This window comes from Brachypodium distachyon, chromosome 5 (genome assembly GCF_000005505.3).
Source record: "Brachypodium distachyon strain Bd21 chromosome 5, Brachypodium_distachyon_v3.0, whole genome shotgun sequence".
In the NCBI taxonomy this organism is placed as follows: domain Eukaryota; kingdom Viridiplantae; phylum Streptophyta; class Magnoliopsida; order Poales; family Poaceae; genus Brachypodium; species Brachypodium distachyon.
The window spans coordinates 2,064,626-2,168,265 of record NC_016135.3 but is presented as its reverse complement, the minus strand read 5'-3'; the positions used below and the strand labels follow the sequence as shown (position 1 = coordinate 2,168,265).

General features: G+C 44.2%; 4 protein-coding genes and 1 long non-coding RNA gene across 6 annotated transcripts; 3 read left to right on the top strand and 2 right to left on the bottom strand.

Moving 5' to 3' along the window:
* Positions 1 to 14,804: 14,804 nt before the first annotated feature.
* Positions 14,805 to 18,747, top strand: LOC100831701 (ABC transporter G family member 11). The gene is made up of 8 exons (XM_003580933.4): positions 14,805 to 15,389; positions 16,388 to 16,467; positions 16,559 to 17,023; positions 17,132 to 17,215; positions 17,305 to 17,430; positions 17,548 to 17,736; positions 17,832 to 17,918; positions 18,013 to 18,747. The coding sequence occupies exons 1-8, from the start codon at positions 14,978 to 14,980 to the stop codon at positions 18,634 to 18,636; spliced, it is 2,067 nt and encodes a 688-aa protein (XP_003580981.1). The 5' UTR covers positions 14,805 to 14,977; the 3' UTR covers positions 18,637 to 18,747.
* On the bottom strand, positions 16,866 to 21,298 carry LOC104585267. The gene is made up of 5 exons (XR_732861.3): positions 21,053 to 21,298; positions 20,042 to 20,178; positions 19,804 to 19,939; positions 19,629 to 19,726; positions 16,866 to 17,003 (listed from the first exon to the last, which is right to left on the bottom strand). It is a non-coding gene; the product is annotated as an uncharacterized LOC104585267 (long non-coding RNA).
* Positions 21,299 to 48,276: 26,978 nt separating this feature from the next.
* Positions 48,277 to 53,830, top strand: LOC100831401 (ABC transporter G family member 11). 2 transcript variants are annotated; one of them, XM_003580932.4, is made up of 8 exons: positions 48,277 to 48,782; positions 51,368 to 51,450; positions 51,557 to 52,021; positions 52,125 to 52,208; positions 52,325 to 52,450; positions 52,571 to 52,759; positions 52,853 to 52,939; positions 53,032 to 53,830. In XM_003580932.4, exons 1-8 carry the CDS (start codon positions 48,344 to 48,346, stop codon positions 53,653 to 53,655), a joined length of 2,097 nt encoding a protein of 698 aa, XP_003580980.1. In that variant the 5' UTR covers positions 48,277 to 48,343; the 3' UTR covers positions 53,656 to 53,830. The 2 variants fall into 2 exon arrangements, with proteins under 2 accessions (XP_003580980.1, XP_014751478.1); XM_014895992.2 differs by having other exon boundaries at positions 48,645 to 48,782; positions 51,338 to 51,450; positions 53,032 to 53,655.
* A 2,013-nt stretch (positions 53,831 to 55,843) lies between these two features.
* LOC104585266 lies at positions 55,844 to 57,145 on the top strand. Its single transcript, XM_010241359.2, has 3 exons — positions 55,844 to 56,058; positions 56,295 to 56,452; positions 56,804 to 57,145. Exons 1-3 carry the CDS (start codon positions 55,924 to 55,926, stop codon positions 56,919 to 56,921), a joined length of 411 nt encoding a protein of 136 aa, XP_010239661.1. The 5' UTR covers positions 55,844 to 55,923; the 3' UTR covers positions 56,922 to 57,145.
* Positions 57,146 to 69,138: 11,993 nt separating this feature from the next.
* Positions 69,139 to 77,307, bottom strand: LOC100843015 (WD repeat-containing protein GTS1). Its single transcript, XM_003580591.4, has 8 exons — positions 76,898 to 77,307; positions 76,384 to 76,591; positions 75,621 to 75,716; positions 72,772 to 72,846; positions 71,184 to 71,294; positions 70,875 to 70,966; positions 69,969 to 70,053; positions 69,139 to 69,658 (listed from the first exon to the last, which is right to left on the bottom strand). Exons 1-8 carry the CDS (start codon positions 77,116 to 77,118, stop codon positions 69,293 to 69,295), a joined length of 1,254 nt encoding a protein of 417 aa, XP_003580639.1. The 5' UTR covers positions 77,119 to 77,307; the 3' UTR covers positions 69,139 to 69,292.
* Positions 77,308 to 103,640: the final 26,333 nt, after the last annotated feature.

The following is a 103,640-nucleotide window of genomic DNA, read 5'->3' as shown; positions in this document are numbered from 1 at the left end:
CTAAAAACTTGGAAGGCATTATACCATCTCTGCCTCTATCTCCATCAATGATCACTTGGAAGGCCTCCTCCTCTGCCTCCCTAACCTCCTGGCTCATCTATGCTTGGAAAGAGCACGATAGAAGGATCTACGGATGTTCGGCCAGGTCTGCCCTGCAGGTTGCCTGTTCGGTTTATTGGGAGGAATTTCTGGGTCATCCCGGTGGCCCAGAAGACCCTCTGACCCGGAAGACTAGGGTCATCCCGCAACTTTTTTTTTCTTGCTTCTCCGTATATTCACACAGTAACCTTCTTTAGGGCCTCCCAAATGCCAAATTTGGCACATCATATTATTTGGTAGCAGTGCTAAAAGTATCATTTCAACACAGTGTAGCCAAAACCAAATTTCTCAATGTATGAGACCCACCATTATTAAAACTCATATATACAATGTACTCTATCTCATCCCTCGTCAACTTTCAGCCAACAAAGAAGAAGATGCATTCATGAATATTGTTTTATATTGTTTGGAGGAATTTGGCATCGGGAGCAAGTAGGTGATCCAGTTCCATCTTTTCTTAATTTGGCAACCCTCTATAGTGGCATGAAGTGGTGTCAAAATCTAAATTTTCAATTTGGCACCTCAATTTGACACACACTGTGAAGGCCCTTAGGTCACCTTTGTACATTTCTTCTAATCGAGTAGTGGTGGCTGACTCAAGTGTTGTACCGGTTGTGCCCTTGTGCGGCATCCCAATTTAAACTATGTGTAGCGATAGTTCTTGCTATAAATGTGACTTTCAGTCGATCATTGTATTCGTTTTGTGATGTTTGTTGAATAATGTACTCACTCCAATTATATAATAAGTGTCGGGATTTAGTACAAAGTTGCGGAGAATAGGGATTCATCCTCCTTTTCGAAAAAAAGAACACCGGTGACTTTTCATAGCTTAAACAAGATTACAAGGCTCAATACCATCTCAAATGCATGGTTCGGTCACATAAGTCTATGAGGTCCGGACCCTAAGTTCATATTTTCAAACAATGAAAAAATGAGATAACATTCCCGGTAAAGATAGTTTTAGCCGTTTATGCCCTACTACCAACCTCCGAACCGTTCCATTGGTGATCTGCTGGAGACCATCAACATTCTCGACTGCATATACATGTACTTGGACGATTTAATTTGTGCCTCCATGCTCCAGCTGCTCCCTGGGGAGGGCAGAGGTGAAGAAACACTACTACAAAACACAACATAAGTGACAAGTCATCAGTGACGGGCACGGGACGCCCGTTACTAATGATCCAATGCGAAAACTTGCAAAAATCATCAAAACACACATCAGTGGCGGGCACAGACGTAAGGCCCGTCACTGATGTCCCCAGTAATGCTGGGCCGAAAAGCCAATTTAAGGCCCAGTCCAGTTCTAGTGGTTTGGAGGGACCCTATAAAATTCCCTACGCCAGCGAACTCCCTCCCCAGCCGCCGCACATCTCTCCTCCTCCCTGCTCACCCCCGATTGTTTTCCCCTCCCTCCTCCCGATCCTTCCTGCCGCCTGCCCCCCGATCCTTCCTCCACCCCGATCTCCCTCCCTCCTCCCCGATCTCCACAGCAGCGCGTCGCCCCTCTCCCTTCCTGTCAGGACGCTTATCTGAACTTCAGTGTTTTAACTGACGAGGAGGTACCAGGGGAGAAGACGAGTTTTCAAAATAGGCTTTCACTTATCAGGAAGAGCAGCTTGCCCACCTCAAGATCAAGATCCAAAGGCTGACGTTTGTTCAGTAACTATCCCACAGTGTTTAACACTGTTGCTGTTTACTTTTGCCGTTCTTACCAGTCACTGAACTGAATTACTGTCTTAAAAACTTACTAGGCCTCGGGAGTTATATAATCCCTCGCTGAGATGAATGAAGCAAGAGTAATATCGCTATTACATTCGCCTTTACCTTTCCGCACTTTACCTTCTGCAAACCCTAGTTCATAGTTTTCCCTAATTCCTACTACCAAATCCTGTTAAGTTCCACAATTTCCTCAGTAGATTCGTCGGTTCTTTACAAAGGTATCAGAGCCTCCTCGGTTCTTACCTTCGATTCGATTCCAAAAGGGTTGCTTGAGCACATTGGTTCTTGTCGTAAAACCCCCTTTTGGGTGATTTGAATCGCGAGCCGGAGGCGATTTCTCAGAAATTTTTTGGGGGAGGCTGGTGTTTTTCACTTGCTTTCTTCCTTTCTAAGTGGCGGCAGTAGATTGGAGCGGCGGCCATGCCGATTCGAACCAGATCTCAGGAACTTTTGGCGGAGACGGCGGAACGTGCTTAGCAAGAAGCAGAGGCGGCTCGTGCGGCTGAGGATGCAATTAAAGATCGTCTTCCACGTGAGGTGCTCAACATCTATGACACGCTCCTTCACCAACAGGCTTCACTGGATGTTTTGCAAGGTGAGATGTCTAAGTTGACTGGCTTAGTGACACAGATTAGCATCTCTTTAGGCAATCTTGCAGGACCAGGACCAAATCCTCAGCTTGAATTGAGTACTGGTTCTCAACTGACAAACCTGAACACTCCACCCCATACCACCATATTATCTCCTATTTTGGAAGGCCATACACCTATCGGTTCTGCAATTTCTGTCAGTTCAGTCCAAGGAGGCACTGTGTTTTCCCAACCTATCTTATCAGCACCTATTCCATCTCCCACACCTACCACAACCATTCGTCCACCAAGTTCCACCTTTCATATACAACCAATTGCTACCCAACCTCAATTTGGCATATTGAATCCTTCATTCCTTTCCCAACCACACTACAACTCCAATGGTTTCTTTGTTACTCCACAAACTCCTAACCAGATCCCACAAACCCCACACCTTCCCCATCATAGGCCCCTGTTTCCTGTTACACCATACAACACACCACCCAATTCATCACCTTTTCCCAGTCAACCATATTACCAACCACCGCCTACCTATACTGCCCCTATTACCACATACCAATCTTTTCCCAATGAACAGTACCATCATCATCACGATCCTTTTCTCAGACCACCTAGTTTGGAAATACCTTTGTATTCAGGAGAGAATACTTTGGATTGGATCCAGCATTGTGAGAAGATCTTTGACTTAGCAGGCATCCAACATGATCAAAAAGTTAAATGGGCTACTGCTCACATTCGAGGTAGAGCTCAGACTTGGCTGGCTAGCACCAACATCAGTCTCAACTTCCTCAATTGGCAGCAACTTTGTGGATTACTCTATGATAGGTTTCCAGAAGCAACACCTTATGATGCTATGGATCAGTTCCAGCATTTGCACCAGCTTACTTCAGTGGATTTTTATATTGATACATTTGAAACTTGGATGCAAGTAATGAGGAGGGAAAGCCCATATCTACCTGAGTATTTCTTTGTGCTGAGATTCATTAGTGGCTTGAAGGATCACATTAAACACCTGATCAAGTATCACAAACCTATGACCTTGCTGGTGAACTAAACCCTAGCAAGCAAGACCCAATCAAGCTCCTATAGAGAAAATAGGCAGAGAGACCCTAATGAGCATCCTAGGGAACCTAGGAAGTGCTGGTATTGTCCTGAATTATGGGTGCCTGGACATCGCTGTCGAGGTATGCAAAGAGCTGTCAACGCTATTCAGATGCAGTATAACTCTGACAGTGAAGAAGAGGAGGCTGAACAACAACAGGAGGGTGAACATGCTCATTTAGCTATTGAAGGAGGCCAAGCTCCACAGCAGGAGGAAGAGGCAGTTATGCATATTTCTGCTGAAGCAATCAATGGAATTCCTAGTGATAGTGCATTCTCCCTCATCCTATCAATTAATGGCCAACTGGCTGTGGCCTTGGTTGACAGTGGTAGTACCAATACATTTTTGGACTACAATTATGCTATCAGGAAAAACCTTCCATTCAGACCCGTTCCCTCTAAACGAGTGAAGGTAGCTGGAGGTGGAGAACTCACTTCCAATGATATTCTCTCAGCTTGTGCTTATACTATTCAAGACAAAGCTTTCACCACTGATTTCAGGATGCTACCACTTAATGGATATGACATCATTTTGGGGGTGAATTGGATGAAGCTATACAGTCCCATCACTATGGATTTCAATGATAGGTACATGGTCATTACTGACAAGGGAGTGAAACATACCTTCTCTGATCACACAGTTCCACATGTCAACTATTTAGTTACTTCCAAAGGCTGTCAGAATCTGTTGGCAAAAGGAGCCATGGGCTATTCCATACATCTTTTATCACTTACCAGTGAGCCTTCTGAACAGACTCCTCAAACAGTTATTCTGAAGTTGCCCACACAGATTGCAACAGTACTGCAACAGTACTTAGATGTCTTTCAGACCCCTGCTGGTTTACCTCCTAGGAGAAATTGTGATCATCAAATTCCCTTGATAGCTGGTGCTAATCCTCCAAACTTGAAACCCTACAGAATGCCTCATAAGTAGAAAAATGCAGTAGAGGAACTTATTCAGAAAATGCTGCATACAACTGAAATCAGACCTAGTGTCAGTCCTTTTTCATCACCAGCAATTCTTGTCAGAAAGAAGGACAAGTCTTGGCGTCTCTGTGTGGATTACAGAGAATTAAACAAACTCACTGTTAAGAACAAATACCCCATTCGTGTTATTGAAGATCTCTTGGATGAGTTACAAGAAGCAAGTCTTTACAAAATTAGACCTGCGTTCTGGTTATCATCAAATTCGGATGAATGATCAAGATATTCCCAAAACTGCTTTCAGAACCCATGTTGGCCATTATGAATATTTAGTGATGCCTTTTGATCTCACTAATGCACCAGCCACCTTCCAATCATTGATGAACAATATTTTCAGCCAGTTTCTCAGAAAATCAGTGCTTGTTTTCTTTGATGACATCCTTATTTACAGCAAGGATATGGCCTCACATCTCCTGCATATTCAACAAGTACTGTCCATTCTCAGAGAACACAAACTGTCTGCTAAAATCTCCAAATGCACTTTTGCTCAGCCCCAAGTGGAATATCTGGGACATGTCATTTGTGGTGCTGGTGTGGGTACAGATCCAACTAAAATTGCTGAAATTTTGAAGTGGAACACACCCAAAACCCCTACTCAACTCAGAAGTTTTCTTGGCATGACAGGGTATTATAGGAGATTCATCAAGGGATACAGCTCAATCTGTCAACCTCTACATGAGATGTTGAAAAAGAATTCCTTCCAGTGGGGATCTTCTCAGGATGCTGTATTTGCAAAACTTAAACAAGTCATGACTAGTACTCCACTTCTAGCCCTTCCAGATTTCCCTAAACCATTTACCCTGGCGACTGATGCTTGCGCATCTGGATTGGGAGCTGTGCTCATGCAAGACCACCACCCAATTGCTTATTATAGCACTACCTTTGGTCCCAGAGCAGCTGCCAAATCTGTCTATGAAAAAGAGGCAATTGCTATTCTGCAAGCTTTAAAGAAATGGAGACACTATCTGTTGAGAAACAAACTTTTGATCAAAACTGATCAAAGAAGCCTCAAGTATATGACCAGTCAACAGCTCCCGGAAGGAATTCAACATAAGCTCATGCTCAAACTCTTGGAATTTGATTATGACATCCAGTACAAAAAGGGACAAGACAACAAGGTAGCAGATGCGTTATCTAGAAAAGATTATGCAGAGGAAACTGAATCCACCTGTCATGCTATCTCTGCAGCCATTCCTGACTGGTTGAAAGATGTGGAGCAGTCTTATGTGGGGGACAACAAGTGTTCTAAGTTGCTCCAGCAATTCTCAGTACAACCTGACAGCAAGCCTAACTACACCTTAGTTGCTGGTGTGTTAAGGTATAAGGGCAGAATTTATGTGGGACATTCTTCTGATCTCAAGACAAAAATTCTGCAATCATTCCATTCTTCCATATTTGGAGGACATTCTGGCAGAAGAGTTACTTACCATAGAATCAAGAAGCTGTTCTATTGGCCCAAACTCAAGCACCAAGTGGAATTGTTCTTATCTCAGTGTCCTACCTGTCAACTTCACAAGGGAGAGCATGTCTCATACCCTGGATTGTTGGATCCCTTACAAATTCCTAAAACCCCATGGTCACAAATTTCTCTTGATTTTGTGGAAGGTTTACCAAAGTCCAAGGGCAAGGATTTCTTGTAGTTGTGGACAGAAGGACTAAATATGCACACTTCCTGCCTCTTGATCACCCATATACTGTTCAACAAGTCACATATCTGTTCATGAACAATGTATACAAGCTCCATGGGTTACCTCAGTCCATTGTATCTGACAGAGACAGGATTTTTACAAGCAAGTTCTGGCAGGACCTGTTTAAATCTCTGAAGGTAACTCTTAATCTCAGTTCTGCTTATCACCCTCGTGATGGACAGACAAAAAGGGTAAATCAATGCCTTGAGAACTACTTGAGAACAATGGCATTTCAGGAGCCTAAGAAGTGGTGTAACTGGCTTCCCGCAACAGAGTGGTGGTACAATTCCTCTTATCACACAACCATCAAAATGTCTCTCTTTCAGGACCTTTATGGATATCATCCTCCCCAAGTGTCAGAATTATCCATTCCCTGCAATCTGTCAGAAGAGGCCAAAGTAACTCTTGCTGACAAAGAAAGAATCTTACAAGAATTGAACATCAATCTGCAGCAAGCTCAGAACAGAATGAAAAAGTTTGCTGATATGGACAAAACTGAAAGACAGTTCTCGGTGGGAGACATGGTCTATCTTAAAATGCAGCCGTATCGTCAGAATGCTTTCGGTCTGCGTACTGCTCTCAAACTCACATCAAAGTATTATGGTCCTTTCAGAGTATTGGAGAAGATTGGGACTGTCACGTACAAATTGCAACTTCCTGAACAAGCCGCCATCCATCATGTGTTTCATGTCAGTCAACTGAAGCAACATCTGGGCCCAAATGCTATTCCCAATCCTATCTTGCCGATGGTTTCGGATTCCGATAAAGTTACGACAGAGCCTGTTGCCATTCTGCAACGCCGTCTGATTCCTCGCAACAATGCTCCAGTGGTGCAGTGGTTAATTCATTGGCAGAATCTGTCACCCGAATAGGCTACCTGGGAAGATGCGCCCTTTATCCAACAAAAATTCCCTACATTTCAGTCTTGAAGTCTGATCTGAAGAAGGGAGCATTGTCAGGACGCTTATCTAAACTTCAGTGTTTTAACTGACGAAAAGGTACCAGGGGAGAAGACGGGTTTTCAAAATAGGCTTTCACTTATCAGGAAGAGAAGCTTGCCCACCTCGAGATCAAGATCCAAAGGCTGACGTTTGTTCAGTAACTATCCCACAGTGTTTAACACTGTTGCTGTTTACTTTTGCCGTTCTTACCAGTCACTGAACTGAATTACTGTCTTAAAAATTTACTGGGCGTCGGGAGTTATATAATCCCTCGCTGAGATGAATGAAGCAAGAAGAATATTGCTATTACATTCGCCTTTACCTTTCTGCACTTTACCTTCTGCAAACCCTAGTTCATAGTTTTCCCCAATTCCTACTACCAAATCCTGTTAAGTTCCACGATTTCCTTAGTAGATTCGTCGGTTCTTGACACTTCCTCCGTCTCGCACGGCGCCAGGAGAAGCAGCAGCCATGGAGCCCCCGGATCTTGAGTATCTCCATCTCTCTCTTCCTCCCTGTCTCTGATTTCTCTCACTCTTGAGTTTTCTCTCTTTTTGCAGCCATGGAGCGCCACCGTCCCCGTCGCTGCCGCCGGGAGGTGAGGAGGCCGCCGCCGCTTGGGGACGAGGAAGCCGCCGCCCGCCTGCCTCTGGATCCGCCTCCATCGACCTCGGTTTGTATTCTTCCCCTCTCTTGCTTCTCTCCCTCTCTCTTCCCCTCTCGGTTCATTCTAAATCCCCCTCTCTCTCTCAGATTTCTTTGTGGCTAGCTCGGGAAGCAATTTTGGCAAGGAAGTTGAAATGTGAATTTGTGTGTATGTACAGAATTTTGGCAAGCAATTTCTTTGTGTGTATGTACAAAATTTGTGTGAATAATTGTGTCATTTGATTTGTGATCCAGTGAATTCGCAGGCCTGGGGCCTGCTTTTTTTTTAATTCTCGAAATCACTATCAGTGTCGGTCGGGGAATGGAGACCGTCACTGATGTTGCTGATATCAGTAACGGTTGTTGAACCCGCTACTGATGTGGGTGCTCATCACTGACATCAAGTCAGTGGCAGGCGCCCCGCCTGCCACTGATGTCGTTTTTAGCCCGTTACTGATGTCCCATTTTGTAGTAGTGAAACAGTCTCAACGCCGTCGAGAACTCGAGATCCACATCCACCCCGACGTCACCAAGGTCGTCATACAGGACATGTCCGCCGGCGTTGGCGTCGGCGGCCATGAAGACGATGACGCCGGTGGGGGTAGCGCAATAATAAGAGGCATGGAGCGAGGACGGGGAAACTGGGAAGACCAGGAGAGCAGGAAAAATCCATAGAGATTATAGATTAAGGATCAAATCTCCAATCAGATTAGCACATCCCAAAGTGACTTACCAATCTGGAGAGACCTTGCAATTGAGGGCACAAAGAATCTAAATAAAATTGCTTTCTTGATTGCTTGTGTGCTGATCTGCTGAATGGAAGTAAGAGTACGAAATAGGGATTTGATGAGAAAAAGGGAATATATGTTTGAGTTAAACATTAATGGTTTTGGCACTTCTGATCTTGCACCTACTCTTGTCAGATTTAGAGTTTGTCCTCTTGTGTATAGAAATATACATGGACACACACACTTTTGTGTCCCCCTCAGATTTTTATGCTTAGAGGAGATTAGTATTCTCAGAAAAAAAATGGCATAGCATCATGTATATATATAGCAGCGAGGAGAGGCAGAAATTTAATACTAGTAAGATACAGAGAGCTTGATGTCAGGAGTAGATAAGTAGTATTTGAGGTCTCTGAACCTACATATAGGCATCAACAAATTATAGAGTTGTTAGATGATTCCAAGGAAACATGTGTAAGATAAATCAGGACTACTCACCTGGTAGCAATTTATAAAAATTTCGGAGAAAGAAAAGAGAAGCTTAGTAAGATGGAAATCCTGATCAGATGCGAGTCATTAAATGATTAGTCAGCAAAGTTATGCAGCAACATATATAGTTTAGGAAGGATATGTATTTACTTAGTACTCCCTTCATTTCTACAACTTGTCGTGGTTTTAGTGCAGGAACTGAGGGAGTAGAAATCATATTTAAATCCTTAGATCCTAGCAGATAGTAAGACATGAAAACCTGTCATATATATATGGTTAAGAAACCTGTATCAGCTACAGAATCTCATATTCCTACAGGGAATTATTTCACCCTAGGACGTGAATTGTTAGTAGGTGTTTTTTGTTTATTGATTTGAACAAACACACAAATGGAGAGAATACATTTAGGAGCCAGTTCTTGAGAGCCCAAGACTCATGTTTGATTGCTCTATTATTAAATTGCTTGCTTGTTTACATGTGTGAGTAGTGTACAGGTTTGAGGTACCTACCGTGTCAATTATTGGAACCGATGTAGGGAGAACAGTAGCCACTCTGCAGTAGAATAGAGTTGTAGTGTTTGCTCTGTGCTTGCTTGGTATATGTGTTTTTCCTCTGCAGTGGAGGGTTTAGGATCATATGATGTATGCATACTGGCAGTTGGAGTATTTTTCTAGCACAGTTCCACATCTCCCTTCTATTGGCACTGGCAGTGCATTCATTGTGAAAGGATAAAGTGAATGCATCGTTTTCTCATAAAATTTCTTTGGAATGTGAAGTGCCTTTGAGCATCGGAATCTTTATGTGGCCGATCTTTCAAAAGAAAATTTGAGCAAAGAGAACTTAACTCATAGATGCTCGGAAGGGCTAATGGGATGTAATTTCGTACAGTACTAAAAATGAAACAATAGATGATCTATTTTTGGTTGTGTAATATGGCTACATATATCTGAGGCATGGCCCGATGTGCATTTAACATGGCATTTTCACCTCACTCTATAGATGATTTAGTCTTTGCATGGAGAGGGGCCGACAGAAGATTGATTACTGTGGGGGTTGCAGTTGTTTTGTGGAATCTTTGGAAGCTGTACACTGACTGGAAAATATAGGCACTGATATTTCAGCGGCAAGAAGGGGATGGGCGACATGGATCCCAAGCTTCCAACTGTAGGGGGTGTGGAGAAGGATACAATGGCACAAGCGGGCTAAGAGGTTTCAGTTCATTGAGCTTTCGTTTTTTCAAACCTACAAGGTGTTGCTGTATAAAGTCTAGAAAGTCTTTTTCTTGTCGCTCCGTTGTGGTCTCTTAATTAGGTTTGTTTGTGGCTAGTAGTAGATTTCGAGGTTGTAGTCGCCTAGTCATTTCAAGTCAAGGCGGAGGTTTGACGTTTTGCAATGTCATTGTACTATTTTCTTTTATACACATGAATTTTTACATGCCAGTATTTATATGCTTAATTTGTTGTCCCAATGCGGGATTGTACTACTCCCTCCGACTGTTATTACTTGTCTCAAATTTGCCCAAATACGGATATATTTATGTGTAAAAAGCGTCTAGATACATGTAATATTTTGACAAGTAATTCCGGTCAGAGGAAGTAGTTTATATGCACACAGCAGAAAAAAGAAAGAAAGACGTGGTTGTAAATTGCCCAGGTGATGTTGGGAGACTAATCAAACTGTTGTACTTTGCCCACCACAACGATTTTTTTGCTCAATTGGCCCCTTGGCGGACGTTTTTGACAGAAATGGCCTCCTCCCAAATAAAATGGAAAAAATGACTTGGCGGAAAGAACATAAAGTGACATGTGACCTTTCCTCCAATGGCATTGCGGAAAGGTCTTTCTGCCTTTGGGATTGGCGGAAGGGGGGCAGAAGCACTTCCCAACACACACAGTCAAATGCACAAAACACTGCTACAGTACATTCCGCCGGTGCCATTGACGAAAAGGCCACGTGTCGTTTTGTGTGCTTTATGACAGGCTAGTTTGGTCAATAGTTTTTGAAGGGGGCCATTTTTGACAAAAACGTGAGCCAGGGAGCTACTGCCGCAAAAAATTCCACCGCAACAACCGTGGTAGCCCTTGAATAGCCACGCCTGGCCCCATAAGCGTACTGGAAGACCCATTCTTTTTGTATTTTTAGCTCACTGGCCATCCGCTGGCAGTTTCGGGCTTAATACCGATATTTTAGCAACAAATCTAATAAAGACGGTGGTGGTCTGGGAAGCCTGCAACGAAAAGGAGAACTATTCCTCCCTTGGGCCGCATTCTTCTCACGCCGTCGCGAGTTGTGGGGCCAACTGGAGGCTGCGCGTGATGCACGGGCCGGGCTCTCAGGCCACTCCCAATGCATCATCTCTTAGCACACAATAAATGTTAAGAAACCATATCCCAGTGCATTGTCTCTTAAATTGGTTTTTAAAGTAGCAGTTATTTGATAGATTTGTGAGAGATAATTAATGACTTTGTGTTCGTTTGCGTGAAGAGACGGTCGCTAGCGTAAGAGACAGTTTCATTTAATAAGATGTCATGTCAGCGTAATGCCTAAAATAACGCGCCAAAAGACTAGCATTAGGAGTAGCTGATGCGTCGGAGCTCGCGATTTCGCTGGCATTCTGTTCCATTAATACTCTAGGGCCCGGTTATGTCCGGTCGTTGGGCCGCCCCACGAGGGGAACTAAGGCGTATGTACTGTATATGCTTAAACAGGATAGCTAGCTCGGACCCAACATGAAAGGAGAGGAGAAGAGCTATAGGTTTTGCATTCACCTCCGTGTGCTTAACCGAGGCACATGTGTCCGTGTTGCACATTCTTGCGGCGCGCTGTACCCAACACGAAAGGGAGAGGAGAAATTATGATCAATGGTCGTTACTCACCGTGACAAACTTTTACATTATTGGAGATTTAATTCATAGATCAGGTGAATAATTAACCATCGACAATTGCGTCTACCTAACAACTCCCAACCAGTTGCATGCAATCAAGGCCCATGCATGTGAGGCGAGAACGTGCAGTACTGCTCTGCACCGCTTCGATCAGCTGCCCTGCCTGCCTGACTCATGTCGCCAGCTGACAAGGGGCAGCTTAGAAAAGGTTCGTGAATCCGTATGTACAATAGACGGTGAGAGTTAAATATATCTTCGGGATGGATAAGGTTACGGCATGGGAGACACCGAGAACAATCTCTAGCAGATGAGGTATATCGGTCCGATCTTAAAATTAAATGTTATTTTAAGGTTTGGTGGAAAAAAAAACTGAACGGATACCTCGTATATTTGCACAATCCGAAAATAAAATTCAGATCCCCTAAAATCGATCCTCTCCAGCAGGCTATATCTCTGGCTTCCCCACAAGATTTTTGGGTACCCTGCATTTCTGATTTTCTGAAAAAACGTGGGGGCTGAAATTTCAGCCGGCGCTTCTTCCCATCCCCACACCCATGGACCCGCGTCCAATTCTCAAATTGCAGCTGCCTCAGCCCTTTCACTGGTTGCCGCCGTGCCACTTCCTCTGGTCCAAGCCCCCTCACTTGGACGCCGGAGCTTCACTTCGCTGCCACCATGGGTCTCGACGCGCGCTCTCCTGGTCGAGCCGCCTCACGCCCTCGCCCCTCGCCGCTCTCACTACCCCGCGTCGACACCTCTACGACCCTTCCACGTCCCCTTCTCCCCCGGAGCACCCGCTAATTAACCCCCCACTCCTCAATTTGTTTATGGAGAAACAGACTCACCATTGCCAACAACAACAACACTAGCAACAGTGGCTTCGTTCGTTCATTTGGCTCTTCTCTTCTCGCAAGAGAGTTCGGACAGTCGTGAGACAGGGATGATTGATTAATTTGGCTAGATTTGGTTTATGAGTATGCGAAGGTTTATGTATATGCGAATTTGGTTTATGTGTGTGTGAATTTGGGTCAGATCTGTTTAATTACGCTAGATTTGGTTTATGCATGCGTATGCAAATTCGGTTTATGTGTATAGGAGATTGATTTGCGCGACAAGACTAAAACGCTGACGTTTTCTTTTTATAATTTTCACAAATATTTTATATTAATTCAAAAAGAGTTACAAGGTCAATTTTACTCACTGCAATCTTCTAAGAGTATGCACAATGGGATGACGTCAGATTTCTCTCAGTAATGCCACATTGATATGGAAGAGAGTAAAATGAAGAAAAGTTGTGATCCTTCGCTTAACTAGGAGATAATCTCTTCACAAGAAGAATAAGACAATTTTTCCAGTTGTACTGGATTTCAGCTTTTCTAAATTATGAACTACTCCCTCCGTCTCATATGAAGTGACGAAAAATATTACAATCTATCTAGACGCTTTTTGGATATAAATATATCCATATTAGTTTGGACAAATTTGTGTCACTTAATATGAGATGGAGGGAGTAATTAGTTTAATTCCCTAATTAACTTCTCTAAATGGTGTGGAACGTTTAAGGGGAAGTAACCTTATCTACCTCGTACATGCCCTAATTGACCTCCTGGATATGTGTGTACTAGTTTTTATGATATTATGCACAACCAAACAGCTATCGTGTGAGTACATGTGACCGATCGAGTGGTGTGCTTGACATAGTTCTATGTTATGTAGGGTTCAAAACTTTGTCCAGAATTTCCCAATTTTTGGTCATTTCAACGTCGACCCAAACATTTGTGTTGAATTTGGTCGTTCGGGTACCGTATGGTCAAATAAGCTTGAAATCCATAAATAGACTAGATTATCCAGCCAGTGGAGTGGTTGAAAGTTCTTTTCTTTGTTGCTTACGTAGGTTTAATTACTGGTCAAGTCATAGTGCACCAAACTGGGATTTGAACTAGGCAGTGCGGAGTGAATTGGGTAGGAGATACCACTAGGATAGGCAAACTAATGTGAACACATGAAACCATCTAAATTAATAAATGTCACTGTGAATAAATCCAATACAAATTTAAACGAAAACTTCATGAGTTTTCCAAAATGATCTCCAAACTTCTCGAAATTGTGTTAATTGATTTGGAAGGTTAACGTCTTCTTTTTATGAAATTAAAGTTCTTAAACTCTGATGTTGAGGGGTATAGTAAAATTTAGCACTTGGTTAATTAATGGTCCAAGCTTTCCCTTGATCTAACTCATTTATTGACAAAACCTTTATTGACTATTGACCAACCGTCCATACCCATAAATGGCATATCTGATTGCAACACCTTGACGTAACACTGCCGGTGTTTTTGTAAATAGTATAAGAAAATACATATATAGATCGATCAATAAAGTAAATATATACTCACTCCGTTCCGAAATAACTGACGTGGATTTGTATAATTTCGGGGCGGAGGGAGTAGTTTAAAAAAAGAGTACGATAGTTTGAAAATTAAGTAAACCCGTTTTAAGTTACTTTAAAATCCGTAAGAATTAGAATTTGAAGTTGCATGCGCATATATACCGAAGCATCCCCGCTAAAGAAATTAAAAGTATGCGTGCATATATTCTGTAACCATACTAGTGGACTACGCGACATAACGAATTTTTATGCCTCAACAACAGCAGTCACCACACACACAACTAATTACTTGGACCTCGTGTGTAAGGCTAGGACCGGTAGATGCCATCGACGAGCTGCATATATATATATATATAGATGCTCGCGTGGATGCCAGCTTACCACACACGCAGGCAGTTAACTACAGAGAGTAAACTTTAACTGAGAGATTAACCAGCCTAGGTCCAACACCATTCACAGAGAGATTAATTATGTTTCAACAACCTCACCAGTCACCACGCAACTAACTTGGACTCGATCCGGCCCTATATAAGGCTAGGACCGGTAGCTAGATGCAAAGAGCTGCATCGTCATAGATGCTCGACCGTGGATATATACATGTCACCTTACCAACACAGGCAGATAGTCGTCATTTACGGAGAGACACAAATTACTCCACCAGCTAATATAGCTCCAACGTAGACACGACAAGTTATACGGACTTACAGGCTCCGGCCGTGTATATGGCATCGTCGTCGCCGCTGCCGAGATGGGCTCCGACGCCGAGCCCCAGCAGGCCTCTCTGGCTGACGACTGCTCCCAGCACCGACGCCGCCACGGTTGATCCATGCTGCGGCGGATGCCTTTCCGCCTCCGTCTTCTTCGCGCCACTGCCCGTCGGCGGATCACCGGAGAATAATGCTGTAGCAGCTACCGTCGTCGATGGCGTCGACACCAACAAGCCCTCCTGCCCTGCGGTGTTCCTGACGTGGGAGGACTTATCCGTGACTGCCGTTAACGGAGGATCATCATCAGATAAGGGGCGCGATGCCTTGATCCTGGATGGGCTTAGCGGGCAGGCGCGCCCCGGCGAGCTGCTGGCTCTCATGGGACCTTCCGGCTCTGGCAAAACTACCCTGCTTGACGCCTTGGCTGGTAATTACTAAGTTAATTATTTGCATGGTATGTGGTGAGTTTGCGTTCATTCAGTCAGTCTAGTTGGTAAACATATCACGACAAATTTAACGGAACTAATTTAGAGTTGTAGATGTTAACATATTTTTATATATGTAAACTTTAAGAAATTTGACTTGAGAGAAAGTTGGAACATCTTATAAAAAGGATCGAGAGAGTATAGTGTATTCTTTTTTATTAATTGCCGAACCTTAACATGCTCCCCATAGCACTAGCGCTAACACTCTTAGTCTTGTGTTGTTATTACATTTTTTCCTCGTGTTTCACGAATTTTTGCAAGTGACTAGCCGATAAATAAGACTCGTATCAAAACTGAAGTACACTCACTAATTAGCCAGCAAGACCAAAAATATACTCCCACAGATTCAATTCAAAAGCAAGTACTCAATCAGCCTTGTATTAAAAGACGTTAGTTAAGGATCTGGTTGCCGGGCGCCTTGCATACGAACTGTCGAGACGTGGGGTGGGGAGCCGAGTGGAGGACTGGACGCAAGTTTCTTAGTTTGTAAATACCTATTCTACCCCTGCTTTAATCAATGATGGCTACCGGCACTCTGTGGCAGTACCCCCTCCCATCGAAATATTACACGTATCCAGACGTATTTGAAAAATAGATACATTCATATTTGAACAAATTTGAGTCAAGAATTTTGGATTTCAGAGAGTACCTCCTAAGCACGCTAGAAATACTTCAAGTATAAAGAAATATAGAACTGAAAAAAAATATCCAATCCTATAGTTTTGACGAAGAGACCATATATACGTGCGTAGGTAAAGTTGCAAAAGTTGTGTTATCCATATCTTAGTTAATAATGGCCAACCATAACTTCATGTCAAATCATATTGATGGTCGTCAAGACAAGTCGCTGCCTTGATTTATCTGCCCTCGAGTAAACTGAGGCACAAATATATCTGCTACAGCTGCACATCACGTTCACATCCAGATTATGCTTAAACAGGGCGACTCGGACCCAACATGGAAAGGAGAGGAGACATTCTAATCAACGGTGTCCGAGACAAGCTTGCATTCGGGACCTCCGTACGTTTCCATTTTGAGATCGATTTTAATTGACTGCGGTCAAAAACCAATAAACCTCCAACCACATGGATGCATTCAATGAATTTTACAGGCCTATGTGACGCAAGAGAACGTGCTGATGGCGACAATGACAGTGGCCGAGGCCGTGCACTACTCTGCTCAGCTCCAGCTGCCGGACTCCATGTCGCCGGCGGAGAAGCAGGCGCGAGCCGAAGATGCTATCCAGAACATGGGGCTCGCCGGCGTGGCCGGAACACGGATCGGTGGCCGGGTGTGCAAGGGCATCAGCGGCGGCCAGCGGAAGCGGGTCAGCATATGCATGGAGCTGCTGTCGTCGCCAGTTCTTGTCTTCCTCGACGAGCCCACCAGCGGGCTCGACAGCGCCGCCTCGTACCACGTCATGAGCCGCATTGCCAGGATCGCCGAACGGAACAGGATGACGGTCGTCGCCGCCGTGCATCAGCCGAGCACGGAGGTGTTCGAGCTCTTCCATGGCCTCTGCCTCCTGGCCAAGGGCAGGACGGTCTATTTCGGACCTGCTTCGAAAGCAATCGAGGTGAGGCATCAGTTATAAAATTGGAACAGACTTAGATTCAAAAATGCGCAAAAAGTGCAGAGAAAATTAACACGGATGCTCATTTGGGTGTGTAAACATGACTTGTAGTTCTTCGATGATAATGGCTTCCCATGCCCGTTGAGGATGAATCCCTCTGACCACTTCTTAAGGATGATAAACACAGACTTTGAGGTACAAATTAAACTCAATTGAGGTTTTACATATATATTGCTCGTTAAGTAATAACTCAAGGCACATATATACACACCATGTTTGCACAGGAATCCGAGGAAGGATCTACAATAAATTTGCCACATGCTGCCCAAGTAATCCAGATTTTAATCAGTTCTTCCAGCTCTCTTGGTACTTTAAAAACCAAAATGGAAACAACAAAAACACTTACACAGGTTTAATTTCTTCTCCCTTGACAAAGATTAGATGTATCTGGTTGAGTCTCATAAATTATACATGTCCCGTACATTCATTTCTGTTTCCCTCATTAACTTTTCTGTGTTCTTTTGCAGAGTGCTTCTGTAAAGAAGAAAAAGCAAGCTTCGTTCTTGACCAAATCAGTTATCCTAACAAAAAGGTCATTCATTAACATGCACAGAGACTTGGGATATTATTGGTTGCGATTTGCTATCTACATCGCCCTCTGTCTATCCATTGGGACCATTTACTTCAATGTTGGTCACAGTTATGCATCAATCCAAGTAAGTGGTTGGTTTCAAAATTAAAATGATAAACAAGCTGAGACAACGACTATTGAGTAGTAATGGCACTCTAATCTTATCTCTCGACCGTTTAGGCACGGGCATCCATGCTTATGTTCACATCAACCTTCTTGACAATGATGGCAATAGGAGGATTCCCATCGTTTGTCGAGGATATGAAGGCATGGGATCAAACATTATCTTTTTGTCTTACTATCAAATCTATAAAAAACATATTGAACAATTTTGTGATAGATGACTCATTTGTTACTGTAGATATTTGAGAAAGAGCGGCTCAGTGGACACTACGGAGCTACTGAATTTGTAATAGCCAACACAGTCTCATCAATTCCATACTTGGCCCTCATCTCAATATTACCTGCTGCAGTGGCCTATTACCTAACAGGGCTTCAGAGAGGAATAGACCACTTTCTCTACTTTGCCGCAACCCTTTGGGCAAGCACGATGTTGGTCGAGGGTCTAATGATGATTGTTGCAGCGATTGTGCCTGATTTTCTCCTGGGTATCATCACAGGATCTGGAATACAAGGATTATTGATGCTAAATGCTGGTTTCTTTAGGCTTCCAGCTGACCTCCCAAAGCCAGTATGGAAGTACCCAACTTATTTTATATCCTATCACAAGTATGCGTCTCAAGGGCTGTACAAGAATGAATTCATAGGTATGGTGTTTCAAGATTATGATGGTGCTGGAGGGCTCAACATTACTGGCCAGTATATCTTGAAGAACAACTTACAAGTTGAGTTGGGTTACTCTAAGTGGGTGGATCTTGCGATATTAGTTGCAATGATCGTCATCTATAGGGTCCTTTTTCTGGTTATTATAAAGGTATCTGAGATTGCAAAACCCATGATAAAATGTCTAATAGTTAAAGTGTAATGGTATATCTTATTTTCTGTAAAGTATAAGGACGTGATTGTGTTTATGTAGCAGGATTGAATATTGACAAGTAATCTTCTTATATGGAAGAGTTTAGTGATGTGTCCCTAATCCGCATGTAGATTGATAATATATATGTGAAATTTATTAACCCCATTTCAAATGCCCTGGAGAGTGGAGTCAATTGTCCACTTTATGTTATTCCCTCCTTAGGTTATGTAAAAAGCTATCGATTTGGACAGGGATGGAGTCAAATTTCTAAAATTTGGATACTTAAAAATCATATATGTCAACATGTTTCAAAAAGATCTTCCATAATACTCCCTCCGTTCCATAATATAAGGCACGGACGCATTTCAAGATTTTGCTTTGACCACCAATTAGAACAACAAAATGTGAATTATGTATTATAAAATTATACCGTCGGAAACTTCTTACAGATATGAATCTAGTGGTATGATTTTTATAACACATAATTCACATTTTGTTACAAATATCTGTGGTCGCTCAAGTACCAAAGGAGCACTACATGAACAATCAGAAAGAATACTCCAAATATAGATCACAATTCTCGTAGAGGCCGAACCACATAATTGCAGGGTAGGGTACCTCCCTACATGTTGGACCTGGCTGTGCATGATTTAAAACTAATGCTGGTAATCTTAAAAAATAAACTAAGAAAGCTGCAAATTTACTTCATTGATGTGCTGCTGCAGTTTTATTTCTCAAGTGGATACACAACTGCTCAAAGCTACCAAGATCCAAAAAGTGTACCAGCCTGAGAACTACAAACATAAGTCAATAATAACTAATACTCCGTATGTAATAACAATAGGAAGGAACCAGTGAATAAACAATTCATGAAAAGATAACGAAACAACATATTGTATGCAACAGCTCTTGAACTGGAATAGCAATCGGTATAAAACTCCGAAATGGACTAATCAATCAAACAATTACGAGTAAAATCTTAGCGAGTGCGTTTTTATTACCTTGGCAGATAAATGATCCAGAGTTTTTATAATTTATGAGTCACAATAACACGTTTACACAAAGAATCTTCAAGTGTTTTCTCATGATCCCATCGCACCTACAAGACAAATATTTTAGATTTTGTCAGATTAATAATCATTCAAGAGTTTCTGAAAGAAGCCAAAGATCACATACATGAGGAGCTCAGCAGCTGCCCTTAAATGAAACATTGATTTTTCATTTTTAGGTTTCAAAGAACCTCCATCGCCCCATTCTGCAAACTCAACATTTCCCGAGTGGAGAATGGCAGCAACAACCAGAAAAATGCCTCCTAAAGGAACATACAAGCACAAAGTAAAGCTCAACGACGGTGGGGATAAGCTTCAAGTGATAAAAAAAATAGTGCCAGGAGGTCATTTAGCCAAATATGTACCTACTCTTCAGAACTGGTTGTCATAATAGCCATGGGCCTTTATACTTTAAGATACTCCTTCAATTCAATCTTGTAGCCATTGTACTGATTAAGATAGCAGAATGTACCAGGATCTCCTAGTTGTATCTCTTAAGTTCCTGGTATGGAAAAATAGCATAATTTAATCATATATAGCTACATTCGTTCTTTTAGGAAATGGAAGTTCTACTGTACTGAACTGTACCCGTTTGCTAGTATTAGTATGATACAGTATTCTAAACAGTAGAAGCTTAAGATGTTTAGCATACAGTGGGGGTAAAAAAATGGAAGCCAGAGGGACATAATTGGAAAGGAAGTTGTTTTTTAATCCATTGCAATCTAGGCTGGTTGGAAATCATAGCTAGCAGGCACAAAACCACCATACAACAAGAACACAAGTACAACTGTAACAATTCTTTCAAGAAAATCTTTACTGTCAATAACAAGAACACCGGTACGCAATACTCTTTATTATCTACTCCCTCTGATCCGAATTTGTTGACGCAGCCACTTCACAAAAACTTCCTCCCTTCCTCCGGCCATCGCGTCAAGCTTTTCGGATCGGAGGGAGTACAACAATAACACAAGTACGAATTAATCTATGTTGCGATTCAAAGCTGATCACTACATTACTTGAAAGAAAGAAAAAAGGGCAAATTATGGGAGAGGAAATTATGTTTAGTTCAGTGAGTGTTAAAAAATAAAATTATTTAGCTGTGAATACTTTTTACTTATTTTCTTATCACCCCGGGCTAGCTCTCCCCTATTCCAGCGCCCCAGGCATACACCTTCCCCTCTAGCCTCCCCTCCTAACCCTAACCCTAGATCCTCTCTAACGCTGTATCGTAGACCCATTACTCCAATCTAAATGTTCTTGTGCTAACCGTCCCAACGCCGAAGTCTATAAACCAGTCCGTTTCTTTGTCTCATGTCTGTGACTGAGCAGTATGGGACTAAAGATCTTCCAGTACAAGTATACTTGCGCTTACATACCATAGAATAATGGCCCCCGCTGGAGGCGTGCACCGTCGCCGCCGATGCGCGCGTCTTCCTCCTCCTCTCCGGTCGCTGGCCTTCATCCCTACCCCGCTCTCTCTCTATCTCTCTCTCTCGATGCGGTGGGGCAGGAGGGGCTTGGGAAATCGATGTGAGAAGAAGCAATGGCGGACGGAGGAGGAGCAGCGAAGCGAAGGGGATCCGATGCGAATGGCGGACGGAGGATGACGATGACTGCGGCGGAGGCAGCGTAGATCCATGTACAATCGGCGGAGCTGGGCCGGGCCCACACCTCACAGCAAACGGGACCATAGGCCTGTAAATTCAACGGCCCATAATGGCCCGGTACAGCAGTGACAACCAGGTTACCCAATTTCAGGCCCGAACAAGCTAATTCAATCCAGTTGAGCTAATTCAATTCCCTCTGCCCCGGGCCATCACGAACTCCTGCTGCTACCTCCATTAATCTTCTTTTGTCTGGCCGGAAATAAAGAAGAAGATTAATGGGCCAGATATCGAATTTTGAGCAAAATTTGTGAACAAGTCTCTAGCAGTGGCTTAGAAGCGGGGCATATAGCAGCCAGGCAGGAATCGGTGGTCTGAGGAGATGAACTGGCAATGCCGACGAAAGAAGATTTGGGCGGTTAATTATAACTTACTCCCTCTATTCTCTATTCTATAAAGATTATAAAGATTGCCACGGTTTTAAGTTAGATCTAGTTTAAAGTCGTGCCAACCATTATGGAACGAAGGAAGTAGTCGAAAACTCTAGGTGTGGTTTTAGGAGGAGTGGCTGTCTGATTTTATTGGTTCACTCTCGAGTCTGAACTGTGTAGAGGGATATAAAATCAGAGAAGAATGTAGCTACTAGCTAGCGCAAGGAAGGAACTAATGATGATGCAGGATCAATTGCAGGAAGGAAAACACTGATCCTGATTGCATCATACTTTTTGTTGGAGATCAATAATTTAGTGCACGCTTTTTTCTGGATAAAAAGATAAAAATAACCGGTTTTATTAAACAAATAGTACCACATATCACTTCATTATTACTCTCTTATTACAACCTGCTTCTGTTCATATGTAATCATGCCACCAAAGCCCCAGAAGAACAACAGACCACTGAACAACAGGAGAGTCCGGATTGCAACCAAAATACAAGGCCTACATAATTACCACTAGCTGGAAATGCGCGCTTCGCCGCAGTTGAGTGTTGGCACATGACTGTATGTCAACACTCATGAACTACGTTAAGAATCACGACGCCGCAAGAAACGGGACGCGACATCGTTTGTGCTATGATAGCCTACGTGATGTGCAAAGGAAATTTCACCAAGAAAGTCGATGGGTAGTTTCTACAATAGCATATTGTCATGACATATATATAACAGTACACACTTAACACATATTAAACAAAAATAAAAATAATAATGGGCTAAGCCCAGATGTAGAAGCCGTCCAATTCACCGCCCTACTCCTCCATGCCGTCGCCGTCATCCGCGCCGCCGTCGTCATCGTCGTCGGTGGTGTCCCAGTTGAAAGACCCGCTGTCGTCGTGGGCGGCGGTTCGGCTTGGGCCAGCACCGTCGTCGCCACCCGTCATCGCCAGGTAGTCCCGTCGTGACCATTCGCGGGCGGCAGCGTCGGGCATTGGCTGCGGGACGTCCAAAGACAGGGCCATAGCGACGTTCCAGCCTGGGACGTCCTCGGGGTCGTCGGACGCAGCGAGCGAGAGTTGCACATGCTCCTCTGTCTTCCACCCCGGCTCATCACCTGCGGGCTCCTCCCCGACGCCTTGGCCACCATGCTGGCCGTTGGGCGCATCCGGGTGGGGCTCGCGGATGACAACGCCACCCACGTGACGGCCTGCCGGCCGCTTCCGTACCGCCATGCGGACGGGGGGGGGGGGGGGGCGCTGCAATGGGTTCGACGCGGACGGGTGCAGGGTCGCCTGGTAGAGGGGTGCCACGCTCGAGGTGGTCAATGACGGCCTTCAAGCTCCGACCCGGCACACCCCAGAACGCCGCACGGCCAGCGGCGTTCTTGTTGTGAGACGGAGGGCCCAACAGCTCCACGCGGCGCTGGCGAAGGACAGAAAGCCACCACGCGGCGTTGTTAGGATTCCATCGCTCCTGGCCGCGCTGCGTAGCCGTCAGCACATGTTCCCGATGGCGATAGACCTTCGCGAAGAACTCCGACGTCCCTAGACACGGCACCGGCGGGATCCCGATGCCGTTGGAGCTGAGTGTCCAGCTAGTCGGTAGCCTGGTGTCCGGCTGGGTGGGGTACCCCGCTTCGTACAGCGCCCAAGCCTCTTCGGCTGTCAGGCTGCGCAGGCCGAAACCATTGTCGAAGGCACCTCCGAACCGACGGCTGCTCCTCCATCTAGCCATGACGATTGTGCGCGCGTCTGTGAATGCGTAGCGAATGTGGGTGGAAGTGGATGCGTTGGTGCGTTGTGCTAACAAGTCTTATAAAAGCGGATGAGCAGCCGGTAGCATTTACGGCGGTGTAAAAGCCATACGGTCGTAGTATTCATGCTCGCATAGAAACTGCGCAGTAGGAGACGATACGGATTCCCACAAAGACTATCGGGGTTCGTCGCCTGATACGACGCATGCTGCGCTGCCGTGGAAACCAGCGTCTGGTGTAACGCGGCACTGACTGACGTCTGTCTCGTGAACCGGCATCGCTGATCCGTCGTGTTGCTAACATGGCGGTGTGTTGGCGTGGTCAGTCGCGCCAGTTGGACCGCACCACTTACCCTGCTGGCTTCACAAGCAAGCGGCCCATGCAGTGGCTGTGTTGCTGTCCTTGCTTGGCCATAAGTGCGAAAAAAAAATAGACAACACGCCTAATGCTCAGACTCTAGCACGCACAAGTACACGCGTCCACAGATACTGTCGTGCCGTATGTGTGCATCCCTGGCGTCCACGCTGGTACTCCAAAAGACGCACACGTACCACTGGCGCCGCAACACAAGCTTTCGAGTTGTGAAGCTTTTTTCAGTTGGATGTCACATTGGCTCATCGTTTTGCACTTTGCATGAATCGTACACGTGTACTGCAGCCTGAGCATGCGAGCCGTCTTCTCGACAAGCACTTTGCTCCTTTTCTAGTACGGCTGGCATTGTTCTGTATGCTCATTCTAAATTCAGGTCGCCTATATGATCCATGATGTGATTCCTCTTTGATAATGCACAATGAAATAGGCCAAACAAAAGGAACTTGACACATCTGTTCTCATTGGGAAGTAAAATAGTGTCTGTTAATTGGACGGTAAGCAAACGGACCTCGACGGGTGCGACGGCATGATACCATCTTTCGCGGGCTCCATGGGAACAAAGTCAGCATTCGTGGGCTCGATGGGAACGTAGTCGGCCTTTGTGGGATTATTCTATAACAGAACGGCCTGCGTGTGATGGGTATAAAGCAAAAGGACCTGTGCCGAGTTGCTCGGAGGCAAAATGATGTTGGATCTTTTTTTTTCAATTTTTAAATGTTTTCAGATTCCTGTCATATTTGATGTGAAGTATATTAAACAGCTATAACATATCTGTATGAATATTGTTCTGTATACATTCTGTTAATAACACCCAATTGTCACTACCTTTTTACTATGTTTTGTTATGTATGATGCTTGTATGATACAACGGGCGGGTGTAATGGCGTGGTACATGCTGTTTTCACTTTTCAGGCGAGGCATGATATTTCACCGTGTGGAGTACATCGCAGAGATTCCGCTTGGAAACGCTACGCAAACCCGGTCAGAAGCGAGGTTTCCTACAATGTAAATCGCGTTATACTCTTCTGTGTTTATTTGTCTTAATTTACGTTGAATGTTTGTTTTATTTGCTTGCACCGTGCTCAGTTTATATAGTTGTATATCCAATTGTGTACATTTCTCGTGTGCACGGATTTTATTCCGCGGTTGTGATCCGAGAGATACTTCGCACTGCCTTTATGTTGGCTTCCAACTATGCACAAATGCTTTTTCTTCTCTCTCCTTCCACTCACTCATACGCAATGGTAATTTCCATCCTGTCACTATTACGCGGTAGAACTTCTCATGGTAAGATACGTGTCGAATGATTGCATGCATGAGTTGTCATGCGACCCAACGTACGTGTCATCTCCTTCGTGCACCTGGCTCTTGTATAAATACGGATGCATGCTTTGCTATTCTCTTTAAGGTTGCTCCTAAGTCACCGAGAAGAAGAGCCTGTAGCGCTTGTTTCGTGGTTGTTCATCCCGTGTGCTATTCTTAGCTACACATGGATCCTGCTGCATCTGGTGAGCCAAAATGTAATTATACTGAGTTTGTTATTGGGTGTTTCAGTCGTCTTGTAAGGCAAACTTGATAATTGATTTGTCTTTCTAATTCTTCCACAGCTGCGCCAGTGGTACTGGTTTCTCGTAGGCCTGTCTTGGCCGAAGCTGCGAGGACACTTGGCGCTCCTGCACCGATGTACCTGACGGATCATGCCAACGGAGAGTACACTTGTAGCATTCAACTGATCCTGCCGATGAGATGCCACCCTGATTGCACACGGGTGGCACACGCCGTGGGTGGCGTTGCGACTTCTGCGATTGAGGCCGAAGAAAAGGCGGTTGAGTGTATGATAAATGCCTTATGTAGGAGATTCGGAGTTCAGTTCAATGATATGAACTGGACACGTTTCAATCGGTCCCATCGTAGAATTACTATGGTGCGTGCTTCCCTTAGAACCATGGTGGAAAGGTTTAGTGAGCTATCAGAGAGGGCTCGTCTAATGGAAAAGGGCTGGGAGCAATCCCTAGCCGACATCAAGGCTGCTCGTGACATATGTACTGACATCTCGTCGCGCAGCGGTGACACACTTGACGTGTGTGAAGAGCCCACGCCGCAAGGTGAAACACTTTTCGCTGTCCACTCTCTTGGTGCATGGACACAGGAGCGTTTCGATGAAGGTATGGTCGCTCTCACTGCAGCAAGAGGGAGCACATCTTCTTGAATCAGTATGGTGGCTGGTCACAACGAGGGATTATATCGAGCTGTGTGTTTAACAAAGCTTCCTATATAGACATCGTTACTCAGGTAGGCGTGTGTCTGTGTTGTTTTTATTTTTAGTAGCACACATGGTTGTGGTACTGTGGCCGTCAAATTTTGATCCTGTGATGTGCTCCTCGGTGAAACATTATGCTTGTTTTACCATAGCATCGACGGTCTAGCCGACGTTACTATGCACTCCGTATGCACTTCTAGTTGGGTCAATCTCGAGCAAGTTTGTACGGTGACATAAATAAAAAGAACATGCGTTCTCCTTTATGTCTTGAATGTAATTTTGTTCTATTAACCATGTTATCAGGTCCTTCATGTATTGTTATCTTGCTAGATGCTATTTCACTTGGAACGTAAGAATGATGCAATGTAAAAGGGAAAATTCACTGGTAACTAACTTGTGTAAAAATTGAAATGTCTTCCACGGGTAAAAAAAAAAAAAGGGGTCCTGGAGGTTTTCCACGTCTTAGCGGAGCACGTGTTCCTTTCGCTTGACGTGACATGTAGCCTGGTGACTAATCACATCGAATACCTACACGTGTCTTGCTATTCAGTATAAATTCAGATGTATCCCGTGTGGTCTCCAAACATAGCGCAATCTCTCCTCTTTTTCATTTCGAGCTCCAGCTCAATATACTGCAACACTTGTTAGTAACTTCGTCGTTGCTCTATCATGAGCCAATGTTTATTGAGCCAACGTTGTTCACCGGCGACGACTTCTAAGAAAGCTCGTCGGTTTGAAGTTTCCGGTGTTTCATCATCATCTAGCAGTTCATCATATGACAGCACTTATATGCCCTCGGAATCTTTCGCCCGATTCTCTCTTCCGATCAGTTCGCCATCTCTTTCCTATGAGTCAACTTCATCTGAGCTTGAATTGTTGTTCGTCAAAAGTAAACAAGCGTGAAAAACAACGCTTGTTCGTCCAACTGTTGTAAATCATAGCTCATGCATGCATGTTGATCTTGTTGGGAGCGCGATGGCTTGTTCTCAGCGACAGACTGATACAACAGAAGAAGATAGTCGTCGTGCCCAACAAATTTCCATAGCCACAAGAGACGTGGAAGCCGAAGCTGCTCGTCGGACGGCAGTTGCAAACGCAGTGGCCAATGAGGCTGAACAAGCGGCGGCAGAAACCGTGGAAGACTCCGTTGTGAGAATATCGACGGCAACTGTGCACACGGAAAAGATTATCAACGAAACAGCGAAAGAGGAACAACGTCTATTTTTTCATGATGGCAATAGGAAGCATTGCAAATTTTGCGGCAGATACTTCATTTCGGATGCCAATGGGGATATCATCATTGTGTCATCAGACGATGAGGTCTGAATTGTCTATTGCGTTTGTAGCACACCAATATCCCAAACGTGTCTACCAGGCCATTATCCTAGTAGGTGTTAGCTATATTTTTGTTTACTCACCACGTAGCCGACTACCAACAGTATTAGATCCTATGTAACCAACATGTGTATGGGCATTTTTATCCTGTATGTGTATCTATTTATACCCGTGATCTTACCTCTACGTGTAAACGAATTGTAAAGAATAAATTACATCGCCTTCTCAACACAAGCTTTCTGTGCAATTCAGGAATCTAGGTTATGCTTTGATCCGCATCTCTATGTTGTTTATGATTCTTATTGAACTTCAAATTGTCATCGATTTCCCTACAATGTAATTGGGAGACACTTACATATGTGCCTTTTTTTTTACTGGGCCTTAGCCAGAACATGTTGTATGATCGGTTTGGCCCATGTAATATATTTTATATTTAAATAGTTCGCTGAAATCAATTTGTTTTATCTGTTTGTATCTTTTTTTCCTCTGATTATCACATTCGCTTGCTACGCTGGATTGCCATTGTGGCCGCATAACATGTTATAGTCAATTGAAGCGACAAACAAAACAAAGAAGTCGGATAAATCGGTCCATGCTTGTGTTGTGATCAATCATCCCGACATAGTGTGATATAAGACGCCTCGCGCCAGTTGCAGGAGTACAATCAAAAAAAGAAAAAGAAAACTACAGGGAACGGCTACGCAGGGGGTGCCTCCGGGCGGTGGACGCGGCGGCAGGTGCCTCCTCGGTGGCGGTGGCCTTCTCATCGTCACTAGCACCAGCCTGCCCCGTCATCCGCGCGACCATCTCGTCGACATAACATGTTATAGTCAATTGAAGCGACAAACAAAACAAAGAAGTCGGATAAATCGGTCCATGCTTCTGTTGTGATCAATCGTCCCATCATAGTGTGATATAAGGCGCCTCGTGCCAATTGCAGGAGTACAATCAAAAAACAAAAAGAAAAAGAAAACTACAGGGAACGGCTACGCAGGGGGTGCCTCCGGGGCGGTGAACTCGGCGGCGGGTGCCTCCTCATCGTCACCAGCACCAGCCTGCCCCGTCATCCACGCGACCATCTCGTCGACAAAGTGGTTGACGGCGTTGGCGTGCTCCTCCTTGTTCTCATCCGGCGACCAGTCATGAAGATGGTCTCGAAGGGGAACTTTGGGTAGGCCTGGTGGACCCTCGGCAGGATGGCGCAGGCAACCTGAGATGCGGCGACACTCACTTGCCGGTCCCCGAATCTGCGGATGCATTCCTCGACGGTCGTGCTTTCGTCGTGGACCCACGAACTCCATGAAGAAGGGGATGAGGGTGCTGCCGTCGATGGCTGCTAGGGGTACCCCCCGCTTCGCCAGCGACTCGTTCCCCACCTCCGCCAACTTGGGGAGCAGGGCGTGCTTTCTTGGCGCTGGCTCCCAAGCTTCGCGTGGTTGCAGCGGACAAGCTCGGTCTCCGCCTTCTGGCTCCGGAGTTCGTCCTTCAGCCGGGAGATCCTCGACACCTTCTCTGAGTTTTCCTCGTCAAGCTGTCGAAGATCGTTTCTCGCGACGTCCAGCTCGCGGCCTTGAATTGCTCCTGGAACTCGCGTTCCCGGGTTTGAAGCCGCTCCTGCAGCTCCTTCTCCCGAGACGCGTTTCGCGTCGCCGCAGCCTGGGCTGCCGTAGCCTGCTCCTCGAGTTGCTGCCGCAGCTGCTGGATCTCGGAGGAGTAGCTGGAGATGAGCCGGCTCTTCTCGTCGAGGCGCTCCAGGAAGCCCCTTAGTGCTTCCTGGTGCTCCCCCTCGGCGTGAAGACGCGCTGCCTCCAGCGCCTCGAGCACCTGCTGGTGCTCCGTGCGCAGCTACTGTAGCTGGCATTGGAAGTGCGCTTCCGGAACCGATGGCTCGGATGCCTTGGCCCGGGCTTGCTGCGCCACCCGAATCTCCTCCTGTAGACGCGCCCGCTCCTGTCGCCGCTCCTCAACTTCCTCCCGCGCGCCGTCCAACCGAACCTGAGCCATCGAGAGCTGCTAGCGCACCCTATTGTAGCAGCTGACGAATCCCAGCCGCTGCCGCTTGATGCCCTCTATGATCTCGTGCCCATGGTCGAAGATGCTGGGGTCCCAGTTTAGCGGACCCCAACCTGCGCCCGCAATCGCCCCAGAACTTGAGGAGGCACCTGCGGCCACCGTTTGTGACATCACCACCTCCTCGGGCGTAGGCGAAGGCGAACGCGTCGTTCCACTTCCCCCGGCCGTGAGCTCGTCCATTGCCTCCGCCGGGGGGCTGGGAGGTTGCTCGCGGCGGGCCTTTGGTGCGGCGAGATCGAGGGGCTTAGCCCCCGTGTCCGCTGCCTCCTCGGTTAACGCCGGGTCGGTGGCTTGGACGCCGGGAGAACCCCCTCCGTCCCCGCTTTGTCTAGTGGGGGGTTGTTCCACCATCACCTCAGGGGTGGCTTTCGCGTCAGCCGCGATGTCTCCCGAAGTGAGTTCTGCGGCCCCCGTTCCCGCGGTTGCAGCAGCAGGAGGGGATGCAAGGAGAATTATTAGAAAGAGATGAAGCGCAAGCAGGAAAAACCGACGGGGAGAAGTACTGTGGCGAGCGGGGCATACCTTGCGCAGTGTCACCTCCCCCTGCGTCGGGCGCCTCTTGGCGGCCGCCGTCAATCGTTGCCGGGTCGACCCCGGCAACACTTCCCGGTCCTGGATAAGAGAGCAGAAAAGAGTGTTAGGCACTAAAAAGGGAAAAAGAGAGAAATGTACACGACCAGGTTGCCGGGCGCACCTGCTCCCGGGGCCGCCGGCTTGCTTGCAACCCTGGCGGTGTTGCCCACACCTGCTGCTGCCGCCGTCGCCGCGCCTCCCGTCACGACCTGCGTGGCTTCTTGCTCGAGGTTGCTGGTGGAGAGCTCACCGGACCCCTCTTTCCTGCCGGCCTGAAGCAAGAGGAATTATTCGTCGAAAAAATGCCAAGGGAAACACAGAGCACAGATTAATGGAAAAGAACTTACTTCGCTGGGTTCAATACCAGCCTGCGGTTAGCGAAGATTCCCCCTGCGGGAAGCGCTCCCGCTACCACCCGAGCCCCCCATTGCGCCGGGCACTGAGATCCGGGCCGCTGGGCTGCCCCTGCGTTGGCTCCGTTGCACGGCAGGTAGGCGGGACAGAGGCATGACATCGTCGTCGTCGCTGTCCCCTTCTGCGGGGCTGTCGGCACCCCGGGACCCCTCGTCCTCGGAGGTGTCGGCGACCTCGTGGGAGGCGTCGTGGCCAGCGGAGGCGCCTGCCGGCCCCTGAGAATCACCGTCTGAGTCGTCCTCCTCCTCGCTCTCGGCCACCGGTTGCTTCCCGGTCCGGGCCCTTGGTAGTGGGGGAGGGCTGCTCGACGGAGTCCCTGCCATGATGCCGCACTCGTTGCAGGGTGGATAGTTGCTGGCTCCAGGGTTGGCGACATGCGCGTGGAGCGCGGTTACACCCGGAGGAAGCCCGCGAAGGGGGAGTTGTCACCAGTAATCCCCCTGAGCCACGTGCGGATCTGCTCCATCGTGACTTCGTGAGCCCGCCTCGTTGCAGCCTCATTCGGTCGCTCTCCCCCGAGTAGGTCCAGACTGGGTGAGTCCGGTGCTGCAGCGGAGCGATGCGCCTCGCGATGAAGCTCCGGGCCATGTCCAGATCCGTGAGCCCCGCACGCCGCAGCGCCACGATCTTGTCACAGATCGGCGCGAGCTTGGCGTCCCTGGCATCGCGGTCCCGCCAGTCACGGGACTTCTTCGGCAGCGCGGTGGGCTTGGTGTAGGCATCGTCGTGCTCCTCGATGTAGAGCCAGCACCAGTCCGCGCGCCACTCCGCCTCGATCTTCCGGTGCTCCGTGACGATGAATTCTGATTTGAGCCCGTCCCGGAATCGGAACGAGACCCCGGAAAACATGGCCTCGCCCTTCTTGACACGAGGATAGTAGTAGTGGCGGAACAACGCCACAGACGGCATCACCCCAACGAACGCTTCGCAAAGGTATTGGAAGACGGCGAGCTTGAAGAAAGAGGTGGGGTGAATCTGCACCGGCTGCAAGCGGTACGCAGAGAGGATAGCATGGAGGAAAAGGGAGTGCGGCGGCACGAACCCGGAGAGGATAAACCTCACGAATACCCGGTAGTAATTCTCGCCGGGGTCTGACCCGACGGGCAGGATGCGCGTCCGGCCGTGCTCGTTGTGCTTGGTGGCCACCGCCAAGCGCAGCTTCTCCACAGCCTCGCCATTGTAGCCGGGCTTGAAGAACACGAAATGGGCGCTCTTCTCCTTGTCCCTGCGCTCGCGCTCTGACATTTTCTTCTTGCCGCTCTTCTCCCCTTTGCTGCTGGCGCCCTTGGGACGTGCTGAACCTTTGGGTGCCATTGGCGGAGGGAGGGAGGAGAAAGGTGGGAGACTTTTTGGAAGTTAGAGCGCTGGAGACTCGGTGGAGGCAATGGCAGGGGCAATGGCGGAGGGGAGTCCTTGTGACACCGCCCCTGGATATTTATACCCGGCAGGCAGAATTGCAACGGACGCCGCCCACGATCAATAATTAAGTGCCCTAAAGATGTGGAGGAATAAAGACAATATGCGCGACGTGGCCATAACTCCCTGCTCGTAGAGTAATAGTGGGGCCAGCGATCGTGCATCCGTCCCTCCCGTTCCGACGGGAGGATGCGTAATGGCGGCCTACGTGGCCGGGTTTCCAGCTTGGCCTGGGGACCCACGCGTCGGAAGGGCGTAGCCCGGCAACCGACCGAGGACAATACTTCCCGGTAGCTCAAGGTTGCTGGCCAACACCAGGGAGCTACTATCCTACCAGTGGCCCACGGACCCCATTGGCACGGCGCTTGGGTCGCAACTGATGAAATCCTGCAAGGCCAGCTTCTCGGAAAGGGCGAACCCGTGAGGCCACCAGATACATAACACTATAGCAAATAAAACACGAAATACAACAACACTATTTTTATACATCGCGACAATTACTAATCACTTCGAACATTACAATAGTTAACAAACAGCTAACTACAAACTTGCATTGGAGGTCGTGATAAGACATACGACTTCTTTATGTAGCTTTGTCAAAGGCAACATTTGCTTCTGTCATTGCTCTCTCAGCCTGCTCTTCGAGCTCAACCGTATTGCCATGTACCTCGCTCACAATATTCGTTGTCGTAGCAGTATAGGCATTAAACGCCAAGCAGCACGTCGAATATGCCATTTCGTGTAGAACCTTTAGCTCTTGAAGCATGCCTTTTGATCCGTGTGTCATTCGGTTGATCACTTGTTTAAGTCTAATGCCCTCTTCCCTCACATCCCGCAGTTCTCGAGCGCAATTGTACCTTGTGTGTTGAAGTCGAATTTTTTGATCCCAGTTTACATCGTCCACCTCGAATCCAATGCGCCTCTGGAGTGAACAGATCATTCTCTGAGCTGCTTCTTCCTCTGCATCGTATGCAGAACGCATAGGCCCATCACTGTAGATCCACGTGTCAATGACATGTGAACCTCTTCTTACTGTGGTCTTGACGAATGTGTAGAATCCTTTCTTAGTGCATGTTGTGTTGTACGATGCTTCAGCCGCTTGTAAAACACGTAGTACATCTCCTAATATCAATTTTCGGCTAACACGCACTTTCTTTATATCACCTGAGAAGGATTATCGCATTGGACGATACACTAAAACTTAACAATATACGAACCAACAAAGAATAAACATTGCGAAAGAACTACCGATATGTCTCGAAATCAAATTCAAACAGAAGTACCTTTCGATTTTGGAGGCGTGGTCATTTCTGACCCAGCATGGTCATTTTCTTCTTCGATGTCATGTTACACAAAGATCATATTCATCAACTCCAAGCTGTTGTACTTCATCGAATTGAGCCGCCATTATTGTATCTTATACTACACACTACGTGACCGACGGAGATGGCAAACCAGGTAGAATTCGAAAGTGCAAGGAGATAGCTTTTATAGGAACCCAAGCCTGTGTAATCCACGACCAGTACCATATGTTCACTAAAACCTGCCCCCATGCATGGATGCAACATGTCCCACTAAGTATGTTGCCGCATGTCCTGAAATGCATGCATGCCGTGTGTCCCGTTACGTGTATCACCACGTGTTGTCATAAAATTGAAGGTACGTGGCAGTGCGGATAATGCTAGAAACACGTGGTAGAACAGATAACAATCACAAATAGCCGCACTCAATGCACCCAATGTAAATTATTGCACTCAATCCATCCTCCTTTCTGTAAAGGCTCTTTTGTTCCATCGGCTCCTCCACTGAAGAAAATCTTCTACTGCGCACCCGATGGGTCGGATATAAACTTTTACGATTGCTCACCTTTTTGTTGTAGTGACCCCTTTCTTTGCTCAACGAGTGATCTCAGATGACATGACCAGACGCTGATCACGTGATGCTGATATGCGTACAACCACGTCATCTTGACCTCACCAAAGTGCTCGCTGTATCCGAGGATCCATGCATGGAAGGAAACCATGCATGCAATTATAGAATCCGCGACACACAAAACTACAGAACGAGAAATCTAACTTACTCACCCAACACTATCGTAATGTAAATAAACACACCGTGACTACACTTGTTACATTACACAACGATAGCTTAACCACATATATGCTCCTTGCATATACTAACCTTACAACATACCGCAGATAGAAACAATGTCATTAGCAGTGGACACCGTAGCTGGGCCACACAGACCAACTCACACAAACCCATGTATACTCAAGTAGTCTACATGAAATTACTACTCAAGCGAGCAATACATAAAGTAACAACTAACATACGTCCTATCACATCAACTAAATACTATGCGCATGGACGGGCGTTATAGAGAAATACAATCTCTACTTTCACAACAGCAGACCACACAGACCCTACGGTCAAACAGCGTGAACAGACAATCCATCGCCTTGCACATATCAGTCTTGACAGATCTTCGTGCTCGCAAAACACTCAAAATATACTTGCCATCACTGGGACTCACCACGTGTTGCATTAGACGGGACATCAACAGGCGCAACCAAAAGCTACAGTCCAACAGAGGCCATTGTTCCATGGCTGTATTGCAGGCAAGAACTCGCTACATACAGGCCGACTGCACGCCGCAGGTGAGTTCGCTTCCTACAGGTCGCCTGTCAACTGACCTGTGCCATACAATATAAAGAAAACAGAAACATATCGAGTTAGCAGATACGCTGCAGCAAGAAACAGACACGTAAACGAAACTGCACCGTGCTAAGTTAATATACTTGCCTGCTGTTCCTCCTCCGGGTCCTGGTACCCAAAAAAAAGGCGCAGCAGCTCCTCAGCTAGCAGTTCCTGACGAGTAGACGGAGGAGTATTACCTGTGCAAGTTATAACTCCAGGAGGCACTTCAAGTCCACCAAACGCTGGTGATTTTGATGAGAAAGGCAGCAAAGCACCAAAATTGCAACAAATCTTTGCCAAATGGGCAATAAATCTCGTATTATTTGCCGAAAGCAAAGCATTCTCTGCCAAAAGCGAAGCATTTTCTTCCTGCAAACGCCACATCTCAGCAAGCAAATGGCCTGAATGGAAGTTCAGAGAGGAATGAAAATATCTCAAGGCCTTGAAAAACCCATGGTTTATGTCATCAATGATAATCTGCGTTCTGCTTGTAAAGCACTCGATTATCTTCTCTCCAAGACTCTCGTCTGCAGCTTCTGGTGTTAAGGTGAGATCACTAACTATCTCCTCTATCTTAACAGGAATGCCAGGTCCAACCGGTGGGACTTGTACTTTCATCCAAGTCTTTACCAATTCGCCTTCATGACTGAATCCTTCCTCCGATATAGATAACTTCAGTTCAGTTATCAGTTGCCTCGCAATCCAGATCCTAGAAACACGAAGGACCTAGATGGACCAAAAATGCATGGTACAAAGATCATTTTATTAAGCTGAAACAAGACATATATCTACAGGAGAAACTACAATTACTAATGGACACACAAAAATAAAAAGAAAAAAAGAAAAAAAACAGGCATCACGTACGTAGGTTTTCCAGTATAACAAAACAAGTGGAAAGGGGACTTCCAAGTATGACCTTATACATAAAAAACATATTTCGTTTAAAAAAAACGTGTAATATGAGGCGATAAGAAATTCTGGAACACCAACTATGCAGTCACACATGTTTGTTTCATCAGTATATTTTTTATTTATTGAAATCATAATGCTCTCAAAGAGGAAAGTTACATGAATAGCCACATTTCCCAACAAAATCAGATTAAAAGAAGAAAGATAAACCCCAAAAACACAACGTGTAACCCCCTCCAAATCAAAGTACACGTCACTCTTGTAAATACGCAAGACATGCACGCCACATAAACAACTATTAACCGTTTGTTTTCAAAGAAGATCTATCTCGCTGTTCTCAAAAGTAAATCCTTAATTCGCAATATATATACACAGAAAAGTAACCAATGTCTGCAAGCATTCGGGGCATGCATATTGCATGAACAACCGATCTACAAGCAATGCATAGGTCAAGATCCATTCCACCAAGACTAAGATTCACACAAAACCCGCACGGCCGTGGCACAAATCCATCAGAAATCAAAAAAATGTACTATACAAATCAAGCATGCATATAGCTTATAATCCAAAGAACAATGACAAAGATAAAATCCAACATTGTAACCAGTGAAAAAAGCAATAAGAACAAGTTGTGTACGAAGAAAGTACCGTCGCATTCGCATGCACGCCTCCTATCTCAAGCATTGACTCCGCGTACCTAGCACCCTCCACAGATCGATAGTACCTTAGCATAGTAGTCATATGCTGAGAAGGCCCGGAAGTAGGCTGTGCCAGTGGAAACTTCGAAGGCACCGAAGCCGGCGCACTTCCGCCAATGTAAATCCCAGAGGCCACAGGTGTCGGAGGCGCCGGAGCCGGCGAAGCTGCGACAACATGCACTCCGGAAATCACAGGCATCACGTCTCTCTTCATTCCGACCGGTGACTGTGAATGGGGCACTTGAACAGAGGTAGGAGCCATAGGATGCAAAGCCACTGTATACTCGCGCACTTGCTCTTTTGTAGAGACATGGGCTAGGCCTGAACCAGTAGGCATAGGCAAAAAACTTGGTAAAACAAGGAAGCTATGAAGACTGAAATGAACAGGTAAAGAGTGAAGGAAGGCGTAGAACGATCGACAAACTACTTATAGCATCGATCCCACCGTGGTCCAATCTAACTGGCCCAATTACCAATAATGGGTCACAGCCCATAACATTCATAAGATATTCCAGGACCAACGCACTTAGGCCCATCGATAAGGGACAACACGATCTCATCTATGAATGCAACAATTGGCACACAATCCACACACAACATCACAGAATGTCAAAGATCCTGATATTCGTGAGCCTCTCGAAGAAAAATATTATGGATCCTGGCCATCGACTGCTTTTCAGAAAAATAAACCGCAAGTAAAACGTCCAATAATAACGAAAAAAAACATTAGCATAAAATCGACCTACAAATCAAACAACAAAAGGTCTCTTTAATAATGGACCGAAAGCCCACACGATCAGTATGATGTCCAGCTCACTCACGACAAGCCCAACAATCGTCCTCGCCTCTAGTGCTACAGGTCGGAAACCCACTACAACCACGCACACAAGCTACACATGTATAAATTACAGATCCACAAGATCTGAACTGCCATTTAGCGCCGTAATTAGTTTGGACGGCCTCCCTGCTCGCAGAAGAATAGCGGGGCCAGCGATCGTACATCCGTCCCTCCCGATCCAACGGGAGGATGCATAACGGCGGCCTACGTGGCCAGGTTTCCAGCTTGGACTGGGGACCCACGCATCGGAAGGGTGTCACCCGGCAACCGACCGAGGACAATACTGCCCGGTAGCTCAAGGTTGCCGGCCCACACCCGGAAAGTCCTATCGTACCAATGGCTCACGGCCCCCACTGGCACGGCACGCGTGGGTCGCAACTAATGAAACCCCGCAAGGCCAGCTTCCCGGAAAGGGCGAACCCGGGAAGCTATTAGATCGCTCCCCCGCAACTTGTCGGGCAACGGTACCAGGGCGTTCACGGGTACCGGGACAGGTGGGAGCGACGGAACAATGGAGACAAATTCGCGTGAGTCCACGTGATCTTCATTTGCTAGAGAAACTTTAGTGCTCGCAGTGATTCCATCCTGACCATAAAACCTGCAGGCACCACCAACGCAACCCTGATGCCAACCGATAGCATCGCCATCACCAACGGCGTACCCATTTCAAATATGTCAATCAAGAAGACCATTTAACCATTCACGCCACGAAATTGATTGGCAACAGGAACTATACACTGATTACAAAGGTACGAAAACTATCTCCCTTCTCACAATGAGAGTCTAGAACTTAGATAAAACGACTACAGTTGAATATCACATAACCATAGATTCGCATGATCATGATATGTACGCACAGAAATAGTCAACCACGATTCAAGCATACCATTGCAAAGATACAATACCACAATCACATTGATACGTCCATCTTACAACATGCACTCCAGGTACCATAAAAAAAAGAACCACAACACAATAACTACGCGATTATACATGACCAGAGTGCCTTCAACATCTACATCATTCACAGTTGAAGAACTCACAGAACAATCACTACAGACATCAGAACAACATGGCAAACCATCATTCGCTTGGAGACCTAAGAAAAGGCAAAATTAAATTTAAACCGAAGTCCATAATGACAAATACAACACCAACAGCAAAGTTGAGAACACAATGTAACAACACCTATGCGACGAAGAAGCAGAAGACTTGCCAAAAAGCCTCTTTTGGACTTCTGGTTTCCCCACGACAGGGCGAGTTCTTCCCCTAAATACAACAACTCGTAGCAACAAATCAGCAAAACAACAAACAAAAAAGATGGCTTTCACATCCCCACAAGAAATCGACGTGTTAATTCCTTGCTGTCCTCAGGGTAGAGTAGCAACGGCATCGATTACATGACTTTCAGAAGTAATTCACCAAACCGCCTGAGGGACCCGCGCTCCCACCTACACAGCTACATCATCACAATCCCTCGGATCTGCGTTCATACAACTTACTCGATCAAGCCAGAGCCCATTTAGCATGTGGTTGTACTGGAAGCTACTAAATAGGAAACTAGTCCAGTCTCTGGATACCCCGGGTGGCATTGCACATTTGCGACGCAGGCGCTCCCGAATCCATGGAGAGACGACTCATAGAAATGGTCCCAAAGAAATGAACCTGACGTCGCATAACATCTAAAACCTCAACGCCGTCCACCCAGGATGGTTCATTAAATTAATTGTTTTGCCATACTCTAATAAAACATCTCATTTCTCCATATACATAACATTATCATGATGTAATGATTCCCCCACTATACTACCATAGCTTAGCATTCAACTACATTCGATGGCAAATGGTAGCATGGTAATGGCAAGGGTAAAACTATACTACCTGTGATTCATAACTAGCATAGAAATACAAATAATATTCCTAATGCAACTGATAAAATAACTAGTGCATAGTAAAATTATTAGGAAGATGGTCAAAGGGAAACTTGCCTTGTCCAAAGTTGTGGTAGTTCTCGCACTCTTCGCAACAACAAGGTTCACACTCCAAACAATCTAAAATAAAAGAATACACACACATAAACATGCCATTCAATACAAAAACATGCCATGATGCAATAGTCATGATGATGCATACTTAGGTTGGTTTTAAACTTAACAAGTTTAGCTTCTGTTTTAAAGAGCCTTACAAAAGTTTTGGACATATTATAAACTAATAAGAAAATATTTACTTTGTACGAAACAAAGGTGAGCTTTAATTAAAAGCTTATTTGATTTTTATAAGGCATGTAGCAAGATTAATTTGGTGTGGCAAGATTATATACAAAATATTTTCCCCTCTGATCCTAATGGACAGAGGATAACCTTTAAACATTTTACAACATGCTAACACGTTCAAAATTATTTTAAAACAATTCATATGAATTTTAAACCATAACTAAGCATTCTGTAAATTGGTTCTGTTAAAGTTGTTCAAAATCAAAATTAAACTGTGCCAAAAGATTCTGCATGCTGTGATGATTCCAGAAAGGTGCGGATCATAATTTTTGGCCAAACGATTTAAAAGATACGAGCATTTGAAGTTTCGAGGGTTTCTGCAAAGTTACCAATTAATTTTCGGCCGAGAAAAGGTTTTATTAAAAAGGGTGACACGTGGTGTGTTTTTATTAGCCGGTACCAGTTCGGGTTGGGAATAAATCAAGGCCGTCGGATTTAAAGAAGATGGGCGGTCCATATTGGCCCACACCCCTTCGATTACTGATCTAATCCTGGACGTGGGATCTAGATCGGACAGGCGAGGGCGTTCATGCTCACCTCCGGCGGCGGCTCTGTCTCCAGCAAGCTCGGTGGCGGCGGCGGCTTCGGGGGGACGGCGGCGCGGGCGGTCCGGCGAGGCTCCGGATTCGGGAAGGAGACAGAGGGGTGCGGCTTGACGAGGCGGAGTCGATGGCGACCACGGTCTTCCTCGGCGTGGACGGTGGTGAAGCCTAGGACGTCGGGACGGTGGCGGCCGGCGGTGAGCTCTGACAAGCTTGGTGGCGGCGGCCTACGGTGAACCAAAAGAAAGAGGAAGCGTGTTAGATGTTGCGCAATGGGGAAGGGGAGAAGGGGAAGTAAGCGGCGGCGGCTCGGACCCCTCTGTTAGCCGGCGACGAGCTCGAAAACGACGGCGGAAGATGCGGATTTCGGTGTGGTGATTCGTCAGTTTGGGGGCGCAATAGAGAGGGAGATTAGGGGGGAAAGAGAGGGGAGGGTTGGGGCTTTAAACCGACGCGCTTGGAGAGGGTTTTGGGGTCATGTGTGCGAAGGACTCGGAGTGGAGGCGTGCGCGGAGTGGACTCGGCCATGCGCGTGGAATTCGGCTCAGGTAGTTGGGGAAGGAAGAAAGAGCTGATGTGTGGGGCCCGCCTGGCAGTGGCACGGGCGGCTCGGGCGCGCGGGAGCTGGGCTGCGGCTGCTCTCGGGTAAATGGGCCGGCCCGGTTGGGTCGGTCCGGTTACCCTTTTTTTTTCTCCTTTTCTATTTTTCTGTCTTTTGAATACAACTTTTGATTTAAAGCTCCAATTCGAGTCAAATAAAATGCAACATGATTTGTAAAATCATATCTTCATATGATTCAACTCTTGGGACAAGAATTCCCTCAAAAATAAAATATTTAAAAATAATTTTTTGCCTATAAACTAGCCTTTAGGGCTTTATAGCTAATGAAATATTTTGAGTTTCAAATCCGTTTCAAACACCAAGATATGGGGTAGCATTAACACTGCACTAAACTCCTTTTTATGCCAAAACCCTCATGGGTTAAAATGCAATTAACAAAAGAAGGGTGAAAAGCCAGATTCAAATAAAAGCACCTTTGTTAATGGGTTTTTCTGAGTTAACCTTTAGGGTTTTAAATGTGATTATAATGCAAAGGTGACATGATGCTTATGAAATGCAATGCATATGGAGGGTTTTGAAAATTGGGATGTTACAACCATGATACGACCTTCCATCGTAACCAACTGTACGTCAAGACAGACAACCCATCAGTACAAATCGGGAAAAGAATATCCAGGACTAATGAAGCGATCCCCCCTTCACCAAGGGTTCGATCTCTGTGCTTACTTGCGCTAGTCCCTGGATCGACTCACTAGCACACACAGTTCAAGATGTAATACCAAGGTACAAAGGTCAAAAGTACTTTATTACATCGTATCATCCAGAACTTAAATTGTACTTACAAACTTGCATGACCTCCTAGGCCAGCATAAACAAATAATGTTCAAAACCATGATAACAAAGTGTCACGAAGCTGCAGCGAAAAAGTAGAGAAAAAGGGCCTCATCTACTCCCAGAGGAGAGAGCATGTTGGAATGTAAACACATGACCCAGAGAAATATCGACGAACCTCACTCTTCGTCAGTTTCACCTGCATTATTAATTGCAGCCACTACGTGGTCAATACATTTGAATGTATTGGCAAGCTCACCAGAGTTATAAAGGACCTACCAAGTACATGCATAGTTTGGCTAAGTGGGGTTTGGCCATTTTGCATAAAAGTATCATTATTCAAATCCTACCATTTTTAGGCAAATAGTTTTGAATTCTATTGGACACGGGGTAGAAACACCCATGCTCCTATTAACCTATGCACATTGAGTAGAAACATCAATGCTCCTACCCAGTTCAATCCATTCGTTTTATTAGGAAATTGGAATGAGTGAGACTTTCCTTACAGCTCCAATATCTAGTTGCTCATAATTGTCCGTAACCGGGGACACGGCTAAGTACTTAGTTTGACACTCTCGAGAGGTGGTACACTTTACCCACAAGAAATCGACGTGTTAATCCCTTGCTGTCCTCAGGGTAGAGTAGCAACGGCATCGATTACAGGAATTTTCAGAACATATTCCCCCAGACCACCTGAGGGACGCGTTCCAACCTACACTGCTACATACCGATGTCACCTTGGATCCAGGTTCATATTTCTTACATCCATCCTGGCAGAGCCCATAATACCATGTGGTTGTACTGGAAGCTACTAAACAGGAAACTAGTCCAGTCTCTGGTTATCCCGGGTGGCATCCCACATTGTGACGCAGGCGCTCCCCGAATCGCACGGGGAGGCGACCATGGACGCTCCCGAATCACACGGAGAGACGACTCAGCGGGCCCCATAGAAATGGACCTAACGTCACGACATCCGAAAACTCAAAGCAGCCCACCCAGGACGATTCATTGAATTACTTGTTTTGCCATACACTAGGAAAATCATATTGTAATTCAATAGTATCATATTTGTAATAATACCACCCTCGTATATTATCATAGCATAGCATTTTACTACTACGATGGCAATTGGTGGTGAGGGTCATGACAAAGGTATCCAATACTAGTAGGACCGATCATAGCTACCATAGATACAATAATAATCCTAACAATGCAACTAATAAAATCTAGTGCATAATAAAGTAATAGGTGAATGATCAAAGTGAACTTGCCTCGATAGTAGTTGGTATTCAGACACTCTTCACAGTCACACAGTTCACTCTCCGAGAATACTATACAATCAACAAACATATACATAAACACACAATACAAACATGACAAAAAATATGTATGCCATGATGCGATGCAAATCATGTGACATGAGTGGGTTGGTTTTATTTGGGTGATCTATTGATCCAAAACATTGATAATTAAGCACATGCAATTAGGGCTTTTAAATAAATTGCAAAGGCTAGGGTTTAAACCCTAAAATGAGGTTTTATTAGCATCAGCCAAATAGATTAATTCAAAGCATTTATTTCTCTGTCCCATTGGACAGAGGACATTAAAACAAAATTTTGGGCACTGGTTTCATTCAAAAAGGACTTCTAAATAATTAGTTATGATTTAAATGGCATAAAACCCTAATCTGTAATTTGAATGTGATTCATCCTTCCCACTGTATCTACTACCATACATTCAAGAACAGTAGCATTCGCAAGTATATAATCCCCTGCTGCGAAGAATGAAGCAAGAAGAGAAACACTATTTTCCGTGTTCCTTTTACTTTCCGCACTTTACCTTCTGTTTTTACTTAGAAACCCTAGTTCATCGCTGCTAACTTTCCCCAAATCCTACCACCAAATCCGTCAGTTGCTGTTTGATTCTGCTTCAGATCTCTCGGTAGCTGACACTTGTCCCATCATCCTGTTCCCCCTGCTCCAAATCGCCGGCTGCCCTTCTCTGTCATTCCCTAGTCCATGGTTACTGTACATAATTCCTAATGCCCAATTCATTTTCATTTGTTTGCTTCGGAAGGTGAGGATTTTCCGGTACATTTTCCACTTGATCTGCAACCACACATTTACCTTTCATTTTTGTTTTGATTTGTCGGCAAATACCGCATCTTGGGGCTTTTTAATGAATAGCTCAGGGTTTATCCAATTAGAATGCTCTACTTTTACCATCAGAACAAGCTCACAGAAACAAAGAGAATCAATGTGTTCTCAATTCTGACACGCACACACTAGTGTCACTACTACAAAAATGTTTATCAGTAACGGTCAAAAATAGCTATCAGTAACGGGCAGACCGCCCGTCACTAACTTCCTGTCACTAATGTGGGGTACATCACTGACGGGCGGTCAGCCCGTTGCTGATGTTATGCACATCAGTGGCGGGTCCTTGTAGAGACCGACACTGATATCATTTTTCACATTTAAAAAAAAAGGCTGGGCGTTGGCCCAGCCCGCACGTTCCCGTCGCCATGCCCATGCCTCAGGAGCAGGCATCCTTGCTCGTTCCCCGTCGCCGGCATCCGCAGGCAGCCCAAAACTCGTAGATCTCCCCGGCCAACAACGAATCGATGAATAGAGATGATCGAACACACAACATGGACACAAATCAGATCAAGAACCCTAGCTTGGACACAAATCAGATCAAGAAATATGGCATTGGTTCACATCAAGATCCAAAGATTGGATGAAACACAAGGAAAAAAAGAACCCTAGCTAGTCCCGAACGCAACCCACTGCAGCCCAAACCTAACCCATGCCACCGCTCGCTGGAGATGCCGCCGCCGCCGCTCGCTCGTTGCTCGAGGGAGGGGGACGCGCGCGGGAGGAGAAGATAGGCCGGATCCGGTGGCCTCCGGCCCGGATCCGCGATGGGGAGGTGGAGATCGAGACGGGGAGGTGGAGAACCGGTCTGGGAGAGAGGGGAATCGGGCACTTTGGGGAGGGAGGATGAGAACCGGGCGCTCTAGGGAGGGAGGAGGAGAACCGGGCGTGCTGGGAGAGAGAGGAGCACGGCGCGGCAACTGCTCGGGCTGGGAGAGAGGAAGGAGAAGAAAGGAGAGGGAGAGATGGATGTGTGTGGACTGGGGAAAGGAAGGAGGAGAAATCGGGCAGAAGTGAGGGAGGGAGGTGGCGGCGGCAGGGAGAAAGAGGAGTGGGGGTTAGGGTTAGGTTGTATTATATACGCAATGGGGTTGGTTCTGGGTCTCAAATAAGTTGGGCTGGCCCATATAAGCATTCGTGGCGGGCATAGCTATAGGACCCGTCACAACATGATTTTTTTTGTATTTTCTTGCTTAGTATAAAATACAAGTATTTTATAACTTATAATTGGCCTATAAATTTATGAATACGGTCTACTTTATGTGAAAATTGGATAGGTGTTATTTGAACCATATTAATTGTAGTTGTTTCACAAAACACCTCACTTTTTGCATTTAGATATAACCAAAATACGTTTTTCAACCAAACATTTGTACATTTCTTTGGCAACACTGTTTGGAATGGTAATATACACCTATGTGCAAAAAATGGATACATTATCATGAATTAAGACATGGAAATGGACAAAACTTTGATCATTTGGCTTAAATCATAAACTCAACTGTGGGAAACTACAAAATTGTACCACACAAGTCATTTTTCAAATGTTAACATATGATATTATTATTCCATCATGTCAAGCAAGAAAAACTAAGACTTTAGCAAAAAGAATCACATTTTTATGATTTTTTATGAATTAGTTATGATTTTTTCAGTCTTCAAAGGTCTTCAAGGCTCATCAATGGCGGGCCCTGATATTGAGCCCGCCACTGATGTGTGCTTTTCTGAATTTTGTTATTTTTCGCATTAAACCATTGGTGACGGGCCTCCCGAGCCCGTGACTGATGATTGATCATCAGTGACGGGGGTACCGCGCCTGTTACTGATAAGGGGTCATCAGTGACGGGCAGGGACGCGACCGTCACTAATGACGGTCATCAGTGACGGGCACGAAAGGCCCGTAACTGATGACAGTCATCAGTGACGGGCGCGAAAGGCCCGTCACTGATGTTTCGTCACATATGCACCGTTTTGTAATAGTGTCATCAATTCAAATCCATCATGATGTAAACGGCCGCCCGTTTAAGCCTGTTTAGTGTCCGTTTAGGCACCAGTCAAGCATGCGGACACGTATAATGGCAGAACTCAGTACCAAAACACACTAAAATGCATGCCAGGCGGGCTTCGCGGTGCCGTTTAAGCCGCCGGTTACATCCCTAATAAGACTCCTCAGAACAAGGCAAGGACACACGCATCAACCAAATCCATTTCATAATTTCATGACAGCAGAAGGTTTACTTTTCAGTTCACAAAGAGAGATCAGACCACCCACGATAAGATAATAAAATACCATTGACTAACTAACATTACTTTCTCCGTCCAACAAAAGATGTTTCAAGTTTGTCAAAACTTGGATGTATTTAGACATGACTTAGCGTATAGATGCATTCAAATTTGATCAAAATTAAGACATCCTAACTTTGTTGGACGGAGGAAGTACTTGTTCCCAAAGTAGATGGAAGAAGCAGTTCCGGTCAGTACAACAAGGCACGATATAACACTGGTTCTTCAGATTAGACAACTCTGCGTTCTCCTTTGATGTCCACAAAACAAGATTTCTACCAATCTATAGAACAAAACACGAATTATGAAAGTTTTTCCTTTTTGCGAGACAAAATTCTATACTTTGCGGGAAGAGAGCAGATATTATTTGGACCAAAATCCGCAAAACTTCCTTCACATTCTCTCTTCCCACACCCCTATTTTCTTCTCAAATATGTCCATTCAGAAATTTCAAACTTTTGGCCAAAGAGTTGATATAACCGAATAGGAACAGTTACCAAGCGAATCTGCTACTATGAAAGGAGCAGGCTACTGCAGTATAGGTTCAGTTCAGGAGAGTGTATAATAAGCAACAAAATGAGATGAACCGACAAATAGTACTTTTTGTTGGATACAAGAGATAATTAAATGAAAGAGCAACAGGAAAGCATACCCGAATCATTCAGCTGGGAGACTAATGAGATTCATTACTACCTGATTGCTCACAAAGTGCTACCCGAATCATAGGGTTGGGGATTTCGACCAATGAGTCCGCGAGTTATCTTGATTAATGTTTCCTTTGGAGACTTCGTTGTTATTTAGCCCCTTGAGGCATGATATAAACTAATTTAACCATAATAGTCTCCTTTATGCAAGACTTCATTTTGGTAATATGTGAATGTTATGTTATTCAGTTCGCTGCACACATTGGCATACTAATCACGCGAGCACTGTTTGTAAATACGATAGGATGTCTTGGTCGTCGGACTAATGTCCCTACATGTTGTCTAGCGACGGAGAGCTAAACCGTCGATGCATGATTTTAACTGTGATTTATATTAGTGGTGCCAGAGAGCATGTAGGATTTCACTATCATTCTGTTTATTACTCCCTTAGCCGCCTCCATTCCAAATCATATTCATTGCCGATCGACTTGCCGTCAACATGAGTCGTTGTTTCGATTAATCCCTCAAGAAAACTGAGTAGTAGCACCGCATGCGTATCCATATATAGGAGTACTCTACTTGCTTTAAAAGGACGACTAACTCGGACCAACATGAGGGGACATTCATTTAATCAATGGTTACCATGACAAACTCCCGGTATGTTTACGTCCGGGATTTAATTGATTATAGCTAGTAAATTAACCCTCGACAATAGCGTGTAACTAACAACCCCCAACAACATACATCATGCATGCAATGAAGAAATGAAAGGCCCCTATCGCTGGTGGCGCGAGAGAACGTGCTGATGTCCACGTACTGGCAAGGCCGTTGCACTACTGAAAAAGTTGATAAATCCTCGTTTAATAAATACTCTCCTTATCTCCCTCTAAAAATACAAGGACACACATTTTAAACGTTCCAATGATGGTTACCATAAAATTTTCTGGAATCGAAATCTAAACCTTCGTGCTATGTCCTTATCACTTGGTTAATGCATGGTCCGAACTTAATTTTTTTTCACACACAACAAGGACGGAGCGACCCACCGACACATTTATTGACTATTGACCAATCACCTCTACATTTACCTACTTCCATATATATAAATGACATATCGGATTGCAACGCAGTACACCTTCATTGTAACATGGTGTTTTTCCAAATTGTATTGCACATACAGGGAAGTTATATTTTGAACGGTTGTAGAGTTGCACTGCCTGCAATTAATCGGTGCATATGCCAGTGTGAGACAGTGCACGACTGGTTGTAGCAGACATACCTTATATATAGATAGATAAATTAAAGAGTGTCACGTGCGAAAAACTGTGTTACTCCCTCCGACCGGTACGTATTACTTGTCTCAAATTTGCCCAAATACGAATGTATCTATGTGTAAAAAGCGTTTAAATACATGTAATATTTCGACAAGTAATTCCGGCCGGAGGGAGTAGTTAGATTATTCCACGACCTGCTAAGGAAGTAGTTATTTTCTAACTAGTTTCAACGGACCTTATAATATAGTTGCACAGGAACGTACGGTAGTATATATTTTAAACGTACGATAATTACAAAAAAGCAATACCCTTTTAATGACTTGCCTTAAAATCTGTATGAATTTTTTTTAAAAGAGTATGGCAAAACAGAGTATCCATCTAAAAAAAAGTATGCAGTGTGAGTACCGCTCCCACGTATTGGTAGATCATCAATTTAGTTAATTAAATATGTATTATAGTGTACAAAAAATACACCATTAGATTTGTCATTGAATTTTTTTTTAATAATATAAATGTTTAATCATTAAATTTACATTGTTTTTACTCCGTAGTTAAATTAATGATTAATAGGAATAATGCGTACCTCACATGGGACGGAGGTAGGACCATGCTACTAGTACAGCTAATTTGGACTCCCCTATATATCCAGCAGCGGTCCATGCGACGAGTGCATATAGATGCTAGCTATCTCGTGGATGCTACCTTGATTACCAGAGAGGCAGGCTATATGGCAGCGTCGTCGCCACTGCCGAGATGGGCTCCGACGCCGAGCCCCAGCGGGCCACTTTGGTCGACGTCGGCGTCCAGCAGCACAGCCGCCGCCACGGCTGATCCATGGTGCGGCTTGACGGCATGCCTTTCTAGCTCCGTCTTCTTCGCGCCACTGCCCGTCGGCCCGCCGAAGAATGATGCTGTGGCAGGAAACTTCGATGGCGTCGAGACCACCGCCGGCGCCCGGAGAGACGACGAGACCAAGTCTTCCTGTCCTGAGACGACGATGTTCCTGACGTGGGAGGACTTATCTGTGACTGCCGTTAGCGGGGGATCATCGTCAGAGGTCTCCTTGATCCTGGATGGGCTTAGCGGGCAGGCGCGCCCCGGGGAGCTGCTGGCTCTCATGGGCCCTTCCGGCTCTGGCAAAACTACCCTGCTTGACGCCTTGGCTGGTAATTAAGTTAATTTGCATGCATATATGTGTGTATATGTACAGAGATGTTGTATAAAATTGCACTCATTCTAGTTGGTAATGTTTGTGTAACTGATCTGTAAAAAACAAAACAGTTTGTGTAGACTCGTCATATCTGTAAAAAAAAAGTTGCTGCTAATTAAGTTAATTTGCATGCATATATGGATATATACACAGATGTGGTAAGTTTGCACTCATTCTAGTTGGTAAAATACACTATTCTAAACAGTTTGTTTTGTCTAGACCGGAAACTTGTGACTAGAACTCCCGACAACGTCCCAATTTACCTAAACTGTGTTTTTCTTTGCATGCGTGACCCTCACCAGCCCTTTGCATGCGCTAGATGCCAAAAATGTCTCTTTCCAACATGGAGCCTCAAGCGTGGTCCTTCATGCCTTTTTGGTAATCTGTACGGGAAAAGCAAAATGCAACAGCTACTTTAAACTAAACAATATTGATGTCATAGCTTGCAATTAATTTAACAGGACTTTCAAGTTTTCTAAACGAAGTGTCCAATTTCTAAAAGAACTCTAAATATTTTTAAAAACTTTGTAAACTTTCAATTTCTCCTAATAACTCTTAAAAAAAGATGAACTTTCAAAAAAAATGTTGACAAACTTCTAAATTTTCTATACGAACCTTCAAAATTTTCAAAACTTCGTGAGAGAATTAATCATTAATTTCCAAAGAATTTTTGAAAAGTTAGATGAACTTTTAAAATTTGTAGACAAACTTTAAACTTTCTATACAAACCTTTCAATTTTTCAAACAGACTTTTAACATTTTTTCTAGGCAAACCTTCAAACTTTTCTAAAGGAACTTTCAAAACTTTCTGAGAGAATAATTTAAAGTTTTCCAAAGAAACTTATACATGAACTTTTAAATTTTCTATACGAGCCTTTTAATTTTTCAAACGGGCATTTGAATTTTTCTAGGTGAACCTTGAAAATTTTCTAAACGAACTTTGAAAACTTTGTGAGAGAATCATTTAAATTTTCCCAAAGAAATTTTCGATCAAGATTTCTAAAAAGACTTCAAAACTTCCGATCTTTTAGAATTTTGGGCAAAAGATGCAACAACAACCGGCCAACTATTTCAGCAAACAGGTATGGCTTTTAACACAAAGGTCGCTATCAACATGCACGCAACTGGTTTATTTCCCAATCCGTAGAGCAGCACTCCCTTACAAAGCCTGGCGAGCGGTGCTCCACTTGAAATGAGGAAGCCAACGAAACCACGTGCCCAGTCGAAATTGTCCGTGCCAGGCGGACGAACGCGAAAGAGTTCTTTCGATTAATATGCTCCCCATAGCACTGACACCAGCATGATATTGGTCTTGTGTTTTCATCGTGTTTCACAAATTAAGTAACAGTTGATAAAAAAAAAGGACACATACCGAAACAAAAGTACATTTGTTAGCTAGGAAAACAAAAGAAAAGCTATGTTGACCTAATAATCATCTAGTGCTATATAGGAGTAGTACATAATTAAATATACTCCAACACTAGTAATCTGAATTGGAATGGTCAACCTCATTATTTTTTCTCTATTTTAATTTAGTGTTACCATATATATTTTCAACACCTCATCCGTGCAGATTATGGTTTAACTGACCTATTGTTTGCCAGTTTGGTTATTCTAGAATCAAACATAAGTTTCAAACTTTATGTGCTACAGTTTATTGTTTCTTGAGTATATGAATTGTATGAGTCATACTTTTAGCATCCGGTGAAACTTAAGTGATTGGGTATAAATGATTGAGCATTTGGATTTCTAATATCTGAAAATATCTTTGTACTAGGATGTGTTATGGTAATAGTGGCTTGAGAATTCCAAATGCTTGTCGTTGTTTCCCATCCTGAGTCAAGTAGGGCACACTATTTATTTTAAAAATGTGGTCTTACTGGAGTACAATCGTAGTTTGAGCGAAGCGTAACTTAGAGTTTGGGTTCATCGTATGCAACTTTTTCTTGGAAATTCGGTTGTAAACCTTGATCATGTATCCTTATTTGGTTCACATTTGATGATTTTGAAAAATTTCTATGTTTGAATGAGATTGATTCGACTTCAATTTGTTAGGGTGCATGCTTTTTTAAGGTCATCATGGTTCAGATTTGATGATTTTATGAAAAAAATGTGGGCATTTTTGGAGGCCTAACTTTAGCATTTTGGCTTAAAAATAAGGAATTCATCATATAAAAATGACAGAATTCAAAAAAGTTGTCTGGAGACGTGCAACGACGTCGCACAAGCTCACTAGTAATTAAATATACTCCAACCCACGTGTTGTTTTTGTAAGTTATAACGATCACAATATTCGTTTGTTGTGCGGCTAAAGTAAAATTTGTATACTGAATGAAGATATTTCTACATAATTAATGCCAAATCAGAATATACGTGTTCGCATTCCTCCCTCGAATCTAACATCTGGTGTAATAACTCAAAAAAATGAACAAATTAAGGTGGCGCCACTGATTGATATTCTTGATTAATTAATCCCTCGAGGAAACTGAGGCACATATATATGCGCTGCAGCTGCACATTCATATCCGTATGCTTAAACAGGACGACTCGGACCCAACATGAAGAGGAGAGGAGACATTCTAATCAATGGTGTCCGTGACAACAAGCTTGCATTCCGGACCTCAGTAAGTTCCCATTTGAGATCGCTTTTAATTGACAGAGGTCCAAAACTACAGTAATAAACTCCCAACTACATGCCTGCATGCAAATGCAATGCAATGAATTTTATAGGCCTATGTGACGCAAGAGAACACGCTGATGGCGACACTGACCGTGGCTGAGGCCGTGCACTACTCGGCTCAGCTCCAGCTGCCGGACTCCATGTCGCCCGCAGAGAAGCGGTCGCGCGCCGACAACGCTATCCAGAACATGGGGCTCGCCGGCGTGTCGGGGACCCGGATCAGTGGCCGCGCGTGCAAGGGCATCAGCGGCGGCCAGCGGAAGCGGGTCAGCATCTGCATGGAGCTGCTGTCGTCGCCAGCACTCATCTTCCTCGACGAGCCCACCAGCGGACTCGACAGCGCCGCTTCGTACCATGTCATGAGCCGCATCGCCGGGATCGCCGGAAGGGAAGGGATGACGGTCATCGCTGCCGTGCATCAGCCCAGCACGGAGGTTTTCGAGCTCTTCCATGGCCTCTGCCTCTTGGCCAAGGGGAGGACGGTCTACTTCGGTCCTGCTTCAAAAGCAATAGAGGTTAGCTATATTAATTATAAAATTGGAACAAATTTGATTCAATAATGCAAAAGGTGCAGAGGAAACATGGATGCTCATTTGGGTGTATAAATATGACTTGTAGTTCTTCGATGATAATGGCTTCCCATGCCCAATGAGGATGAATCCATCCGATCACTTCTTAAGGATGATAAACACAGACTTTGAGGTACAAATTAAACTCATCTCTGAAGGTTTCAACTCCACATGAAGTTTTCTTTTCTTTTTTGCTATCAACTCCACATGAAGTTAACTTGAACGCATATATACACCATGTTTGCATAGGAATCCGAGGAAGGATCTACTATAAATTTGCCACGTGCTGCCGAAGTAATCCAAACCTTAGTCAATTCTTCCAGCTCTCTTGGTACTTTAAGAACCAAAACGGAAGCAACAAAAACAATTATACAGGTTTAATTTCTTCTTCCTTGACCAAGATTGGGTATATCTGGTTGAGTTTCAGAAATTACATATGTCGCGTACATTCATTTCTGTTTTCCTCATTAATTACTATTGTGTATTCTTTTGCAGAGTGCTTCTGTAAAGAAGAAAAAGCAAGCTTCGTTCTTGACCAAATCAGTTATCCTAACTAAAAGGTCATTCATTAACATGCACAGAGACTTGGGATATTATTGGTTGCGATTTGCTATCTACATCGCCCTCTGTCTATCCATTGGGACCATCTACTTCAATATTGGTCACACTTATGCATCAATCCAAGTAAGTGGTAGTTTCAAATTTAAACGATACAGCACTGAAAGCAATGAGTATTGAGTAGTAATGACACTCGAACCTTATTTCTCGACCATTTAGGCACGGGCATCCATGCTTATGTTCACATCAACCTTCTTGACAATGATGGCAATAGGAGGATTCCCATCATTTGTCGAGGATATGAAGGCATGGGATCGAACATTATGTTTTTGTCTTATTATCAAATCTATAAAAAAAATTGAACAATTTTGTGATAAATGACTCATTTGTTACTGTAGATATTTGAGAAAGAGCGGCTCAGTGGACACTATAGAGCTACTGAATTTGTAATAGCCAACACGGTCTCATCAATTCCATACTTGGGCTTCATCTCAATACTACCTGCTGCAATAGCATATTACCTAACAGGGCTTCAGAGAGGAATAGACCACTTTGTGTACTTTGCTGCAACCATTTGGGCAAGCATGATGTTGGTCGAGGGTCTAATGATGATTGTTGCAGCCATTGTGCCCGATTTCCTCCTGGGTATCATCACAGGATCTGGAGTGCAAGGGTTGCTGATGCTAAATGCGGGTTTCTTCAGGCTTCCAGCTGACCTCCCAAAACCAGTATGGAAGTACCCAACCTACTTTATATCCTACCACAAGTATGCATCTCAAGGGCTGTACAAGAATGAGTTCATAGGTCTGGTATTTCAAGATCTTGCTGGTGCTAGAAGGATCAACATTACTGGCCAGTATATCTTGAAGAACAACTTACAAGTGGAGTTGGGTTACTCTAAGTGGGTGGATCTTGCGATATTATTTGCAATGATCGTCATCTATAGGGTCCTCTTTCTGGTTATTATAAAGGTTTCTGAGATTGCAAAACCCATGAAAAGATGTCTAATAGTTAAAGTGTAATGGTATATTTTCTTTTCTGTAAAGTATAAGGACACGTTTGCGTTTATGTACCAGGACTGAATGTTGACAAATAATCTTCTTAGGAGGAAGAATGTTCCGAATCCGCATGTAGATTGACAAAATATGTGAAATTCGTTAACCCCATTTTAAATGCCATGGAGTCAATTGTCCAGTTGATGTTATTCCCTCCCTTAGCCCTTAGATTATGTAAAGGCTATGTTAGTTTGGACAGGGATGGAGTCAAATTTCTAAAATTTGGATACTTAAATCATGTACGTGTTTCGAAAAGAACTTCCATAATATATACTTTTTTTATTTTATAACTATGGAGCTCACCTATCGAGGGATGAAGGACAGGCAAGCTGATCAATAGTCACGAGTTTGAATTTATCTTTAAAAGGGAAATCTGAAATTTACTAAAATGGGACTTAATCTTAGAAACGTATATCTGTGGTTGCTCAAGTACCAAAGGAGTGCTACATGAAAGAATACCCCAAATATAGATCACAATACTCGTAAAGGCCGAACCTAGTGAAAATCAATTACCAAGCTAGCAGAAATTGCACGGCAGGGTGCCTAGCTCCCTACCTGTTGGACCTGGTTGTGCATGATTTAAAACTAATGCTGGTAATCTAAAAAAACAACAACTAGGAAAGCTGCAAATTTACCTGATTGGAGTGCTGCTGCAGTTTTCATTTCTCAAGTGGATACAGAACTGCTCAAAGTTACCAAGATCCAAGAAAGTGTGACAGATCTGAGAACTACAAAAAATAAGTCAATAATAACTACTCCTTGCCCATCATAATATTAGGTGTCGAAACTTTGTGTAGATACGCATGTATGTAGACGCATTTTAGGACAAAGTTGCGACACTTAATATGGGACAGAGAGAGTTATGTAATAAGCAAAAATAGGAAGGAACCAGTGAATAAAAAATTCATGGAAAGATAACGAGATGACAACATTGCATGCAGTTGGTTCTGAACTGGAATAGCAATCGGTATAGAACTCCGAAACCGACCCATCAATCAAACAATCCTGAGTACAATCTTAGCAAGTGTGTTTCTATTACCTTTGGCAGCCACTGGATCCAGAGATTTTAGTATGTTCTCGTCACAACAACACGTTTACACAATGAATCTTCTAGTGCTTTCTCATGATCCCATTCCACCTACAAGAAAAATATTTTAGATTTTGTCAGATTAATAATCATTCAAGAGTTTTGAAAAGAAGCCAAAGAGCACATACATGAGGAGCTCAGCAGCTGTCCTTTGATTTTCCATTTTTAGGTTTCAAAGAACCTCCATCAACCCATTCTGCAAGCTCAACATTTCCCAATTGGAGAGCAACAACAAGAAAAATGCCTCTTGGTCCTAAAGCAACATACAAGCACAAAGTAAAGCTTAACAAGGGTGGATAAGCTTCAAGTGATAAAAAAGAGAGTAGCAGAACTGCAGGAGCCAGGAGGTCATTTCATAGCCAAATATGTACCTACTCTTCAGAACTGATTCTGATAATATGCATGGGCCTGTCTAGTTTGAAGATACTCCTTCGATTCAATCTTATAGCAATTGTACTGATTAAGATAGAAAAATGTACCGGGATCTCCTAGAAGCATCCCCCGTCAAGCCTCCCCTAACCCTAACTCTAGACCCTCTAACGTCCTATCCTAGCCATATTTACTTGCTATTTTTAATTGTTCTGGTGCTAACAAGGCCGAAGCCTACAAACCAGACTGTTTCGTTGTCCTAGAGCAGCATGGGGCTAAGATCTTCGAGTACCAGTACACTTGCGCTTACATACCAGAGAATAATGGCCACCGGGGTCTCCACCGCTCTGTCCGTCGCCACCGACGCGCGCTTCTTCTTCCTCCTCCTCCTCCCTCTCCGGCGACTCGCTGCTCCCCTCTGCTCATTCCCTCTCTCTGTGTTGATGCGGTGGCGCAGCAGGAAATCAATGTGGAGGGCTCGAGAGGACAGAAGCAATGGCGGCATGGGCCCTGTAAATTCAGCATATGCTGGCCCATTCATGGGCTAGCGCTACTGGTTTGTAGCCGACTCCGGCTGACTGGATATGATGGGCCGAAGAGATAGAATCGGAGACCGCTAGAGACTTGTACTTGTACACTAATTCGAACCTGGCTGGCCTGCTCCAGTTCTCCTATACTCCAAAGCAGTCTCCTCTCGATCGACCCGTCAAAACAAAACAACAAAAAACAAGCAGTCTCCTGTCGACATCGGCTACCCAACCCAACAAATTAAGGACCTCATGGCGATGCGTTCCGTGCTTTCAAAGGTGCCGCGCCTTGGTCTCCGTCCCAGCTGGGCGCCGACGGCCCACGCGCTCTCGCCGGCGGCGGCAGGTTCTCGGCTTATTTCGACCAATCTCCCCAGCACAGCGGCCGTAAGTGCTCCCAAACTTAGATTTGTTTTGACGTTGTATATATCTTCTAGTGGTGTTTGGACGATGGCTAAATTCATCAGGCAACACGATTTCGTACGGTAAATTTATTCGGATTTGAAATAAGTTAACCATACCGATGACAAATCCCCCATGAACTTTGGTGATGACGCATTCACTTTATTGTAATTTATGAGATTTTTGCATTTAGGATGTTTACACATGTCCTTAAATTGTAGGGGGGAGAACAAATCGTTTATTCCAAAGAAAACCTGGCTGAACAACTGGCGTCAATAAATCGCACATACGCGGAGAACAAAAGGAGATTTGATGCTGAGTACAAGGAGATCATCCAAATGATTCGCGAACAGGAGGCTGCTAACATTGAAGCTTTCAGGTAGACACAAATATATAACGTTTTTGACACGTACTAATACTAATTGTAATATTTCACTCACAATCTTTCTATGTGTAGGTTATGTTTTTACTTTCTTTTCTCTGTGCATATATTGACTTGTGGCGAGCTAGTTTTGTCCTACTGTACATATAAATTCTCTCTGTTTCATAATTCTTGTCGAAATTTGAGACACTTTTTAGGAATAAATACATCCATTTTTAGGCAAATTTGAGACAAGAATTATGGAACGGAGGAATATTTTACATGGCATTTCTATTCCTTTTATTCTTAATAACAAAATATGTACTTATTTAAAAGGCTTATTTAACATGGTTGCCCTTTCATCTGCAGGCAGAATAAAGAACTTGACAAAAAGATCTTGGAAAAAGTCAATGAAATAGAGAAGCAAACTAATTTTGTTTGCGTTGGCTCCGCAATACTGGTTATTCTAACGATGATCGCCCTATGAAGTAGGGTAGAGCCTCTCTTAGTATGTGTATGCTGCTGGTTTGATCCCTATGAACTAGTGTTAATGAGTACTCTTTTGATATGTCTTTGCCGCTGGTTGTATTAAGTCAGGGTTATGTATGCTGCTGGATTTGATGTGTCGCAAAGTGGATAATAGGGCTACTGTAGTTCTGATGACTGGATTTGGGGGAATTAGTATACAAGTAGCAATGGCACTTTCACTTTCGCAGCCTTCAACAACAACAGTCCAAGACGCTAAGTTGGCAATAACTAAGCTTGCAGTCATGATATCCTGGAAGCTCTGCGGTTAGACTTGACAAGTCACGCTAAGTTGGCATTTAGTTAGCTTGGCTTCGCAGCGTGCAAGTATAAATGCATATTTGGCCACGAAAAGGAAAACCTTTAAAGAAGAAGAAGAGATAAGAAAACATATACTATATTTATTAAAAGGCTTATCTACTCCCTCCGATCCATATTAATTGTCTCAAATTTGTCTAAATATGGATTTATCTATATGCCTAAAAAGTGTCTAGATACATGTTATATTTCGACAATTAATATGGATCGGAGGGAGTAATATAGTTGCCCTTTCATCTGCAGGGAATTTGCAGAACAACATAAAAAGGACATGGAAAAACTCAATAGAATAGAGAAGGCAGCTGATGTTGTAATCGTTGGCTCCGCAATGCTGGTTATTTTAACGTTGATCACTATGATCTAGGGTTAAGGAGCGGTCTCTTAGTACGTGTATGCTGCTGGTTTGATCCCTATGAACTAGGTTAAGGAGTGTGTTGCTGCTGGTTTATTAAGTCAGGGTTATGTATGCTGCTGGTTTATTAAGACAGGGTTACGTATGCTGCTGGATTTTATTATAAGTACAGAGTGCTTATGTTCTATGCTTATGTTGCTGGTTGTATTAAGTCAGGTTTATGTATGCTGTTGGATTTTATTAAGTGCTTATGTTCTATGCTTATGATTGTTTCACTCAACACCTTTCTTTTTGGGGATTTTTACGGTACCCTCCTTAGTTGAGGGTAGGAGTACCACTTAAATCTGGCCCTTGGATTAAAAAGGTAGTTTAGTAATCTATTCTTTGATCTTATATTACCGATCAAATCGCCGTGAAGCTCAGTGATAGAATCGCATCGCACGGGCATGCTTGAGGCCATATCTTGGCCGGCCGTTTCTTGCACACACGCACATCGTCCTCCCCAACACGATTGTTCCGTGAGAACCGCTCCCTAGCCCGGTGATCCGTGACTCTACCTCGTCCGGTTTTTTCTGGTTGGGGCCAACTACCTGAGTGTTTGGTTGTTTGGGTGGGGCGAACCAATTTTCGCGTTTGTTTGCCTTAGTTGGACTGGTTGGCCGGTCGTTTCGTGTTTGGTTGTCTATTTTTTTTCATGTGGCTCTTCTTCCTCATCTGGCTGTAGACTCCATCAGCCCAACCTCCTCGTCTCCGCTTGATCTCTCCTTCGATTCTCTCACTTCTGGCGTTTTTTCCCCCTAAATTGAAGCATTGGAATTCTTTTGTGTCACCCTACGAATCGATTTGCCTTTTATTTCCTCGGTTTATCTTGTTAATCTTCCCTAATTTTGCGAAATGTTCTTTGGGACCATGGTCCTGCTGCACCAGGGGTCTAATGCCCCACACGTGGCTCATGCGGATTCGGGACAAAGCACTATCCTGCTAACCCCCCACATTAGATTACTCATAGTGGAAGTAATATAGGTAGTAACATGGAATGCCAACTAAGTAATTTGGTGATGTGACATGTATTAAATGAGGAGAGAGAGCTTTGGAATAACTAGATATGTTATGTTACTATCATATAACATATTTCAAGGTAGGATGAGTCTATAAAATAATAAATATGCGTTTCTATGTTAGCACAAGTATATTACTACCCACTATTGAGGTGACTAGCCTTAGAGCAAGGCTAATAGTAATAGCCAGCTACTGGCTATAAAAATTTGAGAGAATTCCATATTTGTCACTCAAAATTTGCTCATATGCCCAAATGCCACTCAGAATTTCCTTGTTCCAAATTTGCCACTCAAATTTTGTGTGGGGTATAAATATGCCACTACTGTTAGTTGACCGCTAGTTGACCGTTAAATAATAAATTAAAAGACAATCTTGACCCTAAATAGTATGTTGATTTTTCCTTTACAATGAAATACTCCATCCATCTCATTTTATTTTTTGTTTTAGATTTTTATTTTTCCCCATAATAAGTGTCGTATTGGGTGTTGTAGTAAAATAAAATCATTATATGGCGAAGACTAAGTCAACATTTCCCAACCGTGAGTCAAGATGGCCACGTGGCGTAGTCAATCCTACGTGGCGAAGGAAGACAAGTCAATAAGTCAAACCTCTCATGCCATGGTCAAAGGGAGAAATGAGCTAGAGTAGGGGGCAAGAAAGGTGTAGGGATGAGGCTTTTGGTTCATGGTGGACCATGGACCAACCCTCACTTTCCCCACATGGTGCACATAAAAGCTATGGACCAAAGAGCTACTTTTATCATTTTGCCTCCACTTTTCTTTCTCCCTCAAGAGTAGACATGGTCTTTTTTCATGGACCCCTAAGTTATAAATACCCTCCCCCATGGAGGCATGTATCATTCACTCTCAACTTGAATAAACTCAAGGGGAGAGGCTAGAGTGTTCCCTCTAAGGTTCTCTTTCGAGCGCCGCTTTCGACTAAAAGTCGACCGGCCTCGAGGAAGCCTTCTAAGGGACTCTAGTTTCGAGGCTCCAAACTAACCTTGGTTAGCACGGGCTCGAAGGAGAAGGGGTTGGTTAGAGTTCCGAGGGTATCCTAACCTCGATACTTCGAAAGACGCGTTCGGTACAAGTACGAGGCGGCCTCGACGAATCTCTCGTTAAAGGTGTCTTGGGAAGATCCGCTCGACCCAAGCACTTGGCTAACAACCCCCTCGAAGCCTTTCCTAACATAGGATTAAGTCGTACCCGCAGAGTCAACCGAACCTATTCAAAAAATATCGAAGTGTCTACTTGTCCAAGTGTACGGCGACCTTCGTTATAAGGCCGGCGTACACGTCCTACTTTTATACTCACACTTGTGCCATCGAGCATTGGTGCCACTTACTCTAATTGTTGTCGAGAAAAACAACAGTGGCGCCGACTGTGGGGAACCCTCGCCGCAATTGAAGATTTAATGGGCCCGAGGAAGCCTACTTCATCGGGTGCCCAACTTGCCGCGAAGTATACACGGTTGCAAACAAAGAAAGCAAACGCCTCGGGGGCTCCCGAGGAAGAAGGAATCCTCACCAATTCGGACATCGCTGCAAGCATGGTCGCCACGATGGAAGTCGTGGTCGTACCTCCGCTCCCGGCCGTCCCTGAAGGAACCGAGGTGATCGAAACCGTCGTAGGCGGTCCCTCGACACTTACCGACGTAATGGCAAGGATCGGCGAGCTGCCTACAGTTGCCGCCCCCGCAGGGGATACGGAACTCGGCATACCTCGTTCGATGGGCTTCGCGCCGCCTTCCCTACAACCGGTAGTGACCTTACCCTCGAAACCTACAAGAGGGAACAATGTGGCGTCAGGAGGATCCGCGCCAGAAAACCAAGGAGTCCCGGCCTACGACCCCTCCAACCCGGGACTGCTTGTGCTGGCGCCCGCCGCGATCGCCCATGGAGCTCCTTGGTATCATCATTATTGGGGGCTTCCGCTAAATGGCGCTCTCCAAGTCGCGCATGCTCGACACCAACCTCACTTGGTGAACGCCTCGCAAGCGCCCCTTGCTCCCCCCACCGGGGTCGAGCAAGGTGGCAACCAAGTACCACCTCAAGCTATGCCTCACGGAGAACGAGACCCCGGCGTGCATGGAAATGAGCAAGTGACGGAGTCCGGAGCCCGTCCAGGCGGCGAAAGAAATTTCCGTCGACGCTCTGACCCGCCAAGAAAACACCGAGCTCATTCTCCAAGTGACCCTTCTAGAGACGAAAGCGACTCTGACGATGGAGGACCTCGCCACCGAAGGAACCGGAAGAACCGGCCAACTTGTAACCCGCTCACACGGGAGATCCAAGACGCGCCTTTTCCGCCAAGGTTCAAGCCGCCTACAATACGGCCGTATGACGGGGAGTCAAATCCTCTTCAGTTCTTGGATGCCTACTCCACCGCCATACGGGCCGCCGGGGGAGGTCCCGTTGAGATGTGCAACCTCTTTACGCTCGCGCTCACCGTGATGGCGCAAACTTGGTTTTATAACCTGCGGAATAACTCCGTGCACTCTTGGGAGCGTCTCCAAGAGGTCTTCGTCGCCAACTTTCAGAGAAACTTCAAAGAACCCGTGCAGGCTCACGAGCTATACGCTGTGAAACAAAAGCCGGGGGAATCCCTAAGAAGCTTCTTCTATCGCTTTGCGAATGTACGAAACCAAATCGCCAACCCACCGTCGACCACCATGATCGACGCATGCATGCAAGGCCTTCTCTAAGGAGAAGTGAATCGGGCCCTAAGTCGCAATCCTCTGAAGACGACCGAGGAGCTCTATCGAATCTTGCAAGAATACGCCCAGAGCGAAGACGGGGACATTGCCAAAAAAGACGCGCCGCGCGCCGCTCCCGAAGGAACTCCCTCGTTCGACAAACCCCCTGTGCCTACTTCATCTTCCAAGAAGGAGAGGAGGTGGGGGAAAAAGGCCCCCGGCGACCAAGCCCGGAAGATCTTCACCGTCAAAGGACAAGCATCGTCCCAAAATACTTGGCAACCCAAGAAGCCACCTCGCCCCGCCGAGGGCGGAACCGGAAGATGCCTCATCCACAACACGGCAAGCCACAGCACCGAAGAGTGCAACACTCTCATCGCGACTCGCGAAGAGTTTCTGGCACGAACGCAAGCCCGGCGCAAGGATGAGAAGACAGCCGAGGCTCCACGCCCCGCCAACGTCATTGTCGCTGACCCAGCACCTAAGAAGGATAACCTCCCGTTTTAGGAACCCGCGCATCACGTCGGAGTGACTCTGGGGCTCCACCACAGGCCGGGGATCGAAGCGGCAACGCAAGGAGTATGCTCGCGAAGTTAACATTGTGGGAACCTTCACCCCGACACCACCACCAAAGTGGGCGAGCGTGCCAATTGCCTTCACCGAGGAAGACGCCAAGGAGATACGCTTCCCACATGACGACGCCCTCTTCGTGACAGTGATCATCGCCAATTGTGAGCTCAAGAAGATTCTTGTGGATGGCGGAAGCTCCACCGACATCGTATATCTGAGCACATTGAAGAAGCTGATGGAACCACAAGGGGGATACAAGAACGGCTCGTTGCAGCCATCCCTTTATCCTCTCACCGGCTTCGTGCCAGGAAAGTCCATTCAGCCGCTCGAACAAATTGAGCTCCTCACGACCTTCGAAGACGCCACGAATCATCGAACCGAGCTCGTGCGCTTCGACGTGGTGGGTATGGAGGCATCCTTTAACGCCATCCTCGGGAGGACGACGCTAAGCCATCTCTACACCGCCATCCACCACAACTTGTTGTGCATGAAGATCCCGGGCCCGAAGGGCGTGATAACGGTTCGCGGCGAGCAATCTTCCGATAGGAAGACACTCTACCGCCATGAGACCAAGTGTGCCGAAAAGGGAGAATCATCCAAGAGTATCAACATGCTTTCGAGCACGGGGGTATCCGAAACCGATCACCAGGAGCGCTACATCCCTCAGCCCCTCCCCGAAGGAGAACTCAAGGAAGTACGCGTCTCCCAGGATGACGCCACGCGCATGAAGATTGGAGCCGACCTCCTGAGTAAACTCGAGGAAGAACTCGTCGACCTACTTCGAAAGAATTCCAATCTCTTCGCCTGGTCACCTTCCGACATGGGAGGAGTCCCGCACGACGTCACGGAGCATCGCCTCACCATGAGACCCGAAAAAGCTCCCGTAAAGCAAAAGCTTCGGAAGCTCTCCACCGAGCGAAGCGAAGTCATCAAGCAAGAAATTGCCAAACTCTCCCACGCCGGGCTCATCCGAGAAGTTTGGCACCCCGAATGGTTAGCCAATCCGGTCTTGGTAAGGAAATCCAACGGCAAGTGGCGAATGTGTGTCTACTTTACCGACTTGAACAAAGGCGTGCCCCAAGGACGACTATCCGCTCCCTTGAATCGACCAACTGGTCGACTCCACAGCAGGATGCGAAAGGTTGAGCTTCTTGGACGCTTATTCAGGGTATCACCAAGTCCACATGGCCAAGGAAGACGAGGACAAGACCAGCTTCATCACTCCCATCAGCACCTTCTACTATCGCAGAATGCCTTTTGGTTTGAAGAACGCCGGCGCAACTTTCAACGCCTCGTCAGCCTCATCCTCAAAGAGCAATTGGGGAGAAACGCCAAAGTCTACGTTGACGACGCTGTCATCAAAAGTCAAATTGCAAAGACCCATCCCAAGGACCTGCAAGAAACCTTCGACAATCTCCGCAAGTATGGCGTAAAGCTCAATCCGGAGAAGTGCGCATTCGGAGTTCGAGGAGGAAAACTCTTGGGCTTCCTTGTCTCTCAACGAGGGATCGAGGCCAACCCAGAAAAAATCCGGGCCATCCTAGAGATGGAGCCTCCTCGCTCCGTCAAAGATGTGCAGCGCCTAGCGAGAAGAATGGCAGCCTTGGGACGATTCGTCGCCCGATCAGCCGAGACGGGTCTTCTTTTTTCAAAAGCCTTGAAGAGCCTCGACAACTCTGAGTGGACCGACGAAGCTCAAAAGGCCTTCAAAGAGCTCAAGACCTATTTGTCGACCCCTCCACTTCTCACGAGCCCAAAGCAGGAGGAGCCTTTGCTCCTGTACCTTGCCGCGACCCCGGTCGCCGTAAGTGCAGCACTCGTGGAGAAAGAAGACGGGTCACAATGCCCGGTTTATTACGTGAGTGAAGCTTTGGGAAGAGCAAAGGGTCGATACACACAAATCGAGAAGATCGCATACGCTTTCCTCATGGCCTCTCGAAAGCTCCGTCATTACTTCATGGGCCGCACCATCATGGTGCCAACTACCTTCCCACTCAAGGAAATCTTAGGCAACAAGGAGGCCACCAGAAGAATCGCCAAAAGGTCAATGGAATTGGCTCCTTTCTCGTTGAAACTCACGGCGAGAACGGCCATAAAATCCCAAGTCTTGGTTGACTTCGTGGCCGAGTGGCACGCTCTACTAGTCCCGCCCGAAGGAATCATATCCAAGACCGAGCCCTCCGAACCACATTGGATAATGAGGTTTGATGGCTCCAAGCGCCTCAACGGTGCGGGGGCTGGAGTCATGCTCATCAGCCCCGAAGGCAAGATTTTGGTGTACGCCGCCCACCTCGACTTTAATGCCACCAGCAACATGGCAGAATATGAGGCACTCCTTCTTGGACTTCGATTGGCCAAGGCCATGGGAGTTCGACGCCTTCTCATCCAAGGAGATTCCCAACTGGTGATAAACCAAATGGACGAGTCATATCAATGCCTTGATGAAAGGATGAAGAAGTATATCAAAGAAGTTCGCAAGAAGAAACGGTATTTCCTTGGCATGGAGGCGTGACGCGTCCCACAGGGAGAAAATCACCTTGCCGATGGACTAGCCCGAACGGCCGGTTCCAAGGAACTGCTGCCACCGGTGCTTTTCTTTGAAGTGACTCGTGCCCTGTCCATAAAGGAAGAAGCGAAAACTCATGACGAATCTTCAATGACCGGCATGGTCATCAATAGTCCACCTTCTTGGATGACTCCAGTTATCCACGCCTAGAAAGGCGAGGTGGACAAAGAAGCAAAAGGTCCAAACGCTAAAACTCTGCTTGCAAAAGTCGGGTTGTACGTCCTACTCGACGGCGTCCCACACAAGAACGGTGTCGCCGCTTTGCTTAAAGGCATGCCCTCGACCAAGGAACCAAACTCCTACCCAAGGTCTACTCGGGAATATGCGGCAACCATCTTGCGCCAAGCGCGACCATGACAAAAGCCTTGCACTAGAGGTCCTATCGGCCACAGATGATGCAAAGCTCAAACCCAAGGGGAGAGGGCTAGAGCATCCCAAGGGGCCTGCTCTCAAGTGCTTGGGTCGAGCCTAGTCTCGACTCGACCTCGGGGACGCACCTTGGGAGGCCTAGTTTCGAGGTTCCGGGCTGTCTAGCACGGTCTGGACTCGAAGTAGAGGGATCGGGTTAGAGTCTTGAGGGTATACTAACCTTGCTACTTGGGAAGACGAGTTCGGCCCAAGTCCGAGACGGCCCCGAAAGATTTCTCGCTATAAGTGACTTGGGAAGACGAGCTCGGCCCAAACACTTGGCTAGCGACCCCCTCGAAGCCTCTCCTAAAATAGGACTAAGTTGTGCCCGCAGGGTCGACCGAACCTATTCAAAAAGTATAGCCCGACGAAATGGCTATTTGCCCGCAAGGGAACGGACCTTCTCGAGCCCTCCCCTCGCATGCAACGGGGGTTGGAGACATGTCATGGTGACAAGATAATCAATTGCCACTTCTCCAAGAAGATCAAGGCATAAACGCTTTCCTGAATCCTTCGGGTCGTAAGACCAGTTTCTCTTCTCCTCCAGGGGGCCGACTTCGAATCCCGGCAGATTGATCTTGTCAGCCTCAGAGTAGTTTTTAACATAGAAAAAGGTCTTGAGCCATTTTTTACATGACTCAAGACCCTGGATCCTAGGGAAGGCAAAACTACGGCGAGGAATGACGGTGGCAGCACCGCATTGAGTCATCAGCTTCGCGGCGTCGGGATTGTCCTTATCAGGAAGAACCTGTGGCCGGAACATGAAGTACTGGGACCACAGGTCGATGGAGGGCCAAAGGCCGAGATAGCCTTCGCAACAAGTGACGAATGCCGAGAGAGTAAGAATGGCATCCGTCGGAAGGTGGTGCGGCTGGAGGCCAAAGAAATCTAGGAAATTTCTAAGAAAATCACTAGCAGGAAGAGCGAAACCGCGCTCAAAGTGAACAAGAAAGACAACACGCTCACCAGCCTCGAGTTGGCATGATCTCACCGCCGGGAATTTGGCACTCAACGTCCTCTGGGATCCGCCGGGAGCGGCGGAGCCACCCGATCTCTGCCAGAGTGACGTCCGAGCCCTCCAAGCCGGCTCGCTCGGAGCCGACCCTCTCCTCAGCCTGCTGAGCAGCAAGGTCGACGGCGGGGTTGCGGGAAGAAGACGCCATGGATGGAAAATGGATCTAGGGTTTGGGGCTTTCGGTGAAGATGGTGCGAGCGCGAGGCTCGGGCTAGCAAGCTAATGCGGCGGAGACCCAGATGGGTGCGAGCGAACCGACGGCAGCGAGCTCGAAGGCGAGAAACCGCGGCGGTGGGGAAGCTCGGAGCTAGCAGGTGGCGGCGGAGTGTGCGAGGAGCAGGAGAGCAGAGGAAGACGAGGAACGCGAGGAGTGCGAAGGGTTTTTTACCCCTCGCCCTCCCCTGTTATTTATACCCGTAGCGCAGTAATGGGGCGCGATTCCCCCGCGCCCACTACCTCCGTGGCAAACGGGAAGATTGCACACGATTTGGGCGCAGCTATCCCCATCAAAGCGCGCACTTGGTTACTGCGCGTCGTGCCGCCAAGAATCCCACGAGATCCGGGAGGATAAGTATTTGCGTGGGAACCGAAATTCCCCCCTTAATGGCTCTGTCGGCTTTACCGTCTGATGGGACGACGCGCACGCCTCAAAAAGCGCAATGGCAGTAACTCCTGCCTTATCCTCCTGTTAGTTAAAAGGAGTGTCTTTTCCAAGTCACAGGTGGCATTTATATCGGCAGAAGTAGGTTTTCAACTGTCGGCCATGGAGAAGAAAAAATCTCGGCTAAGGGCTGGATAAGCACGCCAACCCGGATTGTCAGAATGAATTGATCTCGGCTAGGAGAACCTGGGGTTGTCTCGGCATCCTTCTCAGCTAAGATCAAGTAGGCGTTGATGGTCTGTCTATGGGAAACTGTCGCGGCCCGACATTCTTCTCTGCCGGACCGCAACAGCTTCGGGGACTAGTGTCAGGGGGATGACCTCGGGTAGGGTCATGGCGACACAACTCTAGCCGAGATGACGCGGGTAAAGCCAGCATGGCTTTGTATGCCGGCATCGCAGAATTAAACTAACACAAGCCGGCATCATGGATGTATGCCGGCATGACTGCACTGTCTTGTGAGTTTGCAGGATAAGTACGAGCACCTTGATCTCGGCGATGGCCGAGATCTCTCAACGGTCTTATCCTGACCACGCGGTGCAGAGTAAAGCATCGCCATCACTATCTCAGAAAAAACGGTCAGCGCCTACGTACCGGCGTCAGGCGACTGCAGAGAGGAAGCACCGAAAGAGAATCTCTGACGGAAGACCGACAGAGGATAGCGGTACTTTCTGCAGGGTGCCAGGGAAAAGTAAAGTTGTCTTGTTTCCTACGGTGCTACCGGGAGGGAACCAAGCCGCGTGCCCGGCAGGGCCCAAGGAAGATGACGTTAGACTCGGCCCACATGTCAGTGTGACATGGGTGACCTATAAATAGAACCTTACCCCTCCGTAGAAAGAGAGGACGGTGCACTTAGACATCTAGGGTTTTCCCTTTTTCTTCTTCCTCCTCAAGAATACAGCTCAAGGAGTGCCATTGTAGAGCTAGCATATCCGGGCTAATACAAGAAAGCAGGAGTAGGAGTCGTACCTCGGCAAGAGGGCTCCGAACTTGGTTAGATCTGTGTGCTTGTGTGATTTGTGCATGTTTTCCTTCTCGTCCTCCCTCCTCCGGATCCTCCATCGTCCATCGGTCCCAAGTTAAACCATCCTATGGCATCTGTCGTGACACCACCACGACAATGCATATCACCCTGTAGTAGGGTTAAAGAGCGTGCCGTTGTTCCATATGAACTAGGTTAATGAGCGCTCTTCTAGTATGTGTTTGCTGCTGGTTTGATCTACATGAAGTAGGGTTAAGGAGCGTTCTCTTAGTATGTGTTTGCGTTGTGTTAAGTCAGGAGGGCTATGTATGCTGCTGGATTTTGCCTGATTTTATTAACTGGTTACTTTCTCCGTTACAAATTAGTTGTGTATGCAGTTCTTTTAGAGACAAAATAAGTCAAATGGACAAACTATCACTTAGATCTTTTTTTTCCTATTCTCAATTTCTCATACACTTCATATCACCATGCATTCAATCGTCTCCAATCTCTACTTAGCCCACCTCCATTCATCCAATAAGACTACAATTGTTTGCCTTAAAAAATTATGAGCATAGTGATTCATAGACATTGCAAGTCTAAATGTACAAGTATTTCAAGAAACATGCAAAGCCTCCTTATGCTCAACACCTTTATAAAAAAAATACTAATTTACCTCGTCCAGTCCTGCCATGTGTCCATGTCACAGCCACTTTCCGGGCCCGTTTGGAACCAAGGATTTTCACAGGATTCTCATAAGAAATAGGAAAGGGATTGTACCGGAATATATTCCTTTGGACCATTTGGAACAAAAGATAGGAAAATATGCATTCCTATAGAATACTGTTGCTACAATGTGATTTCATAGGGGAAAAAAACATCTACTTTGAGCTCATTTTTTCACACGTGAAGCAACTCTCATTCACAGTTCCTACAATTTTCGTTCCTGCGTTCCAAACGGCTTTTCTACCTCAAATCTATGTTTTCAGTCCCTATAGAATTTCACATGCATGTCATGCCAATTCCTGTACTTTTCCAATCACCATGTTTTTTCTATCCTGCGTTCCAAACAGGGCCTCAATTATTTTTCCTTGAACCGGTCTCAGCCTTAGTAGACCTGTCCGACTCAATTTGATCCTCTTGCGGTTGATTCCTTCCATCGAGTGCAAACCCAGAAAACTCCATTATAGCAAGGCCAACCTTTTTTTTTAACGCAAAAGGCTCTTTATTAAGTTGAAAATAATGGTTACATCCTCAATCAAGAGGGGGGGGGGGGGGGGGGTTGACTAATCCAAGATCTAGTAGGCTCAAACTTAGCCAATCTAGCTAACTCATGTGCTACTCTATTAGACTCACGGAAGCAATGACTAATGTTAAACTGGGCAAGATCATCCAGAAGTGCAAAGCAATCTTCGTAAATTGCAGCAGCATCACCCATCGGTTGACGACCACTGGAGAGAGCATCGACAACGACCGACGAGTCTGAGTTGATGATCACCCAGGAGCAGCCAGAAAGATGAAATTAGGAATTGCGAAGATGAAATTCTCATACGGTAACCAAACACTGAAACAGCCATTCAAAACGAGTTGCATGTATATTTTTTTTCAAAAACAATTATGGTAAACTTGATTATGGTACATATCAGGACAAAAATCAGATGAAGCGTCCAAACAGCATCAATAAAAGTTACAATGATGTTAACCAAGGGACTGGACATGTTAATGGTTAGTAGGGCTGATGTCGGCTGCTTCTGATTCTCTTTTGTGCCCGTGATACAAGCATGCTAGAGATCCAAGACTTGTTTGCTGCTGCTGTTTCCTCAGAACGCCAGCAACATAGACGACCGTCTTCACCTCCTGTCCACCCAAAGATGCCCCTATTTTGCCCAAGATTCTGATGGCTGCTTCCGGCTGGATATATGGTCCTGATAACTCCTGTGTGGCCTCCTTCAAGGATAGCCTCTGCCGAACCGATTACTCCTGCAGGATCATTTTTCACAGGGAAGTAACCTAATGTCCCCGCACTTGTGCCACCAATTGCCCATAACCGGTCGTCAGGCAGTGAGTAGTGACAGTCAACGAAATAGTCCACCTGTCATATGTTTTAAGAAAAGGAAGTTGATGGAAGAAATTATCTCACTGCAATCTTATGATTTCAAACAAAAATGATTTTCCTAAACAAAAATGATTTTGCTCAACAAACTATGAGCTATTGAGACAGTAATCAGGAAGGTTTTTGTGCCGTGAACTATCAAGAAGTACATGTTAACATCACGATTCATGGTAATAACAGAAGAATACCTATTTAATTGTTGTGAAACCATGCTCAGCATATATTGAAGCTCAAATGCAAAGATGAACATGGAATATGCAGAATAGTTTAAGCAGTCATGGATACTCACGTGATCAAGGTTCCACTTATCTGTGGCCAAGGAACGAGCATCCTCTATGTTCAATTCTCTATTCCCTTCATTCCAGTCCCAAGTACTGCAATAATTAAATAGAAAACATCGCAAGGATGCCATAATATTAGGGGCGAAGGAGCAGAATCAGTCAGAAATAGGCTCTATCATTTTCGGTTTTAATTGTTTCACCAACAACAGAATCGATTCTGAAACTCACGATATGAATCAAATACTAATAGTGTCAGATAAGAATGTGAAACTAGTATGGAGTGTAGAAACATAATCAAAGAATGAAGTGAAACCATGTACAAAACTGATTACACAAAGTGTAGATCATAATTTTTCACTGATTCCTCAAATTTAGTTAAATTTAATAAGAAATGTCCTATATCAAAAATATTTAACCTGAAATTTAAACATGAACTTCAGTTGAAAATAGTTTTGCTTCTAAATATTAAAATATGCACCTTGAATTATTTTAAAAAATTAAGTTTATTTGGCATCAGTCATACCTTTAGTTGAATTTTAGTGTTTTCCGAAATCAGAAAACGTTTCCCCCTAACTCCGAAGCCCAAACCCGAACAGGTCAAATCCCCTCTCTCCCTCCTTCCTTTCGCCTTTTCCATGGGCACAGGCCTAGTGTCCTCCTTATGCCTAGCCTCTAACATGGAAATTCAGAATTAAAGAGTTCCGGAAATTCCTATTTCGTTTTCATTCTGCTGCAAAAAATACTTCTGTTTTCATTCCCGTTTTCGGCAACAAATTTCCTTTCTCGTTTTTGTTCCGTTAATTTTTTAATCTATGTTGCTCCAGAATTTTGAGAAGTTTCTGTTCCATTTTCACCCCTGTGTAATATTGTCGAAGTAAAGACTATCTTTTACAATATGATTGGAAAGAAGTTACCTTAGCGTTTCAATATGGGTTAAACACCAAAGCTTCTGATACATATTTCCATAAAACCCCACCTTAGCAACAGAGGTCTCCACATTCATAACCTAGAGACTATCAAATATCAGAGGGCCATCACCAAAATAAATTGATAGATAAAAACGCAACAACTTTAGGAAGATTCATTATAAAAAAGACCAAGAGCATAATCTTGTAAGCAGGCCTGATAAATACTAACAACATATCTAACTCATAACCCTCATGCATTAGACAGGAAGACGATCACTAAGTATTTAAAGCATAATGTAGACAGGTATGACATACAGATAGCAGATGATTGTCCTCATCAATATCACCGTCAGTGTCGAAGACGCATACTAATCCGTCAACGGCTGCAGAAATGAGTCTACTCTGTTGATTTGGTGCAAATCTGACCTGTCCAACAAAGAGTCGTAATCTCAAACCAAGGTACAAGACACATAAGTTTCAGGGACTGACGCTGGCACCAATTTTATTTGTAAACTCTGTACAAAGTTTTTTTTCCAAACAATGTATTTTGTCAATCAAGACACATTGATTGTTGGTCAAATTGCTTAAGCTAGAGTCAAGCTTTTCAGAATCTGAGTCAAGGTATTTCCACAAAGAAAGGTTCATCGTGTAGCTCTCCAATGACCCGCGGTGCCCTATTGATACTGCACATACAGTTTCATTGGATGGACCAAAAATTTCCTGAAACTGCATTATTATATACAAGCGCACATGCAAGGTTCTCAGCTTGAGAGCAAAATTAAAGTAAGAAAAATAAACTGCTAAATACAATAAAGTTCTAACGTCGGATGAGGGAAATTGGACACATTTGCCACTAAAGTGAAGCCTCACTTGCATCTTGACCTTACATAGTTTCATTTTCACGATTTGCACATCTGCTACTCTCCCGATAAGTGATATCTGCCTCCCAAACACCTCTTTCAACCTTAACTGCATGCTTACACCGTTATTAGTTTTACTTCTTTGACACAGTTGTTAAGCACCTCGTTCCACCTTCCTAGTGGACCCACCCTAAACCAAAAGCTCATAACTCTCTTCCACCCTACACCAAACCCATCTCTCCACAACTCACATGCCCCATATTGTGCCACCATCTCTCTGGTTCTCCCCGAAATCACAGTCAAGGTTAATATGCCCCACTTGATTTGGTGCCAGCGACCTCCATTTGGCTAACAATGACCTTGTTTTGATGTGGAGATCTCAATCCGCTCAACGTCAGACTCCATGGTGCAAGGGTTGGTGGCCTCTGTGATGGGAAGGCTCAGCGACCTCCGTGGTGCAAGGATCGAGCTCCATGGTGCATCATCCATCTCCTCTCCCCATCATGCTTCCTACTCCCTCCGTTCCTAATTAATTGGCGCCGGCTTTTTTTCAAGAAACCCCTGTAAATTTCCGAAATAAACCTGCGGACCACGTTCTATTGAAACTTTTGCGAAAACCCCCTGTGATTTTTCGAAATTAGCGCGCAGTCCACGTTTAATTGAAGATGTGGACTGAATGTTTATTTCGAAAATTTACAGGGGTTCTTTGCAAAAAGGCTGGCGCCAATTAATTAGGGACGGAGTGAGTAATTCTAACATTTGGCACCCAATGCCTGTACGGATATTGGTTCCACAAAATAATATTCTAGCACCTCTTCCACATTTCCACAATGGTAGGCAGTGCAAACTTTGCCACTTCATCTTTAAGCACTGGCAAAGCTACACACTGTTGATGCCTAACTTGAAAAGTAACAGTGAAAAATGGCAAATAATAATATGAACAGAAGGCTGGAAATGTATAAATCACGAAAAATTAAAGGCAGGATGCAAGTTAAGCTCCGTCTTAGTGGCCAACATGTAAAACTCCATAGAATAAAGCATACCTGTGTCACATCATCCATGTGGGATTCCTCTAAGCAGGCTAGCTGTTTTGAACTTCTCCAATCCCACAATAGAACCTACAATCAAGTAACTAGAATGAGATTCAACATGAATCAAATATATACAACCTCAAGAAACCTTGCCTTTCTTGTTCTAAGAAACATATAGATGAATTAAAAGTACCATTGTTATTTCAACATGTCAATCAGGCTGTGAACTAGATTATTGTGCCAAATGTAATGCCCCAGCAGCCAAATATTTGCTAAAGCACATTCGCAGGGGTTACCATTCCAATTCGAACTGGATACTGGTCAATCCATATTCTCATCTATAAAATCTTAGCCAGTTTGATTACAATCTTGAGTCGAACATTGACTTCCTCAGGTTGAATTTGTATATCATGTTAGTTTATACAAGTAGGTAATCATAACCTTCTGAGCTCATAAAAAGGATAACAGACCATCATAATAAGCATTAAAATGGGTTAAAGGAACTTTATAGTAAATTAAATAAAAAAAAATTAAATAGGTTACAGGGATGCAGATTAATTGTAATATCAGAATTTGATTGTAAGACCACACTCACATCCATATAACGCAAGTGGACTCTAATACGAATTTGGATAGAGAAGATACTGCTATGGGAATACCAGAACAGCGTAGACTAATAATCAAATAAGGTAATGAAAATGTTTATGATAATTCGTAGCTAGCTTGCACCTGCATCCATGGTTTGATGGTAGTAAATTGCTTGAGATTTTGTCCTAGCTTTGCCCAAAAATCTAGCTTATATTGCATATGGAGATGAATTGGGACAACGTTCATACACATGTTAATCAACACCAGGCCTCACAAAAGTGCACAATCTGTAGTGATATTTTACATGTCCTTGCTAGAGCACAACTTGTCATATGGCCTATATTTATCAAACTTTATAATTTTACAAGAAAAATAGGTTAAGAATTAAGACACCAAATAAGATCATTGAAAATATAACTAGTATCCTTCAAAGTTATATAAAGTCCCTGAATTAAATACATCTGAGGGCTTAAGCTAAGGGTTGACGGCATCATTCATAAATTTGGGCCATGGTTTTGAACTTCTGATCACTTGGATCGGATGCCTACTCATGAACATATATTATGCGAGGTTAGATTCAAGACTATACATTGTTTCGAATAAGGTGAAATTATACGGATTCCATATGAGTGTTGGCTAAATCTTGAACCACAGTTTTCTCGGATACAAGGTCAGAGCATGTAATGGGCTGCATGTCGAATGAAGCCAACCGGTGACATGTGCCCGGGTGTTTTCAATGGTTTTCAAGGTTATCTCTTTGCTTGCTCCTATTCTCCAAGACTTCCAGATTTTTTTCACCAGCGCGGCAGCACTCTCAACTCCATCACATCCAATCGACACAACCTTTACTGGCTAATTAAGAAGGCAGCGGTGTCCAGGTTGCGCTCTGCAGTAAGATAATTAATCACAGACCTGCCCCTCCTTTCTCCTCCACTATGTCTAGATCTTGGATCCCCAATGTGGCAGATGCCACCGTCGCACACACTCTCGCGTCTTTTTTGGGATGCTGCAGCTTCTCTGTCTGATTTCCTGGTATCACAGTCGGCGCCGATGCCTGCATGTTCCGTCTTCTCTGACGCGACACTGTCCATAGTAGGACATTTTCATTGCTGGCAAGCTTGACTGGAACTCATCCACAGCTTTGGAATTGGAGTGGGTACGGGTTCAACCCAAGCTCACCCATGACCGGTGAAAACCAGCTCAGCAGTTTTGGTTTGGGTTGGTTCGACGAGTTTAGCGGGCTGGACCCAACCCGTGAACAGCGTGAAATGTGTGGGCGGGAGTTATCAAGCTACTGTCCAGTATTACTATCCAATCAATTCTGGACGACTCTGATGTTTGTGTCTAACCAAATTCAAAACCATAACCAAGAATAACTATCCGATACTATTGTGGATATTAGTAATTTAGTATGTTGCATCAAAACAGTATCAGGTGCCTTGCAGCCAGCCAGCCAGAAGTACAATTGGTGTATGGATTCTGTACATAGAAGAAACTATGAAATTCAGGGAAGGAATCGACTAGAGGAGAGTCCAGAAGGAAAACAAGGAGGGTGAGTTAGAGATGATTTAGGAAGAGTGCTGAAAATTAGAAAAGTATGGATCAAATACATGCATAATGGTTTCCTAGTAGAATACAAAAGGTCTAAGTCAGGATGTAGAGTTACTATATAAGTGACGGCTATGTAACTTTAAGCAAGAAAGAACCGACCTATATATCATCTCTCAAATATTCACTCACCTAGCCTATGTCTACCCAACCCATCGCAGTCATGCCGTTGCCGTCGGGCTATCTTCAGCAAGCCAGTTATCCTGTTGTGACTAAAAGTTCACAGCAGATACCAAATCATATCCAGTGAATATACCAGTTTTGGTTCTAAACTCTAAAGACTATCCCAAGGGGTCTGGTTGGTCGAGACCTGGCAAAGGGAATTCAGGTGCATCTAGAATTAAGTTGCAGCACTCTGCATATTTAGCCTGACTTGGAATTCTCCCAGCTATATTTACAGTATGTTCACTATAGATTATTCGAACTAAAAGAAAGAGAGCTCAAAAATAAACAACTCAGCAGAGCATGAATTTTTTCAGCATTAAATATTTGGATACCCTGGAGAGATAATGTTTGATATACAAGTATTATCACCGATGGAGCACAAAGATTAGAAACATACAGTGGCCATTGCAGATACCATCTGGACAGGGTATTATAAACATAAAGTGCAGTAGAGGGTGGGTATGAGAAGAATGTAAGCTAGTACAGATACGAGTATATACCTGGGAATTAGAACCAGCAGCAAGCAGGTTACCACTTGATCCACCAAAGGAAAAGCTAAACATTTCATGTGAGGCACCACCACTTAGCAAAGATATCTGGCAGACAATCAGAGAACAGTGAACTGAATTCAGAAAATAAAATATATTAAATCAACCAAAGCACTCGTACAAATAGCTGAGGTAATAGTATACTGGATGTAAATACCAGACCAAATACATGCAAGTGAAGATAGCATTGATTATGTCCAGCAGCAGAAGGTCACGGAAAATCAAGTCGCAATAAGAAAACAACACTCAGTATTAGGGATATTTCCATGTTAACGCAGACCAGAATTCGTATATGGCAAGAACTAAACTATGTCATCTAGATTGAATTGTTTCATTTCAGCGTTAATAGCAAAGTCAACTATTCCATTGTCAGCAACTGGGTACGGGTTGTACTTTTCAATTTTTCATGGCCAGACAATTTAGCAGAGATACAGTGTCAACATAACAAGTAAGAACTAAACTAGATATATCCTTCACATTTAAATCATTCAGAATTCTGAGCTGAGCTAAATCCAAACCAAAGATGAAGAATTAATGTACGACAAAGTAGTACGAAACATACTTCCTATATAGATATTGACATTGTAGCGACATTGTACATACAATCAAAAGCACACACACACACACATATACACACACACACAAATAACTATGTAAAAAATCAATGTACAACTGACACGTATATTCAACAATCAGTGTGCAACTAGAAAAATACCTGCTTATAGCATCTCGTGTCCCAAGCTCTAACAGTTCCATCAGAAGAAGAGGAACATACTACGTGTGGTGACGAGGGAGCTGAAAAAGAAATTTCATGGATTGTTCCTATATGTCCAGTACACTCCCCCAAATATTGTCCGGTTGCTGGAGAATAAAATTTCAGTGCATTTGTTGACAACGAAACTGCGAGCGTCGAGATCTCCTGGCTTGTCACAAGATATACGAAATAAGACACATATATCATGAGCCCAAGCAGTTTTTTGCTAGGAAGCAGCATATATCATATCAACAGCTTCAGGTACAAACGTTGGGAAAGAAAAAAGGATAGGATTCGAAGCTAACAAGCTAACTAGATTACTACAAGCCGCGCCCCCCTTCTAATAACGTCACGAGTCAAAATATGCCACACGGATCATCCATTCAGAAACAACCTAATCCATTTAAACCGCAATAGAATGTGTTTACCCTAGTTAGAGCTAACTGGCTAGATCAAACAGGGAAGAGGAATCTACCAAGAAGCGATCTGGAAGACGTAGTCGTCGCCGAAGTTGGTCTGGATGCTGTTCCTGAGGCCCAGCCGCATCGAGGAGGCGACGCTGTTGCTACCAGAATCAGAAGATGGGGTTGGGGAACCGGACAGTGGGGGAGGTGAGGGCCCCGGGCACGGGCTCGCCTGCGCTTCCACCTCCATCGCCATTCCCGGAGCCGTATTATCGCCGCCGCCTCCCGCCATTGCGCTCCTTATTTTTTTTCTTTTCTTGCACACCGATTGCGACGAACCCTAACGCGCGCGAGAACGAGAGCCTCTGCAGGCTTGCGTAACTCTGTTAAGAGCCGGCGTGAAGAAGAGACGTAATTGAGAGCCGCCTTTGAGAGGGCAAAGCGGGACAGTGGTGAGATGCAGAACGCGATTCGGCTTCTTCAGATAATAAGGAATTGAGCGAAGTTTATTTTAAACCTTGTGGTTGCAGAGCTCGTCATAGCAAACCTTGTGCTGGATACGCGTGCGACTCGTCGCAGTGCGTCTACCGTGACAGGCGACTTGGGTTGTGACTTGGAAAGGAGGCGACTGGAATGGAGTCTTTTTTTTTTCCGAGGAGAACTGGAATGGAGTTTTTTTTTTAACAACGATCTGGCTTTATTACAAACTACACAAGATTGATACTCTTTACCGTACATAAAAAGTGTCGTCCACTTAGTATAAAACTTGTACTAACTTAGTATAAAATGAGCACATTTTTTATGAATCGGAAGAACTATATGAAAGAACACAAATAATGAAGATATTCAACAAAACTAAAAGCTCCATTGTAATCATTTGAAGCAAACTACTCTTGATCCACCTTTGCATGTTGATGCTTTTGCACGTATTTGTTGACAAAATTGCAGAATTCATGCTTGCAGAGCTGAATTAATCTCAGAGGTTTTGAAAATCCGCATGAATCGCCCACCTCAAATGTGCGAACATAATACCGTTGAAAGCACCGTGGCTGGGTCATATCTCTTGCAAAACAAGATGTAAAACTGCTTCTCCATCGATGAATCAACAAAGAAAAAGACCAAAAACACGAAAAGACGTGTCGTGAGAACCACGGACTTCTATGGGTTGCAACAGTTACACCAGAACGATGAAGGAGTTAGGACACCAATCTTCTAGACGACGACATTTCCATCGCCAAGATGTCACCGAGAAGAACACACAAACCTAACAAAAGAAGGTAGCAAAACTAGATGCCAGACGTTGATCCGTGGTTTCCCTCGACCGCCGGAGATCGAAGCTTCCTCGAGGAAGGCTGCGGCTAGGGTATTCTGCTGTTGTAACCGGAGCGGAGTCTGAAGAAAAAGGGATCGATCGAGGGCCTATTTTTTCTTTTATCGCCGATACACAAATGGGCTATTGCGCTGGGCCGACCTTTTTTTTCAATTTTGTCTGCTTAGTTCCAGTAACCTATAATTAAAACCGAACTGACCAAACTAAACTCTTCAGAGTTAGAACCGAGTTAGGCACCGAAAATTTTGGCTTTTGTCTAATCAGTTTCTATTACGGTTCAGAAGTGGCAATCCTGTTTCTATGCCGACCTTTTTTAATTGAAGTCAAAATTTAAGTAAGAAAACCTAAACTAGAGAATCAATTAACAAGAATGAATAGAATTCGACTTATATCACTACTACTACCTCCGATGTTAAATTCTTGTCGTCGTTTTAGTTCAAACAGTACTCAAAGATGCAATGGGCAACAACACCCAAGCTAGAGCAGACCGAACGCCCAAGGGGAAGTGATAATTGGGCGTGTTGGAGTCTCTTGTGGGCGGAGGCAAGGAAAATCTTGAGGATAGGCCGAAGGTGACAAGGTCTTGATGACGGAACCCAGATCACAGTGCTCAAATTGCATGGATCCAGAGATGATGATCCCTCAGGTCTCTACATCAAAAGATACACACAACCAATATTGTTAACGGAAAAGAGACGATGATAATGTCGATCAGGCTGTAGTGTGTGAGCAATCCCAATCAAGCACCGGTGGTTGCCATAACTACCAACTCCAAATTTGGACCATGCAGTGCAGGGCAAGCATATGTTATCCTCCTAAATCATTTGCACCTTTCAGGCTAATTTGCCAAAAGTGATCCATCCATCCATATGATCATGGTACCAAAGCCACAGCTCTTTTAAAAGCAGATCATGCAATTGGGAGCATTATTAATAAATTATTAGGATTAGTTGTTGATAATTCCGAGCATTGTTGATGATTCTGGAGCAGTTGATTTTAAAACGAAAGTGCTATTCATACGACAATCTTCGTACAATCTTCGTACGATGGTCAGATTCCTTGCCGATACTTTCTTAGCCCAGACTTGAGCCCAGCACAAATGGCCAAATCTAAACTTCGCCATGAAAAACGCAGCTGCTATATAATTAAATTTTTTCTCTCGATAAATCTGAGCAGATAGACCCTTCTCCTTGAAATTCCGCTGCAGAACTTAACACACTATGCATATAACGTGGGTACCGGGAGATCAAGGCAATAACTGCCAGAGGAAAAAGGGCTCTTCTGTATTGAGATGCGTTCGTTTCGTCTTGAGCCTTGGCTTAGTACTAGCCTTTGCATGTATTTGGCTTTTTTGTGTCCACAAATGAAATTATTTTTTGATACTTCAAGATGTTATTTAGAGGTTTCGATTGGCAATACAGGCAATTGCAATTTGGAATCGAGGGTGGGTCTAGGATCTTGCTCGCCAATGCCAGTGTCAATGGTAAGAAGATACGGAGTACTCCCTCCGTTCCATAAAAGTTGGCATGGATTTGAACTAGACTAGTGCAAATTCGTGTCAATCTTTATGAAACGAAGGGAGTAAATTTTAGGAGTGCTAAGTAATTACGGAATACACGATTAATGGCCAAATTGCAGGTTATGTCGGGCTAATTTGGCATGAGATTATCTTTAACTACATTCTAAAGTATTATTAATTATGTCAGAAATAAACTATGCCATATTGTGCTAGAAATAAACGACAACGATAAACAAATCATGTAGTTAGATATTTTTAATAAAGGGACCTTCGTTCGTGAGGGGGCTCATGCCCCCTCCCCTTCTTCCTTGCCTGGGCTCAACGCCGTTTGGACTTGCTCTTCGAGTTGCCCAGTTCATCTGCGGCATCATGGCAATCATTGTCATGTTCAGTTCAGGTAACATCTTTTTATTTTGTAACCACAACACTATTTAATTCTTTTCACCATAACTAATGATTACTTGTTTGCAGAGCTTTCTTGTTGCGGCATCTGCTTTGCTGTGTATCTGGAGCCTCTCCATGATGATTCTGGATGCGTACGCGCTGTTGGTGAAGCGTCTTCTACGACATCACCAGCTCGTTCGCTTAATCACTATAGGAGATGCTGTAAGTTATCATGTCAGCTCGTTTCTCCTTTTTTTTAACTTTCTAGCATCTATTTGAGTTATTCATATTTTTTGTTTACAGATAATAGGAGCACTACTTTTCACCGCAGCTAGTGCGTCAGGTAGTTGTGTGTGGCACATATAGCCTGCAAACCAAGCCCTGTGGGACAAATCCCTGCACTAGTTACGCAAGTTCGACAGTATTCGCATACTTTAGTCTTCTCGCCCTGCCGTTGTTCTATAGGAGGAGAGCTCGCGCACGGGGGGGGGGGGGGGGGGGCCTCATGCCCCTCTTAGCCTACTCTTCCATTAGTTGTGCTCTTGTGGTTAGTTCGATAAAAAAGGCACTGAGGAAACAAGTACTTTAGTCTTCTCGCTCTTTTTTTCACATTTTTCCTCAACTTTAGTTCGGCGGCAATCAGAACACCAGCAGCCGAAGTAGCATAGTACTTAGGTTATTAGTTTAAATGCTAGTCATATATGTATGGGTGAACTGAGTGATCGGTATCACTGTATGGTTGACTTTTGCGACAGCTACTTATCTGGAAATATATCTATCAGGAGTGAGCCTTTTTGTCCATATGGACTAATATACGCTCCTTCCAGCATCATCTGTGTTGCCGTGCGTCTAGAACTTCTCCATTATTATTTTAGATGCACACGTACTCTTGGTGAAGTGTCTTCTACGACATCATCGGCGGTCCGTTGACTCTTTAGAATTTACATGAGTTATTCAAATCGTTTCTATATAAATTACAGGCTAAAAAGGAGGAGCCCAGGGAGGGGGCTTTTAAAACTTCTTAGAGCATCTCCGGGAGACTACCTAAATATGAGCCCCTAAATCTCCATATGGGGACTCCCTACAACAGATTCCCTCCATAAATTTCTCATCTCCCCGGCAGACTACCCAAATCTCACCCCTACTCATCGTAATTCATTCATACATATTTTATTTATATGCTTCAACCGTTTTTGTAAAACATTTATATTTCAAACGAATTGACTCAAAATTATATATTTGAAACGCTTATAATTGAAATCGGACTTCAGTTTAGCATGATGGATTTAACCAAAGCACATACAGTAGTGGTATGAACTAGTATCAGCTAAAGGCACAACAGGTAAAATGGGCACATACAGCCATCCCAGCGAGAACCCCAACGCCACCGCCGCCTCTGCACCTCCCCAACGCTGCTGCCACCTCTGCACCTCCCCAATGACGCCGCCGCTCTCCTCATCCCCAACCCCCGCCGCGGCCTCTCCCCAGCCCCAACCCGCGCCGCCGCATCTCGCCATCGGCCTCCGTGCCGCCGCCTCTCCCCATACTCAACGGCGCCGCCGCCTCTCCCCAACCGCAACAGTGCCACCGCTGCGCCCGCCTGGCTCGCCGCTGCGCCCGCCTCTCCCCAACCAAGACGCGCGGGACACAGTAGGGAAGGGGAAGGAGACCTACCTTGGCGTGAGGGAGCCGGAATCCGTTGGAGTCGTTGCCTTCGGGATCCCCGATCCAGCCCCTCAGTTTGGGGCGTTGGGAGCGAGATTTAGGGAGCTCCTCAGTTTAGGGAGGGAGAAGGGGGGGGGGGGGTCTGCTGGACGTTGCTTTTTGGCCAAAACACCTAAATTTGGGGATAGGGGTCAGTTAGGGGCTCTCCTGGAGATGCTCTTATAAAAGAAAAACGAAGGAGCGGGGGAAGGGGGGCTCATGCCCCCCTTAACCTACTTTTGAATTAACCTACTCTTGCATTAGGTTGCGCTCTTGTGATTAGTTCCATAAAAGAGGGATTGCGGGAACACGCGAGTTGGACAGTATCGTCTTCTCGAATTTTTCTTCACATTCTTCCTCAATTTTAGTTCTGTAGTTCGGTGGCGGTCAGAGCAGCAGCAGGAGTAGCCGGAGCAGCATAGTACTTAGGTTATTAGTTTAAGTCCTAGTCATATGTGTATGGGTGAAGTGAGTGATCGGTATCCCTATTGGTTGACTTTTGTGACAACTACTTATCTGGAAATATATCTATCAAGAGTGAGCCTTATTGTCCAAATGGACTGGTACCAGGCAGGTACGCACGCTCCGCCGCGCCGTCGAGAGTTTTGCGTAATTGATGTGATAATTTCTAATGTATTATTAGGTATGTGCATTTTTTTTCCTGGGCCTGCCGCCTGCATCTCGATAATGCTTTACTCTGCTTTGCCATGTGAGCTCTTTGCTCTCGTGCGATTGCATGTACAGGCGCGGGTACTTGGAAGTAGCGTGAGGTGCATTACTACGCAGAAAGGTTGTTGCTTCTCGCAAGTTCTTTTTTTAATTTGTGCGGCATGCTTTGTTGCGCCTTTTTTTCCATTGTCACCAAACGATGACACACAAAGAAAATAAGGTTCAATATGAGCCAACCATATTTACTCATATTTTTTTTGCCAAGAATATTTACTCAGAATTAATTGCATGCATTCAGAGTAAGCAGTAGGAAGATCTTCACTACAGACTCTTCAATTGCCATCTATGAGACGCATTGCATGATATTACTCTAAAGAATGGATATTACTCTAAAGTTACCGTTTAGTTTTGTACTGCAATGGACAACTGAATCATATTGACTACTCATGGCTTTATGTTGATCCTGAAAATTGAAAAGATATTTATTGAATCAGCTTCAGATAATAGAAACAAGTTCACGAGGTTGTGCCTGTGCCATAAATCTAAGCAAACACTAATAGCTCCAAACCATATATCAATTCCTCTTCAGCTATGACGACTCCATGTTGTTGATGAAGGATAAAGTTGTTGAACCAGATCCCAAAGGCAAGACAAGCATCGGTGTACAACCTGTGATCCCAGCAACAGTTAAAATTGTGCTTCCTTCAGCCTGGAAACCCCCTGAAACAGGATGGACTAAGCTCAATGTGGATGCCAGCTTTCAACATAGCTTCAGATCAGGTACTTGGGGTGCGGTTCTTCGTGATGAACATGGTTCTATTATTGTCTCAGCCTGGGATGTGATCAACCATTGTCCTTCTGTTGAGATGGCGAAGGGCATTGCCCGCCTGCAAGGCCTCAAGATTGCGAGGCAGCACTGAAAGCGATTGTATTTCTTTGATTCAGGCCCTCACTTCTCCCTCATAGAACCGTTCTGCTTCCTGTTCAGTTGTGGGTGACATCTTTCGTTTCACCACTTCGGATCGTAGTATCCGTTTTATTTTCACCAAGAGAGAGAACAACTCTGTAGCCCATGAGCTCGCTAGTTTCTGTAGTAAGGTATGCGTTGGAGGTGTGTTATGTAACTTTGTGCCGTCCTACGTGATGCGCCAGGTTACGAATGATTGTATGCAAAAAATATTTAACTAGAAGACACTGCAAAAATTGCATGTGTGTTACAGAAGGAGAGTGCTACGGATCTAGCCACGAGAAGTGGTTCTAGCAAGATGGCACACCTCTTCATGTTTCAAATTACAATTAGATCTCGCCACATGGTACTATGATACATGGATTTTTATCTTCTCCTTACAATAATATCTCCAAAGCGAACGGGGAAGTTAGATGTAGTTAAGATAAAATACGTACCCTTATCGATCTAATAGGTAAGGAAAACTTAAAGATTACAATTTAATAATTAATTATCACATAAACTTGGTACCACCTGTATGCTGGTAATATAATCAAGTAAAGCCGGGCTCTCCTAATTTCATGGACAGAGTAGCCTGAGCTCTCAGCTGGCCGTTTTGACACACACACACCCACAGGTAATAAAAAGGTTAATGTCTAATTTTTCCAAACAGATTAATACATGATTGTAATCTTGGACCACAAAATGTATCGTAGCTGCAATCCTGTAAGCACCCTATTTAAGATGAGTGTGGTTATGTCCAACTGTATCAAAACATTCGTCCAATTTCCAATAAAACCAATAAATCAGCAGCAAAATTATACACGTACACAATCTAGACTTACATTGCAAACAATGAATCTTTTACTGGACATAATAGTGAGGAACTCAAAAGAAAAGCTAGCAATCACATGCTAACAATCGAACAAAAAGGGCAGAGCACACAAATAGATTAGAAGTTGTAGCAGGCATTAGATAGGATAACATGGTCTGAAAAGCACAATTTTACTCTTATTACAGACTCAAGTAGGGACGGCAGTTCGTCCCCTTTGGACCATGTCACTTATTCTTTTATTGCTTTGCCACTTACTGATTTAAAACACATCAGTGAGACTACAATAAATATAAATTATATAAATTAAGATAACTATTCTTAAACTTGTATTTCTTTTTATCACAACAATGCACGGGGATTGTGCCAATATTCAGAACAAACGTTGAAATGCTGATTTCAGACACAAAAGCATTGATACACGTGATTCATTTTCAGCTCTTACAATCAGAGTTATCAGAAATTCACAGAGAAAGAAAACAAAGACACACTTGGCTGCATTCTCAGCTCTCTGATTCAGATAACAACAAGGAGAGGAGCTCATTCAGAATACTATGCATGTCAGGAATTCAATTTTGAGCACCTGAAACACTACACATTCTGGTACATGCACAAATGTTCTGTGCCTAACTGATTCTACCATTTGCAAGCACACAAAATGAGAAACATATTGATTAGATTCAGAGAAGCTGATACCTTTAACAAAAAACCTGCTGCACTATCAATGAGAGGTTTTGCCCTTAATCATTGCACAATTCAAATTAATGAAAGCCAGAAGATGCATGGAGTGCATGATTCGGGCGTTTGTCCCGGCTGTGGTTTATTTTCTGTTTGAATGACTGTGGAACTGTGGACCTGAACGATGTGGTTTCTTGAATGAAATCGGGAGCAAGGCTCCTTTCTCTAAAAAAAGAAGAAGATGCATGGAGTGTTGTCTGATCTTTTTGTCATGATGAATGCAGTACAGATTTCCCTTATCAAATGATCAAGCAGTAGAAGAAAGTTCCAACTGAATTACATAAACAATATTCATACTTTGGTATGAAAACAGCAGTGCTAGATTGTCAAAAAACAGCAGTGCTTAGGTGTCATGAGTTACAACTTGCTTGCATAGATCATATACTCCGTAGTACTTATGGGGCCTAGTGTTAGATAAAGCCTAGTAAAAGAAAACCCTAGATTAGCCTATATCAGAATTAAAGAAGCACGATTAGTAAGACAAATCGATACTGAAAAGAAGAAAATCCTTACAAACGATTGTAGGCCTAAGCAATCAACAAGGTGACTGAACATTTTAAGATGATAATGCAGTGATGTATATGCAAGATGCAAAGAAAAGGGCAACCACAGTCCACAGGTCATTCAGTTCTCCATCATAATGGTTGGTGAATATCAAAAATAGCTAAGAAAGGATACATTGCTGCACAACAAATCACAGATCGTCCCAATAACAGAAAATCAATCAAGGCACGAGTGTACAAACCTCGCAAGCCGGTGGAAAGAAGGCAAGCAATCCAACAGGTAGACAGCGCACCAAATCAACCACCAACAGCCTGCAACCAGAACTATGCAGTCATGAAAACCTGCCTGCCCCAAAAAGAAAACGGCTCAGTAAACAAGAAGATGCACGCATGCCCGAAATCCCGCACCTGCTTGGCACGAACAACAGCAGGAAGCGCCCGAACACACGGAGGCGACCACACCGGAAGGAAGGACAGCCCCCCACCAAAAATGACCTGAATCAGAACAATCAGATTAGAGTCAGCGCATGGCACATTCCGCCCAGAAACACAGGAAAGAAGAATAAGGGAGAATGGACCTGCAGCCTGCACTGGCAGTTCAGGGGAAGAGACCAGCGAGAGCAGCGACGCACACCGAGACGGCTAGGCGCAGCAACCACGAGCAACGAGGAATCGCGAGAGACCAACCCTCGCCGGACGGAAAACGTCGTACGCATAGCAGCTATCAGTCAATCACTCGCTGGCTCACTCTGCAAATATTCTGTTCGGACTTCGGAGACCTAAACCATCTCGTATCCATATATAGAGCCGGGCGGTGAGGATAGCTCGGGTACCTACCGACCTTGCTAGCCAGAAATTGTCTTTTATATATAATACAAATGAAGTTATCTATAGTCTTTATAAAGTGGATCCACTAAAATGCATTTGGAGTTTGCAAGCTCAACATGCAAAATGTACACCTCATCAAGTCGATCATCATTAACCTCAACATGTAGAGTGTCCACATCATCAAGTTGACCCCCACTAAGCTTCATTTAAACTAAGATGCACTAAATGTTTGTAAATTTAACAAGCAGAATGTCCACGTCATCAAGTTGACCCCCCGTGAGAATCGGGAAACAAACTCCCAGACCCCATGTAACACTAGCCCAGGAATGCTAATGTACATGTGAAATGTATCTCATTGCACGACAGTTCAAAAGTTAATACAAAATTTGAATATTAAAATGCCCTTCGGCTTACATAAAGCAATGTCTTGGGGCATTATTATTACAAGTCTGAAATAGCAGCGGAAAACAATAAATGACGCGTGGTGCCTCCATCTCAGCCAGAGGCAATCGATGTAGCACACGAGGCCTCACTCCTCAGGTTCTCCGTAGTAGTCGCCGTCAACATCTTCTTCTTCATAGTACTCTATACAACAACGACAACAACAAACCATCGCCATGAGTACATTACGTACTCAGCGTGCCCCCTCTGGAAACCCTGATAACTGCATGTTGGCAGGCTATATGGTTCTTTTGCATAAAAGCGGTTTTGTTTGAAATATAACTATACTTTTGATGAAGGCGGTTTTGATAAAAACAAGTTTATCTCAAAAGCATTATCCAACAACGTGAGGGTCCTCGACCACTCACCCAAATCCTCAGTTCTAGCAAGAAGTTAGCGAGGGAGGAAGGAAGGGAAAGAAGACAGGTCCCGTATGTCAAGAAAGAATCATGTGCCGTTCATGACCGTGGACACGGCTATTCGAATAGTTTTACACTCTGCAGAGGTTGTACGTTGTACCCACACGACATGATCTCGCCTTGTGCCTAACCAGTTGCGCTACTGGTGAACACACCCCTCAGTGTATCGACAACGAGACCATGACGAGGTCTTTTAGCTACCTTCCCCAAAGATGTGACGAGCCCACTGGGTCTGGCGCACGGAATGAGAGTATGTCCCCATCTCCGGTCCCCCCATCTGTGCCGAGGGTTCTCCCATCTCAGGTGACACCCCATTTGCGGTACGGCATCATCGGCACCTAAGGCTGACTAGCTTACTTGACCAAGCCAGAGCCCATATAGCATGTGGTCGCACTGTTGTCACAATCTTCAGATTCAAGACTTATTAGGCCTCATCCGCTACGGGCGGCTAATTGCTCCCACACAGGCTAACAATTGCTCCTTCAACCAATGATCCAGCTGCCGCCCGCACCAGTTGTATGGTAAGTTTCACCTAGAGTAGGTAGAGAGAGTAGAAGGGGATTCCAAGAAGAGGGAACAACATCCAGCGCAGCGAGCTCAACAACTTTCAACAATGTATCATCGATCCGAAGGTCACATAGAATCCTCGAAGAGGCAAAAGAGTGATTCCTAATGAATAATATGAGCAAGGCTAAGCATTTCTACTCTACAAGAATACTATATAAACTACTCCAGGTATCAAAGGAATGGCGACAAGCAGATCATGGCCAAGTGTCAATCGACACACTAGCTACGAGAAATAAGTAGCATGCATGTTTATAAAACAATAAAATAACTAACTAATGCCCATTTGAAAACATAGAATAAATATGATCAAAGAGAGGGGGGGCATGCCTTCGTTGTCGGGGTACTGTTCTTCTCCTTCGTGGCCCTGGTTGTGGTCGTTCCCGTCACTCCCTATTCGTCGTAAAAATAAATTGCCACCAAATAAATAAACAACTCCAATAAAGAATCCAAAAGAAGAGTCCGAAAGAAAGCGAGATAAACACATGAACCAATTTGGAATGAATAGGGTGATACACGGAGTGTGTCTCCGAGTCGTGGTAGCAAGAGAGTGTGGAACTAGAGAATCCTTTATGCTGGCCTCCTAGTATCCTTAACCATAGTATATATAATGATACCCTCCCATATAACCTTAATACATAAGCTTGTATGCTCCAATTTAAACTAAGCACTCAAGAGTACAGCAAGCATGATCTTACCCTAAGGAAAAGAGAGTAGAATAGCTACTGCTCTAAGCATGTGAAGCATCCAACAATTTAAACACTAGTTTCTTCCTCAGCTAAGCAAGATGCAAACAGTATGCAAAACTCAATAATTGACACACAGCTCTAAGCATGGAAGAACAGGGTTTCTCTAATATAATTTAAACAGCAGAAAGATGATTTTGAAGCTACAAACACAATTATGTCTTTCTAGCACAAGCACTAGTATAGCAGAATCTATATGGCAAACTGGGCAAGCATGTAACTAAAAGAATAACAACACTGCATTTCTACTACCACAGGAGGTACAATGACATGTATCAGATTGAGTACAGTAGAGTAAAACTGAATTTGCTAGCACCAAAGCACATACAACCTGCTAACTGTATTAGTCACTGAAAAGCTCATGTATGTGAAACAACAATAATGCAGCAACTGAACAATTATGCATGCTAGATGAAACAGTGCATCAACTAAACAATTAGTCAACAATTAGTTGATATAAAGCAGGGAGAGAGACAAAATATACGACCGAACTACTCCTCAATATGGTATTCGCTGCATAGGAGATAAACTGAGACTGTACAACCACTGTAACAGATTCACAAACAGCCGTATACATCCACTGGATATGAAGGAAAAATCCATACATACATGTAGAAATTCATGCTAATGAAACAAATCAGCTTGCAGCTTCTAACCTGATATGTGCTACTGAACTAGAAACATTAGTATGCTGAAACTTACAGTGAAGTATCTACCAACTACACAAATCTGAAACTTGATGGTAAATAATTACAGAATATGCACTGATGGAAGCATTGAGCAATAGCAAAACAGTTGAGACCAAATTTGGAATAAACTACATGTGCAGGTGCTCCACCATACAATCTGAACTTCATGCTGTAGGTACAGACTGAAGAAAAAAAAAAGAAAGAGAGGATGCCATGAATATAATAAGAGCGGTTCCAAACTGAAGAAAAAAAAAACTACCACTAAACACACCTGCAGATTTAGAGCTGCCAATAATCTTGGTGAACAAAACAAGTACTGCTACACAAGGGCCCTAAGTGCTTCTGTAGCCTATCCTAAACAGGTCCAGGGACTAAATCTTCTAAACTAACCCAGTCGCTGACTACAAAAGAAGAGAGGTGAGTTCAGGTGTAGGTGTTCGTCGGAGATAGAATAATCGTGTGTGTAGGGTGATGACAAAACTGAAACGGGAGCACTGCAGCGATCCAGAGGACGGTGATTACCTGTCCAGCGACGAACGGAAGGACTGGCGTCGACGGTGCCCTAGGTTGTGGCAGGATCTGCTTGTAGAGGGGAGGAGAAAAGAACTAGCTGTAGGGGAAGAGGAGATTTAAATAGGGGGAAATGCAGGGGATTGAAGTAGAGCCCTTGATTGGGGAAAAACAGAAGGGGCAGGGGCGGAGTCATGGCGCCTGGAGTGATTGCGGTGGCGTTACTGTGCGTGGAGTGGAGGAGGAAGAAGAAGCGTTCAGTTTGCAGTGGTCGTTGGGGAAAAAGAAAATGGAAAGGGGCAAGGCCCAGGAAAGAGGAAAGTAAAAAAAAAGAGATGGGCTAGAGGATTTCAGCCCATAGTGCAAGAGTTGAGCTTTAATTTGCATAATTCCCAAAATCAATTCCAATGAAAATCTGAATTCAAACTGAAGGCAAAAATCTAAAAAAACAAGTTTGCATCTCCAGTTAGACATGATGAAACTGACAAAATTAATTCAAAGCCCAAAAGACAAAGTAGGGTATTAAGGAATCATATTTCCACCTTTTTTTATGCCAAATTAATTCCCAAACACTTTTGGGATTAATTTCTGCAACTCCAACCAAAGTACTTTATTTACATAGAGTATGATGTAACATCCCCTGCTTATGAAAAAGAAAAAAAATTTGACTCAAAATCGGGATGTTACACCCCCACTAAGATTTCATGTTTTGCAAGCTCAACATGCGAAGTATCTACGTCATCATCAACTCAATCAGCTCCTAGCATCTACTTAGCCCGAGGAAAATTCTCCATCGTCTTGCGTGGAGCAGAAACATAAATTTTTCATCTCAAAGCACTCTAATCATAACTCTTTACCTCTAGCACATCATCCAATTCATCAAACCATGTCCTCTCTCATTTTATCGGTCGAGCAAGGGAAGCTTATACAAAATATACTGGTGTAATTCAAAAGCCGAGTGATACTAAACCACCACTAGTGTTTCTACCTTTCAAAAGCACGTCTCCTCATACTCACATCACAAACCAACTATTATGTGATCAACCATTTGTCAGCATCGATTACATGGAAAAATGGGACGCCACATCTAAGTTATTCTTACGGATTTGCTAGGGCACAGTCGCATGAGAAATTGCTTTTCTCAGTCGACGCAAAAACTAACACATGATAAATAAAATAATAATGGGTACTGAGCTGTAACGGCCAGCTGGTCTGGTGGTTTGTGTGTCCTGCAGCATGTAGGGTGAGACGCAGGTTTGATTCTACGGTCCCCCATTTTTCTGTTTCTTTTTTATACTTACGGTTTCTAATTATAACTTGTTTCGTTTTCTGTTTGTAATTTTTATTTCTCTTCATTTTCTTCATTTTCAAGTTTATATATGTGCACTGATATAAAATAGCATTATAGGATAATTTGTACATTCATTTTTATTCCAAACGTGCAATTGTATATTGCACCTTCAGATGGCTAAAATTGCACGTGAAGTTTTGTGTGCAAATTTGGATTTTGAAATTTACAATTGGATATTGCACCTTCGGATGGCTAAACTTGCACATGAAATTTTGTGTGCAAATTTGGATTTTAAAATGTACAATTGGATATTGCACCTTCGGACGGCTAAATTTGCATGTGAAATTTTGTGTGCAAATTTGGATTTTAAAATGTACAATTGGATATTGCACCATTAGACGACTAAATTTGCACGTGAAATTTTGTGTGCAAATTTAGATTTTGAAATGTGCAATCTGATATTGCATCTTCGGACTGCTAAAATTCCACATGTTTGGATTTTAAAAATTGCAAGTGAAATTTTATGGGCAATTAAAAATTGATATGAAATTTTATATGCAAATTTCACTCTTTCTCTCTCTCACACACAGCCATGAGCCATCGACTGAGAAACAAAAGTTTCTCAGTCAACTTAGACGTAGGTACTCCCTTATTCTTATGGGATAAGCAACTCTAAGCAACACCGAGGAATTAGTAATGAGATATACAAATTTGTATACCATACAGACACATTTGCATTATGTTTTAAATCAATCATACCGTGAGTTAGTTAGAATACTTTATAATGTATATTTTGCGCTTCATTGCAATCCATTCTTCTTTCAAGTATGGGAAGATACATTGCTATTTTTAGGCCCGCGGCACCGAGCGGGGATCCACTAGTACTAGTAGCTGACAATTACTTCATACGTAAATATATACGACGTTATTTTCAGCTGTCTCTTTTTACCTGTTCTACACTTGAGATTGCAAGACGATCTTATTAATTTAAAAGCAACCAGGAATCAACTCATCAGCGCTCACATGTATCCTTGTGTTCCTTAATTCCTTTACACATCCGTTTATCAGTGCTCACACTAATTTCCTCGTTACTTCTAAATTGGATAAATGGGACTTGCTTGCTGAGCTTTTCTTATGTTTTCTTGAGCAAATAGATTTGCTTTGGCTCTTTTGCATCCAAAATAAAGTAGCGAATTCTGTTGGATATACTAGGTTGATGTTCAGATCCAAAAAAAGCAGAGAGTTCTGCTAAGGACATACTATGTTCAGTTGGACTGATCCATTATTTACTTCCTTGCTCCTTCTGGTCATTTCACTGAATTAGCGGCTGCTTTGTGTTGTTACTTTGCAGAGGGCCCTATGCTCTTTAATGTTAGCTCCAATGGAAATTTAGCCGTGGTCTCAACTGACTTGTTTTTTAAAACCATGCAATGGATACAGACAATATAGCAAGAAAGGAACGATGTAAGGGACAGTTTGAATGTTCAAACTGTTGTAACCCAGTGTCTCATCGGTGTGTTCTTCCCAATGCACTTAGCATGTAAGGAGTATTATTAAACTTACACAAGTGCTCAAGTCTAAATACACTTACTGATGAGGGCATTCCTAGTCCTTTGTCATCTTTGCCTAATGATGATCTTGTTGTTCAAGATAAACCCAATGATCTATGCATTGGACCAATTACACGAGCACGTGCCAAGTTATTAGAAGTTTATACTGCCTAACTCTTTGTATCTTTGTGTCATCAGATTTGAGGCTGAGGCAATCATGGAGCATGGAGGAGAGGAGGCCGCGTGCGAGGATCGTCATGTTCTGTTATCCAACATCATGATATGCGCGAGGGAGGAGAGGAAGGTAGGCGCACCACAAATGAAGATGAAGGATACAAAACGCTAGAAGAGCAACTTGTGTGCAAGGGGCAGCCAACAACAATAATGATCTGCCCACCACAAGTTGAGTACGAGTATGAGGCGCACCAGGACAGCCTACGACGAGCCCGACACGTCTAAGGGGCGCCCGGACCTGCGAGTCCTTGTTTATACCAAGTCCTATTCGGATTGGTCGTATGAGTTTGAGTCGAACCTAGTTTGAGCCAAGTGTTAGGGTTAGACCACGTTTTAACTATCTTCGAGACTCTTGTTGATTGCGAGAAGCATTCATCTGGAATCATATACACCATATTCGTTTCGATAGGGTGTTTGTTATCTACTGAAATTTCGAGCGTAATCTATCATTCCGCTGGGAATTGGAAAATTGTGAAACCGCTTGTGGTCGGCGGACTACTGCGCAAGTGTGTGGTGTTGCGAATTTTCATTGGGTTGCAAGTTCGTCGTGCGGCGACGGGTGAACAGCCAGAAGATTCATAAAATCATACAAGTTATCCACGTTGCTTTCCGATCGGGCCATCTCTTATCACTTACAATAGCGTGCTTAATTAATTCCTGACGCACTTGCATCATGACAGCTTAAAAACATGCATATACTAAATTAGCCCATTAACAAAATGTACGGAGTATTCCTAAAAAAAAATGTACGGAGCAGAAGTGCAAATCACAATAACGCCTGCGACACCATAGAGCGAATAAGCACATACGGTCGAACGTTTCTCACTTTCATCTAAAGACTTGCGGTGGTTCTTAGAATCTCCTGCACATGAAAGAGCAAATATATTAATTTTCTAGTTTGAGTAGGATAAGAGTAGGATGTCATTAATAGGACTAACTCCCACCACTACTAGCTCAAATAAGCTCAAGGGTTGACGACGATCCCTATTTGGTTAGGTTACCAGATTTTTTGTGCTCGATCGACGGGTTTTATGAGTTCGGTTGCCAGGTTTTTTTAGTTCTACCACCGGCTTTCATGGGTTAAATTACTACATTTTCTACATTCGCTCGCTGGGTTTACTAAGATATAGCCAGTTTTTTTTTATGTTCTGTCAACAAGTTTTATGGGTTTGGTTATTAGGTTCGATCTCTAGAATGCGAGCCACTTGAGCTCGACTCTTATCTTGGCTCGACTCATGATAGTCTAAAAAATGGCGAATTATAGGGACCCTTTTTGCAACTCAATTGAATCATGAGCCGAGTTTAAACCAAGACTATAGCTAGCTTAATTTTGACTCGACAAAGCTTGAATAAAGATACTCCCTCTGATTCTAAATTCTTGACTCAAATTTCCCAAAAAATGGATGTATCTATTATTAAAAATCGTCTAGATACATATAATATTTCGACAACAATTTAGGATCGGAGGAAGTAGTTGATACAATAAAGTAACACACACATATATATATAAACCTAAATCATAAGGAGCTGACGTTTTTTATTTTGTTGTCCTGCGCGTACTCTTTTCATTGGCCCGCGTAGTTCAGAGTGGCCCGTGTCTTTGGCTGCATGAAGGTTCGGAGCTTGGTCTCCACGCGCGTACGGTTTTAACTAAAGAGATGTCACTGTCAACTTTGTTCATGCATCCAGAAAAGTAGGAGTGTGTACTGCTCTAGCATGGAGTTCGGCAGAACAAGATGCAAAGCAGCAGGCAAGCATGCATGCACGAACTAAGTTTATTGAATCATTTTCTTGTACTAATTGCTTTTGGAAATTCAAAACTTTTTGTAGCTCAAACCATCTGCCTGATTCATAATCCGTTTTCACCATTGGCTTCGTATCGACGAGTGCTTCAAACCTAGATCTTACTTAGGTACGTTTCGGTAAAAAAAAATAGACTCTATGTTATCAAGCGATAATGCACAAGTTACCAATGTACTTGAATAGAAGTTACCATGTGACAACTCTTGCTGATAAACAATGATAACTCATGTACTCATATATTAGAAGATGGTAACTTAAGTTCACAAGTTACCATCCTATCTTGTATTAGTTTCTCACATGGCAACTTGTTATGAACAGGGTGGCAATTTCATATCTATCGAGTGGTAATTTCAATTCACAAGTTATCGCCATATTTCATATGAAGGTTCCATACGGTAACTTACTACTAGCAAGGTAGCTGCATCAATCGCTAGGTGGTATCTTTGAAAACGTAATCAAACTATTCCACCATAGGATCTAGTTTCGAAGATCTCGTGTATACAAGGTTTAGAAGTTAAAACATTTTAAAGTTCTAAATTTTGCTAAAAGCGTATGCATGCATGCATGCACATATATCATTCTCTTACACACATGCTTGCCTCAATTCCTCACATCACATGGCTTATCAATAGTGTATTAATTATTCAAAAAAAATTCAAATTCTTTTATTACCATGAGTTAATACACAAGTTACCATCCTAATCTATAAGAAGTTGCCATATGATAATTTTGTGGTTATTAATGTGATAGTTTCTTATATTATTGGATGACAATTTTATTACTAATAGGGTAGCAATTCATATATTAATAAATCGATGGTAATTTTATAACTAATAGAGTGCAATTTCATATAATATTGGATGGTAGTTATGTGCAAGTTATCGTCATACTTTGTATGATGTTACCATGTGGTAACTTATTGCTAATAGGATGGCAACTTCCTATATTCGTGGGTGGTAACTGGTAAGATGGAAAAAAGTTTTCAAAACATACTAATATGTGATCTAGTTTTGAAGATCTCGTTGAGACAAATCTAACCGTGAAAACGGATCGTGAATTGAGTAGACGGTTTAAGAGATATAACATTTTGAAATTTAATTTTGCAAAAGTTAGCCTGCATGCACACTCTACTCAACATGTGCGCGGTCGTGAGGTAACAATATCCACGCGTTTTTGTTTTGGAGTGCATGCATGGCGTGAGGTCGTACGCGCGTCCCTGACTCCAGGGCGACTAGTCGCGCCATAGCACAGTCCATATATAAAAGGATCTAAACGGTCTGTTACATTGACCCGTTGGATGCACTAATCCACTATGTTCCGTAGCTTAGTACAAATGGATATCGTCTCGTCTTCCACACATAAAGAAAGCGCACAATGTTTTTCTTTTCTTTTTGCATGACACGGGACTCATGAAAACTGCATGATATATCCGGGTCGAAAGTGGTAGAAAGTGGTCTCTATAGCACGAGTCAATTTAAGTTTGATTGTCTCCAATTCCAAGGACGCTAAACTCGCTCAAACTCGATTCATTATAGGCCTAGTTGTAAGCACATGTGATGGACCACCCAACTACTTTAGTTGCATCACGTACGTGCACCATACGTAGAAGTTCATTCTTCCAATTCTTGTGCCAACCCACCGTTCACAAATTAAAATCCTGCTTCGAGAGCTCGGTGTAGCTTGTATGTGAGAACTGTGAGCTTGGCTAACTTGCTGAAAGAGGCGAGCCGCGTGCTGTCCATGTCCCTAGCAGGAAGTGTGTGTCACGTGTAGAATTATTTTATGGCTCACGTGTACAATTATTTTATGGCTCGTGTACAATTATTTTATGAGTATAGAAAACGTGCCATCAATCATGCAAAGCAGGCGTGTCCGCGTGTGGAGTGTGAAGAAGAAGAAGAGCGACGGCAAGTCATGAAAAGGAATGTATATATAGGTTCAAGAATAGTTCGATGTATACACCTGTGTACAAACCTCAAGTTAATTCCCACGATCGTAAGAAGTAATGGAAATTAACATCATGAATATTGAATTCTTATCATGGAAAGACTAAAGTATGTGAATTTGAATTTATTCAATGATGCATGAGGCTTTGGGTTTTGATGCGCACGGTGTTAAAAAACAAGCAAATTTGATCACAACTTGCTATATGAATGTATGTTAAGATAAAATTGTATGAAATTAGTACCATATGTTACAAAATGTTAACCCTGACGAGTTTAGTTGCACACATTTTTTCTATGGAACGCAGCAACGCTGTTTTTTATTTTTAAGAAAGACAAATGAAACAAATTACATAATTACCAAAAAAATTGGTATATCGGTCAAAATTACAATCGCATTTGGGTAAAAATATGGTTTTATAAATTTAGAGAAAAACAAAGTAAATCTACACACTTGCATGTTTGTATCCTTTTTTTTAAGAAATGCATGTTTGTATCCTTGGTAAATGTAAAAATATTTACCATGCATGAGCCATTTCACCTCTTCCAAAACTTCTTACCTTATCATTCAAATTTGGAGTAGCACTTTATATATTGGCGAAGTATCCAGTGAAAATGGCTTTTCAGTGCAAATGTGAAAATTTCCGTCGTGGGCCGTTGGATCCAGATCATGCAATGCGGAGCAAACCTGGTGGAACTAATCGGCCACTTAAACCCGTTTTGCACTTAACCCCCTGGCAAAATCACCGGATCGGACTTTCCCCCGTGCCAATTCATCTCAAAATTCCCCATTGTTGTGCAGCGTCGCCTGCAATCGCCAACGCCGGCCGCCCGTCCTCGACAGCGTCGTCCGCCCTCCCTGGACCGGCAGCCTCGACCAGCCCTCGACCAGGCAGCGCGCGGTGTTCTCTGGTCTCCAGCCAGGCGACGGCGACTTCCACGAAGGAGATGGCCCGTGCGACGGCGACTTCCACGAAGGAGATGGCCCGTGCGACGGCGACCTCCTCCACGGCGACCTCAGCAGCGACGACCTCCTCCACGGCAACCTCTGCGATGAGGAACTCCTCCACGGCGACCTCGCGGCTCGCGCTGCCCCCACGCGACGAAGACCCGGCGGCCGCGGTGTTGCCTTGATGCGACGGATACCCAGTTGTTTTCCTGTACCTGAAGAACAAAGTGTTATCTGTAATTTTGCTGTCCTGTACTGTACTTGAGTGGTGGATCTGCAGGCAGTAGTATCCTGAGGCAAAATGTTTTTCTCTGGTTGTGTTTGTACAGATTGAAATTCTGGAGATTGGAGTAGTGTTGTACAGGCAAATCACTTTGTACAGATTGATATTGAAGTAGTTTTGTACAGGCAAATTGACCTGGAGCTATCCTGAGGCAAAATGTTTTTCTCTGGTTGTGTTTGTACAGATTGAAATTCTGGAGATTGGAGTAGTATTTGTACAGGCACATCCCTATGTACAGATTGAAATTGAAGTAATTTTGTACAGGCAAATTAACCTGGAGCTAGTCCCAGTTTAAGTTTTACCTGGAACTTGTTTCAGTTTCATACAAGTCTATTGACATAAAAGCTAGTTCCAGTTTCAGTTTTACCTGGTACTTGTTTCAGTTTCATGTAAGTCTATTGACATAAACACAGCATAAAAATGATCACATTTGTCATTTCACCTTTTATAATGCAAACATGGACTGGGCATCATCTTCTGTAATTCAATTGACAAAACAGAATTCTTACATGAGATCCCTTCTTACATAGTTTCAAAAAATAAACAACTGGACAGTTCTAAGAAGAACTACAAGCTCATCTAAAAATCACGCAACACATGAGATTGACCGGCAGGTTGCCTCCAAGAAATGCATCATAAGATTTCTGAACTCAGAAATATGGTCGAGCATCAACAGAATCTGCAGTTTCACATGAACAAATAAGTATGGTGATGAGTATAGTTCATAACTTTTTGAAGAAAAATATTTTTTCTGGAATGGCAAGTACCTGTCGTATTCTTAGTTGTTGTTAGGACAATTACGGCTGTCATGGAAGCCGACCTGCCTACATTTCTTGCATGTTCTAGGAATTTTCTTTTTTTGTCCACCACTATTTTTCTTCGCCTCTCCAACCTTGTTTTTATTCTCCTCTCCATCCTTAGTTTTCTTTGCTTCCCCATCCTTATTTTGATGCCCACCCTTGTGTAAGTGTCCCTTAATTCTTTTGCATCTCCCCTTTGTGCGGACATCAGTTGGTGGATGAATTTCAACTTGATTAGGCATAGTACAACCAATATATGCCTCGAACTCATCTTGTCTACTAGGACGATTGGTGGCAATCCTTTGAGACACATTTTTTTTTCATGTCCACAAGAAGGTTTCTTAATGCTTCCAATTCTTCAGGAGATTGTTCGGCCAACCTGATTGTGTCATCCAATATTTAGTGTATCTCGGAAACCATTTTCCGCTTTGCCAAATCTAAGGAACTACTTTCATTCTCTTCTAGCAAGTTTCCAGAGCTATCATATACTACCCTCCTGTTAACCGTTTTCTTCCATCTATCCAAAATAAAATGGCTAGGGAGCTCACTCATCTTTGCACCTCTCAGAACCATGATGATATGTCGGCATGGAATTCCACGTGTCTCAAATAGCATGCAAGAGCAATGAGCACTCTTGGATGTTGTGTTGAATTGAACTTCTCGAGACTTGAAAGAGCGGGCACCACCTATTATCGTGGTTCTCACATCACCTTCTTGTGATATGTTTTCAATCAAGCAATGATCTCTAGATGCACGCACCTCCTTTTGAAAAGATGAGAAAACTGCATGAGTGAAGAACAGGCTAGCATGCTTCTCGATCTCCCAGGATGTAATCAGTGGAGGCATAGAATTGAGGCATTCATGGTCAGCCTTGAGTTCATTCTGGCATTGTTCTTCTAGAGCCGTACCAATCCTAATCCAAAACTCGACCAAAGCATGTTTGTAACCAATAAAATGGTTGAAAAACGAGTTAGCACTCTCTGACCTTGAAGTGGTTCTTAGAATCTCACCCAAGAATACAGCTCTGAAGTAGGCTGGTATCCAAGATTCACGAAGTTCATATCTCCTAGAAAACCATGTGTTGTCCTCTAGACCAAATTCAGAAATCATGGAAGACCATTTTGCCTCAAATTCAGTCGGGTTTTCAGAGCCCCATACACATGAGTTAATGGGACTATAGAAATGTTCATCCTCTCTCAGCGGAGGACCAACCTTTTCCGGAAGCTTTCTCATTATGTGCCACATGCATAACCTATGGACAGTGTTATGCATAACATCTTCAATTGCAATCTTCATGCTTTGGTCTTCATCAGTTACGATGAGTCTAGGTGCTGCACCATCCATTGCTTTTAAGAATGTCTGAAACACCCATTTATATGACTCTATCGTCTCATTAACAATCAAGGCGGCACCATAAAAAACAGATGCCATGTGATGGTTTATTCCTGTGAATGGGCAAAAAATCATGCTGTATTGGTTGGTACTATATGTAGAGTCAAAAGACACCATCTCTCCAAATAAAGCATAATTCTTTCTGCAACAAGCATCAGCCCAAAACACATGTGTCAACCGGTTTTTATCATCCAAAACATACTCAAAGAAGAATCCTGGTTTGATTTCCTGCCTCTTCCTGAGGTTGTCAATGAACATTTGAGCATCTGAATCCTTGAAAGTACTTCTCATGTCACGATGATAATTCTGCAGGTCTCTCTTTGTGCACCCCACGAACTCAAAACCGCCCTCACCAACACGAAGCAATCTAAAGGCCCCAGCTGTTCCAATGCTAGCTGCGTGGCATGTGAATAGTGTGTCCTTGGCCTTATCACTGACTTGTCGGTTAGACTTGATTAAATGTTGCTTCCTAGGTGTGACAAATTCATGGGTGTGTTCTTCATGAAAATATGATACCGCGTATTTGCCATCTTTCATACGCTTCACGGTTATCATGGCCTCGCAACCACATCTTGTGATCTTTCTTGCATGTGTTCTTTTCTTCTCGTCACCTTTCTTCTCTCCATTCAACTCCTTCTTGGGTTCCTCCTCATTGTTTCTTCGAAAACCTGATTTGCCACAAAGAAAACGCCTCCAGACTACAACGTTATCTACAGTCCTCTTCTGTCCAATTCGAACTGAAAATTCTACATTGTGTGCATATGCCTTGTAGAACTCCTCGACTTCTTCCATATTGTCAAAAGCCATACCTACAGCGGGCTTCAAGTTTTCATCACATTCAGGTGTACATGATGAAGCCTAAAAATTACAACACCAATTTGTCATACAAGTTACTAATTGTTAGAGAAATTCAAACAAAATTGTGGTAATAATGATACTCACACAAACTGGGCCGATTGTAGCTCTCTTTTTTGGTGTACTGAAGCTATCCAGATTGATCGGGGGAGGTTGTATTTCCGTATAATTGCGCCCTCCGTCATCACAAAGATGTGTTTGCAAAGCCAAATCAGAACCAAGCTACGAGGAAGAATAGAAGGGGTATGATTAGTTTGCATCAATTGCAGCAATAGAGATCAATGAGGCGGCGATACCTCGATCGATTAATAATTTGTTACCTGTGCAGGGCTACGAGGAGGCGGGTGCGTGGTTGGGGACTGAGGAGCAGCGAGGCCGCTGATTACGACGGGCCGCAGTGGTGCGTGCTCGTCAGGTAGATTCATGGTGGGTGGAGGACGGTGGTTCACGACCGAGTCCAGTGGAGGCCGGTGGCTCACAGTCGGGGCTGACGGAGGCGATGGTCTAGGGCAGGCGGCTGCTGCTGCTCGTCCAGGGTGTGCAGCCAGCGGTGGTTGAGGGCCGGCTGCAGGATTCTCCATGGCTGGCCCTGAAGACGATGCGTTCAGCGATCGAAACGATGGAATAGGAATTGGCAGGGGGAAAGTCCGATCCGGTGATTTTGCCAGAGGGTTAAGTGCAAAACGGGTTTAAGTGGCCGATTAGTTCCACCAGGTTTGCTCCGCATCGCACGACCTGGATCCAACGGCTCACGACGGAAATTTTCACATTTGCACTGAAAAGCCATTTTCACTGGATACTTCGCCTTATATATTAATGTTTAGAAAAAAAGGAAGTTTTATGGCTTCAACAAAGTTATGTACTTCCTTCATTTCCAAATATAAAGCTTAGAACTTTTGTTGACTGTCAAATTTCTAAAGTTTGACCACATTTATAGCAAAATCATTGCGACATATATTTTAGATATTAATATCTATTGATATAATCTTGGTCAAATTTTATAAAGTTTGACTGTCAATAAAAGATATAGCTTATACTCCCTAATTTTCTCAATACACGATATATAATGTTTCGTTAAGACTTTGTCCAATAACAACTTTATTAATTTGTAACTTATATGATGACGAAACCACAATTATCAGTAACTTTTGGAGATTTAATATAAATTCATTTAAGTTTTACTAGGGCTCATCTGATCGACTTTGAGATTCATGCAGTTGTCTTTGTGTTTTTGTTCATGTGTTTTTTATGTAGACGGACAGTGGGCATCATCGATTGAGAAATTGCAACTTCACAGTCCATTGTGCCGTAGCCGGATTTCATGTCTTAAAAATCACACAGAGTAATTCTTGGTTAAATCTGTCTTAATGAAACCTAATATACTAGGTATTAAGAAAAGAAAGAAAAAGAAAGAGTGTTTTGCTAACCTTTTTGCGGCCCTTATATAATGAGTGGCAAATGTGTACATGAATTAATTCTGGTTTTATTGCAGGAGATTTTGCCAAACCCATGATCTCGTTCAAGTCAAATGAAAGTTCCATTCTCACAGTCTTTCATCACCATCTCTACTATTATAAACACACAGTTTACCCATTGCTCGCCGTTCACTCGTTCTGGACCGCCGGATCCAATCTGCACCAATGCCTCAGATTATCCCGAGCGGAAAAAACCTCCCATGAGAATGGAAAAAAAAAATCCGAAATATACAACCCACGTCGCACGCGCACGGCGCAAGGCCCTCTCTTCCACCAACCGCCACTGGTTGCTGGGATCCGCACGCCGCTCACCCACCGCCAGCCGCACGCGCGACCGTCTCTTCCTTCAGCCACCGCCGGTCCGGTCGCCCAGCCACTGCTGTACTCTCCCGCAGAGGAGGGATGCCGCCACCGCCGCTGCCCCCTAGTTGCGCACCACCGGTCTCGCCCGTAGACGGAGGGGCACCGCTGCCGCTGCCCCCTCCTGTCACGCGGTACAAAGGCCCGAGGAAGCGTTGACGAGGAAGCTGGGGATTTTGTGCTGGAGGTGTAAGGTGCTGCTCCTTGATAGTGGATCAATTGAGGAAGCTCCCTGCATTTCTCCTAGGCGGCCTTCTTGCTAGCAGTCAGGTAAATGCAAAAATTTATATGCTTCCAGCTTGTCCAATTCATTATTGTCTTCTGAATCAGGTTGCACTATTATTTCATCCATTTAGATTTTAGACTGGTGATGACCAGTTTAGCATCAAGAAGTAATTGTCTTGGTTCTTTCATGCAATGATGCTAGCATGGAGGTGTGAGATTATTCTGTTTTGTGGGGTGGACACTGGACACAGTGCAGCACACACCTAGTTGTAGGAACTAACCACACGGCAATCATTTTTACATGGTACCTACAACTTCGGCGTGTGCACCTGCAAGATGCGTCCTTAAAGACAGTCACTCTCAATAGGCTAATGATTCAAGGAGAACACAGGGCACCAGTGTCAGCGTTCTAGCTCCTTTGTGCTACTGATTGTTCTCTTAGTTGGATTTATGTTTGCATTCTTCCCCAACTCGAAAACATGACTAAAGAAACGAGATGACATCTCATGTATCTTGGTTTGTCAAAAATTCAACTCCGCAAGTAAAAAGTGTAGGGTCGTTTGGCACCTGACTAAATGAACCGAGATGACATCTCATATATCTTACTTCTGCAACTGGTCATCCTGGCTCCATGATTGATTGCTGGAGATGCTTCGATTGGCACCCCGCCGCTGCTCATTCCATCTTTCGGCTGTCATCCTAAGCGCCAAGCAAGCTGCTACTTAGGGAAATTGCTTAAATCTGTCAGCGCTTTTTGTTCAGTTTTGTTATAGGGCGGCAAGTCTTGTAAGTTGCAATGTCCATCAGCGGGATGGGATAAGCACATTCAATC

Excerpts from the sequence above, each read along its gene's own strand:
- LOC100843015 (XM_003580591.4), bottom strand. The coding sequence starts at position 77,118 with ATGGCGGGAGGCGGCGGCGATAATACGGCTCCGGGAATGGCGATGGAG. Across the intron at positions 75,717-76,383 it reads ACACGAGATGCTATAAGCAG|ATATCTTTGCTAAGTGGTGG; the intron begins GTATTTTTCTAG and ends ATTGTCTGCCAG. Across the intron at positions 72,847-75,620 it reads CTGCTGGTTCTAATTCCCAG|GTTCTATTGTGGGATTGGAG; the intron begins GTATATACTCGT and ends ACTTGATTGTAG.
- LOC100831701 (XM_003580933.4), top strand. The coding sequence starts at position 14,978 with ATGGCATCGTCGTCGCCGCTGCCGAGATGGGCTCCGACGCCGAGCCCC. Across the intron at positions 15,390-16,387 it reads CCTGCTTGACGCCTTGGCTG|GGCGACTCGGACCCAACATG; the intron begins GTAATTACTAAG and ends ATGCTTAAACAG. Across the intron at positions 17,737-17,831 it reads ACAGTTATGCATCAATCCAA|GCACGGGCATCCATGCTTAT; the intron begins GTAAGTGGTTGG and ends TCGACCGTTTAG.
- LOC104585266 (XM_010241359.2), top strand. The coding sequence starts at position 55,924 with ATGGCGATGCGTTCCGTGCTTTCAAAGGTGCCGCGCCTTGGTCTCCGT. Across the intron at positions 56,059-56,294 it reads ATCTCCCCAGCACAGCGGCC|GGGGGAGAACAAATCGTTTA; the intron begins GTAAGTGCTCCC and ends CTTAAATTGTAG. Across the intron at positions 56,453-56,803 it reads GCTAACATTGAAGCTTTCAG|GCAGAATAAAGAACTTGACA; the intron begins GTAGACACAAAT and ends TTTCATCTGCAG.
- LOC100831401 (XM_003580932.4), top strand. The coding sequence starts at position 48,344 with ATGGCAGCGTCGTCGCCACTGCCGAGATGGGCTCCGACGCCGAGCCCC. Across the intron at positions 52,209-52,324 it reads TGATAAACACAGACTTTGAG|GAATCCGAGGAAGGATCTAC; the intron begins GTACAAATTAAA and ends ATGTTTGCATAG. Across the intron at positions 52,451-52,570 it reads CAACAAAAACAATTATACAG|AGTGCTTCTGTAAAGAAGAA; the intron begins GTTTAATTTCTT and ends ATTCTTTTGCAG.